The sequence below is a fragment of the Tamandua tetradactyla genome, chromosome 2 (genome assembly GCF_023851605.1).
Source record: "Tamandua tetradactyla isolate mTamTet1 chromosome 2, mTamTet1.pri, whole genome shotgun sequence".
NCBI classification, from domain to species: domain Eukaryota; kingdom Metazoa; phylum Chordata; class Mammalia; order Pilosa; family Myrmecophagidae; genus Tamandua; species Tamandua tetradactyla.
Genome location: NC_135328.1, coordinates 122,361,238 through 122,505,416, shown reverse-complemented (window position 1 = coordinate 122,505,416; position 144,179 = coordinate 122,361,238). Strand labels below are relative to the sequence as shown.

Here is a 144,179-nt window from a genome sequence, read left to right as displayed (position 1 = left end):
ATTGATTGATTGATTGATTTTATAGATCTATAGGTTTTTAAAATTTTTATTTTGATAGCATATACAACCTAAAATTTCCCATTTTAATGGAATGCAGTAATGTTAATTACACTCACAATGTTGTGCTACCATCATCCTCTATTTCCAAAACTTTTCCATCTCTCCAAATAGAAACTCCGTACCAATTAAGCATTAATTCCCTGTTCCCCATCCCCCAGCTGGTCCTTGGTAATCTGCATTCTAGTTTTTTACTCTGTGAATTTGCATATTCTAATTATTTCATATAAGTGAGCTCATGTAATGTTTGTCCTTTTCTGTCTGGCTTATTTTACTCAACATGATGTCTTCAAGTTTCATCCACGCTGTCACATGAATCAGAATTTCATTCATTTTTATAGCTGAATAATATTCCATTTATTTATACCACATTTTGTTTATCCATAAATCTGTTGATGGACACTTGGGTTTCTACTATCTTTGACAACTGTGAATAATTTCACTATCAACATTAGTGTGCAAATACCTGTTTGAGTCCATGCTTTCAAATCTTTGGGGTATATATCTAGTGAGATGCAGAAGTGGGGTGACTGGGTCATATGAGAATGTCTTAGTTAACTTCATGAGGAACTGTCAAAATGTTTTCCACAGTGACTGCGCCATTTTATATTTCCTCCAACAATGTATGAGTGTTCCTATTTCTTCACCTCTCCAACACTTGTAATCTTCCATTTTTTTAATGGTAGCTATTCTTGTGGGTGTAAAATAGTATATCATTATGGTTTTGATTTATATTTCCTAATAACTAATGATGTTGAGCATCTTTTCATGTTCTTGTAAGCAATTTGTATATTTTCTTTGGAGAAATGTCTCCATGTCTGTTGCCCATTTTTTAAGGAGGTTGCTTCTCTTTTTGTTGTTGAGTTGTAGGACTTCTTTTTATATGCTGTATATTAAACCCTTATCAGATATATGGTGTCCAAATATTTTCTCACATTCTGTAGGTTGTCTTTTTTTATTTTTTATTTTTGGTATGGGTAGGCCCCAGGAATTGAACCCAGGTTTCTGGCATGGTAGGCGAGAATTCTGCCACTGAGCCACCATTGCACTGCCATGTAGGTTGTTTTTTTACTTTCTTGATAAAGTTCTTCGATGCACAAAAATTTTAAATTTTGATGAAGTCCCATTTATCTATTTTGTTCTTTTGTTGCTCATGTTTTTGGTGTAAAGTCTAAGAAATTGCTGCCTAACACAAGATACTCAAAACATTTCCCTGTGTTTTCTTCTAGAAGTTTCATAGTTTGGGTCTTTGACCCGTTTTGAATTAATTTTGGGATATGGTGTGAGATAGGGCTCCACATTCAAGCTTTTGCGTATGAATAAGCAATTTTCCTAGAACTATCTGTTGAAGAGACTATTCTTGCCCCATTGAGTTGACTTGATCGTAGATGAGAGGATTTATTTCTGAACTCTCAGCTTGATCCACTGGTATAGATGACTGTCCTTGTGTGAATATTCAGGAACTATTTTAAAACTACTTCATACTCACCAGTGTCCTATGAACCAAGAAAGTGAATAGTATCACCATTATTCATGCTTTATGTTATCTTATAGTATCCCCTAAAAATAAGTTATGCCCTCTGGTCCATGATCTGATCTAAAACAAAGATATATCACAGAGAAAAGCAAAGCTACTGATCTAAAAGAGATTGTTGACTGTTTGGTGTCCAGGGAACTTTCATGAGAAAATCGGGGTCTTCAAAGTCTACTGGCTTTAGATGGATGCTACTTATGTGTTCTGTTCAAAATGATATTGAACTGATTCTGAAAGAGGAAGTACTGCACAGAAGGAAAGTGTTTGGTAAATTTAGGCAAAGCCCATTTTCTGAATAGAATAAGTGCTGGGAAGAAAAGGAGACCCATGATTTGGAATGATCATTTCTTTGGGCGATTTTGCTAATTGTCTGCAGCAGTTTAACTCCAACATGGTTTTATACACTTCCCTTCTCTTTAGAGGCTAGAAAATTTAAAATCACATTTCCAAGACTGTTTTGCAGCAAGCAATGTTGGACTCCAGTTGAAACAAATCATTGGTAAGCGTTCTTATGGGATTAAGCAAATGTTCTAGATTATGCAACTATACCTATGAAAGACTTGGAAAGCAAAAGTGAGCAATGAAAGGTGGCACTAATAAAAGGAAATGGGAGTTTCTGTCAAGCAACAAGATGAGGATTTTTGCCCTTCTTCTTCAGTGGCAAATGAGGCCAAGAATTTTCTCTCTGGTCCCAGCAGCATATGATTTGTGTACTTGGCAGTGGGAACAGTGAAGTTTCTGCAAGAAGAATCTCATGTATGGCTGGTGTTTCTTGTGGATGTTTATTCGTGACTGTGTGGTATCTGAGCTTAGTTCCCTGGTCCTCCTGAATATTCTGCAATAACTCTGCTTTCTCTGGCTGTGTGGAGAGCACTGTCTGCAATTAAGAAGCCTGGCCTGTTCAGAGTTTACAAGAGATGAAGTGACAGTTGGACAGCCACATGATCTGTTTATAACTTTCTTTCTTCCCCAGTGCTCCCAAACAACCAGACCAGACTCCAGGAAACTGGAAGATGATTCTGATAAACCAACATAGAGTCCTAAACATAATTTTGTAAAGTACACCAGATAGCCCAATTTGAAAATTTAGGAATTTCCTCTCAAAGTCCATATTGTAATCATTTTTTATCTCTCTATGTTCCAAGGAGAGTATCTTGTGAAGAAATTGACTCATATCTTATATTTTTATTTAAAAAGTCCATTTCAAATGGCCTCAAATTAGTTAAGGCCCTGATCAAAATGACAGAGTGGTGGACACTTCAAGGCTTTGTCCCCTACCCTGCAGAAGCTTTGAACAAACAGAAAGAACTGGAAGAAATATCTTTCTCAAAGCTCTAGAACACAGTTAAATTAGTACAGTAACAGGGAAAGCACCAAATCAAGAAGAAGACTATTTAAAAGCAGTAGGATCTCATGCACCCTGACTGGTCCCTTTTCCACCCCTCACTGGGTCCACATGGAGCTGGGTGATGTTCCCAGTGCAGAACCCTCCATCCAGTTCTGAAGGGAGAGAAGTAAGCCTCATGCACAAACTGGAAACACGTATGTCTGGCCCAAGCTTTCTGGTGGTGGCCTGTGGGACTCACCATCCCAGACCTTGCCCTGATTGTAGGAGGAAGCTCAGAGAGCACATACAGAATATTGTGGGAGAGCAGTCAAGTGACTGCCTAAGACAAAGGATTGCTGGCTGTAGGATATACAGTGCAGTGCCCATGACCCACAAGGAAACAATTTTCTAGGGAAGAGGAGATGTTCATATCTCTGTAAACAAGGGAATTCCCAGGGTCAAATGTGAATGCTTAAGATGCATGTGCAGAAAGGATCAGAGAGGGTCCTATGCTTTGGCCAGAAGATTATTCCCACAGGTCAATCTGCAAAGACTCAGAAAGGTGTTCTCTTTATTTTCTTCTTTTTTTGCTTGTTGTTAGCTAATGGATTTCAAGGAAGCTCTGTCACATTACTATCTGGATACAAGCTTAAGGAAAAGATGTATCAGAGTCCAAATTCTAGCAATAACATATTCATTTTCAACCTTTAACAAAAGATCACAAAACGTACAAAGAAATAGGAAGTGGTGACCCAGACAAAGGAGATTAAGGCAGTAGAAACCATCGATGTGATGGAACAGACCTGGGATATACCAGACAAGACTTTGTAAAAATGGTCCTAAACATGCTCAAAGAGTTCATGGAAAACATAGTCAAAGAACTAAAGGAAATTAGGAAAGTGACAGATGAGCATAAAGAGAATATCAATAGAGAGATGGAAATTATAAAAAGGAGCCCAACAAAACTGAAGACCACAATAAGAGAAATTTTAAATTCCTTAGAGGGTTCAACAGCAGATTGGAATTGGCAGATGTAAGAATCAGTGAACTTGAAGATAAGACAATTGAAATGATCCAATCTGAGGAGCAGAAAAAATAAAGAATAAAGAAAAATAACAGAGCCTTGAGGAACCTGTGAAACAGCACCAAGAGTACCAATATCCACATTATGGCAGTCCCATGAGGAGAAGAGAGAATATTCAAAGAAATAATGGCTGAAAACTTCCCAAACTCACAAAAGATGTGAGTATACACATCCAAGGTACTCAATGAACTCCAAACAGGATAAGCCCAATAGACCCACACTGCAACATATCATAATCAAACTGCCAAGTGCCAAATAAAGAGAGAATTCTGAAACCCACAAGAAAGAAGCAACATATCACATACACAGGAGCCTCAATAAGACTTAGTGCCTACTTCTCATCGGAAACCATGGAGGCAAGACAGCAGTAGGATAACATATTTAAAATGGTGAAAGCAAAAGATTGTCAACTAAGAATTCAATATCCAGTAGAACTGTCTTTCAAAAATGAGGGAGAGGGTGTGTGGGTGGTTCCGTGGTAGAATGCTCGCCTCCCATGCAGGAGACCCACGTTGGATTCCCAGACCATGCACCTAAAAAAAAAAAAGGGAGAGATTGAGATATTCCCAGATAACCAAAGCTGAGGGAGGTAATTACCAGTAGACCCACCCTACAAGAAATACTAAAAGGAGTTCAGTGGGTTGAAAGGAAGGACACTAGACAACAGACTAAAACCATAAGAAGAAATAAAAATCTCCAGTAAATATAATGACATGGGTAAATATAAATAAAAGTACTATCGTATTTTTGCACTTTTTACCTCCTATGGGATCTAAAAGATAAGTGCACAAAATGGAATGAGAAATCAGTGGTCCCTGTCGCAAATTATATGTTTATATTATGAGTCCAAGAACTACAAAAAAGATGGGAGGACAGAGGGGTATAGGAACATAGCTTGTGTATGCTATTGAAGTTAAGTTGGTATCAGAGCACACCGTGTTGAAACAGATTTAGGAGGTTAAATTTAAGCCCATGATAACTACAAAGAAAATATGAAGACTCACAGAGACAGAAACTAGAGTACAGTTTGCCAGAGGCAGGGGTCAGGGGGAATGAGGAGTTAATGTGCAATGATAAGATATGAAGGTTTTGGTAATGGAAATGGTAAGGGTACCATAACAGTTTAAACTTTAGTAAACCCACCGAATGGTATGTTTCTGAAGGGTCGAGATGGGAAGGCTTAGGTTGTATGTATGTTTCTGCAGTTAAAAAAAAAGAATGGGCAACTAAAGAAACAATGACAATTAAAGACAGTGCACGATCCTGGATGGGATCAAATAACGGAAGAGAAAAGGCCCAAAGAACATTTTGGGAACATATGAAAAATTGGAATATAGCCTATAAGTTATATATCAATATTACATTTTTTGAACTTGATAACTACACTTAAGGCAATTACAAAATCCTTGTTCTTAGGAAGTGAATGTGGCAGTATTAGGTGTTCAAAGAACATGATTATAAAACCTATACTTGAGTGTTCAGAAAATGGATTGATAAATAGATGGATAGATGGATGGATGGATAGATGGATAGATAGGTAAAATGATATGGCAAATGTGGTAAAATGTGAAAAGGGTGGTGCTGCAAATCTGGGGGGATAGAAATATGTTGGAGTTCTTTGTAAGGGGGTTGAATTATTTTTGTAACTGCCCTGTGCGTTTGAAAGAATTGCAAGATAAAACGTTTAAAAAAATTAATTAAAACTATTTTAAGAATTTTAACAAAAGTTTAAGTTTTAACAGTTTAGATTCCATAACTGTTCTCCTCAAAAGATAATTTTTAAGCTATCACAGTTGTCCCAAAGTACCAGGTTTAAATCTGCTACCATCCATACCAGGGCAGCGTACTCTTGTTTGAAATCTGGAGATTGACTTGGGTATAGATAATGAAAAGAATCATTTATTCATTCACAAATTAAAGCCACAGCCCAGGAACTCTACACACAGCGTGCATATAGCCAGTCAAAGAAAAAGCAATCACAGTGGAAGAGGGTAAAAGAATATTTAAGAAAAAATTAGGAGGCTACTTTAATTTTCAGGTTGAATGCAGAGAGATGATGTCAAGAGTCTAAAAGGATGGGTGGGGTGAATTTTAAGTGCTGTAAAAGGTATTTGATGGCCACAGAAACAATTTCCCCATCTTAGGAAAAGACAACTCCCTTCACCTGTTACTCAAGCCAGAAACCTGAGAGTCATTCTTCACTTATCTCCCTCCCCACATCTGATTCATCACCCAACTTCTCAACTCCAGCTACAAAATGTTTCTTGAATTCATCCATGCCTTACCAACTCTGCTGGCAGTATCCTGGTCCAGGTGAACATCATGGCTTCCTGGATGACTGCAGTAGACTCCAACTGGTCTTTCTATGTCCTCACTTGGCCTCCTACAAGCCATCGTCCTCACTGCTGAACACTGCACATCCCACCACGCCCACCTCCCCATGGCCTCACCTTGGCCTTCTAGACCCCACAACTGGATCCAACACACTTCAACAACCTCGTCTCCTGCTCTTCTCTGCAGTGCCCCAAGATCATCCTCCTTCCAGCACACCGGTCCTCCAAGCACGTTCTCTCTCAGAAACTGCCCAAGAGGTCTTCATCCACCATTTCGGATTTCTGACTCTTCACAGGCTTCAGTCAGGTCTGAATGTAAGTGTCGCTTTTCAAGCACCTTCATATGTGGATGGTGTCCTCCCTGCCCACAGCCCCTTATTCTGCCCCAGCATCCTGTTCTTTTCCTCCATGAAACTTCTCGCAATTTCTAATTATGCATTCCTTCTTGCGTCTTCTAGTGTATATGTCTCTGCCCCACCAGACCTTAAGTTCTATGAAGGCCAAACAAGCTCTTCCTGATGTTGCTCACCATTGTGCTCCTAGTACCCAGCTGTGCTTGGCACATAGCCGCGTCTCCTGTGCATCAGTTTCAATATCTGTACCAATCAAGAAGTCCCTCGGGATATTAATTCAAGTGGAGTTTGCAGTGGCCAACCAAAGGGAAATTAAATTTGTCAATAAAACTCCAGTTGCAAGTAAATCTAGCCAGTACCTCCATAAAATCTGCTGGGCAAATAACAATTAATCACATACCAATCACGTCCTTTGATTGCTTTCATCTATTATTCTGCAAACATACAAATATAAGGGTTCTTAAAATTGGGTTTAGAATAACCAGTTTTTGTTATTTGTTATTTTGGCTTTTGGCTGTTCTATCTACTATCATTTACTATAATTATCTACAATAACCTACACTATCTACTGAAGTTGAAGGTATGCACACCCTAGAATCTCATGCTTACTGTATAACCAACAGAAGTGTGTACAAGAACATTCCTACAGCATTATTCAAAGTAGTCCCTGACTGAACACATCCCACCTGTCCACGAACCGCAGAATGAACAAATTGTGGTTTAGTCATGCAAGGTAATACTATTTAGTAATGGAAATGAATGTACAATTTACAGGCAGCAACATGGAAGCATTTCACAGATATAATGGTGAGGGGGCAAAAAAGCCAGATGCAAAAGCTACATATAGTACAGTTTCATTTACAGAGTTAAAAAAAAAATCAAGCAAAACTCAACTACCATGTTTAGGAATGTATGCTTAAAAATATTCCTAAATATAAATACATCCTTAAACTTAGGGATCTGTGCTAAGAGCAAGGAAGTAATTGCCATAAAATCAGGATAATAGTTTCCTCTCTTTTAGGGGCAAGGAGGGAAAGTGAGGAGATCTCTGCACTGTTGATAAAGTTCTCTTTTTTGACCAGGGTGATAGCTATGAGGATGTTCACTTTCTGATAAATGTTGAACTGTTTAAAAAAAAATTAAAACTGGATATGCATAAGAACCATGTGTTGAAAATACCAATTTGGGGCCCACGTCCCAAAGAGGGTGATCCAGTGGATGTGTTTTCAGGCCCAGGAAGCTACACTTTTAACAACAAACTGGGGAAAGTCTGATGTGGGCTGTCCTGGGGCCAAACTTGGGAAAATAATGATTAATAACTCATGGCTGGAAAGAGTTTTAAGGGACAAGCAGAAAGTTTATTCTGATTCTGGTCAGCTCATCTTCTTCAGATTCATTCTCTCAAGCCCTACTTTAATCCAGGTATGGGACCTCCCAGTTGGTAGGGCACAGAGATAGAAACAGCCAGATCCACAAACATCTTTCCACCTGGCAAGGGCTTAAACAAACTTTGAAAGAAAGTAAGAGTGATGCTCTGAATTGCATTATAGTGTTTCTAAGGTCACAGCTGTGTGTCTCTTGAGATAATTGACCATTGCACATTTTCTTAACTATAGTCTATCACTTTTCTTAGCTTTTTACAGAGCAGCTGTGTGGTCAGCTTTCTGATCCTTGCTGCTTATTTTTCACCTGTCAAAGGCCATCATTTTGCAATGTGCAGTATGGAAAACTATGCCCCTTCCTGAAATGGGCATTTTTATCTATGAGTTTTCATGATCAGCTAAAAGGTTTTGGTTTTCTAGGGAGGCTCATCTGTAAATTGCAAAAGATTGGGATGATCAGACCCAACATTTCCTTGCCTTTTCCAGTGGCAAACTTTGCTGGCCTTTTTGTCTGAACAGCAGCTCCCTGGGCCCCAAACTTCTCCAAGGTGCCCTTCCCCCGCTGCTCGTCTCTGTGCTTGACTGACTGGTAAAAAAAAAAAAAAAGCAGCGGGGACACCAGGAGGCCGTAGCCCAGCTTTGCAGCGCTCCAGGCTGAAGTCACCATTGAAAACCATTCAGCCGGAACTAGCCAAATATACCCATTCATCAGAACGATTTTCCTCTTAAAGTTAAGTCCTAATCCCTAATGCTATCCGCCAAAGAAGCCTGTGTTTTGTTTTGTTTAAGAAGCCCCCCCTTGCCCCGCCCCACTGGAGACTTTTGATATTTGCAGAAAAAGCAGGGTTCTTCACTTTCTCTCTATTTAGCCTTCTCTCACAGATCGGACACATTTTTGAGAACCTACACGAAGGCTGCTCCAATGTTGAATGAAACCAGACATGTTTGGGGAACATCTGGAATTCCTATCTTTCTTTTCATGGACCCAGCAGGCAGCTTTCCCGGTAAACCCCTGATGATACCACCTGCCACCTGGTACTCGCCAGCCACGATCCAATCCCCAACCCTGAACTTCCCCAGCCCTATTGTTTCCAACAAGCGCCTCCTGTGTTTTAAAATTCACCCCTTCACACACAGGGAGGCTGAGCAGGGAGGCCGCTGGCACAAGAGTGCTTCTGAGCCAAAGCGTGGAAATCAGGGTGGGCTTCGGGGAAAGTGATCAGGGGCGCTTGCCTCCCATTAGTTTATTGAATTTGGAAAGTCTGCAGAGGAAAAAGGATTACACATACGCAGGCATCACCTCTTAACACATTTTCCGAGGATCTCAAATGAAAATGTTTTAATACACAAAAATGGGAAGAACTGCAGCTTTGTGGGTGGTAGCATGGAAAAATTTGGGGCTGGGAGGAGAGAGAAAAGGATTCTAGTCCCGTCTCTGCCAGTAAATAGTTCTGGGCCTTAGATAAGTTGCTGGGTCTTCAGTTTCCTCATTTCTCCAAGAAAGTATTTGGATTTATCAACCATTTCGCCCAGCTCAAAAATTCCGTAGGTCTATGGATACATTTTATGATCCATTTTATCTGATACGTAAGTGCTGTGTGAGCTAGACTTGACCTCGGGACTTGACCACACAACCTATTTTCACCCATCTTTCCCTCTCTCTCTCTCAGACAATATTAAATTTCCAACATGCCTGCTGGGCCTCGGGGCCATCCGTTTATACCAGCAGCACAGTCAACCCAGGAAGCTCGTCTTTGTCATGCATGTAGATGTATTTATTCCTTCAGTAATGAGTTTGCACATGCTACAACGTGGATGAGCCTTGAAAACTTTATGCTGAGTGAAATAAGCCAGCCGCAAAAAAGCTACATATTTGTGTGATTCTGCTTTTATGAAATATCTAGAATAAGCAAATTCATCGAGGCAGATAGTAGATTAGAGATAACCCTTAGAAGGAAGAGGCAATGGAGAATTTTGCTTAATGAGTACAGAGTTTCTATTTGGGATGATGAAAAAGTCTTGGTAATGGATGGAAATAATGGTAGAACCATATTGCAAATGTGATGAATGTCATTGAATTGTATACTTAAAAATAGCTACAGTGGCAAATTTTATGTTGTGTATATGTTACCGCAATAAAAAACAATGCTAATTTTTAAAATGTTAAAAAAAGAAAAAGAGCTGAATAATGGAATGAAAAACTAATCATTAGTTTGCATCTCTCCAACCTCATCCCTGGATTACAACAAGAGTAAACTATATAACGTAACAGAAACAAACGATCAGGGTTGGGAAATATAAAGAAGTCTGGAAAATCATAACTGGAGAGAAAGACATTAAAGTCCCATAAAGTTGTTATAGTTCAGCCTCAAATTTGGTCCCAAACTTCTTGAAAGGAGAAAAGGAAACCTGGGAGACAATCACTTAGGATCTTGGAAGGGAAGTATCACAAAGACACAAATCAGTTCTTTAGGGAATAAACAGCTTCCCCATACTCACTTTCCAAACAAAATGCCTACTGGAGCTCTTCCTGTGGGAACAATGAGTGACGAATGAACCAAGCATCCAGCCCTGTTCCCACAGTAAAGTCCGTGGCTTTCGGCTGATTTCTGTACCATCCCAGACAAAAACCTGTGGTATGTTCTGACTATCTGTAGTTAGAAAGTCCCCTCCCCCCACCTCCATAGTGTTTTGGCATCTCTAGTAAGGATGGCATATTTGTTTAACAAATATTTATTTAGCATTTACTATATGCCACCTAGTGTTTCAGGTGCTGGGATACAGCAGTGGGGAAAGAAAACACAAAGCTCCTGCCTCATGTTGTTTATGTTCTCCTGGAGTGAGACAGAAATAACAATCAATACATACATGTCCAGTGGCAATTGGTGCTATAGAGGGAAAGGAAGCAGCGTAAGAGGGACAACAAGTGGTGGGGTTGGGGAGATGTGCTATTTTTGCAGGGTAGTTAAAGAAGTCCTCTCTGACAAGGTAGGCTTTGAGCAGAGAACTGGAAGGAGTTAGGCAGTGAGACACGTGGTTGGGGAAGAGCATCCCAGGCAGAGAACAGTAAGTGCAAAGGCCCTGAGGTAGACAGTGCTTTGAGTGTTTAAGGAAAAAGAAGCAGGGTTGTGTGGCTGGATTAGGGTAAATGAAGGGAAGAGCGATGGGGAGATGGGATCAGAGAGGAAGTCTGCCAGACAGGGTGGAGGGGCAGATCATGTGGGACCTGCAAGGACTTCGACTTTCATTGTAGGTGAGATAAGAAGACATTGCATATTGACAGCCCCTTCCAACATGAAAAAGTTAGAATGGTCATAGCCCAAATACCACTAAAGAGTGGGAGAAAGATCAAAGGTGATGGGGGAGTTATACAGAGAAGGTAGAATTTAACAAATGAGTATGAATGCTGAATCATTATACTGATACTCTTTTAGTCTCCAGTACCTTAGAGCAGCTAGAAGTAAAAACCTAAAATTGTGGAATGATGACCCATACCAAACTCAAATCTGTTCTACAACTAATTTTTGTGCTATGCTTTGAAATTTATTGCTTTTTTGTATATATGTTATATTTCACATAAAAGACAAAAATGTCAGTTGTGATGATAAAAAAATATTTATTCCTCATGGCCTCCTATGTTCTGGAGCAGCTAGAAAGAAAAGTCTGAGATGATGGTATGGTAACCCATGACAAAGTCTGGGGTCTGTCCTATAACTATTTGTTGAAGAGTGCTTTGAAAACTAATGCTTTTTTCTTTCCTTGCTGTATATATATGTTATATTATACAAAAAAAAGTTAAAAAAAAAGACATTGCAGGTTTTTTTTTAGTAGAGCCATTACTTGATCTGGCTTACATGTTGCAGAAAGAACCTCTGCCTCTTCTTACTCCTTTTGAAATGCTCAGAAGTCACAAATACTGAGAACCATGATTCTTCCTCTCCTCCTCACTGCTGGGTCTTCACCATTGACCCTGAAAATTTCCCAAGGTGGACAGAGCCCTAAGACGGAGCACCCCTTAAATTTTGCACCCTAATCACCTCTCTTCTCCTGCCCTCATCCCAGTCTTGGTCCCCAAGAGGCTGGCAGGTTCCCCACTGATATCTTCGTAGAAATAGTAACTGGAGTCCGAGCCCCGAGCCCATTCTTGCTTTAATAAGTGAAGTTCAAGCGCAGTTTACCTGTAATGTAGCTTATTTTTCCATAAGTTCTCACCTGACAAGTATTACCTGGGGAAAAAAAAAACAGATTGGAAAGATATTCACCAAACTGTCAATGGTATTCACCGAACCGGTAATGGTTAGCAGTGGTTGCCATGGAGAAGGGAAGTGGGATGGAGGAAAGCAGGTAGCAAAGACAGACCTTAGTCTTCTAAATTGTTCCAATTTTGCTAGTTCTGAAAGGAACATGGTATGAAAAATTAAACCTGTAAAATGATAGAGAAATTGGATGTACCATTCTGAGGTGTTTTTTCTGGGGTTGCTGTGCAGCCCGGATAAAGAGAAGACTGGAGGGGAAAGTAAAAGAGGCTTTCCCATCTCGGACACCCGAAAACTTCCTACTTGTACTAATATGAAAAGGCAAACCCTGGTGAATTCATTAATGTCAAAGAAAAAAAAGAAAGAAAGAAAAAGGCATGCTGGTTTTCTGCCGTAGATACAAACGTGAAAAGCGGGTATTGAGAAATCTGTATCAGTTTCTTGGGTCTGCCATGACACTTACCACAGCTGGGCAACTGACGACAACAGAAATGAATTCTCTCACCGTTCTCAAAGTCAGATGTCTGAAATTACCCTCTTAGTTTGAGGGAAGAAGAAGATATCAAATCAACAGCATTTCTTATATTGCAACGGTTACCATCCTCAGGCCTTACACTTTTACTACTTACCTAAAAGGTGACTGTGTAATACCTTGAGATAATAAATTAAGTGCTTTTCTAAAAAATCCTTTATTCTGCCTTTTCTCTGCTGCCCACACTAGTGGGCCATGCCAGGAAGCACTGCGGGACCAGTTCTTTGCAGGGGTCTCCCCAGAAGGCCGCTCAAGCAGAGTCATTTCTCCCAGCATGCCCCCTCTGTCTCCCACAGAAAATAAGCACAAAGAGCGATATCCAGCATCCCTTGCCCTGACGTGACCTGCCAAGCATGACCAAGGAAGTCATGCGTTGGGAAATGGCTCCCCTATCTTGTTTAGAAATTCTAAACACCAAACTTCAACTAAAAATTGAGTTACTTTGCAGGGGGTGCAAGGATAGTTCAGTGGTAGAACTCTCGCCTGCCAGGCAGGAAACCCAAGTTCGATCCCCAGCCCATGCCCTTCCCAAACAAACAAACGAACAAACAAAAAACCAACCAAACAAAAAATTCAACCAATGGTGCTGCAATAAGGGAATGCTCACATGGAAAAAGAATGAAATGTGACCCTCCCCCCGATACAGCATGCAAAAAAAAAAAATCGAGTTACTTTGCAAACGGAATAAATCATCAGTCAGATATGGAAAAGTGACCAAAGACAAAAAAACAAAGAATATAAAGATGCTTCTTGGGTTAAAGAAGTCGTAGTAGTTGGGGGCTTCCAGGGATTCATATTTGGCATAGGGCTTGGGGTGACATTTTAAAAAATATCCTGAGAACCCACAGTGAAATCTCCAGGTTTAAAGATAATGCTAAGCCCTTCTAGGAATGCAACTAGTGAAGTCTGAAAGCAAACGAGGGTCGTGGTGACTGTCATACAGTAGAAACGTGTTTAACTGGTAGCTGGATTGACTGGTCTTCAGTGTTGACTTTGCCATGGACTAGTTACAGGACCTTGGGTAAGATTTGTAACATTTCCAGGGCCCAAGTTTCTCACTTACAAAATGAGGAAGTGGTATTACAGGGTTACTAAGATTGCTTTGTACATAAACTATAATCTAAATCCATGGGAGTAAGCTGAAAATTAGAAGGAAACTAATCTTTACTTTTATGTATTACAAGCCACATTAACTTACAACGTATTAACTTTGCAATCAATAATGACATAGGTAGTTTAAAGTTTATAAGATTGAGGCTCCTTAGGTTAAAAATTTTGCCCAATGTCACACAACTGGTAGGTGGAGAAGTTGATTTATTTGACTCCACGTTCATTAAAACATGACGCTTCTACACATGCAATTTTCTCCATGAGTTTTCATCATTAGTTGGAACCTAGCACAATGCATGAGAAGCAGTGGGTGTTCAATATGTGCTTTTTGGATTAATGAATGTTGAATCTAAACTTCATTATCAAATTGGTTTACTACAAACCCACAGCTCCCTTAGTAGAACCTGGCACATAATTTATGCTCAATAGTTCTAGTTGTTATAGTGTACTACTCCCTGAATATATTAGACCAGCATGCTGATACAGCTAAGAGGACCAATAAAGTAAGGGCTTTATCTGGAAAGACACTGGAAACCAAAAGAAAAACAGCACCAGCATGCCATCTGCTATGCGGTGTGGCCATCCCTGCAAGGCTGTATCTACCTCTGCATTCCCTACCTACATAGAGGGGTGAAGGAGCTGGAGAAAATTCAGAGTTGAAAGTGCTTTTGTGTGAACAACTTTAAAACTGAGGGCACTTCCATCTCCAGTGGTCACGTCTCAGTCCTCATCTTCTCAGCTTCTCAACAGAGTTGACCACTCTCTCAACCCATGGTTTCCTGGTCAGAAAGCTACCTGATGATCTCCGAGGCAATCTTTCTCTTCAGAAATTCCAAAACAAACTAAGCTAAAAAAAAACGCCAATGTACCAGACGTGACCCTTAGGCTAATTAATTTTTTTGCAGTATTATTGAGATCTATATCATATACCATAAATTCACCTATTGGAGGTATATCTTTCAGTGCTTTTCAGTATATTCAAAGGTATACTGAAATAGACTGCCATGATATAATTTTAGGACATTTCCAACACCCCCAAAGAAGCACTGTACATGTGCTGGTTTAAAATGATGTATGTACCCTAGAAAAACCATGTTTTAATCCTAATCCCATTTTGTAAAGGCAGCCACTTCTTCTTATCCCTATTCAGTATTGTATGCTTGAAACTGAAATCAGATCATCTCCCTGGAGATGTGATTTCATCAAGAGTGATTGTTAAACTGGATTAGGGGAGACATGTCTCTACCCATTTGGGTGGGTCTTGATTAGTTTCTGGAGTCCTATAAAAGAGGAAACATTTTGGAGAAAGGAGATTCGGAGAGAGCAGAGAATGCTGCAGCATCATGATGCAGAGAGTCCATGAGCTAGTGACCTACAGGGCTGAAGAAGGAAAACGCCTCCTGGGGAACTTCATGAAACTGGAAGCCAGGAGAGAAAGCTAACAGATGATGCAGTGTTTGCCATGTGTCCTACCAGCCGAGAGAGAAGCCCTGACTGTTCGCCATGTGCCTTCTCACTTGAGAGAGAGAGAGACCCTGCTCTCTCTCATAATACTGCTGTTAGGAATTGGATCACGCCCTCCAAAAAAAGGCATGTTTGAGTCTGAAGCTCCAATCCTGTTGCGTATAAACCCATTTGTAAATAGGATCATTGAATATCTTTTAGTTAACGTGAGTCAGGTTGTGGCTATAGGACGTTTGACGAGGTTATTAGTTAAGGGGATGCCAAACTGAATAAGAGTGGACTTGAATCCATTATGACCAGAGGTTTTATAAGGAGATAGCTGAGCAGGAGCTGTATAAACAAGAGAAGGAGTTGGAAAGAGACAGATTGCCACATTAAAGAGGCAGAAATTGAGCCATGGCCATAATGCTAGAGACTTCGGAGAAAAAACATGCCTGCCGAGAACTTGATGTTGGACCTCTAGTTTCCAAACTGTAAGACAATAAATTCCTATTGTAATAAGGCAACCAGCTTGTGGTATTTGTCTTTGCAGACCTGGCTAACTGAGACAGCTGCTGTAAGCATTCGTGTACAGGTGTTGCATGGTCATGTGTTTCAATTCCTTTGGGTTTATGCCTAGGAGTGGAATTGCTAGGTCATATGGGAACTCTGTGTTTAGTTAACATTTTGAGGAGTTGCTGAACTGTTTTCCAAGCTGATATGTCGTTTTGTAATCCCAACCAATAATGTATGAAGGTCCAATTTCTCCACATACTCACCAACACTAGTATTTGTCATTTTTATCATAGCTGTCCTAGTGGGTATGAAGTGGTATCTCATTATGGTTTTGATGTACATTTCCCTATGACTACTGATGCTGAGCATGTTTTTACTTGTTTGCTAGCCATCTGTATATCTTCTTTGGAGAAATATCTATTCAAACCCTTTCCCTCTTTTTAAATTGGGTTGTTTGTCTCTTCATTGTTAAGTTGTAAGTTTTTATCTATTCTAGATATAAGTCCCTTTTCAGATATATGATTTGCAAATATGTTCTCCCATTCTGTGGGTTACATTTTCCTTGTCTTGGTGGTGCCCTTAGATGTACAAAAAAATTAAATTTTAATGAAGTCTAATTTACTTATTTTTTATTTTTGCATTTATGCTTTTAGTGTCATTTTAAAGAAATCATTGCCCAGCCCAGGTTATTAAGACTTTCTCCTGTTTTCTTCTAGGAATTCTATACTTTTGTCTCTTATGTTTAGGTCTATGATCAATGTTGAGTTAATTTTTTGTATGGTGCAGGGAAGTTGCCCAATTCACTCCTTTGTATGTGCATAACCAGTTGTCCCAGCTCCATTTGTTGGAAGCACTAGCCTTTCCCTTGGATTGATTCACTGTTGCATTCCTTCATCTTAGATAGGAAAGATTCTGAAACTCTGATGTACATGCACAAGAGGTATATGGAGGTGTGCTCCCAGGAGCAACTCCCAAGGGAATGAGGCTGGGGGAGAAGCTGGGCTATGATGTGGTCACAGTGGTCTTCAGCTCATTCGGGGGGAGTCCTAAGGCTTAGATGACCCTTCAGAGTTGTACAAATTTCAGGCAAGGGGGCCAGGTTTTTGTAACTCCCATCACTACCAATGGACCAAGGAAGGGGCATGCCTTGTGTCAAGCAGCTCTCTCCAGCTGAAATCAGTGTCTAAGAAAGAGTCTAGGCTTTGCATTGCCGTCAGCCAACATTCCTGGCAGCTTGGAGAATGAGTGTTCAGGTCTTGAACAGGGGAATCTAGGTGGCAAGCTACAATAACCCCGGCACCTTGAATGTTTGAATTTTCACCAAATCAACTTAAAGTCAGGGGGATTTTTTTTTTATTAAATCAATCGAGAGACAAAGATATCCTTTTTATCTCCGGGGAGGTCTTCCTGAGCTGTTTAAAAGCTTTAGCAAAGCGAATAAGAAGCAAGAAAGGAATATCAGCCTTGCTAGGTGATGAATGAATTCTATAGCAATTGGCAAGAACACTGAGAAGCTAGTGTTTAAATATGAAAACAAAACCTTTAAGGCTCTTACACAAAACACTGGCATTCAAAATGGAGAATCGCACACACACGCAGACAGGAAGGCTGACTGACATAAAGACCAATAGTTCTTTAGGCAAACATCTTAAGTTACAGCAGCTCTTGGCTTTTATATTTTCCCCATTAGGTACTGAATTCAAAGGGCCTTCATGCAGTACATTGAAGATCAAAGTACATTTTTTCAAAGGAGAAAACAAAACCAGAAAGAATCAACTCTTCCAAATATACATATGTTCTGAGTTGTGAATATTTTCCATCCTTTGTTGTAGGAAAATAAGTTGAGGACAGGGAAGAACTAGGTGATAGAATCAATTGTGTACATATCACTGTCAAGAGAAAACCACCAAACTCAGCACAGTGTTAGCCTGTCTATAAGCCTAAATTCTAAAGTGTTTAGAATTTAAAATCATCGGTGACTCCTTGCTTGAGACATATTTTACTGTTATTACATTTGAGATATTTGTAAAAGATAATTTTCCTTTAAAGAAAAGGTACAGCAGAATTGACTTATAGATACCAGAGCTTTTTTTTTTTCAGACAAGTGTCTCTCTCTACAGAAATTCATGCTTCCCTGTTTCCCTCACTCATTTCCAAGTGTAGTTTAAAGAACTTCTGCTACAATATCATGGTGCTGATAGAAAAAGAAAAATCACACACTTTTTCTTGAAATGTCCCCAACGGAAACTTTCCCACCATGTTCTTGAAATTTCGCCTAAAGAGTTCATATTCAGCCACACAGTTCAACACATTTTCCATTCTCCCTACCACCCCAGGACCATTGCACTTGCTCTTTCCTCCACCTAGGATGTTCTTCTCTGCAGGCCCCAACTCCCCAACCCACTTTACTTAAGTAGCTCCCCCTCATCCTTCAGATCTCAGCGCAAACATTCTTTCTTCTGCCTGGGTCAGACTGTACTGTTAGGTGATTTTATGGTTCTCTCACAGCACATAAACTCACTGTATAATCCTGCACATTCACTTTATATTTATACATTAATTTGTATAATTAATATGTTTGCTTTCCTCTAGACCATAAGCTTGATGGTCTGTATGTGTTTTATAATCACTATTATATCCCCAGCACCTATCTCTGTGCCTGGCACATAGTAGGAACGCAATAAATATTTGTTGAAGTAATGAATGCATGAATGAATATGTGTATGTGTGTCTAAAATATCTATTTCCAAGGAATTATTAACCAAAAAGAAAACTTCCCAAAATATATGTACTACATTTTTCTCCCACCTCTTATATTATACATGTGGTAGGTTGAGTTATATGTTCTAGCAAAAAAACAAACACGTTCTTCATCTTAGTTCACATTCCTGTGAGTGTGAACCCTTTTGTGAATAAAACCTTTTAAAGATGTCATTTTTAGTTAAGGTGTGTGGGCTTGTTTAAAGCTATTAGGTACCCCAGAAAAGCCGTATTTTAATCCTGATGCAATCTTGTGGGGGCAGCCGTTTCTTTTAATCCTGATTTAGTACTGTAGGGCAGAAATTTTTATTAAACTATCTCCATGGAGATGTGGTATGCCCAATTGTGGGTATGACCTTTTGATTAGATAGATGGAGAGGTGACCCCACCCATTCAAGGTGGGTCATGATTAGTTTACCAAGTTTACTGGAGTCGTTTAAAATGGGAAACATAGAACCTCAGAGCAGATTCAGATGCTTGGAGAACAGTTGCTCCAGAGCTGACAGAGCCAATGTAGATGTTTGGAGATTGAGCCCCCATGCTAAGCAAGGACTCACAGAAATAGCCAGAACCCGAAGAGAAGAAATTTCTGGCCTTGGCAGATGCTAAGCTAAGAGATGAAACCCAGAGCTGCTAAGTGAATTCCCACAGATGTTTAGAGAAGAGACCACTGGCATCAGTTGCTGGAAGCAATGGAACCAGGAACAAGGACCAGCAGACACCAGCCACATGCCTTCCCAGATCACTCTTCCTTGAGCCAAGATATCTTTCTCTGGATGCCTTAGTTAAAACATATTTATGGCCTAAGAACTGTAAACTTGTAACTTATTAAATTCCCTTTTTAAAAGCCATTCCGTTTCTGGTACATTGCATTTCAGCAGCTTAACAAACTAACACAGTGTGGCCCAACTGAATGAAGGTGGATCTTAATTGGATTACTGGAAGTCTTGTAAAGAGAAAGCCACACGAAGGAGCCAGAAGCAGGAAGTCAGTGTGAACCTGGAGGAGAAAGCAGAGGGTATTACCGTGTGACGGGAAAGCCAAGGAACCCCAAGGATTGCTGGCAGCCAGCACCTTAATGCTACAGTCTGTGGAGAGAAAGCAAACCTTGCCGGTATCTAGATTTTGGACTTCTCCTGGCCCCAACACATGAGCAATAAATTCCTGCTGTTTAAGCCAAACCTCTGTGTGGTATTTGTGATAGCAGTACTGGAAAACTAAGACAGTACAAAAGGTTAAACCACATATACCCAGACATGTTCCTTGAAAAAATGTTTGATTATTACAGGTGCATCTTATTTAAAGTGTCAGGCTGAACTGACAAACCAGCACAACACTCATGCAAAAATTCAATCCGAGTCCCTCCTCTTAGTCGTGCTTCCACTAAAAAGAAGAGATCAACTAGAAATGGCATGTCAGATGTGTTTCATTCTACTCTTTACCATAACACATAATAGAGACACTTTTTGAAAATAAAATACTATTTTTTAAATACTGTTTTTTAACAATCCATAGATTATGGAAAGTTAACCAAGATATTGCTGATTAAATAGTATAGAATATATTGAAAGGGCTAGGCAGGCTTTATAAATATATTTTAAATGACTCACAACTGCATTTTGGTTAGTTTATTGCATTTTAGTTAGCATTTTGCGTGTCTGTTTTCCTAACCATCAAGGGAGCAGGTCTTACTGATATATTTATTGCCAGATCTCAGACCCACATATCTGCCTCACAATAGCAGTAAATGCTCCTCTGGTAAATAACTGCCAGCTTCAAACCTTTCACTGGATGTTTCTTCTTTTTTTTTCAAAACTAACTAGGAAGCAGCCAGTTGAGCATAGTATCTAGAGATTTCAGCTCCAACGGTTATGGGTATTATTATTTTTTTTGACTCAAAAATGATATTCAATCTTTTTGTGTCTTCTAAATTTAATCTCAGCAAACATAAGACCTCTGTCCTGAAAGTAAGCCCCTTATAATTCATAGATCTTGTTCTGGGGACCCAGTTCTTGATCTGGGGACCCAGTTATCTAAACTGTAAAGAATAACTGAGGAAAGTCTTTTAGGGCGTAAAGGACAAGCTTGTACCAGTTCAGTAACAACCTCTCCTCAAGCAGCCAGAAGGAAAAACCTAAAATTGTGAAACTATATAACCCATACCACACTATAGAAATCTATTCTATAACTAATTATTGTGGTGTGCTTTGAAAGTTATTGCTTTTTGTATATATGTTATTCTCCACAATAAAAAAGTGGGAAAAAAATTATATTTAGTCAAACAGAGAGTTTTAAAGCTTTTGCAAAATCTTTTAAGAGTTAACAAACATGGTGCCAGAATCCTCCCTTGAAATGTGAAAAGTATGGCAAATTGAGCACCAGGAAGTGTGACTTACAAAATAAATCTGGTCTTTTTATTCTAGCGTCTTCTGGAAAATTTTCCTTTGGATCATACGTACCAATAAAGAAGAAAACCATTTATGATCCAATTGGTTTAAAGGACTCAATTTTTGCTTGCAAGAACATTCTTTATAGGAAATTCAGGACCTTGACCCCATAGAAATAGGCATGACTGAATCCAGCATTAATAATGACTTTTTTTTCCTCATATGCAAGGTGAATGTCTTAATGTCAATTTCCCCAGATATGATCTTGTGGAAGAATCGGAGCTCATGTAGTTCAGTTGGGAGTGGCAGGTGGGAAAGTGTAGTAGGAAGTAGAGGTGGGAGAAAGGGAAGGGAAGGTAGCCAATAAAAGATCTGTTATGATGAAGGTTATCCCTGTAGGTAACTGGAGCTCAATCCCATTGGGAATAAATGAGAATAAAGTGGGATAAAGTGGGAATAAACTGAGAATAAAGTGGGATAAAGAGTTATGTCACTCAAGAGGCAGGGGAGTTGGGGTATTTACACACCAACTCCTATCAGTCCTTGCTTGAAGGCTGTTTCCAGAGTAGCTAACCACCAAGCTCTTGCAGCCTTCTAGGTGAGGGCAGTAAAACAGGTTTGGCCCGTCAGAGAAGGATCTCAGGCTAAGAAATTCAGCTGCTGCCCGCTGGAAGTTGCTGGCATATTCTGAATTGGCAAAGGAAATGGAATACAGCGGGGACACAAAGAACATCTACCACAGTGATGAGCCAGAAAAAAAAAAAAACTCTCATTTATTGAGGGCTGACTGTGTACATAACCTTTTACTTTTATTATTTAGTTCTCAAATTCACAGCAACCCTGTGTGGTAGGAATCATTATTATCTTTTTAACAACTGTAAAGAGAGGTTAACTTCTCCAAGGTCATACACTAGTTCCCGGCGCCATATGCCTAGCTCCATTACCCCCAACTGGAAGGACCATCCCTGGCCCTCCATAAATACATGGATACCATCCATCCCGTACACAGTGGGATTCATACAAAAATGACGCATCCTTCCCAGCTATTGGGCTGGTCCTTTCACATTGGCATTGAGAGCTAGGCCAATTATTCAACAGTCAGTTGGCCAAATACAGGACAACTTTGTGCAGGATGACACAGCTCTATGGGCCTTTGACTGAACCTTCAAATGAACATTCCATGTGGCCAAGTGCTCAGTGAGAAAGAAGGTCTAATGAATCTTCATGGGGTATGACTAAAGGCAGAGCCTGAACTACCCCGAGCTTGAATACAATTATAAGAGTGTCCTCCCAGTGCTTTGAGAGCACAAAGTGACTGTTATTTCAAGTTGGAAAGGAATTTCCTGAAATAGCTGGTAATTGTACAATGAAGGACATCATAAAAGCTCGCTTCCCCCCCACCCCCCAATCCCTGAGCACGAGGACAAAATTGGGCCAGTTAAAGCACTGATCTAGACCATGAAATTATTTTCAGAGATTTTTCCTTTTCAAAGGAAAAAGTCCACCTGCCTAAAATAGTCTCTGTTTAAGAGACTGTTGCAGTAATGAAAGGTTTATTTTATGGAACTGGCTGTGAATACTCAGCATGGGTTTCAGCCAACCAGATTCCCATCCTTCTGAAAAAGGATGGCCATGACCTCCTATATATTCACACATCAAAGTCACAGCTATTCAATTTTGTCTTGAAAAAAAAAGAATTATCTAAAGGTCACATTTCTAGCTTCATAGAGACCTCATTTTTTTCTTATATAATTGTTCAGAGTTTCCCTGCTCTCTTTAATTCTATGGAAGCCCCACTACTAAGTGGGGGAAATCATTGGTCCCACAATCTTTTCCAAAAAACTCTGAAAGTATTAAAAGATATTCAGAACTTAATTGTACCAAATACAAGATCAAATATTTAGAAGAAGCAGGAACGAGGAGCTCGTCCTAATACCCATTACTTATTTCAATCACAGAAGTTAACCATGTTTTGCATTCTCTGGAGGCAAAAAAAAATATGGCGGGATGGGGGGACACCACTGTCTGCACAATTAATTAAAAGTGTTGCTGCAGACAGACATCTGAGACAACTTGGAAATGAAAATAAAGAGTCAAACATTAAGATTTTGTATATGCCAGTAGACAAAGAGACTTCTAGAGGGAATTTGGTTGCTAGTGCCTTTAACAAAGACATTGTAAAACGGCCAATTTATAATAGGATGAAAGAACATTTAAGATACCCCTAAGAACATGACATCAGAGGTGAAAGTCTCCCTGGCAATGTGGGACGTGACTCCCAGGGATGAGCCTGGCCCTGGCACCGTGGGATCGACAATGCCATCCTGACCAAAAGATGGTGGAAAAGATTTGTAAGAAATAAGGTATTAGTGGCTGAGAGAGTTCAAATGAGTCAAGAGGCTACTCTGGAAGCTATTCTTATACAAGCTTCAGCTAGTTATTGCTATATATCATGGTTTGCCAACCCCCAACCAAAACCATTCTTGGCAACCCTAAAGAACACCGAGGGCTTTATCAAATTCTACAAAGGTTCCACGTACTAGGGTAACTTTCCAGAAACCTACAACCTCCAGATGGGTTCCTAGGCCAGGTAAGTCCTTAAATGCAGAGAGCCCAGCCTCTCCAGAACATCAACTAGTTCCTGCCCCTTTTCCATATTATTGACAGCCCCTTCCAAAAGGAAAAAATTTGAATGGGCATAGTCCAAATACCCCTAAAGAGTGGGAGAATGATCAAAGGTGGTGGTGGAGTTATATAGAGAAGATAGAATTTTACAAAAGTATGAGTGCTGAATCATTATATTGATATTTATTTTAGTCTCCAGTGTCTTGGAGCAGCCAGAAGGAAAAACTTAAAATTTTAGAACTGCAACCCATTCCAAACTCTGAAATCTGCTCTATAATTGTTGCAATGTACTCTGGAATTTATTGTTTTTTTGTATATGTATTATTTTTCACAATACAAAAAATTTTTTAAAGATAGTCTTGAGAGGAACCCACCAAAAAGTGGTCCTGGCAACAATGGTTTTATAAACCCAACAACCAAGACTTCTAAGGTATCTGCAGCCTCTTCCCTGATTCAAATCACCAGCCACGTTTTTCTGCAGACATCAGGTACCTTTAAAGACAGTCTCCTTTTCCCCTTTCCTTTTCTTTTTCTTTCTTCACTTTTTATTTTGAAATAATTTCAAACACATAGGACAATTGCAAAAATAATACAAAGCCCATACAGAGAAGTCCAACATACCCCCCACAGATACCCAGATTGATGCATCCTGTTTCGAAGATGAACTCAAATGTGCTGTGGTTCGTGCTCATTTCCCTGTTAAAACATTCTCAGCAATAAAGCAATGGGAACAGCTTGTAGTTGTGAGAGCAACTAGATGAAGTTTATGGGAAATAATAATCTCCTAACTCATGAAGAGTGAGGATAAATGAATGTGTATGAAAAGTTTTCTCTGCTGTGAGGGAAAAAAGCTGAGGTGTTGCCACAATCACCATCACTGATATTATCATATTGATGGTTAATCTCTTATCAGCTGTCCAGACCAGCACAGATTTGGTAGTAAAATCATTAAAATCACTAAGAAATAAAAGATGCTAAGAGAGTTGATTATTTTTTAAAGTCGATCAGCAAGTTTAGCTCAGAGCAAAGAAGGAGAAATTTCTACCTTCAATCTTAGGAGGATGCAAGACATTAGATACTACATATGTTTATATGGAAAGGTATATTTTTAATTTTTTTAAGATATAAATAAAGGGAAAGACACATATATGGGGCTTCATTATGTATGTATAAAATAATCTTAAAAAATCTCAGATGGTGGTAATGGAGGATTTGAAATGAAGAGTGGGTTATTGATTCCCTGGCAATTCTGGTGGCTGGAAATCTGCAGCGCATATGGAAGAAGAGTCTGAGGGGCCAGATGGGGCACTGAACATTCACCATAGGTCAATAATAGAGCGACACCCAACCACCACTGAGTGTCTCTGGCAGATAACCCTGGGAGCAGTTTCTGACATTCATGGGGACTCCGTGGAAAGCAACAAAGGAAACACAAAGACTGGAAAAGAGGGTCTTCAGTGAGGCCAGAGCAGAAGTGACAGACACAAGCTATAGGTGTGCTTACTCCACCCATAGCAGACACTAAGCCACCATGCCACTTTCCCCTTTCACCCAACAAGGTTCAGAATCACCTTCAAACCCCAGTGATTGGCATCCACCCTCAATCTACCAAAATGGGCTCTCAAAATGTCAACTATTTGTCATGCCTTTACTGCAGAATGTAACATGGTTCAGCCAGTCTGCAGAATATTAGCAACGTTTGAAAAAATACATTGTTTTTCCTACTGAAGTTGGTTGCATAAGTGAATATCCTGGTTCTTAGGAAATGTACATGTATTCAAAAAGCATGATGTATACAACCTACCTTCAAATGTTTAAGAAATATAAATAGGTTGATAGATCGATAGCTCAATAGGTCAACTGTAGGTAGACACGATAAATGTAGCAAAATGTTAAAATTAATGACTGTTTCTTGGGAAGGGGAGGTGGGTATGCTAGAGTTCTTGATACGGGTTTTGTATTATTGTTGAAACTCTCCTGTAAGTTTGAAATGACTTCCAAGTAATAGTTTAAGAAAAAAAACAAAGGACCTAAAAAACCAACATGTAGTAAGTGGTCTTAGGGAGCTGAGGGCAAGTGGATAAGGAAAAGAGAGAGATAGTGTATTCATTTTTCTATGGCTGCTGTAACAAATTACTACAAACTTGGAGGCTTAAAAGACATACATTTTATCATCTTACTATTCTATAGATTAGAAGTCTGATGTGGGTCACACAAGGTATCAGCAGAGCTGTGTTCCTTTCTAGAAGCTCTAGCAGAGACTCCATCTCTTGCCTTTTCCATCTTCTAGAGTTCGCCTGCATTCCTTGGCTTGAGACCTCCTTTCTCCATCCTTAAAGCCAGCAATGGTGAGTGGAGTCCTTTTCACATTGCATCATCCCAGCATCCCCTTCTGCCTCCCACTTCTACTATTAAGGGCTCCTGGAATTACATTGGACTCACCCAAAAAATCCAGGATAATTTCCCCATCTCAAAGTCCTTAACCTATGAACATTTGCAAAGCCCCTTCTCCACATAATGTGCCATATTCACAATTCTGTTCTGCAGACGTCTTTGGAGAGCCTTTAGTTTGCCTACCACAATCCCTAAAAATAGTATTTCATCGATGTCTTAATTCTTCCTCAAATGGATCCGATACCACCTCACTAATTATTTTTAATTATGTAATTCGTGCTACTCTAAAATAGTTATTTATGACTTTCAACTTGTTTGTTTGCCCATAGAGTCCCATCAAGTTTATTCCTTTATTTCCAACTGTAATAATTTTTTAAGGATGATTTGTGGTCCTTCACTGGAATTTCTATAGCTGAAAGCCTTCCCCACAGAGCTGATGATTAAGAGAGAGAAAAAAATTAAATTTAGAATTAATTCAATGCTTCCATTTTATAGATTAGGAAATAGAGGTGAAGAAACGCAAATACTCCCCATGGTCATACAACTGGCAGTGATAAACCAAAGATTGTTTTCTATATCTTCAGAACCTTTTCTACTGGAAAAGGTAGAAAAGGTCTCTGGAAAGCTATTCTTCACTGAAAACAAAAATTGGGGGGGAGCTAATGTTGCTTGTTGATTGCTTATTACCATTGTTTTATCTGATTCAGTTAAATGTCTCATACTTGATATCCTCCCTGTACCTCTTCTTTCTAACCAAGAAAGCTATGAATTTATTAGAAGCAGCAATATAATCACTTAAATAACTCAATCCCCAGGCTCTCTTGGAGCTAGATGTGGATGTGTGGACAACTGTTGCCAAGGATATGTAAGCAAGCCCATTGGGTTTGGCTTCTGGGAAAGCTATTGTTCTGTTATAAAAAGATTAAACTAAACTAATTAAATTTAAACTAAACATTTTGCCCTTCTTCCCATCTGGAACACGAGCATGATAACTAGAGGTGCAGTAACCTCTGAAGCATGAGAAAACCACAAGCTGAGGATGGCAGAGCAGAAAGGTACAAGGAGACTGCCTCTTAGGACAGCATCATGGAGCTGCTGCACAGCCTTGGGTCCCCTCTCTCCGGACTTTTTTTTTTCCAAACTTATTTTTACAGAAGCAAAAAAGAAATCTCACTTGAGCAGAATCTTGCGAAAACTCATATTTCTGGTGTAGGAAGATGTAAAGAGATAAGACATTGTCCTAGAACAGTCAGGAGACTAGGCAGTCTAGCAAAATACACTTAGAGAAAACAAAAGAGGAAAAAGTTTCTGGAAGGAGAAGAGTGGTAGCCACTTGGGCCAACACCATTTATTAAATAAGCTGTCCTTTCCCCTTGAATTAATATATCTATTTTGTCAGCTACCAAATAAAAATATTTGCATTCTCTATTCCATTTGACTATACTATTCGACATGTCCTCTGACTAGGAGAAGCAAGATAAAGGTATAAAAGCAAGATGGAAAACAAGCATAAAGTCAGGCTCTATCTAGAGCATCTATTTAGGACTGAAGAGGGTCAGGTATGTGAATAATTTGGGGGTGGGAAAATGTAGGCAGCTTTGGTGACACTGAGTTTTGTAATCCTGGGAAATAGCCATATGATGGTGACTAGTTCACTGTTGAATGAGAAGTCAAGCAAGGCAGTTGATCAGAGATTAGGACAATTCGAGACAAGAAAAACTTTACCAGTAGGGGAAGATAAAGAGATAAAGAGCCTGGACCATAAACATCAACTTTCTGATACTAAGACCAATTTCTGACCCACTCAGAGAGTATCTTATACAAAGTCTACTTGCTGGGTAAGGAACCACTCCCAGGGTATGTGTGAGTCAATCAGATGAGTGATTATACGGAGAAAGAGACAGAAGAGAGGTGCAGGATGTGATCTAGTGAAGCCCCATGTACCTACCTACAAAGGCCCAATAAACAATGAGACTGCTTCTTCCCTTTTTCTTTATGCCATAGGTAGACCAGCGGTTCTCAAACTTGAGCATGCACCACAGCCACCTGGAGGGCTTGACAAAACACACTGCCTGGCTCCACCCCCAGAGTTTCTAATTCAGTGGGTCGAAGGTGGGGCCTGAGAAGGTGCATTCTGATAAGTTCCCAGGTGATCCAGGGGCTACCCTCTGAGAACCAGCATTCTAGACTTAAACACCAAAGTGACTCATACTACTGGAGAGATTTAACTTTTATGAGGGAGCAGCTCATCTGTGAAGTCTTCTCTGATTGCCTTCATGCAGAGTTGATGCCATTCCTCCTCTATGTGCACTAAGGGAGTGACATTTGAGTTGCATCTTAAAGGACATTCATAAAGATGGAAGGTATTTGAAGGAGATAAGGGGAAGGGCAGATACACAGGCATCAAGGAGCAAGAGCATCAGAAAACTGCAAATAATTCTGTCTGGCTAAGGAAGAGCAGCAGGGCATAAAGATACAGCTGGAGAGGCAGGCAAGGGCCAAAGTCACCAAGGGGCCTTGTATGCTATGCCAAGGAATGTGGAACCTGGTGAGTGATTAACTCCTTTGGGTGATAGAAGGAGAGCGAGCAAAAGTCCTTTTTAATTTCTGACTGGGCAACTTGTGTGAATGGAAGAACCATTACTTGAGACACTAATGAGAACCCAGGGCAGAGAACACAAATTTTAGGCAACTGTCGATCATTCATGTCCAGGAGGCAGTTGGATATAGAGTCTCAGACTCAAGGCAGATAGCAGGAAGGGATATTTGGGTGCCAGTGGGTTAGCACAAACTTAACAGGAGTAAAAGAATGAGCCAGTAAGAAGAAATGAAGTCAGAGGTAGAACCTTTCAGGAGTAGGTATGTTTTGGTTTGCTAAAGCTACCAGAATGCAATAAACTAGAAACGGGTTGGCTTTTTCAACAGGGATTTGTTTAGATTACAAATTTATAGTTCGAAGGCCATGAAAATGTCCAAATTAAGACATCAAGAGGAAGATACCTTCTTGGAGAAAAGGGTGTTGGCATCCAGGGCCCCTCTTTCACATGGGAAGACACATGGTGATGTCTGCTGGTCCTTCTCTCCTGGGTTGGTTTCAATGGCTCGCTCTCTCCTTCAGAGGCTTTTCTCTGGATTTCATCTCTTAGTTTCTCTGAGCTCTCTGAGTTACATCTGTCTTTTATCCTCTCATAAAGGACTCCAACAAGGGGATTAAAAGACCCACCTTGAGAAAAGCTAAGCCTATTTAAAATTATGCCCAAGAGTCACCCCCAGAGAACCTCTTCTGTTACTCAGATGTGGCCTCTCTCTCTAAGCCAACTCAGCAGGTGAACTCACTGCCCCCCGCCCCCTCCCCCACGTGGGACACAACTCCCAGGGATGAGCTGGGACTGGCATCATCAGAATGAGAAAAACTTCTTGGCAAAAGGGGGAAGAGAGAAATGAGATAAAATAAAGTTTCAGTAGCTGACAGATTTCAAACAGAGCTGAAAAGTTATCCTGAGCATTATATAGGTATCCCTTTTTAGTTTATGGTATATTGGAGTGGCTAGGGGGAAGTATCTGAAACTGTATAACTGTGTTCCAGTAGCCTTGATTCTTGAAGACAATTGTGTAACTATATAGCTTGTACAATGTGACTGTGTGATTGTGAAAACCTTGTGTCTGATGATCCTTTTATGATGAGTAAAAAATAAGGATAAAATATACAAATAATAGGGTGTATAAAGGTTAAAAATTTGGGTAGACTGAAATACTAGTGGTCAATGAAAGGGAGGGGCAAGGGGTATGGGGTATATGAGTTTTTTTTTAATTTCTTTTTCTGAAGTGATGCAAATGTTCTAAAAATGACTATGGTGAATACACAACTATGTGATGATATTTGATTTTATGCTATGGATAGATTGTATGTATGTGAAGATTTTGCATTAAAAATTTTTTTAACAATATCATTGAATTGATCTCTCTCTTAGTCTCCAGTATCTTTGAGCAGCTAGAAGTAAAAACCAAAAATTGTGGAATCATAACCTATGTCAAACTCTGAAATACGTTCTACAACTAATTGTGGTACTGTGCTTTGAAATTTATTGCTTTTTTGTACATATGTAATTTTTCACAAAAAAGAAAGAAAAAAGTCGATTGTGGTGATTAAAAAAAAATTTAAGCCCCCTATCCTCCTATATTCTGGAACAGCTAGAAGGAAAAATCTGAGAGGATCGTGTGGTAGCCCATGACAGATTCTGGGATCTGTCCTGTAACTACTTGTTGAAGAGTGCTTTGAAAACTATTGCTTTCTTCTTTCTTTGCTTTGTATGTATGTTATACTTGCAATAAAAAGGTTGTTGTTTTTGTTTTTTAAAAGGCTCACTTTTAATGGGGTGGGTCCCATCTCCCTGGAAACAACCTAATCAAAAGATCCCACCCACAATAGGTCTGCACCCACAAGAATGGACTGAAGGAACATGGCCTGAATCAAGAACACTTGAAGGGTGTGAAATCTTGTTGGTTTGTCCAGATTAGTGTAATGCCTGGATATATCCCAGAGTAATTTGGGCAGTGAATAAAAAAGTATTTGCAAGGTCACCTTGAGGGACCAGAGAGAAAGGAGAAAATACTCAACTTCCCCATTTGGACAATTTCTGATATTCTCACAGGCAGTGGGGACAACCAAATCAATAGACAGAGCCCTCAATCTTGGTGTTGGCCTCTATGAAATTTATTCTTGCAAAGGGTAGGCTAAGCCTAGTTAAAATTAGGCCCAAGAGTAACCCCCAGAGAAACTCTTGCTGCTCAGATGTGGCCTCTCTCTCTAAGCCAACTCACTAGGTAAACTCACTGACCTCTCCCCTACGAGGGACATGACTCCCAAGGATATAAATCTCCCAGGCAACACGGGACAGAAATTCCAGGATGAGCTAGGACCTGGAACCAAGGGATTGAGAAAGCTTTCTTGATCAAAAGGGGAAGAAAGAAATGAGACAAAATAAAATTTATGTGGCCGAGAGATTTCAAACAGAGTCGAGAGGTTATCCTGGAGGTTATTCTTATGCATCATGTAGATATCCCGTTTCAGTTGATGGTGTATTGGAGTGACTGGAGGGAAGTACCTGAAACTGTTGAGCTGTGTTCCAGTAGCCTTGATTCTTGAAGATGATTGTATGAAGATAAAACTTTTACATGTGACTGTAGGCTTGTGAAAACCTTGTGTCTGTTTCTCCTTTTATCCAGAGTATAGACAGATGAGTAAAAAAAAATATGGATAAAGAATTAAAAAGTAATAGGGGGGATAAAGGGTAAAAGATTTTGGAAATGGAAATACTAATGATCAATGAGAGGGAGGGGTAAGGGATATAATATTATGAGGTTTTTCTTTCTTTTTTTTTTTTTTGCATGGGCAGGCACTGGGAATCAAACCTAGGTCTCCAGCATGGCAGATGAGAAGTCTGCCTGCTGAGCCATCATGGCCCACCATATTTCTTTTTATTTATTTTTCTGGAATGATGCAAATGCTATAGAAAATGACCATGGTGATGAATACACAACTATTCATGATATTGTGAGCCACTGATTCTCCACCATGTATGGAATGTATGTGTGTGAAGATATATCAATAAAAAGTATTAAAAAAAAAGAAGAAGAAGAACATGGCCTTTTCTGGGATACATAACAGCTTCAAACCAGCACAAGGTGGAAAAACAAGAACCAAGGAAGCACACTGAGGAGGACAGTCTGAGAAGTAGAAGGAGAATGGAAGCCAAGAGTCCAGCAGATGCCTGGCCCATGAGCCTGCCACAAATGAGCCTCAGATTTGCATTGAGATAATAATTCCTACAACCTTCCAGGCATAACCAGCTCAGGGGACTGGAGCCCCAGAAGCACTCATTTCCAGTCACAAAGCAGCCTTATCTGGAGCTTCTGGCTAAGTGGCCTAAGTGGATGGGGTCAGAACTTTGACAGGCAGGGAACCTGAAGAGGAGTTGGGACCCCAAGCCTTGCTGCACCACTGTGCAGCCGTGATACCTCCTCCAGGAGGCCAACTGCAGGTGCACCAGGCACAAGGCTGGGATGAGGCTGCTGGTGCAGCTTAGGTTTCAGGCGCTGGTTCATGTTGGACGTGGGAGGTAGAAAACAGACTCCATGGTCCCAAATCTCTGTCTTCTCATCCACCGGGTATGTCTGTCTTTTTGCAAGCGGTGCACCATCTGAATGGCTTCCGAGTTGATTCAAAGTGACTGTTCTAATGCTCACTTGGAAAAATTAGAGTTTCACCATTATTTTGAAATACATGATACGAGAAAGTTCCATTGCATTAGAAATCCATTTATAGTATCATAAAGCATTTCAGTCTAATGCTCATCAAAGCAAAAAAAAAAAAAAGTAGAGCTGTTAGAGTCTTTGAATATCATTTCAATGGGTGTAAATTTTGAATGGTTGAAAACGGTTTTAAATCTTTATAACCTACTTATGCAAAGTTTTAAATTATAGTCACTAGAAAGAATTTCAAGAGATCATTTAAACATCTTGAAGGGGTCATTATTTCAAAGTCTTAACCAGGGACTAGTGTAGCCATTTTAAGCATAAAATGACATAATTTATCTTCATGAAAAAAAAGAAAGTTATATTTCTCTAGTACAAACTTGAAAAGATATTATTTGGAAATTTTATACAAATTTCATAATTAATTTTTTCTCTAATGCTTTGGATGTATTTTTCTTATAACTTTATAATATAAATATATGTAAATTTTATACTAGTTCCAATATAGATAGACGCCTTCATATAGATGGTTTAATCCAGTGTGTTACATCAATAGTATCGATCTTTCTATGTGTATCATAACATAAAATGTCGGAAAGAAGAGAAAGTAAGAAAGGATTAGTTGAGCCAAGTAGAATTGTATGTCTGCAGAGGTGCATGACGCAAGGGTAGAGGGGAAGGGACTTACGGTGGGGGTCGGGAGGGTGGGTTGGTGGGGAGGAGACATCCCTACATGGTGAGGCATAGAGGGGGGTGGGCAGGCTGTTTCACATCATGAAGATTAAACAGAAGTGTTCACCTGTATAAGCAAATAATGACTGCCATTTGTAAGCCATCTTCTCTTGCACTTCCTCCAGGCTAATGCTTGTTTGTAACTGAATATTTCTTAAACAGTCTGTCTGTCACTTTGCCCAAATAAACCATCCTATCAACATGCAAATCCACAAGGGAAGAAAGTTAAGGCCACTATTCTATAGATTATTACTATAACTCTCACTTTTAGCTCCTAGCAGTCTTTGTAGTAAATAAATAACGTCGCCTTATATGCAGAGAACCACTGAAATGTCATTTATAAGATGACCCCACTGAAAGCTGACTTATATCATGCAGATTTTTTAAACCCAGAATTGAGCCCATTAGGTAACATTTCATTCACTTAACATTTCCTGAGTCTAAACTTTGTAAAGCCACATTCCTTTGGAAAAGACTGTGTGGGCTTCTCGTCTTAATAAGTGTATTGCACTGATACGGAGAACACATGAAGCCAGTAGCTCAAGCTTGAACAGGCTGGGTCCAGAGGCAGGGACCTGGTTTCTAAGGATAGGTTTTGCTCTTGGGTGTGTAACGGAGAAATTAGGACTTAAGGGACGATTTTGATTACTGAATCATTATATAGATTTTCCTTTTTGCTTTCTGGTACATTGGAGTGGACAGAGGGAAACATCAGAAATCTCAAAATTGTAATCCAGCTGCCTTGATCTCTGATAATGACTGTATAGCCCTTATGTTCTGCTCCTGTGATTGTAAAAACCTTGTGACTAACCCTCATGTGTGCCATTTATCCGGTTTTTCAACTTTAGAGTCTTGTGATCACTAAAGATAGCCCCTAATGTTTATTAACGATGGGTCGTGGGTCAGCCCAGAACTAACCCATCCCAAGTCCAAAGTTATCTTTATAACCAAGACTGGATCCAACTAAAATGGGCCACCTGACATGCACAGTAGCTTAGACTTTAACCTACAAGTCACCTCTGCCTCATTATAATACTAAAAATTATATCCAGCCACATATTAAGACCGCCATCAACTTACATGCCTTCTATGACTAAGCGTGCAACCAATCTGCACATGCTCAAGAATTAGATCACCTCTAAATACATCATCTGGGGCCATGGTGCTCATTATCCTAAATCCTGCCCACCTTCTAATTCTATAAAACTATCAGAATGACTGCAGTTCAGGGAGACAGATTTTGGACCAACAGGCCATCTGATCTGCTATGCACCTGGTAATAAATTTTTTCTCTCTTTAAAACACCCGTGTCTCAGGAATTGGTCATTTGAGTGCATCAGGCAAAGAATCCACCACCTTTATCCAGTAACTGGTGCCTTTGGGCTCCCCCTCCTCCAAATCCCCTTTCCCTTTCCCTTTGACCTGGTTAACAGGTCCTCAGCAAAGTGACCATCTTCTCCAGCCTCCCAGCCCCCGCTCCATGCCATCTCAGAAGTGAAGGCTCAGTAACTCTCATTTGTGCTTCTGCCACATTCTAAATGTGCCTGGGCTCCCGTATTTACCACGTTATTCTAAACTTATTTGTTCTCCTCTGACTCTCTACTGGACTATGAATTTTTCCAGGACTTGGATGGCGTCTTAAAACAGAAAAGGTTTTATTAGGAATAGATCATACATTCAAAGTGTTTTTATCATTTGTATATACATTTTAAAGAGCACTAATAAAGTGAATTTAAAAATATTATTGTGGTAACATATATATAAAATAAAATTTGCCATTTTAACCATTTTTAAGAATACAATTCAGTGGCATTAATTACATTTACAATGTTGTGCTACCCATCACCACCGTCCATCACCAGAACTTTTCCATCCCCCAAAACAGAAATTCTGTACCATTAAGCAATAACTCCCCGTACCCCCTTCTCCACAACCCCCTGATTAAAATGAATTATTTTTTAATTGTGCTCAAGTTATGTTAATTACAGCACATCTTCTATTGCTTCTAAAATATATCAAGGCAGGTGGCTACGCAAGAACGGAGACTGTTTTCAAGTCCACCAAAGCTGTATCAAATGGGAACTTGCCTCCAGAGTTTATCTTCACAGGAACAGCCTGACATATGCTTCTGGGCTAATGGGATGATGATAACACTGTATTAAAGTTCTCCCTTTGAGGATTATAAAAACAATATGATTTTCAAATGAGAAAAAAAAGTGAATTATTTTTTAAATTCCCTGGTCTCTTCACCTCCTGCACCAAAGGTAACTGCTTCCCTGAATGGGCAATTCATTTCTTTACATTTCTCCATATAAGTATTATCCTATTTTGACCTTTAGATAAATGGAATTTATATGTGTATTCTTCTGTGACTTGCTTCTGACCTAGGTTTTGCACCCAACATTATGTTTGTTAGATCCCACCGTATTACTAAAAGGTAGTGGTGGCTCGTTTGTTCTCACCACTTTATATCTCTCCATTTGATGGACGTTTTGTTTGTGTTCCATTTTATGACATTGCAAAGAGTATTGCTGTGAACTTTCTCGTTGCATCTCCTGTGCTCATGGAAGGCTTCCTCTTGGAGATGTACCTACAAGTGGGATTCACTTTTTCTGGATAATGCCAAATTATTTTCCCAAAGTGGTTAAACCAATCTACACTCTGAACAGCAGTGCCCCAAAGTTCCCACTGCTTTCCAGACTTGCTCACACTTGCTACAGTCAGACTTCTCCATGCTGCCAAACTGATGGGCATGACATGATGTATCCTTGTGTTTGGGAGGAAGATGACTTTTGCAGCCCCCAAATTCCACACCTAGCGGACGACTGTGCATATAGTGAAAGCTCAAAGACCTTTTATTTGATGAATGAAGAGTAACCATTCAATGTAACAAGTCCCATAACAGAGAAGAATGTGTATCTGCAGAACGTATTCATAAATTAACCAAGTGTCCCTCCAGTCTTCAAATGTAGCTGCATGTCAGACTAATCTGGGGATCCTTTTATTATTTTTCATTGACATTTTATTGTGAAAAATTTCAAACGTACAGCAAAGTCGGAAGAGTTTTTCAATGACCACCTCTATAGCCGCCACCTGGAGTCTACCAACAACAATTTACTGAACTTGCTTTAGGGGGATTCTTTCTAAAAAAGAAAAAACAGACACTATTTCCCAGGGCTGAGATTCTGACTCTATAGCTCCGGGATGGGGGCAAATAATCTATTTTTGTTTCTTTGTTTTTGTTTTTTCAACTCCCAGGTGATTCTGTTGAAGGGCCAGGCTTGGGAACCACTGCCTTAAGGAACTTGCTGCAATAAATAAAGCAGACAGATTTGTAATTAGCCTAGCCACGCACATTCTTTGAAAAAAAGAAAAGAAAAGTTCTGCTGGGTGCCTAAAGCCATTTTCTTAGACCACCAGCATTCCTAGGAAGCTGTCAATTTTGTGGAGGCAGGGACAGGTTTCTGGCAGGGGCGAGGCCGGTCCTCTGAGCTCCAGTCAGCCCTGTGTCCTCCCTCTGAACACAGCAGGCAGAGGCAAGCTTGCCCTTCGCATCCAAGGCACCTTCTTTCAACATTTGGGAAAAGGGGGTGGACTACTGGACAGAGTCACTCTGTGGTCCCAATTCCCACTTCACACACACACACACACACACACCTGGACAAAACTCTTATCAACAACTGGTAAGAGCTGCTGGAGAAGGTGGTTGCTGCTGCCCCCAGTTCCCTCCGCATGGGGTTGGTAGGAAACACAAACACTTCCTTTCCAGATTGCAGTTCTCCAGAAGGCTTATGCTTACAAATGCAAGGAGTGGCAGTGTCTGGGGACATGGGGGGGGGGGGTCTTCGGGCCCAACAACAGGCCCTGCATGTGGCTGAGGACACTCAGAGCCCAGCACAACCAAATGGCCTGTGTAGGATTCAGCTACCTCCAAACAGCTCAAACCTGAGCCCTCAAATCTCTAACCTAAGGGTTAACAGACAGGGTGCCCTTGCTCCATATAAGTTCTTTCTCACTCACAGAGTGAACATCAATTTTGCATCACTCTTCCAAATCTTGAATCGTGACCTTCAACTAAAGGAAGTTCAGTTCTGCACCCTTTCCCACCGATGTGAATCAAGACAAAAGATGGATTCTTAGCGGCAGCAATGCCAAGTGTGTAGAACAGCACTTTTAGCCAAGCGGAGATGGTTTTTCTTATTTACCTCCATTGAATATCTTTAGTCAATACTCTTAGGTACAATTAGAACCCTATGATAATTGTTCTGATCTACTTGATTGCATTGAGCTACTTCTTGCATTCCCCCATCACCACCAGCCTTGGTGATCACACCTGACTCCCACCGCTTTAAAATCTCCATTGGTATTTCATTCTCATCGTCCATTCGTTGTTTGCAATGCTGTCCCTGCAGTTCTTCTACATAGAGGAATTTCATCAATGGAAGCCACATGTCAACACTGGCACATCAGTTACAGTGTAAGCAAGCAATTGGAGTAAATTTCATGGGGAGTGCCCATAAGTATCTCTCTGTTTCTTCTTGTATCAAGATTATGGACCAATCCTTTGAACAATACAGTGCCTCCCTGTGCTTTCCTCCATCTCTGAAATGGATTCCCTCCAAGCTTTATTTATTTATTTATTCCATTTGAGGTTTATTCCATTTGAGGTTTCACTCTACCCTCTTTGTTTCTAAGCTGCTGGCTCAGGGTTTCTGTTCGCGCCACATCATGACCTTTTGTATCTGTCAGGGAAGTATATTCAAGCTTGTTCTGCTGTCCTGTTTTACTTCTTCTACTTACGTGAACAATTCTTTTTACTGCTCCAAGGCATTTTACCGTTATACTTCAATTGTTCATTCATCTCCTAATTCCGGGTTGCAATAACCATATACCTTTAAATATTTCTTACCCTTCCATCCTCAAAGCCCTAATTCTCCTTTAGTTTGTGGGTATCTTCCTGATAGCAAAGGGTGGAGTGGGGGTGGGTGGGTGGTCATTTTAGAATCAGAATTCCTAAATGAAGCAAGATGACTTTTTATGAAAGCTTGTGAGGATCTGTCTGCTCCATTATCAAAGAACCTGCCTAGGCGTGGTCAGTGGCGACCGCCCACTGTGTGCGAGAGTGACACACATCTGGGGCTGGAGAGCTTTTGAAATAAGGGCAATGCTTCCTCTGAACCCTCAATTATTTGATTGAAAGCTTTCCAGCTGTTGGAGGTTGCTGTGGAAGTGTATGATAACATAAGGGCAGAGGCACCCCCTTTTAGTGGGAGCCAGGTAAAAGAGAAAAGAAAGATGGAGGATGTACCTGCCCCTACATACACATTTGCATAAGGTTAACAAGGTGTAACGAGGTTAACATTTTGTCTCAAGTTGCAACAGCCAAGTCAGAAAGACAAACAGAGCAGAGGGTGAGCTCTGATCATGCTCTCTGTTTTGAAGAGTTTCTAAAGGCCCCTCTGTTGCCCCTTCCTCCAATGCCCCAAATATCTCCATCTGGTTCTGCCTTAGTACCCTGAAATCCCCCAGGTTGGAATTACTCTCCTGGGACTGGCTTTAAAAGTCCAAGTTAAATTGCAGGAGTATTGTCTGTAAGGTTGTCAGCCATTAACACCCCCATGCCAAGTGGTTTATCAGTCCGGGCAGAGATGAAGTGGTTCCGCAGACTTGGATGACATATAAGCACATTTAGAAGGGCTGAAGGCAGCTGTTGGATAAGAGAGAGCCCGCCCTGGTCCGGGGTCTCAGAGACAGTCCAGAAGGTAAGAATATAAGACCACTGGGTCCCAAGATAGAACACATGTCACTTACTTGTTGATTTACCTCTTCTAGTGTCTGAGAGTGGATGGGAAGCTTTGATATAATTTGTAGAAGACTGATTTCCGAGGAAGGAAAAGAGGGGCTGGTTTCGCTTGGGAAAAAAGGGATTTCCAGGGGATACCCCTCCTGCCTGACTTTTTAGGGTCCATCACCAAAATTTTTCTCTCCCTGCCCGACTGTACCCCCTCGGCCCCCATTGCCAACCATTTGCTCTCAAACCCAGCTTGTCTTTGTTCCCAGCTGTAAAAAGCCTTTGGATGAAATAGGACTAAGATCAACATACTCTTACTACAACTCCCAGTTCAAACTAACAGGTCATGTGTACCAGCAAGATCACACACATACACATAAATAGATACTTTGTAATCTTTCCGTCCTGCAGTATTTGGGCAAGCAGATGGGCCTGAAGCCTGAAGCTTGCAACTTAATGAATGGATGATTGACTGGGTCCCTAAAAGCCATTTTTTTAGACTACCAGCACATGCATTCGGACCCACAGAACCCAGGTCTGGTCTCCATTATCAGCCTTGGCCACCACTCAAGGAGCATGTAGCCAGGTGGGCTCACAGGAAGAGTCTCGACTTTCCTTAGGAAAAGAAAAGTCCACAGGCGCTACTGTAATTTTCCCCACGAAACTAGCACACTTAGCAAATTTATATTGTACTGTTTTTAATGTCCTCTGCTAAATTGTTTCTCTTCTTGCTTATCCCCTTTGTCTTGACACGGTGGACCACTCTATTTGGTGATGGATTTATGTGTTCCTCTTCTTTGCTGACAAAACCTGTCCCCAAGTTTACAGTAGGGACTGAATACGGTCCTTTGATAAGACAACAAAATATAGGGGAACGTGTTGCTGAAGAAAATATCACTGGTTTGTTTTGCTTGTTTTAAAATTATCGTGATTCTTAGGATCCAAGCTCAGTTAATGCCCATTTCAGTCCATTTTTTACTGGAGCCAGTTGGTATGAAATGACTTTCTGGACCAGCCAAATACACAGAGCTGCCCTAGCATTCCAATGTCTAATTACTTAATGTGTTTCAAAGACAAACACTCTGGAAATTCAAATGACCCTATATTAAGGAATGACATGTCATCTGTGGGGGAGGGAGATAAATTGTAATTCTTAGGATTATGCTTTAAAAAATAATAATACACACAGACGCGTGCACATGCACCTCTAATCATACATATTGTCAGCCCAGAACTCAGTAAGAAAAAAAATAACTGGCTTTATTTGAAGAGGAGAGTTAACTCTTGGTAATGTCAGTAAATCTTCTCCCTTCCCCTGCTCTTGTGTCTATAGTTCATCTTTATTCCTAATGCAGTCCATTTAAAACAGCACCTCTTCAGCTGTGTGTAAAACATAGTCTAGACTGCTGGACTGAGCAGGTAAAACGTTCAACATTGTTAGCAAGGTCTCTCCTGAAAAGGACGTTTCCATTTAGGGCAAGACGCTCAGCGCCGGCCTCCTAGGGCCCACAACCACCTCCATCTAACCCAATCACCCAAGCTGGCCGCGTATGGGAAGGCAGCGTGGGTGGGAGCTTTTGGGTGGCATACCCCAAAAACCACAGTAATTGGAAGGGAAAAGAAGCAAATATCAATTAGTGATTCCTCAGCCAGCTACCCATCTTGGTTTCCAAGAGACTCCACCTTGGTCTCTTCAGAAGTCGCAGCTGCGCAAGGAACTCCGACACAAATGACAGAGATCCGCATACATCTCGCTGTATTGAACATCCCCCCGGGGTGGCTCTTGTTATCTGCCCGGCTTCCCTGGCTCTCTGCCTCCCTGTCAGCCTGTGGGCCTGTCAACCAGAATGCTCCCAGCTTCTCAGGCTTCCGTGGGAATGAGAGCAGGAAAGGGCTTTGAAAATCGAGAAAGATGGTGCTCTTCTGCAGTCCTCTGGGCACCCCTCATTTCCCTGAGCGCTGGGGGTGCTGAAAATGAGCTTCCCTACTCCCCCTTCACAGCCCCCGCTCCCCGCTTCCCCCCCCCCCCGCATTCCCCGGCTCTGGCAAGATGGATAAATGTTAGCAAATAATGTGATGGGGGCGGTGGTGAGGGAGGAAGGTGGGGAAGGCGAAAGAGCGAGCGGAGACCCCCCGCCCAGCGGCCCCCCGCAGACAGGCCGCGGGGGGCGGGAAGGGGGCAGCCGGGGCTCGCCGGAGCTCGCTGGGCCGGGCGCCTCCCAGGAAGGCGGGGAGGGGAGCGCCTGTTTACCCAGGAGGGCTGTGCTGATAGCACGTTCCTCGAGTTTACTTTGCTTTCCTTGAGTTTATTGTAAAGGGGTAAAGTTTTCGGATCCGTCACGTGACCCTGACAGGTCCTGCCTATGGCGCAGCAGACCACCCACGCCGAGGGCCATGGAACTGCTTAATAGAAACAGGCTTGTAATTGTGAGTCCGCGCTGCACTCCGCCGAAAGCCTCCGGCGGCCCAGCGCGCCGGGGTTTTTACACTTTCCGTTCCTTTTGTAAAGACGGAGGAGGAGGAGGAGAAGACGAAGACGAAGAAGAAGAAAAAGAAGACGGACTGGGAAGACAAAGAGACCCGCAGCGACAAGGCAAGGGGGAGACGAGGGAAGACGGGGAGAAGACGGAGGAGCGGAGGACAAGGAAAGGGGGGCAAGGAAAAAAAAAGGGAATTGATGTGAAATCCCAGCCCAGCGTCCGCGCGATCGGCACCCGCGCTCCCGGCAGGGCTTGACGGCCGGCTATGGTGAGTGCAGCCGGGCGCCGCCGCCGCCGCCGCCGCCGCCACCGAGACCTCGCGGGCGTGCGCCCCGGGCGTCCTGGCGCGGAGGCAACGGGTCGGGGATGCCCCGCGGCGCGGATCGTGGCGCGGGAACCCGCCGTGGGACCCGAGGGGCGGGCCGCGCGCGGGGGCCGGCACTGGGGTGGGCTGCGCCGCCGGGACGCGGAGCGGGTCCCGCGCCTCCACGCTTCCTCGCACGCTCCGGGGCCTCCACCCCCCACCCCCATCCCCCGAGGCGGGCCCCGCGGGCGGGAGGGGGGCTGGCTGCAGCGCGCCTGGGCCGGGGAACGGCTCCGGGGGGGAATTCTCACGGAGGGGGTCGCCTCGGATCCCATTTTCACGCTTGAAAGGGTCGTCACCTTGGTTTCCGCTCATCAGCCTGGTGGTGGCTACTGACTCGCAAGTGGAGGCAGAGCTGGTGATGGAAGGGCTGATGCGGAGAGAGTGACAGCGCCGGGGGGAGAGTGGGGGGCTTGGAGAGAGAGAGAGCGCGCGCGCACACCGAGCAAGACCTCGCTTCTTGGTGGCGCTTCGTGGAGCACCAGCTGGAGGTGATGGGCGCACGCCCCTCACATCCATATCCAGCACTCTCGGCGCCCCAGCACGCACGCCTGGTTGGGTGGGACACCCTGAGCTAGGAGAAGCACCTTACCCAGAGGTCAGACTCCTCCCCCTGCTCCTGTCGTTGGTGGAGAAAAAGGGCCAACGGGGCTTTCTGCGTTCAGGAAGGGACCACCGGTAGAAGAGAGGTATCTGTTGACTCTTGCACCACGGATTCGTACATACTCGTGCTTGATACCCATTAAATGCTCAGACCGCTTTGAGTGCCGCCTGCGGGAAGCCCCGAGGTGGGTTGAACTGTTCAAACCCTAGTAGACCCGGGCCCAAAACTGGGACCACAGGATCTCCAGAGACTGAAACTCTGGGGTGATAAATGCCAAATCTCCGCCTTTAAAAATTCATGTTTAGAATGACGCCTAGCATGTGCATAAGCACTAAGACCAAAGTTTTCTGATCTTAATTTCCATTGCCTAAGAAGAACCATATGGTTGGTTGTCTATGGAAGACGTCCAGAGACCCCCTATATTCTTAGACCTGGGAGAGGTCCTTCCTTCCTCCCTGGGGAGGAGAAATATATAATAACTTGACATAAACAATAAAGAGCCACAACTATAACAATGTATAATATGTTATAGTTGGATAACTAAGGTTTTGAACCACAACAATAGTCCTTTTTCATAATTGTGTGTGTGTGCGAAGTTTGTTATTGTAGTTGTTTGGCTTCAGCAGTGCAACATGCAATTAATTGCCTCTACAAAGAAAGGCAGTGCTTTCTAGTGTCATCTCTGTAACTGTAAGTTATTATTTCTGGGTGGTAGCTTGGATAAACCCTTTGCCTCAGGTGCATTGTGTACCATGTTGTAGAACAAGGGGCTTTCAGTTGTGACTTTGTGTGTGTTCCACTTGTCATCCAGCTTCCTTCCACAGGGTGCAAAATGCCATTGAGTCCATGATCTTTTAAAATTAAAATGTTGCATTAAGGTGAACACCAGCAAGCCTGCCATCTAATGTGCCAGTTTTCAATTTGGGGTATTAGCTTCATTTCAAACTCATCGTGAAAAGTGTATCTAATTTCTAGTTATAATCTAGTCATAATCTGACAAGCTAGTTGAATAGGAGTTAGCACCACTTGAAATTATTTTTGTGAAAAGAAAAAAAGGCTGCTCTGCAAATTGTGTTCGATTTTCTACAGATAGAAAAACTGACAATACAAATCAATATGGATTAAAATATCTGTCTCATTTCTCTCTCCCTCTCTCCCTCTCTCTCTTTCTCTCATACACACACACACACACACACACACCTTTTATTTTCTCCCGCCTCTGCCACAGTGTATAAAGCCTATTGAGACATGTAGGCGTGATGTGTAAACCGGATTAGCAGTATGAAAGAAAGACACACAATAAGCTGGAATTGTTTTACTTCCCTTTCATTTCTCATGCCTATATCTCTAATAAATTTGTTGCTCCAGCAGTGGGTCAAAGGGATCATGTTGCTCAGTTTCTTTTTCATGCAGGACCCAATGACAGAGATCATTGAAATGAATGGCATGCCTTCTGCCAAATGCAAAGCTTGATATAGATATATTAGACAGGGAGATAGAGATGAGGAGCGAGAGGAGAGAGAGAGTGAGAGAGAGAGAGATTGAGAGAAAAATGTTCAAATTCTGGGTCTTTCCAGAATACATCTCTATTCAGTAGAATAAAGCAATGTGGTTAAGAAGATATTTAGAGAAGGGAGAAAATCAGTACAAGGGTCAACGCCATGTTTTCTTTCAAGTTCCTTGTAGGCTCTGAACAGTCTCTCTGCAGTTGAATACCAGTCGCTTTTGGTACTGCATAAAACCTAATTCCCCTTTCAAGCTACTATTTGAACGTGGAGTAATAAATGTGAAGATTTCTGGGACCTTTCAGGACATCTCCCCTCCAGTCCCCCTCCTCCTAGCTCACTTATAAGCTCAAAAAATGCCAGTGCTCCTGGGTTGGTTCTGTGGACCCTCATTTACTCCTTTGTAGAGTTGGGAGCAGCTTCCCATTAAAGGAGATCAGGGGTAATTAGCAGCATTATTTTGACAAGTTGGCTTGAGCTGTTCCCTTTCCTCCAATCCTGGGGAGGGGGGGATGAGAGGAGGAGACAGAAGGAGGAAGGGAGAAGGGAGAGAAGTCATGCCCAGTGGTTTTATATTCTGTGGCTGCTGAGTCTGTTTTTTCCTTCCCCCACCTCCGACTAATTTTCTGCCATCACCTTTTAAGTAAATACAAAAGTTGCCAATGAGAAAATAATAAAGCATTCTCAGGAAGCCAAGAAAGTGTGGATGGTGGCATACTGGCTACAGCTAAGTCAAGACTCTACTTTTATCCATTCAAGGTATCTGCTTTGAGCTGCTCAAGCCCTGGCCCATCACTCACACCCTGAACCCTAGGCTCCCCATCCATAAATAGAATAATATACAAAATCCCCAACTCCTCTCTCCATCCCACCCTCTCAACATTAATACTGTGGGATTATTAAGTAATGCTTGTAATTCTTTGCATTTCTGGAAGAGAGTATTAAACTCAGTAAACAAAATGAAAACATGGCCCAAGGGTCAAATAACCAGGCTACATTTACCCCTTCATTCATTATACCCTGCAAAAAATAACTGTTCCATTGAATTTTAAGACTCATTTGGTTTTGTCTGAAACCAGTGAAAAGTTAAATTTCACTGTGGTTTTTCATAACTCCACCAGTTCTGGCTCCCACAACCACTTATCATTGGAACATCCAAACACAAAGGGCAGATGTTTTATTTCAGTGTCATCTTATCACTTGGATAATCGGATGTCAAATTTTTTTAGATGTGTGTGGGGTGGATATTTGAAGTATTGAAACAGAAAAAGGGAGGAAATATGAAGGAATCCAGAGGGTTGAAGGAATCTATTTTTAAAGCTACAGGCTCCAGGAAAGACTTGGATCATGATGGGGAGGGGGGAAAATGACAATTTATGCCCCGAGATGAACTTTATTAGGAAAGAAGAAATGGGAAAAATCAGCTCTTTCTTCAAGGAGGCAGGCAACTCCTGCTGGTTGATAAGGCCCCAAGCTCTCAGGAGGGGAGCTAAGCCACAGAAAGGCCATTAAAGGGACCCTCTTCCCAGCAGACACCTTAGGCAGGCCTGGCTCCTCCAATCAGCACCATATCAGGTCTGTGGGATCCTTGTGGTTAGTTGAAGTTAACAAACCCGGTGTGGTGCTGCGGTCCCCTGCTCAGGGCATGCATATTAAAGCCAACAATGCTTACAAATGTAAATAAGGCCAGATTGATTAGGGACAACATTATCGCTGGGAATGTCGCACTCGCATGCATCAGCAATGAGGCAAATTGGGGGCGGCCTCAGCCCTGACCACCCAAGTCGAGCAGGCTTTTTACACTAGCTCCTCTTCCCTTTCTTAAAACCTTACAGAAACAAGGCCAATTAGATCCTCAAAGTAATTCATCTCTGCGTATGAAAAAAAGCAGACCACAGGGGAAGCGGCGGGTGGGGGGTGGAGAGATTAAGATAGCGCTTGTTAGAGCCCATGCTCGGGATTGCGTTCTGGAACCAATGGGTAGAATTTACAGGCCGAGACCATTGTCTGCAATTCTGAAAAGTTAACCTATCAAACAGCGGGCAAGAGGGCTCTGGGCGCTGAAAACCTCGCGGATCAATGTTCAAAACGTTTGGGAATTAAGTCAAACCGAGGGGAATGAGTCCGAGTGGGAAAAGCTTTGCCATTAAAATGGTGCACATAAAGCAGTAGCCAGAACAGGAGTACCTGAAGCTGCCTGCGCGGATTTAAACGTTGCTACGATTTGTACATAGCCTAAAATTTCATGCTAGAATTCCATAATCCAAGTAGGGGCACTGAGATTCCTATAAATAAAAGGCTGGGAGGAAAAGCTGATCTTTTGGTTTAAAACATTGTAAAGAAATTTGAAAAGATGAACATAGTAACGTATCCGTGGGGTACCTGGTGTGAAGCTACGGCTATTACCCCCAAGTCTTTAAAAAACAATTTCCAACAGCAAGCACGAAGTGGCCTGACTTCAAAAGTTTGCAGAAATCGTTCAGGAAGAAAAATTAGAATAATAAATCGCCCTTCCTGCTTTATGTTATTTATCAAACGTAATAAGGATTAGGATTTTGCTCAAAGGTTAAACTGACTACGTGTCGAGCCCGACCTTCCTGCAATATTATTTATTAATGCCGTGTCATTTAAATTGCACCGTGCTTGTTTTCCCTTCAGGGTTTTAGCAGACCTTTCCAAGAGCCGGCACACAAAATCACGTGTTCCTTGGAGTCAGGGGTTTTGAATTTCCGCGCTGCTCCGGTACTCGAGTCCTCCTCCTGCTCCCGGAACACCCCCCAGATACTTCTAATCTCTTTGTCTCTCTTTATTCTCCAGGACACCCAGGGTAACCGGGAAGGAGAAAAAGGTAGAGGGAATGAGGCGAGGCTGACGAGGGAAGGGTAGATGGGTGAGAAAGAAAAAGGGTTAGAAGGAAAAGATGAAGGGAAAGGAAAGGAAAGCAAATAGGGAGGAGGGAACCGTAGGCTGAAGGAGAGGGAGGAAGGAAGGGGGCGGGGTGGGCTGGCGGACAGGCCCCCTGCGGGAGCCGCGTGGGCCGCCCCGGTGGCCCGCGCGCCCCGCTGCAGCCCTGCGCGGGCCGGGGCCGGCAATGCGGGGCCGCTGAATGGGAAGGACCAGAGCGCGCAGCTATTGGCCAGCCGCGGGGGGGCTGGGCAAGCTTTGGGCGACGTAAGGGGGCCGGACTGCCTTCAGGAATGTACTACGGCGTGTTCCGCACGTCCATCGGTGCAGGCGGGCGCGCGCCTCGCCCAGGCTCCAGGGAGTCCCGGCTGGAGCAGCCGGCCCAGCGCACCGACTCTTCCTGCCTGCTTGGCTTGGACCTCGGGCGCGGGGAGTCCAAGAACCCGAGCGCGCGCGCGCACCCGTACACACACGCGCGCGCACAGGCCTCCCGGCCGCCGAGGCGGCGACTAACGCGCGGGCTCTGCCCCGGGTCACGTGGCCCGCGGACTCCGCCTCCTCCCCCGCTCCACCCCCTTTCTCTCCATCTGGGTTTCTTTCTTTCCTTTCCTTTCCTTTCTTTCTTCTTTTTTTTTCAATGAACACACACCGTGTGCATCTTAAAGCTATACTGCTCCATTTCACGGCCTCAGTTGGCTCCTCGCTGCCGCGGATTTCTTTGCAGTTCAAACTTAAATTTTGCAGTTTAGAGATAAAAAGAAAGAAAAACGATTGAAACGAGGTATGATTCAGGGATCTGGCCCCTACCACAGGGAGGAATTGAATAACTTGCGAACGTAAGAAAAACAAAATCCACCAGCTCGAAAAAAATTATTTTAATGTAAAGCGGAGCTGTTTAGACAGTTTGATTTGTCTCTGGCCCCAGGATCCACCCCCAAAGGGTCCCGGGCTTTCTTCCCCAATGGGAAGTGAATCCCCGGACTATATTGGTGACAGTGGCCGCAAGGTTGGGACAAGTCCTCGCGATCAGCGCACAATTTGTTTCGAATGAAGAATCCAACATCATAGCCTTTATTCTCCCCTGGTACGTTGCGCTACTACTAAATATAACAGGATGGCTACGGTTTTTGTAAAAATCCGTTTAAAACTGACTTTCAATAAATAAGGACATGAGACTGGCGAAAAAAAAAAGATGGGAGATGACTCCGAATGAACCGCAAATAACCAGGGCAAGGTTTCTGTCCTCAGAAAAACAACTGCGTTTCTCTGGGCTTTTGAAAGGATTCTGTTGTTTCTCCTTTTATTTATGTTACATTTAAGATTCAAATAAAAAGCGCCTCTGCCTTCACAAGACTGCTTCGGGTGTCTGGATTCAACGTTTATACAACAGGGACTCCGGACTCCTTCAAACCAGGGTTGTGTGGTCGTGGGGTTTTCCGGGGGTTTGGGGTGGGGAAGCGGGCTCTTTGGGAGGCGGGCAATTTTAAGAAAGGGGGCTTTTCTCAATGTCCTCATTTTCCTCTTTAACTTCCCATTTTGTTTATCTTAATGCGAGGCGTTTTTCCCTGCGAGAGTCTAAGTCTTCCCTTTAGTTATAAAAGAAAAGAGAAGAAGGGGGAAAAAAAATCTGGCACACACTGGTGCACTATCCGCCACCCTGTCATTATCGGCGCAGGCCTGGGAATTCAAGCCGGACCTCCCAGTATCTGCTGCAGCTTGAGGCCAGGGTGCCTCTGAAAGGGTTTTCTTTGAGGAATTTCAGAAATTGTTTAAGCGCTTAAAAAAATATTACATTTTTCCCGTGTCTGTCGCGAAGCAAATACGAGTGTGTGTGTGTGTGTGTGTGCGCGCGCGCGCTAGTGTGTGCGCGCAAAAGGCGACTCACAAAAAGAAGACACTGTTGAAAAGAAAAGGAATAAGAAAGAAGGGAGGGGGGTGCATTCCTTAATGGAAGTATTGCATGCGAGAAGGTTGGCGCTCTCGGAGGCTCCCCCTGAAGCCGGGGATGCACACACTGGGGTTGCCTACCTGGGTGGTCTCTCTACTTTGGTGAGCTGTTGCTAAGCAGCTAATAATAGTCATGTTTGCTGAGTAATTTCTGCCCTCCGCGAGCCAATCGCGTCGCAGAAACCCAAGCCATCTGACAGCCCCGGGGGCGGGAGCTCCAGCCTTTTTCTCTTTCGCTCGCTCTTTCCCCCTCCACCCCCTCCCCTCCTCCTCCTCTTTCTCCAAATGGAGAGAGTTCTTTTTTTTCTTCTTCCATCTCATCTATTGAATCAAGGAGCTGCTGCGGCCGCTGCCCGCTGCACACACACAGAGCGGAGTCCTCAGGTCCCGGGAGCGAGAGAGGCGCGCTGCACGGGGGCAGAATGGTCCAGCGAGTCGGCGAGGAGCACAAGAAAGCAGAGTCCGGGACCAAGCAGCCACCGCGAACCCAGCAGCCAGAGCCCGAGCAGCCCCAGAAGCCCGAGCAACAGCTTCAGGAGCCGCCACGGCCAGCAGCAGCAGCAGCAGCAGGAGCACCGGCAGCAGCAACAGCAGCAGCAGCAACCTCGAGAGCAGCAGCAGCCGCGGGAGCAGCAGCAGCGACGGTGGCGGCGGCTGCCCCCGCCCGGCAGCGCTGAGAGCCGCCGGGCAGCCCCGGACCCCGCGGCGGCCGCGGCAATCCTGCGCTTGTCCTCCCCAGCAGCTGGGGCGACCCGGGAGACGCCGAGGGAGTCAGCCCCGCCGGCGGGAGCGGCGGGGTTTTGCTCGTGCTTTCTGCAGTGAAGGGGTCGAGGTGCTGGGTCGAGGGGCGGGTTGGGGGCCGCAAGGAGCCACCGCGGAGCGCCGGAGGGACAGGTTCGCCCCGCGCGCCAGCTCTCGCCCTCCCGCGAACTGGATGTGGGCAGCGGCGGCCGCAGAGACCTCGGGACCCCCGCGCAATGTGGCAATGGAAGGCGCAGGGGCTGACTCCCCGGCAGCGGCCGCGGCCGCAGCGACAGCAGCGCCCGCCGTGTGAGCCGGAGAAGCAGGTCTGTCAGCCCGAGCGCGAGCAGCCGGGGGCCAGCAGCGTCCTCGCGAGCCGAGCGCCTGGGCGCGCTGGGAGCTCGCAGCGGCGGCAGCAGCAGCGCGCCGGGCAGCCCGGGAAGCCTCGGTCCCCGCGGCGGCGGCGGCGGCGGCGGCAACATGGCCTCGGCTGGTAACGCCGCGGAGCCCCAGGACCGCGGCGGCGGATGCAGTGGTACTCCCGACCGACCGGCCGGCGGTGGCGGCGGCGGCGGCGGGAGGCGCAGACGGACCGGGGGGCTGCGCCGCACCGCCGCGCCGGACCGGGACTATCTGCACCGGCCCAGCTACTGCGACGCCGCCTTCGCTCTGGAGCAGATTTCCAAGGTGCATTTCAGACTCTCTTCTCCTCCCACTCTCTTTTCCCTCCTCTTCCTCTTTGGGACGCCCCCGCCACACACACACGCACGCACGCACGCACACACACACACACACCCCTCCAGCAAAAGAAGTAGACAAGTGGGGATTGAAAAATTCAAACCCTCCCTCCGGTCTTGGGAGGAAAGGGCTGTCTGAGGGCCACAGGGGGTGGAGGTGTGTGTGTGTGTGTGTGTGTGTGTGTGTGCGCGCGCGCGCGCGTGTACACGCGCCCTCCCCGGCGTTCCTTTCTGGAAAACTGGAAAGCGATCCACAGTCGACCACCTCGAGGGCAGCCGCGGAACTGCCCTGCCCCCGTGCCCCTGCCCCTGCCCCCCTCCTGCTGCACCCCTGCCACTATTTGCAGCCTAAACCCCTGTAAAGCCACATTTCTTAACATCTTGAAGGGGGAGGCGGAGTGGAGGGAGGCGGAGAGAGGAAGGGGGGGAGGGAGCTGAAATAAAGGTGGTTTCCTTTTTTGGCAGCCGGTTTTGCTTTTGTCGAGCATGAATCTCTGCTCCCTTAAAAATTATCTTCGGGAGAGGGCATCCCCCCTCTTCTTTGACGGTTTTTGAGCCGCCTATTCTCAAAGCCTGGGGAGAAAGGGAACGTTGTAAACAAATTGCCACCTTAAATCCGCAGTGCGGGTCTATGGAGCGGCCGGGTTCATTGTGTTTACGAGGCTCGTTGAAATGTGTGGAATCCGGGGAAGGCAAGCACCCAGACGGGGGCCCGCCGGGCCCGGGGTCGCGGCCAGCGCGGGGGAAACGCCGCCGCCGGGAGGAACCAGCGCCCCGCCAGGACCCCCGCCTGCATCGGCCTGGGCCCTTCCCCAGGGCACTCGGGTGGTTTTTTACGTTTAACCAGAAGGGAAGGGAGAGGAGGGAAAGATCCATGTGGCTGCCCTCTTCCGATCACAAATATTGTCGTAAGTTGGAGATGGCTGCCCCACTTCCTAATTCAGCTCACACAGCCGCATGGAAATGCATCGCGAGTGAGCTCCGGTCGCCGCGCTCACCACGTGGATCCTCGTTTGCTACCACGCCGGGCGGGGGGTTTAGATGCGGGAACCCGCAATACATTGTTAACAAAGCGCGCTCACCCCCCTGCCCCCGGTCCCTGCCGGGGCACCCCGAGCTGGTGATGGCTGGAGCAGGATCTACTGGGAAGGGGAACTGGGTTGGCTTGTTCTTAAAAACTGGGCTCCACCCGCAGGGATTATGTACCCCCATCCCTCTTCCCTAACCCAGGGTAAATATTGCCAGTGTTAAGCGATTTCGCTTCTCTCTTCCTCGGCTTCCTCCTCCGGGTGTCCTGTCCATCCTAGGCCCCCAAGTCACGCTTAGGGATGCTGCGCCGGACGTGCGTGGGGGTGCCCCTCCTGTCGCCGAGATGCAGCTCCCACGCTGCAGCCGGATTTATAATTTATGACCAGCCCCCCTCCCACCCACCCCCGCCACGCCGCTCGCGTTACCTCGGGCCGGACTGGGTTCCAGCCCCGAGGGCGAGTCGCTGCGTCGCAGCCGCCCGAGGCCAGGGCCGTCGGGGGATCCTCGGGCGGGTGTGTGCGACCGGGCGTGGGTGCGCGCGCGGGGACTCTCCAGCACTCACTCCTCACTTCTGCTTCGTCCCTAGGGGAAGGCTACTGGCCGGAAAGCGCCGCTGTGGCTGAGAGCGAAGTTTCAGAGACTCTTATTTAAACTGGGTTGTTACATTCAAAAAAACTGCGGCAAGTTTTTGGTTGTGGGCCTCCTCATATTTGGGGCCTTCGCTGTAGGATTAAAGGCAGCTAATCTCGAGACCAACGTGGAGGAGCTGTGGGTGGAAGGTAAGATACTCAGCGCTGGCTGCTGCGCCCTTCTTTCCCCCAGTCCCCAGTCCCCAGTCCCCCTTCCCTGCCTTTCAGTTGATAAAGATATTTACCAGAATACACCTAGAGCCTTTCAGTAAAGAGAGAAAAACCCTTGCCCACACCAGGGGGAATTGTTTATTGTTTGGGCGCCTGGCTAGGAGCCAGGCCCGCCCGACAAAGGCCGCGCTGTAATCTACTCGGGGCGCTGCGCTCTGCTAGGTGTTGTGGGAGAGAGTGGCGAGGGCGGGCTGGCGGGGGCGCAGGGCCCCTCTGCGGGACGGACCACTCCGCACGGCCGGGGGTCCCCCGGGCCTGGGCCCGCCAGGGTTCGGCTGGTGCAGCGCCCCAAGACGCGGCTAGGGTGAAGGGCTCTTGCGTCTTGGGTCTCCTCCTCAGCTTCATTCCCTCCCCCGCCCCCACCCACCTCGTCCAAACAGAAAGGAATGGGGTGGAAGAAAAAAGCCACCCCTCCGGCTGGAAGGAGTGCGCGCGCCTCCGGCGGCCGCGGCCGCTGCGCTTGGGGAGGGCGGAGGGGCGGGCGGAGCGCCGGCCTGCGGAGGCGGCTGCGTGTGTGGTCCTGTTTTTGGACGGCTTTCAACTCTGGGGGAAAAAAACATTTGTCTCAAGGTACAAAAAAAAAAAGGGTGTGTTGGGGGGGAGGAGTTGAAAAAAATAGTAAAGCAGACTGGAACGCATGTTTGCAAAGTAGATTAATGTTTCCTCGCGGGTGGGGGCTTTTTAGAAGGTATTATTCTGGGGGGAAGCTGCATTTTGCAGGCAGAAAGAAGAAATGTGTTTTAAGAACGCCTGTTTGGAGGGAGGGGCCGCAGACTCTCCACGTTCCTCAATTTGGGGATTCTTGGGGCCTTTTTGAAAAGCAACTGTTAATTTAAAATAGATTTTTGGTTTTCTTAAGACAGAAACAGTTTATATTCTTTTGGTGATACAGTATTTTTTGTTTGGTGTTTGGTTTTTTTTCTTCTTCCTGTTGATTCTTAATTACCTTTTTGGAAAATAACGAATTTTGGAATTCTTCAGCCCCTAACGAATTTTGGAATTCTTCAGCCCCTAAATATTGTCTTAATCCTCTCATCAATTACTGGAGGGTGGGGAGGATGGATTGAAGTAATTCTGTAGATACTCCAACCCAAACGCTCTGAAACATTCCTAGTGAAAGCTGCCTAAGACAAGATTTAGAAGCTGAAGAATTATATGCATAAACGCTTCAGCCACCCGGCTCAGTATGCTGTTAGAGGCCTAACCTTGGAGAGTATTTTGTTAATCTTGCCTTGTTTAGAAAGGCTCAGCTTGCCGCGTTTTGCAAGCCTGTGGCAGAGTCTTTAGTTCAGAAGTGACAATTAAAATAATAGTGCAAATAATTAAGACCAGAAAACCTTCCTGCCTTAAGTAGCCTGGTAATTATTAGGAAAGTGTTCTTTGGATGGAATCCATGGGGGTAATTTACCTCAATTCAGCATTTCCTTGTCATTGATAGATAAAAGAAGAGTTTTGTTAGGCATTTATTATGGCCCTAGCAGAAAATTTACTGAGCACCTAGCTATGAGGTCCCTAGCCCTATGTTGAACACTGAGAGGAGTGAGATACTCCCAGCCCACAGTGGATGGGGGGGAAGGGGTTGGGGGTGTGGACGCAAATTCATGCACTTAAAACCGTCAGAGTTCAGTGGACTTGGGCTACATTGGGATTCACTGTTGAAACGACCCTGGAGTGTACATAGTTAAGCTGGGGTGGGGTGGGGAGATAGAAGCCCCCTGGAGGTGGTGTAGCTAATTGGGAAGACCTGGAGAGCAGGCAGGGGAGGAGAAGCAGAGTGTTCTAGGAAGTGGCTACAAGCACCGACGGGCTCAGAAAAGCAAGAGTCAAGTGATCTGAGTTAGGGTGGACAGTAGTGTGAGGCCCCTGGGATAGGACTCAATAGCCCCCATGGGGCCTAGAGAGTAGGACTGTAGGTTGGAAATGGTGTGACTGGCTAAACTGTAAGGGGCTCCCCAGGTTTTAGGACAGAGCACGGGATGATCAGAGGAAGGTTCTGGTTTGGTCCAGGTGTACACTTACTGCAACTTGGGCCAATAAGTACTTGTCAGGTGTAGATGATGGTGATGACAATGACAAAAGATGATTTTTTTAATTGTTTTTTTTGAGCAAGAATGTTCATTTGACTTTTAACTAGTTTAAAGAAAGGTAATATGATTTATTTTCTCAGCATTGCATGTTTTTAGAAAGAACCATATTTCTGTATTACACAATCCATTTTAATCCTGGAAGGAATAGAAACAGGCTTCGTGGCAGACGAGTGGTGCTCCACATTGGTTAGTTCGGGAGCGGAGTTTTTCTGCAGTGGACAGAAGGAACATACCTGAGGTGGAGAATCACTTTGCCTGCTTTGGGCCTCTGAGCTGGAGTTTTCCCAGTTCTGCCTTGGCAACTTCAGTGTGGCTCCCTGGTTCTTGGATCAAGTGTTATTTACTTAATATTAATACTACCAGTTATTGAGTAGTAGTCATGTGACAGGCTTTTATATATTATCACTCACTTTAAAACTCAGCGAAGTAACTTTTATTTTGATAACATTATAGTTTATGTAATTTAATTACATATAATATTTAATTATTGACACACCTGACACTGAGAAACTGTGGGTCATCTCTGGCTCCTTTTATGTCTACTTTGCTTATTAACGACTTAAGTCGTTTGGCCTCCTGGTGCCTTGACCTTGATTTCTAACTCATTCATTCTGTGCTAAGATTCTTTCCCTATAGAAAAAGCATCAGTTTAATAAATGCAGGTAAGCCCAACCAGGGAAGCTGCTGTACTATTTTATATTTTAAATTTAAATTCACATTAAATTTAGCTACTCAGAGATCTTGTTTATAACATAGCAAACTTAGTGTTCATATCAGCAGCAAGTAGTGTCAACATTTGCTTTCAGAGGTAAGAATTCTCTGCCATCCTAGACTGTAGTAGAGGTCAGTGAATTAAAAGGAAGTAGCATTTTAATGAATTAAAATGTAGGTTAATTTTTGTTTCAGTCTTTTAAATAACTTCCTCATCACTGTCAGCAGGAAGCCGGTTAGTCAGTGTTTTCCCAATAGAGAATATAAACATTCTGGGCATGACCAAGGGTGCTTGCTCCACAAATAAACCAAATGAATAGGGGTTGCCTGTTTCCCTAGTTAAAAAAGCAACCAGAGAAAGGGAAGAGTAAGAGATGTTAAGGTACACTGAGGGAAAATGTTGTTTATCCTGTGATAAAGTGATATTAAAATACCCATTTACCTTTCTGTTGGTGTGTGAGCGTGTACAGCTAGACTTGATAAGTATATCCTCATATCTGTTGAAATAAGGTTATCTTTTTAATACAGGCAGCAACTTAAAAGGACCCACTTGTTAGGATGCATCTTATTTGACTTTCATGCTTTCTTTAACATGGGGGGAAATGTGGCTTTATAAAGATATCTTGAATATATTAGCCATAATGTGCCACCCAATATAAACTATATAAGAAAAATTTTCTCAACATATGTTTTTTTTAGGGCATTGGTGATAAGAATTCTTTGATTCTGCTGAAAAAATGTTTATATAATCATTGCCTTTCAGGAAACTGTCAACATACGTTAGATGCCAGCTTGGGTCTTAAGGTTCAAGTATTTGCATGTTAAAAATACCAAACCTAGGTCATCTGTGAATGGAGTAATTGAGGCTTGGTAAGGACCTAGGGCATCTGCTAATACCGAAATATATGACAGTGGCTGCAAGGTGGGGAGAGACTAATTTTCATTTAAAAATGAAAGCATTCCTTTGCATCCATTCACAGTGCCGACTCTGTGCCAGGTACTGCACAGGCTTCCAGAGAGATGCCTGGGGGGGAGGCACAGTCCCCTGACCTCAAGAAGCCTCTCTGTCCTGCAGGCACACATAGCAGTACACAGGCTGTTAGCATGCAGCGCGGCAGTGCTACGATGCCAGGGAAATCTTCTAGGGTGGCCTGCAGGAGGAGGTCTGAGCCAGGCACAGGGGCAGGAGAGACAGGAAGGGGACTTTCTAGGCGGAAGGAACAGCCTGTGCAAACGATCGGAGAACAGGAGTGCCGCCTCATGGGGAACTGCCAGTGCTTCCCTTTAGTGGGGCCACATCATGAAGGTGCCCTGTGCATGCAAGATGTTTGACTGGGGGGCTGCCAGTTCTTCCTTTTTGCCATTCTTTGCTTTTCTCATGACTTGTGCTAGTCCACTGGCCCCTGCTGTCCTGCCTGGGACCAGAAGGGGTTTCTCTTGGATCTCATCCTTCCTGACAGAGAATGGAAACACTTTATTTTTCATCTTGCCCATTTCCCTATTGACATTTCCTTTTGGGTTAGCAGTTTTAGCCTCCCAGCTCCCTTAATATCTGTTTCCCTTGATGTGTCTACCCCCATTCCACCCCTCACTCAGGCACAAGTTTGTTGTCAAGATTCTCCGGTGACAGAACATTCATTTATCTCCTTGAGCTTTTTGTTTTGTTTCTAAAAGCTTGCCTGGCCCCTGGCCTCCTCTTCTTCTGCAAAGGCTAACAGCCTTGAAATGAATCCATATTGCCTTTGTGTTTCATCATCAATGCTGCTGAAGCCCAGTCATCCAGGGAGCAGGATAGAAGTTGTGACTTTGATTTTTTTTTTTTTAAAGGAAAAAAGTTTTTTAAGGCATGCTTGATGTTTATAAGTTCTCTCAAGTCTACACCTTGCTTGCATTATGCCTTCGGTCTTCTCGGTTTGAATCCAGGCAGTTCTAGGAGATCATTGGGCTTCCCTATCCTTTCAGTTTAGAGCAGGTTTCTTAGTATCAGCACTAGTGATGTTCTGGACTTGATGGTTCTCTGCCATGGGGGGCTGTTCTGCACACTGTAGAGTGGTTATCAGCAGCCCTGATCTCTATCCACTAGATGCCAGTAGCATCCTCCCAGTTGCGACAACACTCAAAAAATTTTCCAGACATTGACAGATATCCCAGGCAAGGGACGGGGAGGGGAGCTGAGGTGACAAAATCACCCCAGTTGAGAACCACTGGTTTAGATGCTAAAGAATTGCATCTGCAAGAGACCCATCCTATGTAGATGAAACTGTCTCATGAGGACGGAGCAAATGGATTGCTATAGATGTAAATGAGCTTTATTCGTTAAGTAAGATAGCACTCCCATCCCATCCCATTCCCATACTGACTGACTCATGTAACTACTTTTGCAGAAAAAAACATTATTTCCCTTCAATCACTGTGGCTGAAGGTCTTTAGCATAAAGGTGACTTTTTCAAAAGCCATAAAAGATACCACTGGCCTTTTTCAGATTGAAATAACGGCCCCTTTCAGAAGCTTGAAAAGCACATTTGCTCTTTGTTGCTCTCATTCTCTCCCAGAGGTGCCCTGACATGACTGAGCCCAAGATGAAATGAACAGCGGGGGGCTGAGGTGTATTAGCCAAAAAGACAGAATGGACTCAGCTTTTACGGCCTTCCCAAGGTTATTACCTGAGTACAAGTCAGCCCTTTGGCTCATCCAGGCTGTCCCTTTGGGGGCATTTCACCAGGGACTGAATCACAGAACAAAATGTACCTAGTCTCTGCTCCCTAGCCCTTCTGTACACTTTTAAAAGTAAAAAATATGTTTATTAGATAGGTATTTATTAAATTCCAGTAGTGGGCAGACACACACCTACCATCTAGGTGAAAGCGGTCAGGATATTGCTTTCATACTTGGAGACAAGGGATGGAAACAGTCACACCTGACAATAATTGTCTTAAAAATAACAAATGGCCTCGAGTGCCTTCTGCCCAGGGCAGTTGACACCACGAATCCTCAGTATCTATGTGCTGCCTGCCGTTCTTGACCCTTCAACGAGTTTAAAAGCTGGGACATGCAATGTAGTATTTCAGATCTGCATAACGCCGCTTGGAGGCTCCCGAAGATGACAGCTTCCAGATGTATGAACCGCCTGATCCATTTGTTTAGATTATGCACCACAGCTGATGCCGAGATTAATGCTGGCTGGACAAGCTAGGGGAGATTTGTCTGGTTTCCACAATGCCATGTTTATATTTCATTTGGATTTCTCCTTCAAAGCTGACCTCCCTGTGACCCCCTGGAGCTCTGTCCACTCTGTGCGAGCTGTAACTTGTCTGTTCTTGCTTTCCTTCTCATATTGGGGGGTAGAAGGGGTCACAAATCCTCAGCGGAAGGGACTACAACGTGGATGCCTCCCATTTAGTCCATCCATGATAGCTGTCTGTCCAGTGTTAGTCCCTGACAGTTCTATTTAGGGGGGATGCGTTTGATTTTTAAAAGCCCCCACCCCCGCGCTTTTAAAACAAATGTGGAAATATTTTTAAATTATGTTTAAAGGGGTCAAGTTTTTTCTTTTTTTTTTTTTGTATAAATACCATATTTTACCTCTTTGCACGATTTTGACAGTGTTTGACACTGTTTTGAAAAAAACACATTGAGGGAATTCCAGCTATGTAAGACATCCCCCAATAATCCCCATGTCCACTGATGCCATTATAGTGATACTATTTCCTTTGCCCCTTAGTGGCTCCCGTAACCTTCTTACTCCTGCTCTCTTCTTTCCTTTTCCCTCAGCCTTGAGCCTCCTGTATTCTCCTCCTTCCTCCCTTCTCTCCATCTCTGCCTCTTCCCTCCCACCCATCCTTCCATCCACCTACTCCTAATCTGCCCAAATCGTTTCCTCCCAAGTAGACCTCTGGCGCCATTAGCATGAAATCTGAAATGGCTGTAAATCTGTATAATCAAAAACTGGCAGGACGCTATTAGACAATTTATTGTTTCACATCAGCTATAGGAGATATTAGAGCAGAGCTTCCATTTGCATCTTTTGGGTCCTTATCTTGGTTAGGGTGGATTCCAGAGACCATAGTCCTTGATGGGGTCCTATCAGCCAAAGAGGTGCTTCCTGGGTTGAAGAATTGTGGCGTTCTTATGGACTGTGGCAGTAACTTTGGAATCCGTTGACAAGTGCCTCCGACCTATGCTAAACCAACAAAGAGGGTGGAAATGAGTTTTGTTCCTCAGTGCCTTGGTGTGGTATGGAGTATGGGAGAACGGGGTCCTGTAGCGTCGCTGGGTTCTCGTTCTGACCCAGGCAGCCTCCTGCGGACCTGCTGTGGCTGGAATGCCCACCAAAGCCAATGGGAGTATGATGCTTGGACAGAGATCCAAGGGGACAGATTTCCTTGTTCAAATCTTGGCCAACTCCATGACCTTAGATGGTGTGTCCACATCGATGTCTTGGTTGACATCCCAGAGGGCAGAGGGCTCTCCTGATGTAGCCTCCTCTGGCTGTTAAGAGAACATCTTTGGGACTTTTCTCAGTGGGAAAAATTCCTTGACTGTGCAGATGTAATCACGGTCATCAAAATAGAGACACTTTCATTACTTATCCTTTGCTTTCAAGCTCCAAACTGGATGCTTTATGATAATATTTATTCTATTTTCCCCCTTTAAATTGGATTTAGGTTTTTTTCTTTTTCTTTGTACTGCCATAGCTCATTTTTATAATGTGTCTTTTAACTAGGTTTGACAGAAATAATTAGCATTCCAAAACAATTGAATAACACCATTGTGAGCAACTTCTTGACTGTTGTGGGGAGTTTGGCATCAAGAAAAATGCATCCCTTCCTCTGTCCCCTGAAGATGAGGACTATTTTGTTTTATTGGAGGTTTGGAGCATAGTTGGAGAAACAGCTGTCTTGCGTTAGGAAAACTGTATTGTTGGTGGGCAGACCTAGGTAGCTGCTAATGAATGACAAGTTTGTTGTTGGAGAGATTTACAAGGTGGCGTCAGGACCTTATTTCTAATCCAGAAACGCAGGTGTGAGTTGGCCCCACAGTCCACACTGCCTATGGGTCCCATAATGACACTGGCTCTGAAGGCGAGGCCAGGGAAAAGCAAGTCCCTATACCACCCCACAAGTTTCAATTACTAGTGTTAGGATAAATGGAAAGATATAGTAGACTTCCCCAATTTAGCAACCAGGTTAGTTTTTGGTTATTGATGAAACATGTATACAAGAAGCAAAAGGTCCTAGAAATGAGTTTTGTGAAGTCAATGTGTATGATTTTTTTCCCCTTAAATCATTGCTTAAGGGCTTCTGGCCCCTAGCTCAGGAATCCTGCCCAAAAATGCCAGATGTATTACACAGTCAAGTATTGCAATGTAAACACTGTTCTGTGCCATGAAGCAGGGTGGCCTGTCTCCTATTTAAAAAGAGCAAGAGATTGGGAGAGAAAAAGAGGGTAGCTCCTCTGTTCTGCAGCAGGCACAGTGCTGGTAGTGTTATTTGTGTTTGGGGTTCCACAGTCAAGATTTGGAACTATAAAGACCCAGATAAATTAATACATTGAGCTAGCAAAGAATGGCAGAGAATGAGATAGAGATGCCAAAGCGAGCAAGATGTGGCTTGGATAATGTTGCTTCATTGGGTCAGATAAGCTTATAAAATGTTCAACAAAATTGGGGTGGGGTGTGTGGACAGGAAGAGAGCTGTTGCCCTCATAACAACATTTTTAAGTGACCCAGAGCATCTTCCTTTCGTCTGCTGCTCCAGAAATTGGAAAGTGTTGGAATCAAGGCAAACAAAGGAGGAACTTTCTTTCACGACCTCCTACCATACCAGAGAGAACCTGCAGGGTTACTGCCCCTTTAGCCTGTAAAGCTAGAGCTGCTCTGGTGCTTTGTAGCCCTGGGGCAGCCCCAAGCTATGTGGCAAGGTACATGAGCCTTCACCTTGCTCCTGGCTTCTAAATATAAGTGAGGAGTCTTACATTTAGGATTCTGGGCACTTTAGACCCCCCTCCAGTTGATAGAATGTGCTTGAACAAGGTGTTTGTTTTACAGTGCTGCAGGTCATTCAAGGAAGTTGAAACACCTAGAGTTATCGACATTATCTGTACGTCCAAAGAATCAAGTAAGAAGCTGTCCTTAAACTGACCAAATTCAGGGTTTCTTTGGAAAAAAAATTATATAAACATATTTTGTGAGTAGGGGGAAATAGGGTTTCAGTTTGAATTTAGAGAATTGTTAAAATACCTGCAATAATAATATCCCAATTTAAGAAAGCTTCTTGTGTAGAGTGACCAAGAAAAACTGCTATAGGATAAACAGTGAGTTTTGAGATTAAGGGAAATGTAGGTTTCTTAACTCCTTCTCTCTCTCCCTTCCCCACCCCCTTTTTTCCCCTAAATAGTTCTGCCATTTTCCCCACCCCCATTCCCTGATTTCCTTTTCTCCATTAGTGGGGAAACCAGAAACCTCTTCACAAAATAAACATCACATAGTGCCTTTTTAAATGGAGGCTTTCTGAGCGAGAAAATAACAAAAACATTTTCCCAAGCTGTCTAAGAAATTATTTCTTTCCTACTACTTGATATTGGCCTCCAAAAAGGTTCATCCAGTCTTGTAACAACAAGTAAAAAAATCTTAAATGTGATGCCATCATTTTAGTCTACACATGATTCCACCCCCCACCCCCAAAATTGTACATGTTTAATACCTTGCTTAATTGCAAACAAAGCCCGCAATTTGAGAGAATTGGGATTAGGGCTAAATATCTATTAACTGCTCTTTCTAGAGATTTGTGGAATAGGATGACCCTTCCCCCCCCCCCTTTTTTTTTAAATAGGCTACAGTTTCACATGGCTCCCAAAAGAAATCTCTCTCCCTTTTTGTTTCCCACACCAATTGATTTATCATTTTGCTTGCAAGCACATCCAGAATGTTAGGGCAAGAACACACTCACTTTTTTCTCGTAACTTTTTTGTTGCGGACCGAAACCAGTTGACTTGAATAAATTTTTCTGAGGCCTGAATGTAGCCAGCAATGTGGAAAAATCTTGCCATTCAGGACCGTCTGAATGTACATTTCAGCCACACAGTAAGCTGCATTGGTAGGCGCTGGACTGCTAAATACAACCATTTTTCGCAGCAGCGAGTTAGACAGGTGATTAGCATAATTAGCACCGAGCAGCTATACATATGGTAATGCTGAGTGTGTAAATGCCAGCTGCGGTATAAAATTTATGTCAGGGGTCGGCAGGGCTGTGCGAAAGTATTGTGTTCCAGCTGCAGGTCAGGGCCGCCAAAGCTTGCCTCCTTTTCTCTTGTTGGTGAATACGCCAAACAGAAGAGAAAGACAGAAATATAACAGATATGGCTTTGATGGAACAACCCAGTTCTGTGCAAGAGGAGACCGTTCTAGAAAACACACACACACACACACACTCACTCTCACACACATGCAGAAGTCCCATTACTTTCCCTACAAATTGGGTTTACATCATGCCAGGTCCAAATGAGTGGCAGCCAGGATGGTGGATTGGGGCAGTGGATGGAGGCCAAATGATTTCTTGGGAGGAAGAACTTCAGACAATGGACTTTAAAGAGTTAAAAATTCTGCTTTGGTTTTTCTCCCCATCTTTCTAGTCCTCATACCACTCCGTCTCCTACTCCTATTTGTATTGTTTTTCCTTAAAATTAAAAAGGATGAAAATCCCTGCTGGACAGGTTGCTGCTGTTTTTTTCCTTTAGAAGAATAGAAATTATCCACCTTGGAGGAGCTTGTCAGCATCGAAAACTATGTACAGTTTCAGCGGTTGTGCTTCTCTTCCCAAACTATTTGGCTGGTTTTAGAAAAAGGCCAGAAGTTTCCTTGTGGTTTGGTCTGTGCGCAGCTTAGTCCCCGTTCCACCGACCCCCACTATCAGACCCACTGAATTCCGTATTGGTGTTAGAGAATAACGTAGGTTTATCGTTTGAAAGGAGGACAGACTTGAATAGTTCATGTCCTTTTAGATACGTGGTGGGGGTGGAATTTATAACTCCCACGAGTTCACGTATTTTGTGTTCGCAGCCTTTTTTTTCCCTGCATCCTCCCCGCCCCCACTCCCTTTTGGTTGTTGGCCGCAAGGAGTGGTGGTGTTGACAGAATATAGTTCACACCGCACTGACCTCGTGATGAAACTTCCTCACAACGCCAGGGGGTCCTTATGAATCAGTCCCTAATCCAGCTAATCCTGATAGCAACAAAGTCGTGAGTGTGGCCCCCAGTGACGTGTGTCTCCCTGCACAGATGCAGAGAGGGGACAGCGTGGTACTGCAGATAAATCAGGCCCGTGTGGGGTTCCACGGTGAAGGTGGGGACCGCCTTGTCTTCTTTCCCCGTGCGTCCTCAAGAGGGAGGCCAGTGAAAAGAGGCCAGAGCGGGATAAATGGTGAGAAGGCTGTTTGGAGCTAAGACGTGATGTCAGCTCCACAGAAGCTGGGGAGGGAATTGGGGTTAATGTCCTACAGCAGCCTTGAATGCTGTGAAAGAGAGCCCATAGCACAAGCCCTGTGTCTTTTTGTTGGTGTTGGGTTGTTTTTTGTTTTTATTTTTTTTTCAGGTGGGTTTTAAGATCCCTCAGTTAGGAACTTACAACTTGATATGAGTGCTTGGTATTTGGTGCTTGATGAAAGCATGTGGGTGCAGATGCCTGGGTCAGCCTCGCCTCCAAGCGACATGCTGCCTTACCCAAGTCTGCTTTGAGCCCAGCCATGCGAGGCGCGTCACCCTACCCCCCACCCCACGCATGCCCCCCTCCCCACCTTCTGCAGAATGAGAGCGGTTGGACTGGCATCATGCTTCAGGGTAAGTCGCAGTCAAACCCGGGAGAGTTGCCAGCTTGGAAAGTAAGCAGCCAGGGATGGAGGGCTTTTGCACGCTGCAGGTTGCTGGCCATTTCTGGCTGTGTCCTGCGGGAAGCTGGAATGTCATTGGTTCTGTGGGCTGGGATGTCACTCGGCCTGGGTTAGGTGGGCTTTTCCACAGCTCTCACAGGCCATGGCAACAAATACCTGGTGAAGACTGGGTCTCTGGGCAGAAGCAGCGTCATTATAGGAGCTGGTGGCCCTATAAGAAATATTGGGATGGGGGAGGGGCTGGGATAGGCAGCAAGTCTGGTGCAGGCAGCACGCTGGTGTGACCTGATTGTGTCCGACAGGGCGAGCAGGGCAGCTCCAGTGGAAAACCATTGAGGGGAAGCCGACTGGGCAAGAACAGATGGCATAGCAAGCAGCTGGCGTGGAAGGCTTGCTGGGGGAGCTGCGTGGATGGGACCCGCCCATGAACCGCATTTACTACTTCCTTTCAGCATCCCCTCCCTTTCCCATGAGGGGGTGGAAGTCGATTTGTCCCACTCTTGTTGTGTTTTTATGATTTTCATCTGCCGGGTTCACTTCATGAAGGCACATTCTCCCTGGGCAATCTGATTCTAAAATTTTCCCATGCCAGCAGGACTCCAGGGTCCAATTCTTGACGAGAAAAACAGCCCAGAAGCTTAGGCAGCAGTTTGTTAGGTGGATGGAAGAGGAACTAAAACTCATAGCCCTTGCCCAAGTTTTCAGCCAATTGCCCGAATTACTGAATCTTTCATTCATCGTTTTTCAATTTAGGAACTTGAGCCAGTGCTAATAATTTTGCGGTTACAGCCTTTTAAAGATTTGTACTTTTTCACCCTGACAATAACTAATCACAACATTGAAAGAAGGACTTGAAGCAGCTAAAGGGGAAAAAAAATTCTCTCTGGAGGCTGTTAGATAATTCATTGGATTAATCAAATGCAAATGCTACGTTTGCATATACACAGGCTCCATTTTCCTAATTGGACTCTGAGTGGGTACTTTTCAGGCCAAAAGGGTCATTTGTTTTGACTGATTGACTTTTTGAGACTTTGTGGGGATTTAATATCTTGTACAGATGACTTCCTGTGCCCAAGGCTGTGAATGGAGATGGTTCATTCATTTATTCATTCAGCAAATACTGAGTGTGTGCCTCCAGCCTAGTGGGGCTCTGCGGTCACACCTACCTCTCTTAAGGTACCTGGAATTTATTGGGAAAAAAAAATTGGATTGGTTCTTTGAATCATCTTTATATGGATCTCAAGCCGCTTTTGCTTAGAAACTTACTGCAAGAATTACCACAAACATTTATTTGGTTCTGAGCTAAGGAGTGACAAAGCAGCGGGAACTCATTAGGGGAAAGTCTCTTTTCTGCAATGAGTTGGAATAACACTGTTATGGATCCCTGGGTCTAATGATTGCCATTTTTCACTTTGGAATGACCATTCTTCACTTTGGAAAATCATACCTGGCTTGATTTGGGGAGTACCGGATCAGCAGGGCTCGTGAAGAACTTCCTTTGCAGAAGAGAAGCTTTCTACTTGGCCTCTTTCACAGAATTAAGGTTCAAGTCTCGGTACTCCGGAGAACAAGAGGGTGGAATTTATCAGCCAGGAGGCTTTGGGCTACTTGTTCTTTGTGGGCCCTCATCTCTCTGCCCCCTCTTAAGACAGGGCCTTCTGGGGACCTGAATGGAAAATGGGGCCTGCCATTGCCACCCGCATGCCCTATTGAAAAAGCCACATCTCCTCGCTGGTGGTGAAAAAAAATTGGAGGCAACCTTGTGGCCCATTACTGGTATTTTAAATAAATACTAATTATCTGTTCTGTGTAATACTTTTAAAAGTAGACAGGAGCTTTATATAGTCAGGCATATGGAATCGGGCGTTATTAGCCCACCTCTGGGTGCCCTGCTCAGGTCCTCACTTGGTGTTCAGAAGCATGAGGCTCACGGGGCCACTGGAAAGTACACAGGATCATAGGGTTCGTTCTGCTGCTTATTAGCTGAGTGACATTGGGCAAGCCATCAAACTCTGCAACTAGTTTCCTCCTCTGTAAAGGAAGGGTGATGATGCATGCCCTGCTGGTAAATGAAGAATGAGTGGACCCCTGCTCAGCTCCTGGTTATGGTCTAGAATTCTCATACATTGTCAATGGGAATTTTCTTAGCCCAGCCCCTGAGGCTAGTGGTGGTATTTTTGTGCCCATCTTACAGAGTAGGCTACAAGACTCAGTGACATTAAGGGGACCTGTCCCAAAGCTCACTGCTGCGGGTAGCACTGCTAGGACTTGGAACCCAGATCTTCTGGTCTCCATTTCCATCGCTTTACCAGTTTGGCTTGCTCCAACTTGATGGAGAAGCAGCAAGCACCAAAATATTTATAAGTAGCTAGTGAATGTTAATATGTTTTGCAAATGGAAAGGACCCTCCATCTGTGAAAGGTTATTCTGTGTCCAGGACCCTGGGATAACATTCATTCTGAGTCTTTTTCCAAGAGGTAGGTTATAATTTTATGGATAAGTTGTTAGGTTTGGGAATGCAAAGGGAGAACATGAGAGGGACTTCAGCATATGATGGAAATGCATATTATTTTTACATCAAGCTTGTTTTTAATGCAGATCCTTACCAAGTAGCTTACAAATTTATTTTTTCCTTTTGGCAACATAGAAGTTCTTAATTACACATATTCATTGCAGAAAAAAATTAGGAAAAAGTCTTTTTTTTTTTTTGAAAAAAGGACTTTGCCCTTGAAAATGAGTAAAAGAGACAGGAGAAAACCATTTCCCCTCATACCATGACTGTAATTTCAATCATTTGAAATGAGTTCTGTGGGATTTTCTGAGAACAAGACCTTCACACTCATGGATGATGATGGAAGATAGCGAGGCAGTGAACAGCCTTGGGCTGTCGTTCAGCTGTGATTTAGGATAGTCATTTGCTAGGGTAGCAAGTCAGGGGAGTCTATAAAATGCCCTGTGCAGAGAGGAGTTTTCTATTTCTGGTAGTTTGTTCCAGAGCTGCCTGGGTAGATACTGATGCAAGACCACATGACTGTGCAGTTATACCCCAGAAGGGGCTAAGTCTACCGGTGCATGCGAGCGAGTGACATAATTATGGTCTCACCCAGCTCCAGCCACACTGCCTCCTTTCTCTCTCTGTGGCAAGCCCCACCCGAGGGGGCTTTGCACTTTGCTGGTTCTTCTGTCCAAATACTGTTCCCTCAGCTCTTCCCCTAGTTGGAACCTTCTTATTTTCAAAGTCAGCTTAAAAGTGACTCCCTTTTGGGTCTTCCCTGGCCGCTCTGTTTGAAGTAACTGTTCCCCTTCCGTATTCCCCATAAATCACATGGCACCATCTTTATTTCCCCCATGGCACTTGTCATGCCATGAAGCCGTCTTATTGGTTTGCTTGTCTTCTGTTCTCTATGTCAGCCAACGAGCCTGTTGAAGCAGAGAACACAATGGACCTATGCACCACTGTTTACTTAGCACATATTAGACACCTGCAGATACTTGCTGGATGAATGACACATGTCAGATAAAACAGATGTCACCTTAAACTTTTTTAAAGTTAACGAGTGGTTTTATAAAACCATATTCTTGTTTGGTTAAACATAAGATGACATGTTAAATTAAATATGGCCATGTCATAAGTAACAGTGAATTGTATTGAACAATACTCAAAAGTAGAGTCCTGCTTGGGTGGTTGGGGAAATTTTAGATTTGGGGTTCTTTCACTCTAGTTGCTTGGCCTGATCTTGTCTTGGTTAAAACTGGTTAGCAAAATAGTCATACTTATACCTGTAGAGCAAAGATGAGGAAGCAAAAAAAAAAACATTGAAAGCAAAAAGGCTCTCAATTCTGGAGACATGACAAATACACACCTTTATGAAATACATGTATATTTATTTAAATATGTATCTTAAAGCATCTAAACAGGTTACATTATTGAGCCCCTTAGATACATTTTATATCTTGAAGGAAATAACATCATTTCTGAAAACTGCTGGAATAAAATAATTGCTCCATTGTAAGGGTGGCCTGGAAGTATGTAGTAAACCTCTTTAGAGTCATGGACCTTGTGCCTGATTTCACTATTTTTGCACCTAACGCCTCATGGGTTATAGCACTAAAGGCTGCTGGTCAGCTGAGGCCTGAAATGGGGACAGAATCCTGATGAACCACGGCTTCCCATCTCTACCAGGGGCTGCCCTTCACTCATGGCGTCTCCTGGATCCTTTTAGCACAGGGGATGGAGGGTGTTTGTGTTTTGTGTTTTTGGTTTTTCACTTTATGATTTTAGTGCACCTGAAATTTTTAAGCTTCCAGAAAGGTAAGTTTGCGTTTATAAGCAGAATGATATACTGTGTGCTAGGCTGGGGCTTGAGGAGGCAGTTTGCAAATAGAAGTGATTTATAGGCTTGGGTCAGTAGCTGTGATGCACCGAGAAGAAAGAAAGGTTTGAGCAAAAGCTGTTTGAGCTCCTTGGGGCAGTCGCTCTGTAGCGTATCAGAAGTGAGTTTTGCACATCCTCATGGGTTTTAAGCTCTGCCTCCAGAGATGGTGGATTCGAGTTGAACTCAGTTCGCTAGTGCATTGGTTGGCAGTCAGCATTATGGCTTCCGCGGGAGGAGCCAGAGGCTGCCCTCAGGCAGCTTCCATGGGCACCTCTGCAAAGGCTAGCAGCATCATGTAAATTCAGCCTCAGTGGCCAGTTGTTTGCAGGTTTTTCTTCTGGCTGTTCTTTCTTTAGTTTCAAATTGATTGCAAGGTCTTAGGAATGCCCCATGACTATTGGTCAAAGTTTTCTGCACACCAGGGCGTCTTAATTTACTTTTTTGTTAGCCAGCTGATACATGATTGTGTCTCTCTCTGACAGGCACACACGCACACGTGCATGCACACATGCACACTTTGTGCTAAACATCTCCTCACACAGTACCGTGGTGGCCTTGGTGGGCTGCCCGCACCTGCTCAGAGGATCCTGCCAGTCCATGAATCTGGATTCGTTTTCCTAATGAGAGCATTATTTGCTTTTTAGCCTGCCCCTTGTTTATAAAATATGCCAAGAGAACTAAACAACCCGCTGTTCCCAGTACTTATTTACTTGCCCAAACCAAATGTTTATGTCCTTGAATACTAAACTTGAAGAAAAAGGATCCCTCTTCGTGGGAAAGTTAAGATCACTAACTGTTCTTTCTAAACGATGGTGGGAGGCTAGCTTTTCAGTAAACATTCAACTTATCAGTGATTTTTAGGAACTATTCAGAATTACTTCCTTTACCTTGGACTGCATTCGATAGGGGAAGTAGAGGGGGGCCCCCTCTAGGGTTCTTTTTGTTCAGCCGCTCAGCCGAGCTCCTTCCTTCTTGGGCCCTGACACAGTCCCTTATGCTTGGATGATATCATAGGACCCTCGCTAGAGCTGTGAGCGTCACCTCTGCAATCCAGCACCCACTGAACAACCGAACCCCCTCCTTAGTACCTCCCAGCCGAGGGCAGCATTCTGAGCTCAGCTTGATCCGGAATCAGAGTGGAAATGTATACCCTTGGTCCTGAGGATTTGAAAGAGAAAGGACGAAAAAGAAGTTTGCAGTAACAATGCCAGGAAGTTGATGCCTTCTCCACCTGTGCCTGATTTGCTTCAAGCAAACCCCAGCCTTGGCCAAACCTGATAGTGAAGGGGCGTGGTGCTGCCCCCCCCCCCCCCACTCTCTGCTTTAGCAGTATATTCAGAGTGACCTGGGGAGCTTGTGGAAAACAGCTGCCCAGACTCCAGGTGACTCAACCTGATGGCTGTATTTGCTTGAGTCTGAGAGAACCAGGTTCTAGAGCTGGCAGTGGTGGCCACAGCTGATGTATTTTGTCAGTCTCAAGTAGGGGTTTCCCCCTTGTGGATCTGACTTGCATCATTGTATCTACACCTGGCAAGTTTTGTGCTGAACACACGTTTGCCACCTTCCCTTGTTTCTTTTCTGTCAGGAGAAGTTTTCCTTCGCTGAATTATTTAGAAGAGTGTATATGGAAGCCATTTGTCTTGAAATATGCTACAGTAGAAGATTGTTTGTACTTGAAAGAAATTGTAATGGGGATATTTGGTTTGATCTGCAAGGAAAAGGTGTCTCAAATTTTCCTCCCTACCTCTCCTTCCTTGATGCATCTGGCATGTTACTTATCGTGCGGACGAAGCACGTATCTTATTAGGTTTGTGTATGTGATTAAAGAACAGTCTTCAGTTTAGTGAGTATTTTTAAAAATGTGTTTATTATTGGTAAATTTAACTTTGGTGATAGTGAAGGTTATTCTGCATTTTCATGGCCAGAATTCATTCATTGTGTATCATCAACCTACTCGTGAGATAACAGGACGTGAATTTACAGCAACGTTGCACTGCTGATTGAAATCTGTATGTATTTGTCAGTTGGTGGACGAGTAAGTCGTGAATTGAATTATACTCGCCAGAAGATTGGAGAAGAGGCTATGTTTAATCCTCAACTCATGATCCAGACCCCAAAAGAAGAAGGCGCTAATGTCCTCACCACGGAAGCACTCCGACAGCACCTGGACTCTGCGCTCCAAGCCAGCAGAGTCCATGTGTACATGTACAACAGGTAAGACACGCCTCTGTCTAGTGCGCAGGGGAGCCCTGGAAATGCACCTGGAGCTTTAAGTGCAAATCATTTTCTAATAAAATGATTTTTTTCTCTACCTCACTTTGTTCCTAGTTTGGCAGCAGAGCAAGTACATTGCTTAATAATGTGTTTTCTTTCTTTCTTTGTAATATCTTTATTGATAAAACATGCAGTCCACACGTAGGGTACAATTAATGGCTCACAGTATCATCACCTAGTTGTGTATTCATCACTGTGATCATTTTTTTGAACATGTGCATCACTTCAAAAAAAGAAAACTCTCATACGTACCATACCCTTTACCCTTCCCTCTCATTGACCGCTAGCATTTCCATCTACCCGATTTGTTTTAACCTTTGTGCCCCCTATTATTTGTTTATTTTTTTATCCATATGTTTTATTCATCTGTCCCTACCTTAGATAAAAGGAGCATCAGACACAAGCTTTTCACAATCACACTGTCACATTGTGTGTTTTCAATAAGGTCTTGGCATTTATGCCCAAGTGAAAATGAACCTTCAAGCAACCAGTTGGGTGGCTACACACCCCTTCTAAAGAAGCGTGAGATATCTTCAGAGCAGTTACATTTTGAATTGTCTTTCATCAATTTACAGACAACGTGAACACTACCTATTAAAAAAAAGACATTATCCTGATAGCTCCCATTAAAAAAATCAGGACTATTTTCCCACCCGAATATATGTAACTCTCACTAAATTAGCCCTCACTTATTCTAAATTTGTGATAATTCAGCTGGTCTGCCCTCAAGTTGCTTAATGTATGTAGAAAAGCAAATTAATGGTGTAAACAAGATTATTGGGAGAACACACTTAAGAAAACAAGACTTTTCAAGTACTTGGGTAGCATTCATTTACATAAACACCCACATGTTAATTACAATTGAGTATTATCTATTCATTAAAGCAAGCTTGCTGGGTCTCTACTTGGCAAAAGCTCTGCTAGTTTTGACATATGCTTAAAAGTAATAGAAATTGCAGTTCTTTCTATATATTCTCTAGTTTTGATTTTGCACTGATTTCCTCCAATTACTACAATGAGAAATTTTGTTAACCTCTGCTTTATTATTCTTTTTTATAGACAGTGGAAATTGGAGCATTTATGTTACAAATCAGGGGAGCTTATCACAGAAACAGGTTACATGGATCAGGTATATATTTTTTGTTTGCAAAAATGTCCCTAAAATTCCCGAAAACACCCCAATGGTATGTGTTAGGTTAACGCATGGCATGTTCTTTTTTTTTTTTAACTTTGACAGATAATAGAATATCTTTACCCTTGTTTAATTATTACACCTCTGGACTGCTTCTGGGAAGGGGCAAAATTACAATCTGGGACAGCATATCTACTGTAAGTGTATGATCTTGTTTTCTGGTGTCTGTGATTTCTAATGTTGCTTTATCGTTGTTTAGTCGATTTCAGTTTTGAATAAAAACATTGAAATTCCATGTGCATTTTTTGAGTGAATGGTGAGGGGAGGGGAGTGAGCTACAGCAGAATGTTTTTCCTCTTTTCAAAAAAAAAGTTCTGTAGGCACCATTAAATTTCATTCACTTTTACCAACCTATTTATATGCAAATAACATGCAAATTATTGCCTAGTATGTGTGATTTTTAATTCTTTAAAATGTTTTGCAGTTTTGCAGGCCTGGCATTTAGATAGGGTTGGCTTATTTTTTTAAGAGAGAATTTATTAGTGGGTAAATGTCTGAACGAAATATTTGGGTTTAAGTTCAAGAGCTTCCTGGGAAGTAAAATGCTGGCCTTTCTTTGGATCACATTAATGACATTTAAGGGGGGAAATCTGCTATCTGAAGGCAGTGGTAGGGAACGCATCATAGTTTAGCGGTTGGATATTATATATACCGCATCATTTAAAGAGTAAATGTTAATCAGGACAGACATTTTCAGTTAATTATGCAAGACTCAGTGCCTGGCTTATTGTTTCCATCCTGGCTTGCAGATATCTGCGAAAGCAATTTGCAGTGGCCATACCCTGACCTTCAGTGTACAGTTTTAGATGGGAAATAAGGGGTTTTGTGTTTTCTGGTTGGGAGATTCTGCATAATGACTTCAGCCTGGTTAAGCAGCTACAGTGTGGTTTGAACCACATAACAGGCAGCCAAAAGCCTTTCTGGTCTGTCAACAGCACAAATTCAAAAGTGAGTGTGGGGGAAGTGGCCGTGATGGTGGTGATGGCGGAGGCAGCAGGGGGCTTGCCTGGTTGATTGCCAGGCTGTCAGAGAGAGCTCATAAGTATTGGATTATTAAAGGTAATAGAGATAAAATATTTTGATTGATCACATTTACAAAGCCTTTATTAGGCTGACAAGTACTAATTTGACATTACAAGTCCTTTTTTTTCTTTTGATTTTATATCTCAGTCTTCTAGAAGAACCCATATGCTTTGCTTTTAGATATTAGATCTGACCTACTGGCAAGTAACACTCCTTTGATTCCTACAATAATTTATAAGCTCTCTGCTTGCCACCTTCACTCATGAAGTATTTTTCTGACATTAGGTTTGCAGACAGATACACTATAAAGCAACACTTACTTTTTATCCTGGAGTCCCATATTGCAGCATTACTACAAAGTGCAATAGGGATATATATGTATATGCAAACCTATTGTTTTACTCAGGGTCTGTAAGCCTCTTTTCATTGTCTTGTCTCCTGATTTCTTTTGCAGAGGTAAACCTCCTTTGCGGTGGACAAACTTTGACCCTTTGGAATTCCTAGAAGAGTTAAAGAAAATAAACTATCAAGTGGACAGCTGGGAGGAAATGCTGAATAAGGCTGAAGTTGGTCACGGTTACATGGACCGCCCCTGCCTCAATCCTGCTGATCCGGACTGCCCTGCCACAGCTCCCAACAAAAATTCAACCAAAGTGAGGACAGTCATTGGTTCTTTTCAGAAGGGGCAGAGGAAAAAACAAAACATAATGATTCCCGCCCCCACCCCCCTTAGATCGGTTTATTGTTCTCCTTTTTACTTTCATTTTTAGGATTTCGTTTCTTGACGACTTTTTTTGTCTTATCAACTTAGTTTGTTTATAGGACCAAATTTTGCCGTAAGATCCACCATACGCCTCTCATTAGCCTTCTTATTAATGTTCTCTCGGTAACAAACAAGCCCTTAATGCACTGGATTTTAACAAGGCATGTGACCTGCCTACTAATTCCCGTAATTATGTGGCTGTCTTTTTGTTTTTAGCCTCTTGATATGGCCCTTGTATTGAATGGCGGATGCCATGGATTATCCAGAAAGTATATGCACTGGCAGGAAGAATTGATTGTGGGTGGTACAGTCAAGAACAGCACTGGAAAACTTGTCAGGTAATCTAAGTCGCAGAATAAAATCCAAGCCTTCCATCCCTCCCCCCATCCCCTTTCTCAGAAACCACTTCCCTTCTGACATCTGCAAGTATATTTGTATTAATACTTAACTGTTATCCTAGCTCGCTCGCCGTCTGGTGTAATTGAATATTAGGAAATATTAGCAGACCAGACCAGCTTTAAAAAGCACCTTGTGGGGAAATTTTCAAGAACGGATTTGTAGTTTTCATCAAGACTGTAGTTATCGACCGAGATCTTGGAAGATCTTCCCAGTTATGTAGAAAGAATGCCAGGGCCCATGCGAAGCAGCCTGAATGCAAAGTAGCCAAGTGACACTCGTTAGAGCATATCTGATAGAGTTAAATCATGTGAGCTAAATACAGTCACTGCTGTATTTAGGAAGGAAGAGACCAAGAACTCAGTGCTAAACAAGAATTACCCTTTGTGCGCTTATGGGCTCTGGTCAAGTGCACGGCGTTTAGTCTGAGATTGCTCCCTTGGGAAAGCCATCGTCTGCGATTTCTGCACAAGCAGCCGTGCGTTGCCGAGCTCAGTATATCTGGTCGCGCTATCTACTCCTCTGCCCTTCCTGTTTTGTTGAATAGAAACTGAGAAAGGAAATTGCCTATTAATTTAATTTTTGGTGTATCTGTAAAAGGTTTGTAAGGTTACACCTTTAATATGGTACATCAATCTATTAAATAAAATAACCATCCAGGTCCTGTTTTAATGGAAACACATGCTTCAATGGAAGAAAAGAATTTCTGCGTGTGATTGGGGTCCCTTATTTGGGATTTTACATAGTGAAAACCGCTTCCGGAGAATGTTTACGTTGTGCCTTCCTGGCCCCTTTTAATCCTGTTATAGTGCCCACGCCTTACAGACTATGTTCCAGTTAATGACCCCCAAACAGATGTACGAACACTTCAAGGGGTACGAGTACGTCTCACACATCAATTGGAACGAGGACAAGGCGGCAGCAATTCTGGAGGCATGGCAGCGGACATACGTGGAGGTGACTGGCTGGCATTCTTAGCCCCCAACTTTGAATTTTGGAATCAACTCATTATTTACCAAATACCTCATTTTAGCGACTTCTTTAAACGTCCATTTCATTAGAATCTATTTTCAAAACAAATAATGATTCTGGGAACTTGGTGGGTTGGAAACCTGCCCCCACCGCCTCCTTGATATTTAAAGTCTTAAAAATATTTACATCAAATCTTATGTCAATATTTATGTCTTGAAAGTTTACCTAAAAGACACTAATTGAGATGCCCTAAAACATTTTTAGTAGCCAATTGTGAACTCTAGAACTAAGGCATAGCAGAGTTTAAAAAGAAAAAACACTTGGTTAGCAAGAAAAGGTGTCTGGAAAACATTAGCAAGGCATAGGGTCTGTTCACAGCTGCCGTCCCCTCGGTTGGGTCATGTGACAGCAGCTGGCCTTTGTTTCCCAAGCAGTGACCTCTGCTGAGCTGCGTATGACCTTTTAAAAGTGTCCAGCCATCGGAGAGGGGGAGGAGTGCCTGTAAGAATGAGTTGTTTGGGATTAGGGGAGAACCGATGGAGTGGCAGATCAGTTGTAGAGTTACAGAGAGCAGAACGGCTGTCGTAGGTTCAGTGCAAGTAAAGCTCTCCAAGTGAACTTGAGTTGCACACTGTCCCCACACCCCCTCTTTCTCACTTACTAGCAATAGGCCTCCTTGTCCTAGACCCCCGGGGTCATTTAATGTTAGTCCAAGTTCAGCCTCTCCCCCCACCAAGACCCATATCACGGAGAACTTTTTTTTTTTTAATGCAACAAAAAGAAAGGGCGGGGCGGTGCTCTGGGCAAGGGAGTGTATCCCCAGAGGCCTGTGCTACCGAAGCTCATTGAGCCTTTCATTCCATCTGGAAATTTCCTCTCGTGTGGCCGCAGGTGGTTCATCAAAGCGTCGCCCAGAACTCCACGCAGAAGGTGCTTTCTTTTACCACCACGACCCTGGACGACATCCTGAAGTCCTTCTCGGATGTCAGCGTCATCCGAGTGGCCAGCGGCTACTTACTGATGGTACTGATCAGTTCTCTTTCTGTCTTTCAGTTCTGTCTTCAGTTATACCTTCCCACGACTGCTCTTGCTTTTTAACTGCTCTGAACATCACACGTGCCTTCCAGACCGTGAGAGCTTGGAGGCCCTGTCAGCTTCATGACGGTTCAAAAAGTGGTTGTGTAAAAAGCATTTGGTTCCCCTTTGCAGTTGGCCCATCTCTGACCTGTGTCATTTTTTGGTGTGATGTCTTGTAATGTAAATTTTTGCGGTTGGATTTAATAAACTCTACCTTTGGACTGGGGGAGGTGGGTGGGGGAAAACATTAGAATCATTGTACATTCTAATGTTTGGCTTTTGTTTTGTGTCTCCCCCACCCCATCTCTTCCTCTTTCCCCCTCTCCTTCCCTTGCCCTTCCCTCCTTCCCCTGCCCCCCACCCCCACCCCTCTGTTCTGCCTGCAGCTTGCGTATGCCTGCTTAACCATGCTGCGTTGGGACTGCTCCAAGTCTCAGGGTGCCGTGGGGCTGGCGGGCGTCCTGCTGGTTGCACTGTCCGTGGCTGCAGGATTGGGCCTGTGCTCATTGATTGGGATTTCCTTTAATGCTGCAACGACTCAGGTACTGAAGAAGCCGTTCATTCATTCACTGTTGGTTGACAGATGCCATCTCCCAAGGCTCGGCCTGGCTGGCCTCACGGAGGTGCATCTTAGGCAAAGGGCCTTCTCGCCTTTTCCACCAGGATGTCACGTGCCTCGGCCTGTAACCAGGCCACTCAGGGCCGGGGGCAGGAGGTCTGAACAAGCTGGTCTGCTAGGAGAGGGGCTTCAGGTACAGGAATTCATTTCGTGTATTAGAGCGGTGGTTTCCAGACTTGAGCCTGCATGGGAATCAACCTGGAGAGCTTGTGAAAACATAGGCTCTGATGCCCTACCTACCCCAAGAAAGTCTGGGGGTGGGAGTCAAGAACTTGTGTTTCTACCAAGTTCCCAGTAATGCTGAATCCTACTCTGAGAGCCCCTGCTTTAGGTGAGTTAAATTTCTTCCATTTATTAGCGTTAAAAAATGATGGTGTGTGAACTGTAGACATAGAAATGGACAAGACCTACTGTAAGCTGAAACCACTAGATTTGGAGATGTAAAATATCAAAATATTCCTCACCATGCACTAATGTGAGCTGTGCTTTGGTAGCTACTGAGTGGTGGCAATGGGGTAAATATTGCAGAGATAAGCAGGATTGGATCGTGCATGTCTAATGCCACTGACCTCTGTTTTCTCTACAGGTTTTGCCGTTCCTTGCACTTGGCGTTGGTGTAGATGATGTTTTCCTTCTGGCACATGCATTTAGTGAAACAGGACAGAATAAAAGAATCCCTTTTGAGGTAACAGAAAAACAAAAGAAGAAAGCTGTGGAGGCAGCTAAAGCTCCCTCTGTTTCTGAATATTTGTCCTTTAATTCGTCTCAGTCTGGTCCAGTAAATGCTTTCATCCCCAAATTGGGTGACACAGTACTGGCTCTAAATAAAATAAATTAGGAGGTTCTCAGGGTATGGATTAGCCGTGAGAAGTCCCAACAGCTTCTCTGTTTGGGGCACCTTTAGGAATGTAGGTATTTATTTTAGTTTGACACTTTGTCCTAATTGCCATACCTTCTCCAGAGACCACATTTGCTACTCAGTCACTGACTTTTTTTTTTTTTTTAACCGTGTTAAAAAATTAACTTAAAAATCACTACCTTGCAGCTTTCTGCTTTGGATAGTGATAACCAACCACAAAGAATGCATGACCATGTAGCTAAGGATGAGAACTGTTATAAACGCTGGTGTTAGAGAGTAAGACAGAGATATTTCTTTCTCACCCTTAACATCAGCATTGTATAATGCCAGTTAGCTCATATGGCCACATGTTTGAGATGTTCACACAGGGTGTGCCCTGAGGGCCCCCTGCCCTGCACAGCTCTAAGCACCGTTTTTTCTCGTCCTCAGGATAGGACCGGGGAGTGCCTCAAGCGAACAGGAGCCAGCGTGGCCCTCACTTCCATCAGCAACGTCACAGCTTTCTTTATGGCCGCGTTAATCCCCATCCCGGCTCTGCGGGCATTCTCCCTCCAGGTGAGTTTCCAGGGAATAAAACTGATGCTCACATTCAGCATCCTACATCTGCTTTTTCTGAACTCATGTGCCGTGAAGTCAGGTAGCTTTCCAGGGTTTGAGTTTCTGTTAAAATGGGTGGATTCTGTGTTAAGCAATATCGAAGACCCTACCCCACACCCTCCACCCCAAAACAAGTTCTGGGGTCCCGTCCTTCCATTCAAGCCACAGAGCCCCAGATGTTTGCTGTTGCCTGGGTGTCCTCAAGATTGCGCGCTTCATGGAGGTGCCCTTCCCTTTAAACTTCAATGAAAATTGTGCCAGGGGCCACTCGGTGTGGGAAGCCAGTGAGTTCCAGGAGGTCATGATTCTTCCAGATTCTTTTGTGCTGCAGCCAGCTTCTCAGAGCCTCTCTCGGGTCTGTGGTTATTCCCCTATCTTGCTGGCCACCTCAACCCAAACATGGCACGCTTTGCCTTGGTTTCCCCCAGAGCGTCCCCAACCAGACAGTTGTACATAGCAGACTTGTTTGAAATCTGAAGATGAGGTCTCAGCGCAGCCCAGGCTGGACTGTAACTTAAAGCTAAATATTCACTATCACCGTATGAAAAATGCACTGGCCGTTTTCTGCCATGGAGAATTACCTCCAGGGGAGTCTTCCTCTGCCAACATGTGCTTTCCACCTCTCTTTCCTCATTTAGGACATCTGCACAACTCTCTTGTCCCCTCATCTCTTGCCTTTTTGTCCCCCACTCCTCTCCCAGGCTGCCCAAGCAAATAAAGAGTCCTCTCATTTATCTTACGCAGAGCAATCTAGCTCCCTCATTGTTCTGTACTCTCCTTCCAGACCAGCCCTTTTCATTCCCACATGCCATCAAGGCATTGTTCTAAACAAAGACCTAACTTACATGAATTATAAGAATGGAGAATTCTCTAGAATCGGGATGCAACTCGAGTCAGTTCTGTGCTTGTCTTAAGCTACTTGGACTCAAGAATCCTGAAACCAGTCATTGCAGGAGAAAATGAAGGTTCCTTGACTTGCCTGGGACGTGTTCTTCCCAAACCCAAAGCAGATTAAGGTTCTGCTATCTCAAGGATGTTTCACGTTTGTGAATTAGTTTCAAATGTTAAAGCTTCAGTTATTTTCAAAGAAAGATTAGTGGAGCATAAGCTTTCCTTCTTAATTTCTTATAATATGGTATATAATTTAAGAATTGGTCAGGTTTTTAAAGGAAATTACTTTTGGTGTTACTTTTTAAACTGGTGTTATGACATCCACCTTATTCATTCTGCTGTACCCCAATCACCAAAAAGCGTTCTAAGGATTGTAACAAAATCATGAGAAGTCATGAGTTAGGCTTCTGTTTATGCTTTTGTCAGCATGTTTAGCCTTTTTTTTTTTTGTCTTCATATTTGTCGGGTAAGAAGAGCCAATCAGTAATGTATTTGAAATTCATTTCACCAATTACTGATGAGTATACAAGCAACCGTGGAGTTCGTGTAGAGTGTGCGTATGTACATACATGCATATATGCACACTTAGACACGTACATACACATATATACATAAATACATGGGAAAAGTGAGTGAATAAATGAGTAAAGTTAAGTGTGAAACTGAGATCAAAGCTCAAGAAAAATAAAAATATAACTGTTGTAATATGAAATACAAGTAAGGTTATTGAAATGAGTACAGTTTTCAATAGCCTTTTGCATGGAAATGCATCTGCTCAACACCCTTTTAGATCCTTTCTTGTTTCCTATACAGCAGGTTGCAGCATTGAGATACTGTTCTAAAGTCTTTTAATAGTAGAACCCTCTTTCCTCCCCATCTCTTCTTCCCCTCCTTCTTTGCTTGCTTTACCCCTCCCTGTATTTCATCTGCTCTGCCTCCCGCCCCTTCTCTCCTTCGTTTTCCCTCTCTCTCATTTTCTCCGCCCCACTCTCAGTACGTAATGATGATTCATCAGTGCACACCCTCCTCTAATGATATCCTATGAGCCCAAAAAGCTCCATGAGCTTTCCTTAGGAGGAGTAGCCTTTTGGGAAAGTTCTCCCAAGGTAAGCACCTCCCTGAGACCGAATGAGTACCATCGGTTTTGCATTCCTGTTCCAGGCCACAGGAGTATCACTTTTAGCAAGATGCATCTATAGCTTCCAAGGGCTCTCTTTTATTATAGGATGGGTTACCATCACATTCCGGCTCATTCTGTCAAAGAAGGTGGGGAGAGGAAAGAAAGAAAAATCAGGAAAAAAGGTAGTCATCAGATACTTTACCTTGGGTCCCTTTTAACCCTTTTGACATTCAAAATTGACCATTATTGCGTGAAATGTAAGTTGTGACTCTGGGTGTTGTTTACATTTGCAGGCTGCTGCAGTTTAATCATCTAAAATGGGGGAACCCAAAATGTTTCTGTCCAGTAATAAACCCGTGTCACATTGGTTTTTTTCTACCCCCATGGAACTTTTCCCAATTTTGTAGCCTTACCAAAATAAATAGGATTTTCTTCCTTGTCAGTCTCTATCCATCTGTTGAAATCCACTTCTCTATCAGAAGACAATGGCACTAGGGCTCTGCTGGTCCCTGAATGGCATTTGTCCTTCATTGAACACTCTCAGGACAGGACCTCTTATCATTCAAAATGACGGGAGGGTTAAGACCAGACCCCTGTAGGCAGGGCCATTTCAGCTCTATGTTCTGAAAGTATCTCAGAGGGGCCGGTGTAAGGTGCTTTGAGGGGAATGGGACATTTCCTTAGAGCACTGTAAGTAGAATTGATTCACAGTGTTAAAGCCTCCCATCTGTTTAGATTTACTCACAATTTCTCCAACTCCCTTTTGCTGCAGCTACACCACTTCTCCCTCACTGAGAAATGCTTGCTGTTAGTTTTTTATTATTTTGGTACACGTTCGGAGACATTGGAGTACTGCTACTTTCTTTTCAGAAAATTACGTCTTTTCAGACATAATGTAATAGTATAGCTAATGTAATATGCCACTAGAAAGTAAGCTTAGACAGGACACTGCTTTGCAGGTTTTTCACTCAATCGTTCATTTCCACCACCTGAGACAAAACAGATTTCTCTATTTTATGAGGGCTAATAGCACATACATTCTCCAGCCACTGTGAGGAACATCAGAGTGGTTCTGACCAGATCGCCTTGGCCAGCCTGCTTCTACTTGCGACTTTTAGTTGACCATAAAGTCTGTCCTCATCGTCATCAACTCCCCCCGTCCAAACTGAGTGGTTCTGAGTTTACTTCTCGACATTCCACTCCTGAATTTCAAAAATAACTGTCATCAGAAAACCTGAAAAGATCCCACCACCAGGATTGCATTTTCCTGGACAGTTCCCTGTGGGATCAGGTCTGTTCTTCCCCAGCATTCAACGTTCTCTAGAGTCGAGAGTTCTGACACAGTGCGTATATATCCGCTTGCTAAGTGACCAGTTTGGACAAGAACTCACAGTTTTTTTTTAACTGGGCTGGGGGCTTTGGCACTGAGCTTTGGTCTGAATCCAATTTTTGGGTAATGTCAAGTGGGGACCTTTGCTTGAGGCCTCGGTGATCTTGATGAGGTAATAGTGTAACAGCAGTAAGTGTCACCCCGCTGGTTGCAGTGTGAATCGAGACTCATGGATTAACTACGGATCTTCTGGGTTCCTTTCTCTTCCACCAACAGAATGGCCAATCCTAGCAGCACTGAGTGGCTGGCCCCAGTTTTCTCCTTCTCAGACAGTGCATATCCTGTTTCCCAACGTGGGCCAGCTTTCCTTGCCTTGTTCCTGCCAGGCTCCTTTTTGGTCTTCAAACCTTGCTGAAACGTCTTCCCAGAAACCTTCCTTGACCACCCTCCCCTCAATCTACTCGTACCCTCCCCGTACTCCCTTCTACCTCTCCCCTCTTCACAAGCCCCTTCCACACACCCCCTCTCCAGACCTCCCTCTCCTTCCCTCCTCTGAGCTGCTTGTAAACCTTGTACATACTTTTATGATTATACCTTTATTAGTTTGTTATCGGCCAATCATAATTTGTTTACAATCTGGGATTTTGTCTTACTCATCTTTCTGTCTCCAGTCCCCAGCCCAGTGCCGGACTTTTCTTTGTCAATTGTTTACCTCTTAGGTAAATTCTCTAGTCAGAAAAGTAATTTGCTTATTAATATAGCCCTAGCAGATAGGTCTTTGAAGTACCTTGCATAGGTAAAGTGGTAAATGAACAAATTTCCTATATCTTGAATTGATGAAAAATTGTCAGGTTGGTTAAGAAGAGAGGGGCTAGGTGATTCTGAGATAGAGACTCTTAGTGATTTTATAATTTTGTAGACTTCACTGGGAATTATTGAAATACACCTCTCCAGAACTTGAGCTTGCTATTTCACCTGTAGCCTAAGTTCACAAGTACTGTCACAAAGACCTTTGTAAGATTCCCTCTTGATCTTGTTAGGTGCCACGTATAGCCAGGTTTTCTTTTCTTACCCTGACACATTTATCCTGTTGAGAGGGTTTTAGAACCAAGCAGTCCTTTGGGAAATCTCCTACGAGTTTTTGATTTTCAGAACACTTTCTGTTTTTCTGGTTACTTAGCATTCTGTTCCATTTCTCTCTTGTGTCTCTTCTTTCCGTGCCTTTCTGAATGGGAGAGCCCTTTCAACTGTCCTCTGTTGACTTTTCCCTATTAACAGCCCAATTTTGTAATTTTTACCAGGTCAGCAGGAGATTTGCCAAAACACTGCACAATCTAGCCCCGTGTTTATTCTAGGTTATGGAGTGACTTTTGAATCTGTACTTATTTATTCTGCATACTATAATCACAGGCAGGAATTTCTTTCCTGCTTAACTCTCCTTGACCTCCTCTGTAACTGTGCTTGCACACACCCCAGGCTACTCCAGAGGCTATTTGGAATGTGCCTATTAAAAACCTCAGGGGACATGTTTGAAATTTTATTTCATGTTTTAAATGTGACATTTTGATAGACTCGATCCATTTTACATACAGATTTTCTAAGTGTCAAGTCAGGGCTGTGTGAACTCTTAGCAATAGTCTGAAGGGGAAGTGTTTCTTTTCTTTTTTTTTTTTTTTTTTTTTTTTTAAAGACAGAGAAGGAAGGAAGGATAGAAGGAAGGAAGGGAGGAAGAAAGGGAAACATCTTTAAACATTTTTCTTATTTTTATTATATTTTGTTTGTTTGTTTTTTACATGGGCTGGGGCCGGGAATGGAACCGGGGTCCTCTGGCATGGCAGGCAAGCACTCTTGCCCGCTGAGCCACCGCGGCCCGCCCTCTTTTCTTTTTTAATTAAAACATCATTCTCTGTTCTGCTTTGTAGATCTGGTCTGATTAGGTAACTGGCAAGACGTTAGTAGTTTAGTGCCTATGTAACTAATGGGCTCATTGAATTATTGGAGTTGGAAAGGATTAGAATAATGGAGGATTATTACAGTAATAATGGGATAGTAGAAAAATGATGGCAATTTTAAACACTTCAGTAGGGCCGTGAAAGAAAGGTGTTAAAAAATCTTGGTTTCGGGCGGGTCACGGTGGCTCAGCAGGCAAGAATGCTTGCCTCCCATGCCAGAGGACCCGGGTTCGATTCCAGGTGCCTGCCCATGTAAAAATTAATTAATTAATTAATTAATTAATTAATTAAAAAAAAAGTCTTGGTTTCCAAGCAGTTCTCCGGTTGGAGAGGAATTGCGTTGGTGACATCCGACATCCTTTCTGTCGTTCCCAGGCGGCTGTGGTGGTGGTATTCAATTTTGCCATGGTTCTGCTCATTTTCCCTGCCATTCTCAGCATGGATTTATATCGGCGTGAGGACAGAAGATTGGATATTTTCTGCTGTTTTACAAGGTACGTTTTCAGGTGGCTCTGGCTTTTATTTATTTGGGACAGAGTGGAACTGTTTAAAGAACTCTTTCAGTCTTTAGACTTAGAAGGAAATATACTTAGCAGAGTCTGTCCTGATGGGTCTGGGGAAGGGGAGAGATCGGATGGAGGGTGCTTCCCTGGGGATATCTGCATCACGAGGGCCCCCCCCTCATCTCAACTGGACATTCTCACACCCCTCAAGGTTCTGAAACACATGATAATTTTTTCCATCGTGAGCCAATATTGTTTGTTGTACATCCTGTCTGTCTGGGTTAGGGCAGAACAAAAGTTGAAAACCACTCATCTAGAAAAAAATAATCCTTACAGTTTTTAAATTTTTTTTATTAATAAGGCTTTGAGGGCTTCATCAGTTGACTTGCTTTGAGTCAGCCAGATTCGGCATCAACCCTCCATATGGTGTCCTTGGACTTACTCATGTGTCTGTCCAGATCAGCTAGGTGATGTTTGTGGAGGTCAGCGATAGGGTTTTCTCCTAAATCAGAGACGTGTAAAAGGATCTCCTCCATCCCTGGAAAAAAGGGAAAGCCCCATTTTCCTGTCTCAGGATATTGTACCTGCAGCGTATTTTCCTTGCCCTCTTTCAGCCCCTGTGTCAGCAGAGTGATTCAGGTGGAGCCTCAAGCCTACACGGAGACTCGCGACACCCGCTCCAGCCCCCCGCCCCCCTACAGCAGCCACGGCTTCGCTCACGAGACGCAGATCACCATGCAGTCCACCGTCCAGCTCCGCACGGAGTACGACCCCCACACGCACGTGTACTACACCACGGCTGAGCCGCGCTCCCAGATCTCCGTCCAGCCTGTCACCATGACCCAGGACACCCTCAGCTCCCAGAGCCCCGAGAGCACCAGCTCCACAAGGGACCTGCTCTCGCAGTTCTCCGACTCCAGCCTCCACTGCCTCGAGCCCCCCTGTACCAAGTGGACACTTTCATCTTTTGCTGAGAAGCACTATGCCCCTTTCCTCTTGAAACCCAAAGCCAAGGTAACCTACCAGAATGGAGACCCTTCCTTTCCTCAAAAAATACCGCAGCAAGCTTCTATGGGATTCGTAGGATCACTTCCACTTTTCTTCTTTTATTCCATTAAAAAAAAAAAAACTATTCTGTAAGGTTTAATATATTTCGGGACTCCAAAAGAGTTGGTCCGCTTGCAGCTTGGGGCCATTTGAATGAACTCATCTTCTGCAGGAGTGAATCTCCGTAGCAATGGCTTCTGTGTATTTAGACCAAATCCTTACATTGTAAACATTTTTATTCTTTTTGAGGCTGTTTAAAAATGCAATGACTATGATTTTATCGTTTTCCTTCTGGGAGAACGACCCCTCCATGCTAAATCAGTAAATGTGAGTTATGAACCAAACCGTTTATCTCTGTCCAGGAGGAGTGGATCGTTTCCCTTTGGGTCTGACCTTGTGCCTCTTATCTCTCCAGGTTGTGGTGATTTTCCTCTTCTTGGGCTTGCTAGGGGTCAGCCTTTACGGGACCACCCGAGTGAGAGATGGGCTGGACCTTACAGACATTGTGCCTCGGGAAACCAGAGAATACGACTTCATCGCTGCCCAGTTTAAGTACTTTTCTTTCTACAACATGTACATAGTCACCCAGAAAGCAGACTACCCAAATATCCAGCACTTACTTTACGACCTTCACAAGAGTTTCAGTAATGTGAAGTATGTCATGTTGGAAGAAAATAAACAGCTTCCCAAAATGTGGCTGCACTACTTCAGAGACTGGCTCCAAGGTAAGACGCTGCTTTAGGGCTTTCGTCCTTTTTAAAGAGTCTTCGTTTGGTCTTTTGTGTGCTCAGCCTCTACAAGTCGCCTTTGTTTGCTTTATTAAAGTGTGAGATGATAATGTAACCCTAACACGTTTCATTGACGTCTCAGCGTGGCTTAAAATTCTTATGTGCTCTGCTCCCGTGATAGCTCCTCACTCCCCTCCCCAGCCAAACTCTTACCTGTAAAACAATGCAAACAATTCAAATGAGTAATTTCTACAGGGCCTACTTGAAGAATTTATGAGTACGCACTGGGAAGTGGGAACGTTTGTTATAAGATGTAGTTATAAGATGAACCAGATCCTTCTAGTATGCTGTTTCCTTTTGGTTGGTGGCTACTTTTGTGACCAAGTGAAATCAAACTGTTGATATAATTTCTAGACTGACTCACTGCCAAATAACAGCTTACTGCTCCAGTAGATTTTGGTTCATCAGGGGATATAATTTAAAATTCCATATTTTGACCAACATTTGATTTGGCATATGAAGTAAACCTCCAAATGCTTAATCACATTTCACGTTATTTCGTAATTAATCAAATTCTACTATAAATGCCTTTCTTGGCTTTATAGCTTGCACTTTGAAACATTTCTAGGAAATATTAGTCAACTGGAGGGAAAAAAAATAGTCGACATTTGCCCCTGCTAAACTGACTGAATATGAATGTGTTCAGTGATTTCAAGAACATCTGTTCGCTTATTCTGTGTTGACACATGCAAAGTGAAGTGGAGAATTAAGATAATTACCCAGACAATTCAAGCAAAAATGCTTTTAATGAAACACCCAAATAATTATGTCCCCCTACATTTTTTGGCCTAAGTTGTTCAAATGATTGTCTTAATTTCCCACTTAATTAGGCTTGTTTAAACACAGATTTAAGTGCCTCTTTTGGTCTTTAGTCAATTCACTTGTATGTAAATGTTAAACAACCACTTTCCCTGGGGGTTTGCATGAAATGGTAAACAACTCAAATTTAAGTGTAAATTGTTCAGTACAGTTTCCAGCTTTCACTTGTGTAACTGGAATTTTGTCCATCTATGTGTAAACCAGATTTGAGTTTTATTTTGGAGGAAGGTAAAAAGAGCACTACGACTTTAATATTGGTTTTTTTTAATGTGCTCATAAAATTAAATTGAATTTGTTTCAAATTTTATTTTGTGCAGTAGCTTTGAAAGTAGTTCTGTTCGGATTATGAGTTGAAAGAGGACCAGAGAGTTGATAGGTTCCTGCTTTTCGTCCCCTCGCCCCACCTCCACCCGAGACCAAAGATGTGAAATAACTTGCCACAGATGACCACAGGATCTGCCCTGCACTGCCAGTATCTGAACAGATGAGCGTTATTGTAGAATTTCTTTCAGTGTTTTTAGCCATCCGTCTGGACACTCCATTCGGCATGTTAGTTGGAGATGGGGAGAAGGGCTAAGAGGTATTACTGTCTAACTTTTTAGAGGGTTAGCCTTCTAACGCTATATTGTAAACTACCTTTGTGCTTTCATCCCTTTGAAGACCTAAAGCAGTTGGACCTGAGAATCTTTTTCAAAGCACAACTCAAATGTAAAAGTTGTAAAAGGTACATTGGAGTTGTGCTTTGATTGTTAAGTGGCCAGCACCCACCTAGGCCAAGTTTTAGATCCATACATGCTTCCATGTTAGGGGTGCAGCCAGCCCTGGAACTCTGTGTCCAATTCACCTGACATTCTGGGGTGTACTGGACAAAGAATGGCCAAACACTGGGCCTCAGGCTGCCTAGACATTTTTCAGGCCTATTGAGGGGTTGGTTTGATCTTTGACCATTGCTTGCCAGGAAGCAGTTATCCTTGAATCAGCTTTCCTTCAGGATATTTTGTATTGTTTTTTAAGTGATGGGACCCTCATTGGTCTTTACCAACATTCCAATCGTTTTTCCTTTCTTTCGTTGTTGTTTTTTTTTTCTTTCTTTTTACTCATTGAAATATATGGCAGGAATACAGGAATTCTTGCATGTGTCATCTTTAAATGCACATGCAAATATGTTAGAGATGAAACCATGCTATGCTTCATGTATAAATCATGTTCATGTAAACTTCACAGTGAATTATGCAAATAAAATTTAGATTCACAGCTTATTTTTAGGGTACCATATCTGAGGAAAATTTTAATTGGGAAAGTTAGTTATCTTTGGCTCAGAATATTTCCCTAGAAAAAACTGATTAGTACAAATTATTTATAGCAGTGAAGGTTCTAGGTAAAATCTCAAGGACTTGCGTAAAATAAGTAAAATGTCACCGTCATTTTCTACAATGCGCTTGTGTTGGAATATAAAATATTAGAGTTGGGCAGGGGACAATGAAAGATACTTGTCTTTCGTTTCATGCCAGCAATGGTATATTGTGCATATACTTAGGCCAACCCATGGTTATTTGAGTTTTTTTGGTAATTAGCCAGAAAATACTATACTAATTATGAAAAGCCTTATCTTATCAGTAAAGTCAGTGACAGTTTCTCATTCATCTTTGAGCCCGAGTAGGGTGAATGACACCTGGCAACGGACTGTACGGGTGATAAGTTGAACTGAATCACCAAGAAGGTTGCCCTCCTCAAATCTGATCCTTCTTTCCTTATTTTATATTAGGGTATCCCCCAAAATCTCAGTGTATAAATATCTTAAAGTTACACGCTTTGGGGACCCTGTACATTTGCCCCCATATGCCAGCTTGGTACCCAAGTTGACTCTGCTGATTGTATTCATCCCTTCAACAGATACATCTTGGGTACCGCAGCAGGGTCCGGGCGGGATAGAGCAATTAGTGTTTCAAGCAGACCCTGGAATCAGGCCATGTGGGACCAAAGCTTAGCTCCAACACTTACCTGCTGTGTGACCTAAGTCGAGTTACTTAACCTTTCAGAGCCTCAGTTTCCTCATCAGGGAACAGTAATAATCAGGCTCTCTCACAAGGTTGCTGCAAGAATTAAATGAGGGGTAATCCATATAAAATGCCCAGAACAGCCCAGTATTCGATAACTGATAACTGTGATTACCAGGTTAGGGTACCTGTACTAGTCATAAAGGGATGATAATTCTGTTACAGTGAGGAAAACAGACCGGGCCTCCTCCTTTTGGGGAGAGGCGGAAAGAGGGGTGTTTTTCCTTTCCCATTTATTTTTTTCAAAAAGGGCTTTAGGTGATAAAGTAACATCCGTTCAATACGGCTTGTTGTGTGCACGCCTCACAATGAAAACCAGTCTGTCCTAGAACTAGAAGCTGTCTCTCATTGGTGGTTTCTCCTTGCCTTGCTTTTCTTCCAGTGACAGGGCCTTCTTTCAGTAGCCAAGCCCATGGGCTTCACCCCCAAAATTGTTCATATAAAAACAGTGCCCACAGCAGTGTGGGAAGGAGCGCTTAGTTCTTAAAGAGAAAGAGAAAGAAAGAAAGGGGCCTGTGCTCCAGCCTGCCCCACTTCAGACCCCGAGGTCTAACCCATCTGAGCACACTAAACTAACTAGATTTTATGGGTTGTTGTTGTTGTGTTTGTTATTTTTTCTGTCTTTGAAGTCACCCCGAGCATGTCCTGAAATGAAATAAACTCTTCGTCCTTCTTACTGGCTATGTTTCACCGATACGTGTATAGCTGTGTTCAAAAGATGTGGTTTCCCAAGCTCCTGGGGCTTGGGAGTTCTACTTGGGAGGTGGCTGGGGAGGAGCAGCAAGGGGGGATGGGAGAGGGAGTGGGGTGTCAGAGGACAGCCTGTAAACGCACGCATCACTCAGACCCTAAGGCCGGGTCACCGAGGCCATGTTTTCTCTTCCAACACGCTTATCTCTTTACAGCTGTAGCCAAACCATCAGTCTGTAATGATGGTTTTGATTACAGAGGCGAAGCGCAGCTGTGGGTGGTGGGCTGGTGGGCTCGCCCATCCCCCCCCCCGGCCCCCAAAAGCTCTTCCCCTTCCCCTCCCTGGGCTTGCGGTTTGTCATCTGTTCTCACAGAGCCTCCTTGTATTGGCCTGTGGCTTCCTGTTCTCAATCTGATCCAAATTTATCCTGTGAGGTATTTCCCTGCACCCATACACGCACGCCCGCAACGATTCCTCCCCCTCGCCTCCGCTCCCCCTGCTTCTGAGGAAGGGTGGCAGAGAGGAAGAGAGCAGTGGAGAGTGAATAGGTGTTGGCTGTGATCTTTACACAACCTGGCAGCGGATCCCACAGCTTGTATTAGCTCCACAAGTCGAACAGATGGAACAAATTGACAGAATCGTGTTCACTCACCCCAGGCTCAAGAAGCAGCTGACTTGCTATTTGAAGTTGGAAGTTTGAATGTGTTTTTCCCCATCTGAGTGGAATTTCTGGTCTTATGAAGAACCTGTGGCTTAGCCCCGTACCGGTGGCATGAACGTGGTGTGTGTCTTCGTAACCCCATGGAGTGGCTCAGCCAGCTCTCTCGCTCTCTCCTTCTCTCTCTCTCTCTGTCTGGCTCTCCTTCAGGATACTCTTGGGGGAAAACGGAGGAGCTATTTTTTAAAAAGGTAATGGTATATATATATATGCTTCCTAGAAATAAATATGGCCTCCCTGCCCAACCTTGAGCCACGATTGTTGGCAACGTGCTGTTCATTCATAAAAACTCATATAGTATCACTTGAACTCAAAATAGAAGCAGAACACAAAGAGAGTGGTTTTAAAGCGTGATGTCCTCAGCTCACCGTATTAGGACCAGGATTATTCCAGTTATGAGCTTTAACGTATTGTGCACATTTGCCCTTTCCAGGACTGCAGGATGCATTCGACAGTGACTGGGAAACTGGGAAAATCATGCCAAACAATTACAAGAATGGATCAGATGACGGGGTCCTTGCCTACAAGCTCCTGGTACAAACTGGCAGCCGCGATAAACCCATCGACATCAGCCAGGTACTCCTGCTGCTCTTCCACATGGGGCTTCCAAGGGTCGTGCAGGTGCCAGATTAGAACATCTCTGGTCAATGGTCCATGATCCCAACCTGCGCTCTCCAGGGAGCCGAGGCATTAGGGGCTGGTAGAAAGAAAACCTGGAGTGGGCTGTAATTTGTCTCATCCCACCAGCTTGTTGGGTGACTTCAGCCAAGCTGGTGAGCCTCACCTTCCTCATCTGTGAAGTGGGGACAGGTGTTTCCCACCTCCAGCGTGAGTGTCAGGACAACATGCAGTCAGGGCAGTGAACTGCTCTTTCAGATGTTCGAGGCATTGCCCCTAGCGTTCCCTTCTGAATTCTAGTCTGTTACCATGTTGATCTTGCTTGTAATCCACTTGTAAGATGGGTTTGCTATATAGCAGTCCACTGAATGAGCAGAATTTGGGGTAGATTGGATGGGTTAGGAGATTGGAAAGGTTTTCAAAAGGGTGTGAGAACTTAACTTTTTGCAGTTGACTCCTTTGTGTCCCCATGGTCCAAGAAGTGGACAAGGAGTAAGACAAGTTGCTCTGTCACCCATGATGCCAAAGAAAATGCCAATCTTTGGAATCTGAGTGGACAGACTGCTTTAGGGGCCCTTCCCCCACCCTAAGCAAAAAGAGCTGGTTTCTCTTTCTAGAGGTGACAACCAAACTGCAGGCTCCTCGGCATTTCACTGCCTTAGTTGATTGTTTCATTGCTGAGCTAACAAAATACAATTGTATTCTCCAACTACATTTGCATTTTCTTACCCTTGGGTAGCGGCACATCCCTTTTGATTCTTCAGGTGTGTTGGCCAGTGTGTTTGGACTGTGGATCTCTAAAGAGTCCAGTCTTCCTTCAGGCTCTCACAGACCCTGTTCCCTCTTGCTCTTTGTAGCTTGCTTGCTTCACCCTCCGGCGAAAACCCTCATGCCAGTGATCTTCCCAGCAGCCCTGTTTATTGTCTCCTCTTTTTTGCTGGCATTAAAGGTGACAGATTTATAAAGTACATTGTTCAGAGATATTATAGAGCGCGAAATGCCATGCTCTGTAGCAACATGTGGCACGCTGTCGGGGCCCACCAGGGCATGAGCACGTAGGTACCAGGGAGGTGCCCAGGGAGCCAGAGTAGGTCTTAGGGACCAGGTTTACCAGGAGACACATGCGATTGGGTCATCGCTCTGCCTGGAAAGGAAGAAAGCCTGCTGTGTCCACGGAGGCCATGAGCTGTACTACGTGCTTCCAAAGATGGCTTGAAGACATACAGTTGTTATGTATCCTGGGGATTAATTGAATCCAGATCCCCGAAGTCTCCTTTTCTCACTCTCTTCCATTCTCTTTCTCCCTTCATTCTTTCCCTATTAATGGCTGTCACTGTTGTTTTTCATTTTGTTAAAAAAGACCCAAAAGTTTGGAGCCAGGCCTGAATCTAACATAAACACGGGGGTGGAATATATATATATATATACACACACACATACATACATATATCTCACACTGTTCTTTATGCAAAGAGCCTAAGTCCTAATTTGGAGGTGGCGTATTGGGTTCTGTGCGGGACTCAGCATAGTAACTACAACCAGGATTGACTCAGAAATAAGATAACCCGGTGGCCGTGGCTGTGCCCTGGTCTCTTCCACTTTCTGGCAATGGGCATTTTTTGCCTACGCAGGTCATAGGAGGCAAGTGTTAGCAAAATTTACACAGATGTTGTTTTATTGTTATAGCTCTCCTGTATTTACTGGGTGGCATTTCCTTCAGTGTTAACAACGGAGGTTAACTGCACACAGACATGGATGGGGATTCTTGCCAGGTTTTTTTTTTTTCCCTCCCCCCTTCCCCTCCTATAAATATGTTTCTCCAGATTGTTCATTCTCCGCCTTGGCTGCAGACTGTCTTTTAGCATTCAGATTTAATTGGTTCAGTCAATTCCTGAGCCATCTGCGGCATGGTGTGTTGGTTATAAGCACACCGGTCGCTGCATCCCCCCGATAAGTGCGTTTTGAAAGAAATCAAAGGTGTTTGATTGGATTTTCTACACTTGCAAACAGCGGGCATTCTAGTCTTTGTCGTAAATGCCGGCGCAGAGCGCGGCTTCTGTTCTCTCCGGGCGGGCGCGTGTTTCCGCCAAACCGCACTCTGAAAGGCCCCCGCTCTTCCCGTCTTGCAGCTGACCAACCAGCGCCTGGTCGATGCTGACGGCATTATTAATCCCAGCGCTTTCTACATCTACCTGACCGCGTGGGTCAGCAACGACCCCGTCGCCTACGCCGCCTCCCAGGCCAACATCCGGCCCCACCGACCGGAATGGGTGCACGACAAAGCCGACTACATGCCGGAAACCAGGCTGAGAAGTAAGTAGCCCTCCCTCTGAGGGCCGTGACGCCGACAGGAGTGGTCCACCGGGCTCTTCCAAGCGCAGGGATGCTCCAAGTCCTTCGACGCTACCCAGGGTTCAAAAGTGTAAACAGAACAATATATTTCTTTGAGTTTAAAACTCTGGGAGACGGATGAGGATGTGTAATGGAATACAACCCGGGGCTCTATCACTTTGAGAAATTGGAGTCCTTAATCTCTGCTGGTAGCTTTAACTCTCAAGCATTCCCCTGCTTCGTGCCAGCGGTCCCATGTGAAAGCTGGGGAAGCCCCCGCACTGAGTATTATTTTACCATCGCAAAGTGTTATCGCCGGGGATTCTGTGTTTATCTTAATTTTGTCAGCTTTGGTGTTGAAGAGATTTTTGGCACATCAGGCCGTTCCTGTAAGCCACCAAGCACCTGTACTCTGTCAGAGCTGTTTAAACCGGAGCAGAGAAGTCTGTATACAATAGCGTCCTCTTCCTTTCACCTCTCCGCCCAGAGTTTGAAAGGTGATTCTGCCTGTGGGTTTCATTTGCATTTATGCTGGCGATAGTAGTAGTTTATACTCCGGATGTTGGGCTGAGGGAAGACATGGAGAAAGGAGACGGGTCCCTTTGTAAACATGGTTGGAGAGCAAGCAAGTTGTGCTTCCCTGTTTCTAAACCCCAGAGCCTGGTGGCAAGCAGCCAAGGCTTGTCTTAATGAAAATTTATAGTTGAGATTATAATAGGGCAAATCATGTTTAGCAAGTCAACTGAATGACCCCAAAGGGTCTGGAACACACAACGGCAGTAACTAAATGCTTGTTGTGTGAGGATTTCTTCCCCTGTTGCTGAAGACTTAGCATTGCATTAGAAAAGAGGCATGGAAGGTTTAAGTCTGTTAGGTCACTAAAAGGATAAGAAAGTTAAGTTTTCCTCAGTATGGCATGGCTATCCAGTTATTTTGTTCTCACAAGCGATTGAGTAAAACTGTTTGAACTTAGTATTTCCACTTGCATCATTCAAACAAGAAATGTTCCCACAGGTTCATTTTTAAGTTGTTCAGACCCATTATATAAAGCAGGGCTACTTCTAGAAGGTTAAAATCAGAGGTAATGCTGGAGACCCGGGTTCGATTCCAGGTGCCTGCCCATGTGGAAAAAAAAAAAAATCAGAGGTAGAAGACAATGCAGATTCCAGGCTCCATCCCCTCCCTGCAGAAAACCAGATTCCAGGCTCCATCCCCTCCCTGCAAAAAACCAGATTCCAGGCTCCATCCCCTCCCTGCAAAAAACCAGAAGTGGATTGTTCTTTGAATTCTTTTAAACCAGATACTAAAATTGTAAAACCCAAAGACTAGCATCCCTCTTATTTGAAGGTGGAAAAAACCCTCCGTTAACCTTTCTTGAGAGCTCTTTCTCTTTCATTGCAATCATGGAGAATCTGGGGCATTCTCTTGAAAAAAAAGAAAACTGGGCACGAATGGTCTGAGTCACAATACAAATTGGTCACGTGTGTTTCATACCTGGACATTGTGCTCTTACCTTTCCGGGGCATGGCACGGGTCCCTTCCACCACAGGCCTTCTCCATGTTGCCCTCTCCCTCTAGTCCCAGCAGCGGAGCCCATTGAATACGCTCAGTTCCCTTTCTACCTCAATGGCCTGCGGGACACCTCGGACTTTGTGGAAGCGATTGAGAAAGTCAGGACCATCTGCAACAACTACACGAGCCTGGGGGTCTCCAGCTACCCCAACGGCTACCCCTTCCTCTTCTGGGAGCAGTACATCGGCCTCCGCCACTGGCTCCTGCTGTCCATCAGCGTGGTGCTGGCCTGCACGTTCCTTGTGTGTGCTGTGTTCCTCCTGAACCCCTGGACGGCCGGGATCATTGTGAGTTTCTTCTGAGGGACTTTGTGGCAGTCGCATTCCTTTCAGCATAGCTCTTGCTGCAGCCGGGAAGTTTTGTTTATGTCTGGGCCTCTGGAGGAGAAGGAGGGTATAGATTGCATCACCCAAAATATATTTGTTCTACTCGAGGTGGTGAGGTTCACGGTTAAGGTAGAGAGCCTTTAATGGCCTTAATCCTGGGCGGCTTCTCCTGCAGCTTTATAATTTGGGTATAAAGATATCGGAGAGCTTTTTAGGAACATTTTTCCATTGAGACTCGGAGCATTTATTTACAGCATTCAAAACATAACTCACTTCTTCAATCATAAAGGGTCAGTTTGTAACTTTAGCCCAGACCCAATATATATAGAAGGTTCTTCTCAATTTAACACGGAGGGATAATTAAAGAAGTCAGGGCCAAGCCGTCCATGGAGGAAAGTGGTTTTAGAGGTGGTTTTGTGTGTTGTGTGTGTCTTAAACTCGTGGTGGAAAGGAATGATAAACCAGTATTTCCAACCTATGTTTTTATGTCCTTTTTCCAAAACACTCCCAGGTTTGATGTAAGTTTCATGTAGAGTCTAATAAAATCATAGCAGTGTTTAAATTCCCTGAACTATGGTATAGCCTTCAAAATGCCAAAATTATAAAAACATAGACCAGGTCTTGTTTCTGCACCATAAGTCTGTGTGGCAGGTACGTTAAAAGGTAAATGTTTAGTCTGCCACAGTTTGCGTGGTACTTAAGCAATCGGTGTTGTTCATCTTTCATTAGCTTATTAAAAGAAGGCAAAAGCAACTTTTTATTATACTTGTTCTTCCCTCTACCACCCCCGAAAAAGGAAAGATGCTTTCTCTCCTTCTCCTCCATCTGTGTAAAGTTCATGGTTTGATTTGTATTTTTTTCCTTTTGGCCCACGAAACTCCAAAGTCTACTTCACAGATTTTCTTTCCATCTCCCCACACGTTTTTACAAGGAAGATGAAAGGCAAATGAAAGCTTTTCCTTAGACTTAACTGTTTGCTTTGTCCACCCCAGTCTCTCTACCTTTCTTCAAAGTGAAGGGGGCCCCTGTAACCTGACACGAGTCAGCTGATGACGTCCCCTCCCTCCCGGCTTAACTGGCTCCCAAGTCACCTTCACTTAGCCCATGGGCTCTCCAGACAAAAGCAAAACTGCTTTTACTGAAAAGAACTTTTTTTATGCACCCCACCCCATCAGGTTTCTTTGAGATGGAAAGTGAGGCAACCCCAAACTCAAAGTTTTAACTCAGTTATGAGTTGAAGGATGGTTTCTGATGGTTAAGAGCATTCCTTGTTTTAAACTATACTAAATCTGTACCTAACAGTGAGTCTTTGCTTGTGTTGTTCCTAATAGATTGCTCTTGTGGATTTTTTTTTTTTTTTTTTTGCTTCCTAGTGCAGTTTCTAGTACTCGAACAATTTGTAAGTAGTATACTCCATTTGACCTTTATAGACTCCTTCCAACAGTCTTACAAACTGGCCATCCTAAGGTCTCCATTCCCAACAGGGAGAAGTAGGATTAGAAAGTAAAGGCATCTTGTTAAAGCAAGTCAGTGCTTTTCATTGTATCTGGGTCACTGGCATTGCGCTGCTTAGGTCCGTTAGCATCCTCCCTTGTTTCCCACCCTGGAGCGTCCCCTGCCCGGTCACTCACCGCTGTGTCCTTCTGAAAGGTGATGGTCCTGGCTCTGATGACCGTGGAGCTCTTTGGCATGATGGGCCTCATTGGAATCAAGCTGAGTGCTGTGCCTGTGGTCATCCTGATCGCTTCCGTCGGCATCGGAGTGGAGTTCACCGTTCACGTGGCTCTGGTATGGGGGCTGTTTTAATCAAAACTTCATGAAAAACAGTGTCTCCTCTAGCTCTTTTAGTCTCCAAGCAGGAGCCGTTTAATTTTCATGGATATCAAGGAGCACACCTCTGTTATTTCCTAGGCTACTCAAAGCAAATACCTTGAAATGGGTTGGCTTAAGCAGTGGGAATTTATTAGCTAACAATTTGAGAGTGGGGGTGGGGGGGGCATGTCCAAATCCAGGCATTATCAGGATGAAGCTTTCTTCTCATAAACCAGTTGCTGGTGATCCCTGGTCCCTCTGCCACGTGGTTGAGGCCTATGGCAGCGTCTTCTGGTCTCTCCTCTTCTGGGTTCCATTTCAGCTTCTTGTGTCCAGTGGCTTTCTCTCTTTTGTCTGAATTTCATTCTCTTATAAAAAACTCCAGTAAGAAGATTAGGACCCATCCTGTTCAGGTAGGTGACATCTTAGTTGAAGTAGCCTCATCAAAGGGTCCTATTTACAATGCGTCCACACCCACAGGAATGGATTAGATTTAAGGACACGTTTTTTCTGGGGTACATGTACCTCAAACCACCATGACACCCAACCAGACATCACAGTGAAAAGGCTTCAGAGCACAGGAATTCCTAGGAGGAACTGGAATTTTTGTGGATTCCTTTCCTTCCCTTTTGGGGGTCTAAGGAGAAGGGCACTGAAGGTGAAGTAGCTGAGCCTTATTAACAGTTGGCCATGCCATCTGGGACCTTGAAGGATTTTGCTTATTTGGTGTTCAGTGTGTCATCAGAATCATCACAGGTCTTGAAAGGGACTACTTTGTTCCTAAAAATGGGTTGTGTGTGGGAGTGTACATGCATGTGTGGGCATGCATACACACAATTTTTAAAACAACAGTAATAAAGCAGGGATAAAACAAGACCACCCTCCCAGGGTTGGTGGGAATGGCATAGTTGAGGATGAGGCTGGCTGGCAGCCGAGTAAATACCCTCAGGCCTGTGATTGAAGGCTCAGGTGCATAGCTGTGAAGAGCTGGCTGCTCCACCTAAGCCCACCCAGCAACTTCGACCACCCAGCCTCTAAATCCAAGACAGCAGAAAGTACGAGAACTGGTGTGGCTTTCAAGAGAGGGAAAAAAAAAATTCCCCTTTCTTTGTATGCCCACTCCTGTAAATGCTTGGTTGAAGGAAATTAAATTCCAGGAAGAGTCTTTTAATCCAAGAGACAAATCCATTGTATACATTTATCAGAGAATTGTTTCAGGGCAAAACTCCATAGAGTTGAAATATAATATTAATTCTTTTGCTGTATTTCCATATTAATAGCCTTATAGCAGTGTGTAAATTATATTCCATCTACAGGTGTGCTTCAAGCCTAAGTACTTGGGATGGACATTTCAATAAGTGTTCACTGACTGGATAAATACTGATGGTCAGATGACTCTAGCTAAGACAGCTAGCATTAGACTAAAGTGGACTTGGACCAAATTACTTTTGGTCTTGCTTTTATAATCCCTAGCAATGATTTTCTTTAGACTCAGGACAAGGCATAAGCATGTCTACACATAGGCCTCTGTGCCTTGTACCTTTTGGAGTCCTTTGGCAGCTGCACAAAGGAGGCTTTTTTGGCTATTATTATGTGACTTAGAGGTAGTAAACTTTTGTGTTTCAGAAGGATGCCTGCTTTGTTGAAGTGGTTCCATTTTTTCCCCAATGTATATTAAAAAGTTGATTTGTATAAATAGTATTCTCCAGATTTTGAGCCTGCTTGAGTTATTTTCCTCCATCGAGCATGGAGGAGGGAGTTTTTTTTAAAAAGAAGAGCACCTCAGCCTAGGCTTAGAAAGACACGATTCTAGTACCATTTCACCAAAAAGGAAAAATTGTTTGCATATGAATTATGAGTCCACAAGTTGTTTCAATCTGATGCAAATGAAAACGACTTTTAAAATGTAGCTAGCTAACAAGGGCCTTCTAAACAGATTTTTATAATAGAGGTGCTAACTGTAAGTCTTCATCAAGAGTGCCAGCCACACAGAGAATATGGCATTCTTACCCTATCCTGTATATGAAATCCTATTTAAAGTAGGCAGTTATTGCTCTTATAAGATTTTTGAAATGATAGAATGAGCTTGATGAAGAAGACTCTTTTTCCATGGAAATCTTTAAGAAATAAATGGCTTCCTGTCCGTTCAGTACTTTTCAGTAACATGTAAGTTGTATGCGACAGGATAATACAACTTGACCCTTTTTGTCTCATGGACTGAATATGGCAAAAAGCAACATGGTTCCAAAGTGTCTTCGTGCTTTCATCCCAAGAGAAAATGGGACTCTAGATCGACACTAATGCCTTCCCAATTCTGATAGAGTATATGTATAAGTGGAGCCCATTTTAGAAATACTTGTTATAAAGCAAAACATGAAAACTCACAGCACATGTTTGTATAATTTTATAACTGGATCTTTTAAGGAAAATAACTGTTCCTGCCCTTCCACAGGGTAGATCAGGAATGGGATTGCACCCTACAATGTGCTGTACCCCTTGATTTTTAATGTGAATACTAGACACACGAGGGGCTACAGCCTGCAAAAACTCTGAGCCCTTGCTACTCAGCATGTTTCAAGGCAACCAGAATTTCCAAGCAGAGAGAGAACTCAACCCTCCCTGGTGGGGTCCCCCTGTAGAACCACACAGGGTCTTATAGTAAGTAATCCACATCATAGACTGATACATATGTACTTATTCTGAATTTCCATTGGGTATCAACCGCGTTCTTGATGTAGAACAGCTTTAGGAATGCAACTTCCAGTTGTAAGTCCTGTAGTTTCCTTGTGGTACATCATGGTGTTTAGATGTGCTACATTAATTGGAGCACAATGACAGAAATTCTCACCTCAGTATAGTCGTGTGAAAATAAGTATTTAGCATCCAATTTCATGTGACACCAAGCTAAGTGCATTCAGCAATAAGGCTCTGACCATCCAAAAATTTGCCAGAACAGGGTAGTTGTCACAGCTAGATGTCAGCCATGTGAATGGTGTGAGATAAGTGGAGAGGAAAAAAAGCCCTAGGAGTTAGTAATGCTGAATACTTGGAGGGGAAAAGACAAAAAAACCGTAGGAGCCAATAGTGGTGGAAAGGAAGGAAGATTTGTTTCATTTTCTGTGTAGTTTTGTTTTGTTTTAAAATTTAAGATCAATGTACTTTCCATCTTTCTTTGTTCAAGACTTTCATCTACACTAAATATGACCCAACATCAAGAGCATATCATTTTAATTTAGGCCCAGTTTTAGCTAATTGAACTACTCTGATTAAACATTTTAGCATCTCAGATCAGACAGTAAGATATGAGAAATTCTGGAGTGGCAGATTAAAGCAGTTTAGAGGGGACACCATTTAAGACTAAGCTGAACATCTGACCATATGAAGTCCAGGAACCTGATTGTTCGCTCTCGTCCACTACACAGGCCTTTCTCACAGCCATTGGTGATAAGAACCGTAGGGCTGTGCTAGCCCTGGAGCACATGTTTGCCCCCGTCCTGGATGGCGCTGTGTCCACTCTGCTGGGAGTGCTGATGCTTGCAGGATCTGAATTTGATTTCATCGTCAGGTACGTGTGAGAGAAGACTTTTAAAAAAAAAGTCATTGCTTGCACAAATGATCTTTGTTGTTTATTTCCTGCAGTATCTGGTAGGTTGCAACATATCTTCTTTGTGACTCCGGTTTCTTCTGAATTTATTAACTCAGAGGTGTACCGAGAGTTATAAAGACGGGCTCTCCTCTAGAAGCTTCAGTGGGCTCTCTTGTGAAAAACAATGATGGGTTTGGGGCTAGCAGCAGAGGCAGCTTGAGACTAAAGGATCACCCAGTATCCCAGTCATCAGTATCCCAGATTAGAAATAGATACAGAAAGAAATGGCCACAGTTCCCAGTAATTGACTGAATTTGACCTTCGCTTCCTTTCCTTCAAAACTGAATAAAAGTGCCTAAATGTTATTATTTAAGGAGGGAAGATTAGTGTGCCCAGATTTCATACTGAAGTCCTCGTTGAGATTTAGGAAGTATTAAGCATATGACTTTGGTGATAAATTTTCGAAATGCAAGCCTAATTTTGATATTTCTTTTCGGATCTAAACAGGCAAGTAGTTTCTAGGGAGTTCAATTAAGAATTTGACTGTGAGGTACCACAGGAGAGCAAGTTTTCCTTTTGAAAAGAATTTGAGAACTGCAGGGAAAGACCATTTTCTACCCTTAAACAGCCTTTGTGGCTTTGTGGAGTTGCTAATCTTGGAAGTGACCCTGCTATACGTGGAGGGGCAAGGCCAAACTCTGTCACTAAATAAAAGATAGCCAAGAACTGGAACGGTGATAGGGCAGAACCAAAAGTGAGAAGGGACTAAATTGCTTGGGATGCTTCCATACTCTGGAGAGATAATTTAAGCAGATTTTCCTAGGGTTATTGTGTATGAGTGGGTCCTCTTATTTTTAAGAAACAAGGAGAGGGTTTTAACAAGAAAGTAGAGCCAACATTTCTTTATTATGGAAAAAGGATCAACTCATTGATTAATAGCATACCCCATAGGGCAGCTCAGCATCGTGTAGATTCATTCAGCCTTCCTAGGAGGACTGCCTGAGTCTGCTGGCTGTGGTTTTGCTGTAGGGGGGATGCTGACGTGGAATGGCTGTTATAGCACAGACCACTCGAGGACCTCTATAAATGCAAACCGGATTGAGTAGGCCTGGGGTGGGGCAGAGACCTGCAATTTTAGCCAGCTTCCCTCACCACAGACCGTGGATCAATTAGTCAACCAATTTGTGAAGTCTTCTTTGCCAATCCCAAATAGATATTTTCCTACAATTAGAGAAAGGTTTTTGTTTTTGCTTCGTTTTAAGCTTTTAATTTGACGTTGACGTTTCCTTTATTTCCTTCCTCCCCACTCATTCAGACATTCATGCTCTTTCTTTAGGGTATAAGGAATTGCGTTTGAGTAATTCCTCTCTCATTCAACCCACATGTACCGTGTACCCTTAAGAGCTATCTTGCATTAGCACAGAGCTGTCCTTTGGAGCTTACAGTCTTTGAGGGATGGGCAATTTAAAACCTTGGGATCTCAGGGGATCTAATTCACCTTTATAGAGGGTGCTTAGTAAACCACAGAGAGGAAAACTCAGCCTGAATTACAGTCACCAGGCTGGGAACCTGGAGGCTAGAATCCCAGTTCTCTCATCTACTCCATAGCTGCTCCGTCCCTTCCAGAGATATCAGGCTTCCTATTTCAAGCACTTAAAAGGGCTTCCCATTTTCTAGAACTGGATGGATTAACCTGATAAAGCCCTCACCAAGGTCGAATAAATGAGCAGACATTGTATACACTAAGCCGTCAGAAATCTAATTGGTCTGTTTATGCTACAGTTAGATGGATGGGATGCAAATGTCTTAATGCCTGTGGCTGATATATGCCTCAACTTAAAGTTCCAGCAGTTTACATTAGAGCAAGACATTGGCTGCTTGGTTTTTACTAATGCAGCTCAGAAGTTTCTAGTGTTTACAATAGCTGCAAAGTATTTGTGTTTTTATAGGGATTCTCTCCCCTTTAATCTAATTTCGAAACATATATAGACATGGCAAAGTCGGGTGCCTGTTCCGTTTTATGATCAAGAGGACCATTAACAGATAGATATCTTACCCGGGGTCTTCCCAGAACATCCTAAGCCTCTTCCCCGCCCCCTCCCCCCACCCCAGCCCACTTCCATCAAAATTGCCCCTAGAAATCATTAGTTACAGAAATGGATCCCAGTATTGAGTCTGCTCTCTCCAGCTGTGTGGAGTGTCCGCCAGGGAGGCTCGGCTGGGCTGACAGGTTTACCTCGGTATTCATGAAGGATCCCAGACCTTAGCCCTCAGTGGTGGGAAAGCAGGCCCACTTGGGCCCTTTCCTCTTCTTCCATGGAGCTGCAGCCTTTATGTTTGAATTGGCTGACGCAAAACAAGAGTATTCAGAGATGCTAAATTGTTCAACAAAAGATTAGCCCGCAGAGCAGCCCAGCCATTGTGGAGCGCCCTCACCCTGCACAATGCTCCAGCTCCCACGGAATGGGCAGCATTTTCTTTGCAGAAAGCTGGTTCCTGTGTTCTGAAAAACGTTGCAGTGGGAGCTGTTTGGTAAAACTGGAACTCACAGAATTCTCGGCAGAAAGTTGTGATTAATGAAAGCCAAAGGAAACCCTTACCTGATACGCTAGAGATTAATTAGCAATTCTGCCCTGAGATGCAGACGCATTTCACAGTGGATTAGCTGCTTGCAGAAGTGGGCTTCTTTTCCTCCTGGGCTAAATTGTTTAAATTCTACACCCTTCACTTCATGTGTTTGCTTCTGCTGGGTACCCACCCCCCAGCGAACAGGGCCCCTCAGCATTGTATTTGTTCTTTCATTCTGCTCAGCCATTCAGTTTGCATTCCATATTTTTGTGTTTGTAGAACACACTCATAAATAACATCATATGCCATGAGGTTTCAGCATATTTAACAAGCTACATTTTTTTTTCTTACCTTCGTGAACTAACACTTGGAGTCACGTGGAATGTAGTCATAAAGTAAAAAAAAAAAAAAATCTTAGGCTGAATGAGAACTCATTCTAATTTGTTTTCTAACTGGTTTTGTAACAGCCTTGTCAGTGCTGTCGTTTTTCTTAATTTTGGGATTTTGACATGCTGAAATATTTGGGCACATGAATTGACTTTTGCCATTGTAAACTTTCCCATTTCCCTTTTATCTTCAAGGTATTTCTTTGCTGTTCTGGCGATCCTAACAATCCTGGGTGTCCTGAATGGATTGGTTTTGCTTCCAGTCCTTTTGTCCTTCTTTGGACCATACCCCGAGGTCAGTAATTACGCCGGGCGCAATGGACAATGCACAGGCCACCTGAAAGTTATTTTTCCTGGTGTCACTCTTAATTTAGATATTTAGGTATATCCACATTTGCTGACCGTTTACCTTTTCAGTAAACATCTCATTAACCATGACTTTTTTCTCACCAATGTGATAGTTTTGGAGGATGCAGTGCTGGTTTGGTTTTGTCACTTGTGAAAACCAGCCAACGGGCAGCCCCACTCTCATAGGCCTCTAAAATAAAGCACTCTCCATTCAGGATGAATACCTGGGCCTGAATTAGAGTGAAAAATGCAGATTCTGCCTTTTCATCTTCTAAAAGCAAAGGGCAGAAATTTCACTCTGGCCTTGAGGTGGCCAAGGGGGAAGGCGAACAGAGTAGTGGAAGGGGCCCCAGAGGGAGCCAGTGACCCCTGAATACTACTGGGTTTTCAACTTTGGTTGAAACCAGGTAGGCGGATGATAAGGTTTATAATCTGTGATGCCCTTAAATAGGTGTCTCCGGCCAACGGGCTAAACCGGCTGCCCACTCCCTCCCCTGAGCCGCCCCCCAGCGTGGTCAGGTTTGCTGTGCCCCCCAGTCACACGAACCATGGGTCCGACTCCTCTGACTCGGAGTACAGTTCTCAGACAACCGTGTCGGGCCTCAGCGAGGAGCTGCGGCACTACGAGGCGCAGCAGGCTGCCGGGGGCCCTGCCCACCAAGTGATCGTGGAAGCTACGGAAAACCCCGTTTTTGCCCGCTCCACTGTAAGTCACTGTGGGGGCAGTTGGGGGCCCATTGCCACCCAGGACAGGGGGCCCAGGGGTCACAGGGTGTCATGGCATCCCTGTCCTACCTGCCCTAAACCACAGATCATAGATACACAGGATACAAAAACAAAGCATAGGTTCAGTTGAAGCATGTGAAATTGACATTTTTATACTTGAAAAAGAGTCAAATATTGGCAGTTTCTTATGATTTGATCTAATAAGGATTTAAAAAGGCCGGGGAAGTAGAGGGGGAGGGATGGCTGGATGAATATGGCAAATGGGGCAAAATGTTAAAAGTCGGTGGAACTACGTAACTGGGTACGGTGGAGTTCTCTATTTGGGTTTTGCAACTATCTTGTAAGTTTGAAAGTATTTAAAAATAAGTTTAAAAAGGGCAGATCCAGAATCAGTATCCCTGCAAAACATTAGCCTGTATCTAATTTTAAGTACAGTTTGAGCCTAAGTGCCAGGAGTAAAACATGCCTTGTTTTTTGTTTTTTCTTTTTTCTTTTTAAGCCATGTTTCCTTTTAAGAATGATATATATATTTTTTTAATGTAATGGTATTTTTATTGCCAGCAAAAGTTATTTTTCCCCCTTCCATTTTTGTTATCTTTAATTTGCCTTTGGCACAAAATTAGAGTAATCATTAATGGTTAAGACTTTACCATCAGCTTCTGTGGCCACAAGCTCATATTCCGGGTGGATGGAGATAGCAGAGAAGCCGAGAACCACCCCTAACTTCTCAGCCTTCCATAATCCAGGGAAGTCGTGAGGCATCCCCGGAGCCCCTTTTCAGAGGCTCCAGGAGATTCAGCAACATCCTCCCCCACCGCAACCCCCGCCCGCCTATGTGCTCCCAGAACATTCCCTGCCAGGAGCAGAGACCTAAAAACCCAAGAAAGGTTCCGAAGCTCAAGTTGCCTGCTCGAGGGCCTCCTGCTGTCCTTCCAGGAAATGGGTAGTCCAGTCCCAGGCCAGAGTGGCCCTTCCATGAAAGAGAGCGAGGCCAACCAAATAACCTAAATTTTCCTCCTCTCACCCCCCACGGTGGTGCCTGCTGAGCTGCAGTGTGAATCTGGTTTTGTTCAGCGGGGGCCTAAAAATAGGTACAAGCCGAACGACTTTGAAGTTGGTCACGGTCCTTTTGATTGATGTGGCCACTGTGCGGCTCCATGCTTTGTCTAGGGATCCAGAAACCAGACTCCTAACAATCGCACGGAGCAGCACTGCCCGATAGAACTTTCTGCGCCGTGGAAATGTTCTCTCTCTGTGCCGGCCGTGGAGCCCTGGAAACCTGGCTAGCGTGTGTCTTAGGAACTCAAGTTTTCACTTTCATTTTAATTGAATTAGCCACCTGTTTGGCATGGCTACCATTCCGGACAGCAGAGGTTTTGGTGGTCCTTCTCCCGCCCTGTATCCGGGAGAGCCAGGGTTCAACAGGTTTCAGGAGCAGCCAGATCTGATCAGACTGGGGGGACTCAGGGAGGGCAGATTGTGGGAGGTCGGCAGCTGGGAGGCCCGGCCACCACAGCCCTGCGTTTATGAGCGGCAGCCACATGCATCCAGCCAGCTGTGTTTGAGAAAGCCCAGGAATAGGATCCAAATAAAGGCCTCCTCTGCCACATCCCCAAGGTTCTTAAAAGAACCGGTTTTTCTTTTGTGGGTTGAAGGTCTCCCCTCCACCCCAGCCCCTCTCCCAGCCCAGGGTTGCCTTTCCTTCACCGGGGGGGGGGGGGGGGGGGGGGGGTGACTGCATGTGGGTGGCAGGGCGGGAGAGGATCCAGGGAGGGAGGGGCAGGAAGGGTGGGGGGGCGACACCCAGCCTCGGGTGAGCACCTGTGCCTGTGCTAACCTGCCTTCACCCTCTGCAGGTGGTCCACCCCGAATCGAGACACCATCCCCCCTCCCACCCTCGACAGCCGCCCCACCTGGACTCAGGGCCCCCGCCACCAGGGCGGCCTGGCCAGCAGCCCCGCCGGGAGCCCCCCAGGGAAGGGCTGCGGCCGCCCCCCTACAGACCGCGCAGGGACGCTTTTGAAATTTCTACTGAAGGGCATTCTGGACCTAGCAATCGGGACCGCGTGGGCCCCCGAGGGGCTCGCTGCCACAACCCTCGGCACCCAGCGTTCACTGCCATGGGCGGCCCCGTGCCTGGGTACTGCCAACCCATCACCACTGTGACTGCGTCCGCCTCGGTGACCGTGGCAGTGCACCCCCCGCCCGGGCCGCCGCGGAACCCCCGAGGGGGGGCCTGCCCGGCCTACGAGGACTACCCCGAGGCGGACCACGGGCTCTTTCAGGACCCCCACGTGCCTTTTAATGTCTGGTGCGAGAGGAGGGATTCGAAAGTGGAAGTCATAGAGCTGCAAGACGTGGAGTGCGAGGAGAGGCCCCGGGGAAACAGCTCCAACTGAGGTGCGCACGCCCGCCTGGGCTTTTGCTGTCCTGCAGTGCAGGAGCAGCCGAGGGCCCTGGAGGGCCCTGGAGGGCTCATTCAGGGGGGGCCCTGAGGGCCCCCCAGAAGAGTTCCTTGGGCTTTCTCAGGCTGCCTTCTTCAGATTAGGACGCTAATCTGTGTTCACCCTTGGGGCACCAATTGAGTTCTAAGTTGGGTCTCTTTTCTCCCCATGTTAAACTGCTGAGGGCCAACGTGACATAGTAAAGGAGATAAACGCACAGACCTTTTACCAATTTTAAAGTAATTACATAATGTGATCATAAATGGGCAGCTTGGTGAACGGTCATAAAGCGAGCCCGCGATGTTGGCAGCCCCCAAAGGAAGAAATATGGAGACCAGCCCCCATCCAGCGCCCCTCCCCCCAGGAAATCACGAACCTGGTTTCTGATAGACATAGATTAGTTTTGCCTGGTTTTGTACTTTTTAAATATGGACTTATACTCCTTGTACCCATTTTGACTTCCTTCCTTTCTTTTTTTTTTAAAGGGTGAGTAAAATCTGAAGCAAAGAGGCCAAAGATTGGAAACCCCACTCCCCCATACCCCGTCCCCCACCCACCTCTTTCCAGAACTGCTTGAAGAGAACTGCTTGGAGTTATGGAGGTGTGCTGCGCCAGGAGAGCAGTTCATTGTTACTGTAACCGATTGTATTATTTTGTGAAATATTTCTATAAATATTTAAGAGGTGTACACATATGTAATATAGGAAGGACCGATGTAAAGTAGTATGGTCTGCGGTTTCTGGCTCCTGTCCCAGAGTGGGGAGGCTGCAGTGGGGCCCCTCCCTGTTTGTACATTGATCTCTGTGCCACAACCAAGCTTAACTTAGTCTTAAATTTCAGCATATGTGGCTGCTGCTTAAATATTGTATAATTTACCTGTATAATTCTATGCAAATATTGCTTATGTAATAGGATTATTTTGTAAAGGTTTCTGTTTAAAATATTTTAAATTTGCATATCACAACCCTGTGGTAGTATGAAATGTTACCGTTAACTTTCAAACACGCTATGCGTGATAATTTTTTTTGTTGTTGTTTAACGAGCAGATATGAAGAAAGCACGCTAATCTTGGTGGCTTTTCTAGGTGTATATGGTCCTTTTGTTTGGCTGTGTGTGTGACCATGTGCGTGATTTCCCAGTGTACTGTACTGTGATTTGGGGATTCTTTGTTTTTTGTTTTTTCCTTTCTTTTTTGTTTCTTTTCGCTGTCTGTAATCTTCGTGGGCTCTGACCTAATCAGGCTGGAGTGTCAGGGTACCTTAATTGCCTAGTGCTGGTGGAGGGCTGGCCCTACACATCCAGCCTTAAACTTTGGAAATGGCCCAGGGAACACGTCTGGTCCATGGCATATCACACAGTGATTGGCCACCCTCCAGATATCCCACCTTGTGCTTCAGTGGAGAGAAGTTCTTCACATGGATCGTTGTGGTTGGCCTTGGAACCTCAGGGTATAGAGCTAACATCCATTCATCTTCACTGATACTGAAGAGTTGGATGCTGTGCCTAAAATAGTCTGCAGCCTTCATTGTACCCATGTCACGCCCAACACACACACATTCAAACATTAAGAGCAGATGGGCGATCTCTTGGAGACCAGGGCCCCAACTACAGGTAGAAAACCCCATTCTGTTGATTCCAGGCCCACTATAATCCCCTAGGTGATGTTTTGACTCCCTACCTTTAAACACCCTCTCTTCCTAAATTGACCAGTTGTTTTGCGGCTTTCTGAACCTGTTTGCATGGTCTTTCCAAATAAATAGCATCCAGTCTGCTGAGGCAGAGCCAGAAGTTTCACAGGATGTGAGCTTCCGGAGGATCCCTCTCGGTTTGTTCACATCAACAGTGTGGGTGCAGATTTCCTAAAGAGGTGGGAAACCTCGTCTCTCTCCCTTTGCCATGACTAGTGTGCATTCATTGTGACATTTACTGAAGAGCAGGAGGATGCTCATTGCATACACCAGAAAAATGTGTATGGCAGCAGATCTCTCAACCAGGTGTCATTTTAAAAGATTTGCTTCTGTGTCAATTCTGTTCTCTTGCTCAGTCCCCACCTCCCCTTCAAAATCAGGGCTGACCCCTTGTTTACAGACACTTGAGAACTCAAAGGAAAGGCTCAGTTTCCCACATGGCTGAGTCCTAAGCTACTGTTAGGAATGCACAAATGCCAGCTCCCATGAATTCCTCCTGTTTTACCTAGAAAATCTTAATAGAAAGACAGCATGCCCTCAGGCGTACTGGTGGTGTAGTGACCTCAGTCCCTAAAAACGGCCACCACAGTGTGGTAACACGGCTGCTCTCACTGCTGCTGTTTTGGTGCCTCGTCGTCAGCCACTGTCTACCTAGTACCCACCTCTGATCAAAAAACTTACTTCCTGCATTGAGGAGAGCAGTGATGCGAAATTCTGAGGTCTGCTGCTCTCTGGCCCTGGGTATATCCTTGCCCCTTTCCTGAGCCCAGCTTGCACAGGCGCGTGTGAACCTGCCCAGTCCTCTGCTTTCTGCACAGCGTGGAAACTTTCCCCCCCCTCGTCACATTGGCAAAGGGAGAACTCGGGGCTGGCAGGCAACTAGAATTTCTCTTTGGAGTTTTTTTTTTTTTTTTTTTTTTAATTTTGTCTGTCTTGTTTGTTCATTTGGATGTTTAAAAAAATTTTTTTTTTAAATCTTGGCTGATAATTTATAATTTTGTATCATAAGAATGTTTTCTTACAGTATTTGTCATGCCAGTTTATAACAAAAAAATGCAGGGATTTTATTTCTATTGGAAACACTATTACAGCTATGTTTTACTTTTGAACAGATTTTTATTTGTATAGAGTGCTTACTAATGTTAAATAGTTCAGAGTATATAACATTTACATTAAGGACTCATGGTAGGTTTTAGTGTAAGGAGTTTAAAGGAGATAAATATTCAAACTGGGTCCCATTGTCTGCCGAGTTTGGTGGAAATGGGTATGTGTCATTTCATTTACAAAGATAAAAGTATGCCATATAATTTATTTATATGAAAATTTATTTTTGTAGTGTACATAGTAGTCATCAAGTCTTTCGACAGAAGTATATTTTTAAAGAATTTATATGTGATGAATCCATAATGTCTGGAACTTTGCTGAGACATGAGTGGGGCACACTTCATTGTGAATTACGGCAAGGAAAAGGAAATGTTTAACAGTGTTAAGAGAGTGAGAGCCGGTGGATACTCCTGCGATTGTGAAATGTGTATTAGTTGCCCTTTGGGACCTTATGCGGTTCTCATTTTAAACCTTGGAAGGCGAAAATGTACAAACTCTCTAAATATTAATGTTCAAACACTGATAGAAATTCTAACATGAATAAAAATAATATAACTTGTTGGTTATGTTTTTGTGTTTTTAAATTCGAATTCTTTATGAGGGCAGTTAGTGTTTCAGGCCATCACGAACTTTGCTGTTTAGTCTTGCTAATGTTCAATGTTCATTTTTAAATTCTACTTTGTGGAAGCATTGTTGAAAGAAGAAGAGTCCTGATTTTTTAATATTTTTGACACCAAGGAAGTTCCTAAATTACCTTTCCAAATTCCCTCTTCTCTCATCTCTTAACATTCCTGTTTTGATGTGATGCCTCATAAATAGAGGGAACACTTAAAAAGCCGAAATTTTAGTGGTTATTAAATAAATAAGGGTGTCATGCTTCACAACAGAGTAGCTAATAACATGGGACTGATTGAACCTGATTCAGAATATTTTCTTTTGAGTGTTTAAAGATATGCTTATACCATGTCTTTATCATGGCCAGGGAGATAAGCAAGACCAGGATTATCATCCCTATTTTACAGCTGTAAGTGAGGAGTGGTGATGAAGAATTCAAGACCTAAATTGCTATAAACAATGTGCTCAGTCTTAGAGGAGCCAGCAAACTTCATACAGTCTGTGGACTTCCTCCTATTTTTGTAAATAAAGTTTTATCAGAAGTCAGCGGGCCCACCCATGTACATCCATTTACTCTGTGGCTGCTTCCCTACTTCAGAGTGAGTCACTGCCACACAGATTGCATGACCTACAGATCCTGAAATATTTACCATCTGGTCCTTAAGCAGAAGTTTGCAGATCCACCTGCTGACAAGGTATCAGAGGCCGAAGCTACGTGTGTGGTCTCAATCGGCAGCATCAGCACCACCTGAGAACTTGCTGGAACTGCAGCCTGTCTAGCACCACCCCAAACCTAGTAAATCAGAATCTCTGGGAGCGAGGCCCAGGAAGCTGGGCTTTAACAAGCTCTCCTGGTGCTTCTGATGCACTGGCACAGGCGATCCCTAAATTCCTTCCAGCCGAGTGTGGCCATGATTCTGTAATTTGACTCAGGCTACACGGCCAATTCAGGCCAGATCTGGAAACACAGAGATCCCAACTCCTCTGTGTGGTCTTTCCACAAAAACACATGTTCGTCTGTGGGAAAGAGTTGAAACCCATGAACTGCCTTTGTGTCTGCAAGTCCAAAAAGGAGTTCCTTCTCTCGTCCCCTGCCACAGCTGTGAGAAGGACCTCCATTAGAGGGCTTGGGTGGAGATCCAGGCAGGCCACTCCTTGCTTCTCTTCTTTCCACTGAGGGAGCTTCCCGTCATCTTGTTCACTGTTATGACTTGGACAAGTCATCTATAAATTAAAGACGAGTCTATGACCTCACAGACTTCATCTGAAAGTCCAAAGCAATGTTGTTTGCGACGAGCCGCAGACCACAGGTGACGACAATTAAGGCCAACTAAACTGCTCTGCCTTTTCTGGTTCAATCCCCAACTCAGCTTCTGAGCGTCCCCATTTCTAAGGAGACATGGGCACTCAGAGACATGAAGGTTGGTACCGAAAGGTTTTGTATTTGTCAAGTCCCTCTTTGCAGGTATTTAAGGTAATATGGTAAACTCTGACCAAGGAATGAAATGTGTGGGTAATTCCTGGGAAAAAAATAAAGTGTTAAGCAGGGTTTTATGTCTTATAACCTCATCTTTCCACTTCCTGGCATAATCGGCAATCCATTCCCAAGCCCTTCAGGGGTGCAGTTCATACATAATGCCCACTCAGTTCATTCAAAAGTCATGGGGAATAGGCACTCCCTGCAACTGAGTGTGGAAAATATTAATTGCATTAATTGGAATTCAATTAGGAGAGGTTTTCTTTCAGACATGCTTTCTAGTGCCAAAATGACCGTTCACTAACATCCAATTTTATGTTCTTTATAAATTACATATACCTAAGTAAGCTAATTTGGCTTTTAATCATGTTGGCCTAGGGAGAAATTTTTAATCAGATTTGTGTCCCCCAAATCCGCCATATTTATTCAGAACCTAAGTAAACATAAGGCCACATTTTTTTTGGCACAATGGACATATTTAACAGCTTCAGGAATGCCATATGCTGCTAAACTTAAGGCAGCAACGTTGATGTAAAGGCAGGTGTTTCATTTTTGGTAACTGGTAACTGACCTCCCAATGTAAGAGTGGAGATGGTGTATTAATCATCCAAAAAGCATATTTGCCAAGTTTTAATTACTTTTAATGAAGGCTGCATATAAGGAGAACATGCCTCAAACACGAATCTGTTTGATCATTCACATTGTCGTGATGGAGAAGCATGTTGGACACTGTTTTCTGCACAAGTTCCCTGCCAGGAAAATCATAGCAGTGGCTATTAGAAGCTTCTTGAGGGGATCTTCTGGCCTGCTAGGAGCATGGTGCACCTCAAGAAGACAGAGGGACCCAGCACTCTCTGTTACAAAAAGGAGTAAGTTATAGATAGAGAGGACCCAAATTCAACTTGGGGCACTGAAGTATGCAGTTCCTACATGGCAGGGAATTATGGTCACTGATTCATGTCTACCCTATAGGAATTCCTTTTCTTGGGGCAAAGGGAATGCTCTGAAGGGAAGCAGACTTGTAGAAGTGCTGTTTGACCTGGAAATGAGACTGACTCCAGAGAGCATTACCCAGAAGAGGCAACCACGGCCAAGTGTTTAGCATAACCAATTGAGCTCCTTTTCCATTTCCTTTTCCTAGAGAGTTTATCTTAATTCATCTGCCTCCTATCCACAGAACTTGAGACTGAGGGCATGGGAGTGTGGTGTAAGCTACCAGCAAGGCAAACAAATAAATTCTAATAAAGTCAAGCACAGGAAATACCTCCGTCCATCACAATGGTCAACAGCTTAGATTCTCATGGAAAGGAGAAGGGTGGGAGGGATAATAACTGGTTTTATTTTCATAAATAAAAAATTCATGTTGATGGAGGAGAAATTGGATGAGCAAGTTCTAACTGGTGAGTTATTATATAATAACTAGGATGCCAGCTTTAAGTCCAAGTGAAGTTGCCAAAAGAATAATCTTTGTAATTACAAGTTTCAGTCAGCAGCAGTAGGTGGACTCAGGTCAAGAGCCTCTACTGCAGCAAGAAGAGAAGCAAGATGAGGCAGGAAAAGCAGGAGTCTACTGTGAATTGAGAGAACAGTCATCTGTCGTTCATCGGAGGAGACTAGGTAAGGAATCCTGAAAGTGGGACCCATGTTGTAGAAAAGAGCAAAGAACCACCGAAACTAGGGTAAGACCATTAAAAAGAAGGGAGAGATATGAAAACAAGATAGAGTGCAACAGAATCCCAAGAGGTGGTCAAAGACCCTCTCCTTCAAAAAAATCCATGAAAGTTTCTAAAATGTGAAAACATTAGGCTGAGCGAAATAAGCCAGACCCAAAAGGCCAGCTACTGTATGATTTGCCTTAAATGAAACATCTAAAATAAGCAAAGTCATAGGGACAGAAGGTCAACTAGAGGTTACTAGGGGCCTGCAGTGGTTTCAATCTATTATGTGCCCCAGAAAAGCCACGTTTTAATCCTGATCTAATTTTGTGGGAGCAGCCATTTCTTTTAATCCTGTTTCAATACTATAGTATGAAACTTTTGATTAGATTATATCCATGGAGATGTGACGCACTCAATTGTGGGTGTGACCTTTTGATTAGGTAGAGATGTGACTCCACCCATTCCATGTGGATCTTGATTAGTTTACTGGAATCCTTTAAAGCAGGAAACATTTTGGAGAGAGTCAGAAAGGACAGAAGCCTCAGAGACAACAGAGCCCACACAGCCAAAGACTATTGGAAATGAAGAAAGAAAATGCCTCCAGAGAAGGCGTTGAACAAGCCTAGAGAGAAAGCTAGCAGATGTCGCCATGTGCCTTTCCAGCTGAGAGAGAAAACCTGAACTTCATCGGCCTTCTTGAACCAATGTTTCTTTCCGTGGATCCTTTAGAGTGGACATTTTTATAGCCTTGCATTAATTTGGACATTTCCATGGTCTTAGAACTATAAACTTGCAACTTAATAAATTCCCCTTTTTAAAAACCGTTCCATTTCCGGTATAGTGTGTTCTGGCACCTTACAAACTAACCCAGGGCCAGACTATCTTGCATAATGAGTACAGAGTTTCTAGTGTGGGTCATGAAAACAATTTAGTAAAGGGATGGTGGTGATGTTGGCACAACAAAGTGAACGTAATTAATACCACTGAATTGGATACTTAAAAATTGTGAAAGGCAGAAATTTTGCATTTTATTTATATGTTACCACAGTAAAAAATTTTTTAAAAACCATTCAGACCACCATCACTGAACATATCAATTAAAGATGACAGCGGGAAAAAATTAAAAATAAAAAAATAAACAGAAAAACATCCATTGGCTGCAGGAGCAGTTGTCGGCCTATAATACACTGTGACTGTGCCCAAGTATCCAGAGCAGACTTCACCCTCTGTCCTTCCCCACACAGCACCCACCTCACAAGGAATCATGGGAGAATCATGGGAGATTATTCTGAGTCATGGAAGTTTGTCATGAATTATGGGTGGTGGAAGCTGTGACTTTGCCATCATGTATCCAAGAGTTCCATCTGGAGAAATGATGGAACTTGTCCAGCATTTCCCAATGCACTCAGCACTCAAGTCAAGGTTAGAACCTGGATCCCTAGAGACCAGTCTGAGGTTCTTATCATTCTCTCTTAATGTCATCTTTTGTTATGTATTTTTATTTCAAAGGTTATCGGTTCTTGCTGTCCATACAATTATTGTGACAAAAAATGCTTCTGAGACTCTGTTACCCACATATATATATATGCACAATTGTGTGCGTACAAAGTATAGGCTTGCACTACAGGCGAACAGCTGCAAAGGGGGAAGCAACTAGCAAATCTCGGAGTTATCCTTCTGATTGCACCTAAATTCCCAAAGCTAACTGGCTAAAACCTTCCTCCTTAATTAGACACAATTAATATGTGAAACTTGGTTTGCAATTCACAACAGAGTTTGCATTTCATGATTGAAATCTCAGAGTTACTAATGGCCTCTAATGGCCTGTAATCATAAGGTACATGCAATTAAAGTGGAATTTTCAAAATGTGAGTAAGGGAGGATGCCTGAATTTATGAATTAGTCTTCCACTGCTCAGGACATAAGTAGCATTCAAATTGGGCTTTTAACACACATTATGCATGCACATACTTGCCCAAACACCCCCATGAGTGTAAGGAGTCCTGACCTCTGAACTTTGACCTCCTTCTGAATTTCTTCCTCTCATTCCCTCTCCCCTGAGAAGGCTTGTGCTCTTTCCCTTACACTGTCAAGTGAGACCCAAGGCCAGTAGGAGTCTGTGCAAAATAGATGTTAGTGGTTCAGCCCCATCTTTGGGAGCAGTCAGACTAACTATAAAAGCCATCGTCTTGTGGTCAAACCAGATGGGTCAAGCCAAAACTTTTTCTCACTGAACAAACCCAATAAATACAACATCAATGTGACTCAAAACAAGCAGGAAAGATCAGTAAGGTACAGGAGGAAAATAAGGCAGATGAGGACAAGATGAGGGGCAATGAAGAAGAGAATGAAGCAGCAGAGAAATAAGAGACTTTGGGGGTGAATTAAGAAAGAGAAAAGGAAAAGGCAAAACCTGCATTAGAAAAAGGAGCTGGCAGAGTTGAGACGCTGGCAGGAACTCTACATCATCCACCACAGTAATTCTATGAGAATGGTAGAGGTCTCAAAAGCTGGATGATGAAGAAACTGAGCCTTTGTTTTATGTATTAATTTTTTTCTCTGTCTTCCTTTCATTTCCCAAAATCTTAATATGACACATGTATTTAGAGTGAGGGTTGGCCCACTATGGCCCACAGAATAAATTTGGACCACTGCTAGTTTGGGTAAGGTTTTATTAGAACACAGCTACAGCCATTGTGTTTTGTTTATGTCTGCTTTCATCTTCCAGCAGTAGAGATGTGCAGCTGTAGCAAAGACCCTATAGCCTGCAAAGCCTAAAATATTTACTTTATGCTCCTTTACAGAAAAAGTTTGCCAATTCATCTGATTTACAGCATAAGACTTAGATACCAAACCAATAATACACTTTTAGCAACTGTACAGATAAGTAATATAATTTCTTGTTCTTCCTCAAACATGCCAGGCACATGTGCCTCAGGATATATGTAGTTACTTTTGTCCCCTCTACCTGGGACATTCATCTCCCCTACACATGGCTCACTCCCTCGCTGAATTCAGGACTTGGTTAAAATGTTACCTTCACAGTAGGCCCATCTGAGCACTCTGTTTAAAATTGCAAATTCATATCCCCACCCCACCTCAGCATATCTCCTTCCTTTTCCTAGTTTTTTCTTTTTTTTTTTTTTTGCATGGGCAGGCACCAGGAATTGAACCTGGGTCCCCGGCATGGCGGGCAAGAATTCTGCCACCGAGCCACTGTCACATCCCCCTCTACCTAGCTTTTACTCCATTCCATTTAGCATTATTTAACAGTCTGTAGATATTTTGCTAATTTATTTGTTTATTGTCTTTCCTCCCTGCTAGGCTGTTCACTCTTTGAAGGCAGGGATCTGGGGCTGCTGTATTCAGTACTGTTTTCCCAAAGCTAGACTGGCACGTGGAACAAAATCAGTAGTGTTAAAGAACGAACCCTACAAAGATACATACTAGAGCTATTAAGGGAAAAAACTAGTAACTGATTCCCGAGCTAGCAGGATTGGCTTAAGCACTAGTGGTGGAAATGGTTTCTAATGCTGATTGTTTCGACTGCTCATTCATCCAGCAGCAAGTTATCCAGGTCATATATAGTCCAGCTCCAGGCACTGGGCTAGGTTCTGTGCAAGATAAATAATAATAATAATAATAATAATAATAATAAATATGGCATAGTCCTGGATATTAAAACTTTCTATCTCTCTATAAAGGTATATATAATGAGAAGGAGGTGACATTCAATGGTAGGCTAAACTCATTGTCTTTACCTGCTTACCAAAAGTAGTGAGGTATTCCTGAAGACTGTTCAGGCACATGTGCCTCAGGATATATGTAGTTACTTTTATAAGTCCGCCCACCAGTGTTCTAGAGTCCAAAGGATGGGTAGAGAAGTACAGAAAGAGAACTGTGAAGCAGGAAGATCACAGGAAGCCTTTATAGTGGTTATGAAATGGAATTATAGAAACAATCTGTTAAAGTTTCCCAACATCCATTGACTCGTTGGGTCCCCATAACCCGGTTTTCTTCTGGAAGAACCATCCCTTTCTCCACTCTCAGTCTATCTCTTTCGGGTAGAGTTGACGTCATCCCAGGGGCCCGGCTTGATCATGTGACTAAGACTGTTCAATCAGAGCATCACATTCTCCTGGCCACAGCGACTGGCTCAAGGATGAACCAATCAGAATCTGTTAGATGTCTCTGGCTCTTTCTAAAACGTCTTAGACCGGGTGTGAGTTGTGCTTCCTTAGGCGTTTTGAATCTAGCTAGGTACAGTCTCTTTGTAAATAAAAGGGGGAGAGAGAGTTTTTCTGAGAAAGGTGCCAGCAGAGTGAAAGGCAGAAGCAAGGAAGGGAGAGGAAGAATTCAAGTCTGGTGACATCATTTGAACCTTGAATCAAGCTGCACCTAAAGTTAAATCTGTTCCTGCAAACTTCAGTTCTGAAAGGCTTTTGTACTTAGGCCAATTTGAGTCTGTTTTATCTTGTGCTGAATGTCCTGAAAGCAACCATGGCACTGGCCTTAATGAGAGTCCCAGATTCACAAGCATTGACAAGGTTCATTGAAAGGAGAGGAGATTGGGGGAGTCAGAAATGAAAGACAGTGTTGCCGTTTGGGGTCCATGAGAAGCAGACTCTGAGAAGGAGCTCTGTGTGCAGGAAGCTTATTGAGGAGGGCTACTGCATCAACACCTATGGGACTGGAAGGAGTAGCACTGGACCACGGGAGAAGTGGAGCGGGTATGCAGCTAGTCCCACAGGGAGCTGAGATGGCCCTTCAGGTTGGCTCACATTAGCACAAGGAGGCCAGAGTTTTACAGCATCACAATATTTATCTTTGGATGCAAGATGCCACTAAGAAGCGGACCAGGAAGGGGACATGATCTTGGGTCTGGCGTGTCTCTTCAGTCCAGCGCTACTCCCAGTGAGGGACTCAGCTGAGCCATCTGTTGCCATTAATCCCAGCAACTGGGAGAAAGGGTGTTGGAGTCTGCGGTGGGTGGAACTGCTTAGCACTTTCACAGCTGGGTTCTTAGCTTGGGTGAGTGATTATGAGAACACTGGTGCTACAACTGAGATGGGGAAGTGAGGAGGAGCGCATAGTGTTAGGGAGATATTGGGTTTAGTTTTGAAACAGGAATCATCGGGATAGAAACTGTCATTGATGAGCATCTGCCCAGTGAAAGAGTGTAGATAGAGAGAAATGAGGTGAAAATCAGGCCTTGAGGGGCTCCTCAATTAGGGAGAAAAAAGAAGAAAAGAGGGCCGTGGTGGCTCAGCAGGGAGAGTTCTCATCTGCCATGTGGGAGACCCGGGTTCGTTTCCCGGTGCCTGCCCATGCGGGAAAAAAAAAAAAAAAAATACCCGTGCCCACCTCATAGGGTGAAAGGGGTACAGTTAAAAAGGCAGTGATGAAAATTCCAGGATGATAATATGGTAATAATAATAATAAAAGCAAATACTTATTGACTTTTTACTGAGTGCCAAGCTGTGAACATTTATTCTGTTCTGCTTAATTTATATAAACTCTTTGTGCATAGGGAACTTAAAGGAGATAGGGTAATGCTTTGGGGTTATCAGTTAAAGAGCAGTTAAATTGGGGGCAGAATCTGGAATCTGGGCTGAGAAAGAATATGTATTTGCTGACTAAAACATAAAAGTTATCATGAAGAAGTGTATGGACTCGTCGCCTGGGCTGGGTTGGAGGGGGCTGGGACCTGGGAGCAGAGCCGTGGGGGAGCTGGCTGGGAACCACGGCCCAGGCCCCGAGCGGCCGGAGTCTGTGGTCCATCTCGCAGTTGCTATCCAGTCAATTCTGGGGCAGGAGGCACCGTGTTATGGGGCCCTGCCTGGCCTCGCCTTGGGCTAGTGAGCCTCTTGCCTACGGGGACACCTCCAGGGCTTGGCAAGGCACCGAATATTTGTAGGATGGATGGATGAATGAATGAATGAATGAATGCTGAGCCAGAGCCTCCCAAATGTTATTCCCTCCTGAGGCGAAGTGTCATATCCTGAGATTGGTGGAGGGACTGGTCAAGACTTCCCACCCTGCAGAGGCAGCCACTTCTTTCTTAAGGCATCCAAAAGGCCAGTCCTCTTTGTTGCCATAAACCTCAAAGAGTATGGAGGAACTTTACATTTGCAAATTTTGCAAATCTTCTCATTCTGCACACAAACATGAATGCAATCGATAGGTATTGGATTTTGGACATTTGTGAAAGTCCTGGCAAGATCTCTGCACTGGTAGAACTCACCTGCTATTGGGGACACCCACTTCATAGGGTTGTCCAAAAATTGAGATCAACCACAAGTCAAGGCTCACAAAGCATTCACAAGTACTAGGTGTCATTACTATTTGCCTTCAGCAAAGATGGAGGCCCAATGGGCTCCTCCATCATATCCCAAATCCAAGGCCAGGTTTTTGGCATTTGTGTGGATGAACAGTTTCTTTAACTGATGTATGAGTGCCCCGTCCCAAATACCTACTTGCCTAGGTCACAAGAGTTGGGGTCCCCAGTAACGATTGCACTGTGGGGACTCTCCCCTGAGCAAAGAGAACCAGGATGACCATGAAGACATTAGCCTTGCAGGCCTGAGCGTGTCTACAAGCAAGTCTTTGGGGAACCCAAGTGACACAAAAGGGTTGCAATGCATCTGCTGATCTGCCTGTTGGAAACTGAAGTCAAATTTTCCCAAAGGACCCTCAGTAAAGAGCCAAGTGGAGACTCAGATGGGAGTGTCAATTCATATGGCCTCTTTGGAGAGCAGAAACAAATAAAACTGAAATTGTCCAAAGCTTATGACCCTGGATTTCCATTTCTAGGTAGGTGCCCTAGAATTAAACTCCTACACATGCACAAGGAGACACGTACCACAACCCCCATTGCACCATTATTTATAATGAAAGGAATTTACATCATTGTCCAGCCACAGGGAAAAGTATAAATAAAATGTGTTATGTTTACACTATGGATTACTGTACAACAGTTAAAAGGAATGAAGTTCATATAGCAACAGGATTAGATAATAAAATCGTATGGTTGAAGAAAGAAGCTAATTGAAGAGACATAAATTTATATAGTCTAATACTAATATATAATTTTATAGAGACAGATTATATATATTCTAGAAAACCACTTGTGTTATGTTTTTACAGACATACAAAACCATATTCTTGGATATGGGTATGTAAATTTAAAAAACTACAAGGATAGAATACAATATACTGAAAAGAGGTAGGGATGGTAGTGAGAAGTGAGATCACAAAAGACTAGCTTTATGTGCAATGTTCTATTTAAAAAAAATAATCAACAAATATGGCAACATGTTAACTATTATATAATTCTGGGTGATGAGAACACCAGCATTTGTACCTTTTGGCCTTAAAAATAATATATTTCCCCGCAAAAAAAGCTAAGGGGAAATACATAGACCTTAAAAGACTAACTGTCCTGGCACCCAGCCCTGTAAAGGGAGCCCTTGAATGGTGTGTCTCTTAGCTGCAAGCCTTAACTGCCCCAAGTTTAGCACATCTAAAGACTGTCATTGGAAGGAGCACAGGGGAAAACAGGAACACATACTCAGGCTGGCCCAGATCATGCTTTCCCCCTAACACTTCCCAGGCTCCATCCATGCTTATGGTTTTGAAGTATACAGAGGTGCTTACTCAACTCTACCATCCAACAGGGTTTACCCACCCGTGCTTAATTTGTGGTTTAAAAAAATGTCAGTCAAGCGGCAACATGGATCATCCTTGAGGACATTATGTTGTGTGAAATAAGTCAGACGCAAAAGGACAAATATTGTATGATCTCACTAGCATAACTAATGATACTATGTAAACTCATAAGCATAACATCTAGAATACAGTTTACCAGGAGATAGAATGATGCTGGAGAATGGGAAGCAGTTACTTAAGAGGTACAGTGAATTTAAGGGAGTGGAAAGGAGGTGATGGTGGCACATTATTGTGAGTAGAATTAACAGTGCTGAATTGTGGGTGGATGTGGTGGAAAGGGGATTATCACTCGGCAGGGCTCTAGCCACCTTATGAATGAATGGCCAGGAGAGGATGGGGGATCATGTCCAGAATAGAGTTGACATCTGTGCAGGGACTCGGTGTATGTTTACTCTTTTGTTTAACCCTTAGAGCAAGCCTATGCAGGAGACCTTATTAAAGTCCCATTTTATAGCTGAACAAATTGAGGTTCTGAGAGTTTATCAGTCAGAGTTCAGCCAGAGAAACAGAAGCAGTAAAAGATAGGTGGATGAATGGACGGGTGGATGGATGGATGGATGGATATTATTACAAGAAATTAGTTTATGTATTTGTGGGGGCCAGCAATGCAAGTCCACAGTTCTCCTTAGGGTTGACAGCCAGAAAGGGAAGAGCCCACAAGCATGAGCTGAAGCTTGTCATCCACTGAGGAGACTCCAACTGATTCGTCCAGGCCTATCTAGAATAATCTCCTTTTCTATTAACTTCAAAGCAATTCATTAGGGACTTTAATCACACCTGCAGAATCCCTTCCCAGCAGTACCTAAATTGGCTTTTGATTGAATAGCTGGGAGAAGGGGTGTGGATATTACAAAGTGGCCACTCCCTACCTCCCTTCTGTCCTCCAATTCTCCAAAGACAATATCCCATGAAGTCTGACCAGAAACATACTGGAAAGAAAATTACAGATAAGTAACTGCTTGTCAGGGGTTCCATTACAAGGAATGGAACCCAATCTAACCGGTTTAAGCAAAAAGAGATTTATTACAAGGTCATACATGTCTTATAGAATTATTGAGAAGGCTGGGGAAAAAAATACAAAAACAATGTCAGCTGAGCTTTCAGGGACAGTGCCAATGCCACGGAACCAGACCACCAAAAGAGTTTCTGCCCCTTTTAAGACCAAGAACCAACGGTTAAACTGGGAGGTGACTGACGACTCCTGAAAAAAAGTCACCGCAGAGAAACCTGAACCCTCTCCACCATGTGTTCCAGGAGAAACACCAGAAGCAATACAAACACGGCGCTGGACTCCTGCTTTCTGCTTTCTCTGACTGCATCCAGTGGGTGGACTCAAAATCACATCCTAACCCTTAGTTTTAAGAGAGTCTGGGACATGCGTTTAGTTTCTCAGTGCAAGATGCTTCGGTGTATGGAAGCTACCAAAGCAGTAACTGGTGGCTGGGCAATTGCAGTCCAGTTGATCTTAGAGATGCTTGGAAATATCACAAGCATTTAAGATAAAAAAATGAACAAAAACTTCCGGCAAAAATAATAGGAATTGTCCGCAATCAGATTCAAGCCTTCCTCTGAACTTCTCTTTAGGATCTACTCACATCAGTCCCACACCCCAAAAATTCCTAACTAAATGCCATAATAAACCTGGACCAGCTTCTGGGAAGGCACAGCAGTGGAGCAGAGCAGAGCTTGCCAAAGGAACCCTTACAGTCCCCTGACAGCAGGCTATTCATGGATGAAGAAAGGGTTACACAGGAGTCACTCGTGACCCCTTGGAAACCATTAGGAACTTTGAAATAAAAATGTTTAAGTCTCCAAAGGGAGCCAAATCAGCATTCCTAGCATATGTCCCCAATATCAAAGTTCCAAGTAAATGATATAGAACTCCAAAACCTGTAAATCTAAACAAATAGATTTTTTGGACACAATTTTACAACTTCTTTCTAGGGAAAAAGCATGACAGTGGGCCTTTGTTTAAAAGAAATAAACTTTCTTTATGGTTGTGGTTTGTTCAATAAATGCCACCCAGATGTATTTCATTCTATACATACATGTATATGAGGCTTTCAAGATGACTGGTGAGTGACATGGCAAAATCTATATATTTATATTTACTTGTGACAATTTGATTATCTGGAAGATCAGACAAATCCTTGTGGGTCTGCAAAAATCATACATTTACTGACATGGAATGTTCATGATCTGTTGATTTATTAAAATGCAGGTCACCAGAAAAGGTAGGGGTATTATAGTCCTGTTTCTGAAAAAAATGTATCTTTATATATATACATTTACATATACAAATGTATCTTTGTATATCTTTAACAAAAAAGATGTGCATTTTCATTATATTACTTAATACAAATGATAGTTATTGTTTCATAGTTTTTATTTACAAACACTCTATACCCACCAAGCAAATACCATTTTATTGATAGCATCAATTAAATATTATTTAATAATGTATGTGACTATACAATGTCGTGTCATTAAATTACTTCATTATATTATTATTGAGTGATTTATTTTTGCGTATCTGTATTTTTAAAATTGCAAAGAATAATCCTTATGTACATGCAGCACTTTAAAATATATTTATTTTCCTTCCTTATCTTGCTTTCCCTGTTTCCCTCCTCTTTCTTCTCGCTTGCTCTCTCTCTCCTTTTTCTTATTCCCTCGCAAAAAAATCAGCGTTTTTTTTTTTAAAAAACAACAGCTTTCTTCGGGGATTTCTTACAACCAGCTGCGAATCATCACAAGAAACAAGGTAGCCCCTCTGAACCTCGGGTAACTGTGTGGAAGATTCGGCCGGGTTCTGTGAGAAATGCAGGCAGCCTAGAGCCCCCGGGAGATGCCGCGGCAGGGCTGGGCTGGAGCTCGCCGCCGTACAAAGGGACCGCTGCACGGGGAGGCCAGCAGATGCCAAAGACAGCTTTTGTGAGCCCCTTCATGTTAATTAACTTTTGTGAGAACCTTCATGTTAATTAACTTTGCTTGAGCTTTCCCTGGACTTGAAAGCTTTGGAGTGGTTTGTTTTTGTAAAATGCTTTGACTCCAGGGAGAGCGGCTTCAAGGGGGAAAAAACGGAGAAACAAAAAGAAAGAAAGGGAAAATTTTAAAGTGGGGCTTTGCTTACCGGGACGTTTCTTCCTTTGGCTCCGTCCCTCCCCTCCCCCACCAGGACTGACTCAACCCTCAGAGAGAATTTTAATGGCTTTTTTCTTTCCCTAAAAAATAAACCAGAACCAGACCTCCATGGCAGCGGGAGCTGGCTTTGCTACACCCAGTGGAGACAGGTGTGGTGCGTGCGTGCGTGTGTGTGCGTGCGTGTGTGTTTTAAAGGCAGCAACTTCAAAGTATGAAGAGCCATAGCCTAATTTATTCCATGTCAGAGACAAAGGTAGTGGAGCTAGGTTACCGTGGCTGGTCCTACTATATATATGTTAACACACATATTGCCCATCTATATGGTGTCAGAACCCAGAGTGCGCCGCAGGTAGTGATACTTGGTATTTCCAACACTTGTGCCTGAGCGGGAGGTTAGTCTAACAGAGGCCACCTAAGAGGGAAACTGCTGGAAAATGGAAACGCTATAGGCAGCCATCTAATTATTTAGTCTACACAGCATCAAACCACTTTTTCATCTTTTTCCCCCTTTATAAAATTTTCAAGCGCACACAAAAAAGTTGGCAGTTAACAACCATAACTCACCATCTAGATTCTGTAATTGACACCCGGCTATATTTGCTTTTATTGCATATCTATCCATCCCTCTACATGTCCATCATGTCATCTTATTTTGTAAGCATTTTGAAGTAAGTTGCAGACATCAGTATACTTCACCCTTAAATAAATACTTCAGCAGGCATACCATTAACTACAATTAGATATTTGTTTATGACTTGTGGATTTGTTGTTTGTTTCTTGGTAAAATTTTCATAGTGAAATGCACAAATCTTTTTTTTTTTTAACATTTGTTCCCCCTATTATTTATTTATTTTTAATCCCTATGTTTTAATCATCTGTCTATACTGTAGATAAAAGGAGCATCAGACACAAGGTTTTCGCAATCACACAGTCACATTGTGAAAGCTGTATATCATTGTTTAATCATCATCAAGAAACATGGCTACTGGAACACAGCTCTACATTTTCAGGTACTTCCCTCCAGCCTCTCCAATACACCTTAACTAAACAGGTGGTATCTATATAATGCATAAGAATAACCTGCAGGATGACCTCTCCACTCTATTTGGAATCTCTCAGCCACTGACACTTTCTTTTGTCTCGTTTCTCTCTTCCCCTTTTTGGTCAAGAAGGTTTTCTCAATCCCTTGATGCTGAGTCCCAGCTCATTCTAGGATTTCTGTCCCACGGTGCCAGGAAGGTTTACACCCCTGGGAATCATGCCCCACATAGATAGGGAGAGGGCAGTGAGTTTGCTTGTTGTGTTGGCTGAAGAGACCACATCTGAGCAACAAAAGAGGTTCTCTGGGGGTGACCCTTAGAGCTAATTTTAAGTAGGCTTAGCCTATTCTTTGCAGGGGTAAGTTTCATATGAACAAACCCCAAGATTGAGGGTTCAGCCTATTGTTTTGGTAACTATATTGGGGTCTTTTGATTCCCCCCTATTACAACCAGCAATGATCTTATTCTATTTTGTTCTGTCTCACTCCTCTCTATTCCCATTTTTAAGTTGTATTCTTTCTACTTTGTCATAACATATGTTGTATTTGTTACCCATGTTCCTGCATTATTTTCTTTCTAGAGCTACAGTTAAATATATTAAGTATTCAATATTGGTTGTTTTGCTGAAGTTTCCTCTTTTGTTACTTATTTGTGCAAGTACATCTTCTAATTTATTTTCTAGGAAGGGCATGTTTTCATTATTTCCAGATTTGGATAGCTTAGAGGTGAAATACTTAACTAATACTTTCTTTCCTTGAGTTTCATGAAAATGCTGTTTTACTATATGTGGCTCTTGAGAAGTCTGATACCAAGCCTGATTTTCTTCCCTATAAGTAATTTTCTTCCCTATAAGATCTTTTTGCCTCATGGCACTGGGGATTTCACTCCTTTGTCTTAAAGTTTAATAGTTTTACTAGGATATGACTCAGAGAGTATTGCCTAAAGTCAGTTTTTTCACTTACATGGTAGGCCTTAGCTACATGTAGATTTATATGTTCTTTCATTTCCAGGAAGTTTTCTTGGATTATAGATTTAAACACTAGTTTTGTTCCAGAATTTTGTTTGCCTCTTCAATGACCATAATTACACATATGCTAGACTTTCTTTGTCTGCCTTTCATATCAAGTGTTCTCTGACCATTTAACTTCATCTCATTTGAATTCTTTTCGCTGTTTTCCTACCTTTCTTCAATGTCCCTTATTAAATTTTCATTGAAATCTATTTTCTTTTGGAACTTATAATTTATTCTTCATTTCTGAGATTATTTTTTTGTTTTCTTGAGTTTGATTAATGCATATTGCGTTTCTTCCTGTTTTGTGTCCATTTCTCTTCTTTGTTTTTAAAAATAGGATTTTAGGTTTTGTTTGTTTGTTAATCTATCTCCATGTACTTGCTTTAGGATATTTAATTCAGTTTGGAGGATTGTGTTGAATTTTATTCTGCTTTGTGAATGGTTTTTGGGGAATAATTTTTATCAGTTCAAATGTTGTGATTAAGAGTTTTTGTTTTCTTACACTTGCTTTGTATGGAATTGGTTTGATTTTTTCCCCCCATTTCTAAGCATTTGGTGAGCAGAGTTCCTAGTTAAAGAGTGTTTTCTCATGTAAGTTTACTGAAGTGTAGTTTCTTTAATGGAAGATGATGTTGGTAACTGTGGGGGTGGAGGTAATGATGGGAAAAAGGGATTGATTATTACAGCATCGTACTGGTAAATGTTTAATGATCAGAGCTCCAGGAAAAAACAACAACCTGATTTGCCAGTTTCTGTGGTATATATTCTCCCAGGATAACTGATTTCAATCTACTAATGAGATATCATTGAACACGGAGCTGGGAACAGATGTTAATGATTAGTTCTTGACAACCACTTCTTGTTTTTCTTTTGTTTTTACATGATCTTTAATTTTTCTCGTTTCCTTCATGTTCTGCACTGTAATATATTCATGGGGCACAAATCCTTGTCTGTCTGATTTCCTCAATTCAGCAATGTTTTCTCAAAGCTGCTACTTCCAGTGCTACTCACTTCAAGCTCCCACTTTCCACTGAGGTTGGGGAAGTGAACTACAAAATCCCAGACCTGTGCTCGGTATTTTGACACTTATGTTGGACTTGTTCTTTCTGAAGTCTGTGGTTCATCCATATCTTTCACTTCTTTTTCTTATTTTTTGTGGATCTCTTAAGGCCTGCCTCCCCTGTTGTCAGCATCCACAGGCTTGTAGTAATGGGACTTTCATAGAATTTTGTATTTAATTATTTATTTACAGGTAGTTTGAAGGACATGGCATTCTCTGTCTAGTAATAAATCAGTGTGGTTTTACCATATGCTCCTTGGTGATTTTATGTTTGGTGATGGGGAAAGGACGCATAAGGTAGGGTAGAGAGATTTTAATTCACGCAACCACCGTTATCTCCCAGACATTGAAGACCCTTATGACTTGACTTTTTGTTATCAAATTCATTGACTGCTTCAATGTCAAGTTGATGTAGGATGTGAGCTTTTCCCTCTACTATAGCTCAGGTGAGTCTGTGAGCCCCTGTAAATAAAGCATGAATTTAATATGCATTAATTGATTAAAATGAGGAGGATTAAATTCAGTGTCAGTGGGGTTGGTGAATTGATCCAGTCAAAACTTCAGGTCAGACTAGGGAGATCAAAAACCATGGAGGCGGCCAAGATGGTGGCTTAGTGAGGTGTGGGATTTAGTTCATCCTCCAGAACAGCTAGTAAATTGCCAGGAACAATACAGAACAACTACTTGGGCCACGTCAGTGACTGGACACACAGAACACCCAGTCTGGACAAGCTGGATCAGCTACGAACCCACTCCAAACCGTGAGTTCCCCAAACCATGGCTGCTGGTACCCCTCCCTCACAGGCTGCTTCCCAGAGGGGAAAGGAAAGGGATTTTACCAGCAGCAGGGGCTGAGCACAACTAAGCTCCAGTCGTGGATTAATTCACAAATTCTGACTACTAAAAATAGGTCCCCAGCTCAACTGAACCCTGAGTCAAAGTGGAGGTTGCTGGGTTTTGCCCTGGCACAGAGGGGGCAGGGCTGATGGAAAAAGAAAAAAAGGAACAGAGGTTTTTGGCTTGGATAGCACATAATACTTGAAATGGTCTGGGCCCTGAAGGAAAGGAGGGGGCATATGGGAGCTGAAGGTGCACAAAGCAACATACCAACTTAAACTGTTGATGGGTAAACCCGAGGAATGGGGGTCCTGCTCTGAAAAGGATTTTTCTCTTTATTTTTTGTGGCTGTGCTTTTATGGCTTAGCTACTCTTTGGATACAGCTACAAGGCTTCTCAGGCTCCATCTGCCCCAGGCATATTTAGAATTAAGCTTGTTTGAGTGTTTGTCTGAGACTGTGCCTTCTGCTGGAGAGAGGTAGGGCCCAGCTTAGGTGGATTCCCTCCCTCAAGGAATTCAGACCCCAGGGTCTGGAAAAGTGAAGCGATTAAAACCAGGCTACGCCTCCCCTCTGTCTTCACAATGCCCTCAACAGGGAGAGTCTGCGGAAGCTAAACGTACCATGTCACCTTATGCTGGTGGGACCCACAGGCAGACAAGGGCCACATACCAGGCAGGATAGGAAAAACAGAGTCTAGAGGCTTCACAGGAAAGCCTTTCAAATCTGCTGGGTCTCACCCTCAGGGAAAACTGACACTTGTAACTCTTTCCTCCTAAGGGGAGGCCAGTTTGGTCTGGGAAGATCTGGCTGGGATCTAAAATACCTAAGTGGACCCTCCTAAGGAGGGGGGAATGGCAGCATACAGACAGGGCAAGAAACAAGAAAACAAAAACTGAAAAATTCGGATCTGTTAAAACCTAAGCTGCAGGTACAGAATAAGCTGAACTTATTTAATTTATTAAGAATGTCAAATAAATTAAGACATTATTTGACATTCTTATTAAGAATGTCAAAGAACAAATAGACAATAAAGTCATCCAGCAAGAAACTCCAAGGTAAAAAAAGTAAAATCAATCTCCAGAATAAATAATAAACTAATTAAGGTAACTAAATGCCTAGATGCCAGCAAAAAATAACAAATCATACTAGGAAAATTGAAGATATTGCCCAGTCAAAGGAACAAACCAGCAATTCAAATGAGACGCAGGAGTTGAAACAATTAATTCAGAATGTTTGAACAGACATGGAAAATCTCATCAAAAATCAAATCAATGAATTGAGGGAGGATATAAAGAAGACAAGAAATGAACAAAAAGAAGCAATCAAAAGTCCAAAAAAACAAATCACAGAACTTATGGGAATGAAAGGCGCAGTAGAAGACATGAAAAAAACAATGGAAAACTACAATGTCAAATTTCTAGAGGTAGAAGATAGGATTAGTGAACTGGAGGACAGGACATCTGAAATCCAACAAGCAAAAGAAAATATAGGGAAAAGAATGGAAAATATGAGCAGGGACTCAGGGAATTGAATGACAACATGAAGCATACTAATATACATGTTGTGGGTGTCCCCAAAGGAGAAGAGAAGGGAAAAGGAGGAGAAAAACTCATGGAGGAAATTATCACTGAAAATTTCCCAACTCCTATCAAAGACTTAAAATTACAGATTCAAGAAGTGCTGCATACCCCAAACAGCATAGATCCAAATAGACATACTCCAAGACACTTATGAATCAGAATGTTAGCTGTCAAAGAGAATCATGAAAGCAGTAAGAGAAAAGCAATTCATTATGTACAAGGGAAGCCCAGTAATACTATGCCTAAATTTCTCAGCAGAAACCATGGAGGTGAGGAGATAGTGGGATGATATATTTAAGTTATTAAAAGAGAAAATCTTCCAACCAAGAATTCTATATCCAGCAAAGTTGTCCTTCAAAAATGAGGGAGAAATTAAACATTTTAAGACAAAAAATCACTGAAAGAATTTGTAACCAAAAGACCAGCTCTGCAAGAAATACTAAAGGGAGCACTAGAGACAGATAGGAAAAGACAGGAGAAAGAGGTGTGGAGAAGAGTGTAGAAATGACTATCAGTAAAGGTAAAAAGAAGAAAAATTAGATATGACATATAAAATCCAAAAGGCACAGTGGTAGAAGAAAGTACTGCTCATACAGTAATAACACTAAATTTTAATGGATTAAACTTCCCAATCAAAAGACATAGACTGGCAGAATGCATTACAAAACAGGACCCATCTATATGCTACCTACAGAAAACGCATCTTAGACCCAAGGATAGACATAGGTTTAAAGTGAAATGTTGGGAAAAGATATTTCATGCAAATAATAATCAGAGAAGAGCAGAAGTAGCTATACTAATATCCAACAAATTAGACTTTAAGTGGAAAACATTTAAAAAGACAAAGAAGGACACTATGTATTAATAAAAGGAACAATTCAACAAGAAGACATAGCAATCATAAATATTTATGCACCAAGCTGGAATGCTCCAAAATACATGAGGCAAACACTGAAAAAGAGAAATAGACACATCTACCATGATAGTTGGAGACTTCAACTCCCCACTCTCATCAAAGGACAGAACATCTAGACAGAGGATCAATAAAGAAACAGAGAATTTGAATAATACAATAAATGAGCTAGACTTTACAGGCATTTATAGAACATTACACCATACAACAGCAGGATACACCTTTTTCTCAAGTGCTCATGGATCATTCTCAAGGATAGACCATATACTGGCTCACAAAGCAAGTCTCAATAAATTTTAAAAGATTGAAATCATACAAAACACTTTCTCAGATCATAAAGGGATGAAGTTGGAAAATAATAATAGGCAGAGTGCCAGAAATTTCACAAATATATGGAGGCTCAACAACACATTATTAAACAACCAGTGGGTCAAGGAAGAAATTACAAGAGAAATCAGTGAGTATCTTGAGGCAAATGAAAATGAAAACACAACATATCAAAATTATTGGATGCAGCAAAGGAAGTGCTAAGAGGGAATTTATTGCCCTAAATGCTTATATCAAAAAAGAAGAAAGAGGAAAACTCGAGGAATTAGCTGTCCACTTGGACGAACTAGAGAATGAAGAGCAAACTAACCCCAAAGCAAGCAAAAGGAAAGAAATAATGAAGATTAGAGCAGAAATAAATGAAATTGAGAACATGAAAACAATAGAGAAAATCAACAAAATCAGAAATTGGTGGTATGAGAAAATCAATAAGATTGATGGAACCTTAGCAAGGTTGGCAAAAAGAAGAGAGAGGATACAAATAAATAAAATCAGAAATGGAAAAGGAGACATAACCACTGATGCCACATAATAAAGGAACTTATGGGAGGATACTGTGAACAACTTTATGCTAATAAACTCAGTAGTGTAGATAAAATAGACAACTTCCTAGAAAGGCATGAACAACCAACATTGACTTGAGAAGAAATAGATGACCTCAACAAACCAATCACTAGTAAAGAAATTGAATATGTCATTAAGAAGTTCCCCAAAAAGAAAAGTCCAGGACCAGATGGCTTCACATGTGAATTATACCGAGTATTCTAGAAAGAATTAGTGCTGATCCTGCTCAAACTCTTCAAAAAAATTGAAGAGGAGGGTAAGCTACCTAAATCATTCTACAAAGTCAACATCACCCTCATACCAAAGCCAGACAAAGTTATAACAAGAAAAGAAAACTACAGACTAATCTCACTAATGAATATAGACGCAAAAATCCTCAACAAAATTCTTACAAATAGAATCCAGCAGTGCATTAAAAGAATTATACACCATGACCAAGTAGGATTCATCCCAGCTATGAAAGGATGGTTCAACATAAGAAAATCAATTAATGTAATACACCATATGAACAAATCAAAGCAGAAAAACCACATGATCGTCTTGACTGATGCAGAAATGGCATTTGACAAAATTCAGCATCCTTTCCTGTTGAAAACACTTCAAAGGATAGGAATAGAAGGGAACTTCCTCAACAAGATAAAGGGAATATATGAAAAACCCACAGCTAACCTCATCCTCAATGGCGAAAAACTGAAAACTTTCCCCCCCCAAGATCAGGAACAAGACAAGGATGTCCACTATCACTGCTGTTATTCAACATTGTGTTGGAAGTTCTATCAAGAGCAATCAGACAAGAAAAGGATATACAAGGTATGAAAATTGGAAAGGAAGAAGTAAAACTCTCACTGTTTGCAGATGATATGATAGTATATATTGAAAACCCTGAAAAACCCACAGCAAAACTACTAGAGCTAATAAGTAAGTACAGCAAAGTGGCAGGTTACAAGATCAGCAGTCAAAAATCTGCAGTGTTTCTATACACTAGTAATGAACAATCTGAGGGGATAATCAAGAAAAAATTTCCATTTACAATTGCAACCAAAAGAATAAAATATTTAGGAATAAATTTAACTAAAGAGACAAAAGACCTATACAAAGAAAACTATAAGAAATTGTTAATCACAGAAGACCTAAATAAGTGGAAGGGCATACCATGTTCATGGATTGGAAGACTAAATATAAATATAGCTAAGATGTCAATTTTACCTAAATTGGTTTATAGAGTCAATGCAATACAAATTAAAATCCCAAAAACTTACTTTTCAGAAATAGAAAAACCAATAACCAAATTTATCTGGAAGGGCAGGGTGCCCCAAATAGCTAAAAGTATCCTGAGAAAGAAAAATGAAGTCGGCAGTCTCATGCTACCTGATTTTAAGGTGTATTGCAAAGCTACAGTGGTCATAACAGCATGGTGCTGGCATAAGATAGATAAATTGACTGATGGAATTTAATAGACTGTTCAGATATAGACCCTCTCATCTATGGACAGTTGATCTTTGATAAGGCAGTCAAGCCAACTCACTGGGACAGAACAGTCTCTTCAATAAATGGTGCCTTGAGAACTGGATATCCACATGCAAAAGAATGAAAGAGGACCCATATCTCACACCCTATACAAAAATTAACTCAAAATGGATCAAAGACCTAAACATTAGATCTAAGGCCATAAAACTTTTAGAACAAAATTTGGGAAATAACTTATAAATCTTATAATAGGAGATGGTTTCCTAGATCTTACACCCAAAGCACGAGCATTGACTAAATAAATACATAAATAAATGGGAACTCCTCAAAACTAAACACTTTGTGCATCAAAGAACTTCGTCAAGAAAGTAAAAAGACAGCCTACACAATAGGAGACAATATTTGGAAATGATATATCAGATAAAAGTCCAGTATCCAGAATATATAAAGAGATTGTTCAAATCAGCAACAAAAAGACAAACAACCCAATTAAAAACTGGGCAAAAGACATGAACAGATACTCTCAGAAGAGGAAATAAAAATGGCCAAATGGCACATAAAAAGATGCTCAATTCCCTGGCTGTTAGGGAAATGCAAATCAAAACCACAATGAGATATCATCTCACACCCACCAGAATGGTCATTATCAATAAAACAGAAAATGACAAATGCTGGAGAGGATGTGGAGAAAGAGGCACACTTATCCACTGTTGGTGGGAATGTCAAATGGTGCAACCACTGTGGAAGACAGTTTGGCAGTTCTTCAGGAAGCTAAGTATAGAGTTGCCATATGACCCAGCAATTCCATTGCTAGGTATCTACTCAGAGAACATGAGGGCAAGGGCACAAACGGACATTTGCACACCAGTGTTTATAGCAGCATTATTTACAGTTGCCAAGAGATGGAAACAGCTAAAATGCCCATCAACTGACGAGCGGCTAAACAAGTTGTGGTATATACATACGATGGAATATTATGCAGCTATAAGACAGAATAAAATTATGAAGTATGTAACAACATGGATGGACCTTGAGGACATTATGCTGAGTGAGATTAGCCGGAACCAAAAGGACAAACACTATATGGTCTCACTGATATGAATTGACATTAGTGAATAAACTGGGAAAGCTTCAGTTGGTAACAGAGACCATCGGGAGATAGAAATAGGGTAGATATTGGGTAATTGGAGCTAAAGGGATACAGATTGTGGAACAGGACTGATTGTAAAAATTCAGAAATGGTTAGCACAATGCTACCTAAGTATAATACAATAATGTTAGAACACTGAATGAAGCTGAATGTGAGAATGATAGAGGGAGGAGGCCTGGGGGCACAAATGAAATCGGGAAAGATAGGTAATAAAGACTGAAATGGTATATTCTAGGAATTTCTAGAGTGTTTAATGATAGTGACTAAATGTACAAATTTAAAAATGTTTTTGTACAAGGAAGAATAAAGAAATGTCAATAATGCAGGATGTCAAAAATAGATGGTAATTAATATTTTAAAACTTTAACTTATGTGTGAGACTAAAGCAAAAAATGCTTATTTGGTACAAAATTTATATTTTGACTAGTGCATTTCCTAATATAACTTATGTGGACTGCTTAATTGAACACCATAATACATGGAACCTTGAGTAGGGCATGAGGTTTGTCCAGAGTGATGCCCAATAAATCCTGGAGTGATTTGAACAATGCATAAAAAAGTATTTGCAAAGTTCCCTTAGAGGTATGGTAAGAAAGAGGAAAAATTCAACTCCCCCAAGTGGAGAATTCTTGATATTATCACAAGCAGTGGGGGCAACCAAAACAATAAGCTGGGCCCCCAATTTTGGGGTTTGTTCATCTGAAACTTAACCCCACAAAGGATAGGCTAAGCCTACTTAAAATTAGGCTTAAGTGTCACCCCCAAGAGAATCTGTTTTGTTGCTCAGATGTGGCCTCTCTCTCTCAGCCAACATGACAAGCAAACTCACTGCCCTCCCTCTCTCTCTCTACATGGGGCATGACTCCTAAGGGTGTAGACCTTCCTGGCAATGTGGGACAGAAATCCTAGAATGAGCTGGGACTCAGCATCGAGGGACTGAGAAAACCTTCTTGACCAAAAGGGGGGAGAGAGAAATGAGACAAAAACGAAGTGTTAATGGCTGAGAAATTCCAAACAGAGTCGAGAGGTTTTCCTGGAGGTTATTCTTATGCATTCCATAGATATCACCTGTTTAGTTAAGGTCTAATGGAGAGGCTGGAGGGAACTGTCTGAAAATGTGGAGCTGTGTTCCAGTAGCCCTGTTTCTTGAAGATGATTGTATAATGATATAGCTTTCACAATGTGACTGTGATTGTGAAAACCTTGTGTCTGATGCTTCTTTTATCTACCTTATCAACATACGAGTAAAACATATGTATTAAAAATAAATAATAGGGGAGCAAATGTTAAAATAAATTTAGTAGATTGAAATGCTAGCGATCAATAAAAGGGTGGGGTAAAGTGTATGATATGTATGAATTTTTTTCTGTTTTCTTTTTATTTCTTTTTCTGAATTGATGAAAACGTTCTAAGGAATGATCTTGATGAATATACAACTATGTGATGATACTGTGAGTTACTGATTATATATGTAGAATGGATGATCATATGGTAAGAACGTTTGCATTTGTATATTGGTATGTTTAATAATAAAAAAAAAGCTTCAGGTCAAGTTTCATCCAACTGTTCATGTCATCCTAGCCTCAATATATAGATTGTGCAGAAATCCCTGGCATTTGGTACACAATGGTGGAGGTAGACGTAGAAGAACATATCATAATAATGTCGGTTATTTATGGCTGTTTTTCATTTTGGTGCACAAAAAGAATAAGGCAAATCCTCGCTAAAAAGCTATGCAGTATTTCTATGGCTCTTAATATTCATAAATGCATTTAATGTTCATTTATTATTTTGTCTTATTTCAGTGTATCCTGCATGTGAAGGTTTAGCATCTTTGTGTTCACCATGATTTCTAGCATAGATCCATGAGTAAGGAGATTTATTGAATTTATTTAATTTTGATTTTTTAATTTTCAAAGCTTTTTTTTTTTAGTGCCAAAATTTTGATGAAATCAGTAACTCTGCAGAGCACTTAGGCTTCAACATGTAATCAACACCATAGGGTATAACTCCATGTGCCCCACACTAATTCATTCATTTATTCGGGAAGACAGTCAACAAATATATATTTTTAAAATATTTTTATTAGAAAAGTTGTAGGTTTACAGAAAAATTGTGGAGAAAAAAGAGCTCCTGCATTATGTTTCCTTTCCCCTATACACAGTTTTCACTTTTATTAACACTTTGCATTAGTGTAGTAATTTTTTTAATTATTAATTTTTTTAGTGTGGTACCTTTTTATAATTGATAAATGTTCTAGTTTGCTAGCTGCCAGAATGCAATATACCAGAAACAGAATGGCTTTTAAAAGGGGTGATTTAATGAGTTGCTAGCTTACAGTTCTAAGGCCGAGAAAATGTCCCAATTAAAACAAGTCTATAGAAATGTCCAATCAAAGGCATCCAGGGAAAGATACCTTGGTTCAAGAAGGCCGATGAAGTTCAGGGTTTCTCTCTCATCTGGAAAGGCACATGGTGAACACGGCCAGGGCTCCTCTCTCAGCTGGAAGGGCACATGGCAAATATAGCATCATCTGCTAGCTTTCTCTCCTGGCTTCCTATTTCATGAAGCTCCCCAGGAGGCACTTTCCTTCTTCAACTCCAAAGGTTGCTGGCTCGTGGACTCTGCATCGTGGTGCTGCAGCATTCTCTGCTCTCTCTGAGTCTCTCATTCTCCTTTTGTAGGACTTCAGAAACTAATCAAGACCCACTCAGATGGGTGGAGACATGTCATCCCCTAATCCAGTTTAACAACCGTTCTTAACTAAATCTCATCATCCAGGGAGATAATCTCATTCCAGTTTCAAACATACAGTATTGAATAGAGATTATTCTACCTTTATGAAATGGGATTTATATTAAAACATGGCTTTTCTTAGGGGGCATACTTCCTTTCAAACCAGCACAATAAAATAATATTATTCTAGTTATACTTTTAACTTAGCCCATAGTATTCACTATTTGTGTTACTATAGTAGTAACTATAGTAACTACTATAGTGAACTATAGTAACTACTATAGTTACTATAGTAGTAACTATAGTAACTACTATAGTAGTTACTACTATAGTAACTACTATAAAAATCCATAGGATTTTTATGGATTTTTCCTGTACTATGGATTTTTCCTGTACTTCTATTTTAGTAACATATACAATGTAAAATTTCCCCTTTTAATTACTTTCAAATATATAATTCAGTTGTGTCAATAACATTTTCCATGTTGTGTTACCATCACACCATCCATTGCAAAATTTTCCCTTCACCCTGAACAGAAATTCTGTACCCATTAACTCCCCATTCTCTAACCCCATCCCTGGTCTTCTGTATTCTAGTTTCAGATTCTATTAATTTGTTTATTCAAATTATTTGATATCAGTGAGATCATTCAATATTTCTCCTTTTGTGTCTGGTTCATTTCACTCAAAATGATGTCTTCAGTGTCCATCTATATTGTCATGTGTCAGAACGTCATTCCTTTTCACAAGCAAATAATACTTGAATTGTATGTACATAACACATTTTGTTTATCCTTAAATCTGTTGACGGACACTTGGGTTGCTTCCGTCTTTGGGCAATTGTGAATAAAGCCGTTATGAACTTTGGTGTGCAAATATCTGTTCAAGTCCCTGCTTTAACTTCTTTTGAGACTATAACTAGAATTGGGATTGCTGGATCATATAAAAATTGTGTACTTAACTTTCTGAAGAACTGCCAAATTATTTTCTAGACTTCCGGAGAAGATGGCGGCTTAGTAAGACGCGCGGGTCTTAGTTCCTCCTCCAGAAAAGCAACTAAAGAAACAGAAACAATACGAAACAGCTCCCGGAGTCACGACAGAGACCAAAAAGACAGTGTACCCCATTCTGGAACAGCTGAACGGGCAGGGAGAATCTGCTGCGGTGAGATACCCGAGGGGCGCGCGTTTTCCCGGCCGGGGCGGCTGGCGACTGGGGTCCCCTCCACGCACGTGGCTCCCCGGTCTGACTGGGAACGTTGGATAGCGGGGCCCTCCCGTCACGCTTGGTGTTTCGGGCCAGCTGGGCAATTAGGACCGGCACTTTCCCAAGCCGCGGCGGCCAGCGACCCCCACCTCCACGCGCGGTTTCCCGGGCCGACTGCCGTGCAGACAGACGAGCGCCACGAGCGCCACCTACTGGGCAGGAAAAGAAAAACAGAGCCCAGAGATTTCACAGAAAAAGCTTTCAACCAGCTGGGTCCCACACCCAGGGAAATCTGATCAAATGCCCAGACACCAGCAGAAAATAATGGATGACGCTCGGAAAATTGAAGATATGGCCCAGTCAAAGGAACAAACCAATAGTTCAAATGAGATACAGGAGCTGAGACAACTAATGCTGAATATACGAACAGAAATGGAAAAACTCTTCAAAAACAAAATCAATAAATTGAGGGAGGACATGAAGAAGACATGGGCTGAACAAAAAGAAGAAATAGAAAATCTGAAAAAACAAATCACAGAACTTATGGGAGTGAAGGACAAAGAAGAAAAAATGGAAAAAACAATGGATACCTACAATGGTAGATCTAAAGAGACAGAAGCTACAATTAGTGAACTGGAGGATGGAACATCTGAATTCCAAAAAGAAACAGAAACTATAGGGAAAAGAATGGAAAAACTTGAGCAGGGGATCAGGGAACTGAATGACAATATGAAGCGCACAAATATACGTGTTGTGGGTGTCCCAGAAGGAGAAGAGAAGGGAAAAGGAGGAGAAAAACTAATGGAAGAAATTATCACTGAAAATTTCCCAACTGTTATGAAAGACCTAAATTTGCAGATCCAAGAAGTGCAGCATACCCCAAAGAGAATAGACCCAAATAGGCGTTCTCCAAGACACTTACTAGTTAGAATGTCAGAGGTCAAAGAGAAAGAGAGGATCTTGAAAGCAGCAAGAGAAAAACAATCTGTCACATACAAGGGAAACCCAATAAGACTATGTGTAGATTTCTCAGCAGAAACCATGGAAGCTAGAAGACAGTGGGATGATATATTTAAATTACTAAAAGAGAAAAACTGCCAACCAAGACTCCTATATCCAGCAAAATTGTCCTTCAAAAATGAAGGAGAAATTAAAACATTTATAGACAAAAAGTCACTGAGAGAATTTGTGACCAAGAGACCAGCTCTGCAAGAAATACTAAAGGGAGCACTAGAGTCAGATACGAAAAGACAGAAGAGAGAGGTATGGAGTAAAGTGTAGAAAGAAGGAAAATCAGATATGATATATATAATACAAAAGCCAAAATGGTAGAGGAAAATATTATCCAAACAGTAATAATACTAAAAGTTAATGGACTGAATTTCCCAATCAAAAGACATAGAATGGCAGAATGGATTACGACCCAGCAATACCACTGCTAGGTATCTACTCAAGGAACTTAAGGGCAAAGACACAGACGGACATTTGCACACCAGTGTTTATAGCAGCATTATCTACAATTGCAAAGAGATGGAAACAGCCAAAATGTTCATCAACAGACGAGTGGCTAAACAAACTGTGGCGTATACCTACGATGGAATATTATGCAGCTTTAAGACAGACTAAACTTATGAAGCATGTAATAACATGGATGGACCTAGAGAACATTATGCTGAGTGAGTCTAGCCAAAAACTAAAGGACAAATACTGTAAGGTCCCACTGATGTGAACCGACATTCGAGAATCAGCTTGGAATATATCATTGGTAACAGAGACCAGCAGGAGTTAGAAACAGGGTAAGATAATGGGTAATTGGAGCTGAAGGGATACAGACTGTGCAACAGGACTAGATACAAAAACTCAAAAATGGACAGCACAATAATACCTAAGTGTAATGTAACTAGGTTGGAACACTGAATGAAGCTGCACCTGAAATATGGTTTTTTTGTTTGTTTGTGTGTTTGTATCTTTTGTTTTTGTTTTTTTCTTTTTCCTTTATATATATATATATTATTAGTATTATTATTTTAATTCTCTTCTCTATATTAACATTCTATATCTTTTTCTGCTGTTTTGCTAGTTGTTTTCCTAAATCGATGCAAATGTACTAAGAAATGATGATCATACATCTATGTGATGATACTAAGAATTACTGAGTGCATTTGTAGAATGGAATGATTTCTAAATGTTGTGTTAATTTCTTTTCTTTTTTTTGATTAATAAAAAAATTTTTAAAAAATTATTTTCTAAAATGGCTGAACTATTTTACATTCTCACCAGCAATGCATGAATATTCCTTTATCTCTATATCTTCTCCAACACTTGTTCTTTTTCATTTTTTAATAAGCTACTCTAGTAGGTGTGAAATGGTATCTCACTGTCATTTTGATTTGTATTCCCTGTTGGCTAATGATGTTGAACATCTTTTCATGTACTTTTTAGCTATATAGCTTCTTTGGAAAAATTTTTGCTCAAATCTTTTGCCCATTTTTAATTGGGGCATATGTCTTTTGTTATAAGTTGTAGGATTTCTTTATATGTTCTGGATAGTAAATCCTGACTGGATATGTGGTTTCTAAATATTTTCTCCCATTCTGTAGGTTATCTTTTAACTTTCATAATGAAGTCCTTCGATGTACTAAAGTTTTAAATTTTGATGAAGTCCCTATGATCTGCTTTTTTTCCTTTTGTCATTGTGCTTTTGGTGTAAAGTCTAAGGTAACCATTGCCTGAAACAAGGTCATGAAGAGGCTTCCATATATTTTCGTCTAGGAGTTTTATAGTTTGGGCTTTTATATTAAGTTCCTTGTGCCATTTAAAGTTGATTTTTGTTTATGGTGTGAATAGAGGGGTCCAACTTCATTATTTGCGTATCAGTATCCATTTTTTCCAGCACCACTTATGGAAGAAACTCTTATTTCCCAATTAAGTGAACTTGGCACCCTTGTCAAAAATTGATTGGCCATAGATGTGAGGAATTATTTATGAACTTTAAGTTCAAGTCCATTTGTCTATATGTCTGTCCTTGTGCTGTTCAGATTACTTGTAGCTTTGTAATAAGTTTTAAAAATTCAGAAGATTGGGGCCTCCAACTTCATTCTTCTTTTTCAAGATGGTTTTGGATATTCAGGACCCCTAATCTTCCGTATAAATTTGATGATTGTCTGCTGCATTACTACAAAAAGGCTGTTGGAATTTTTATTGTGGTTGTGTTGAATTCACATCTTAACAATATTTAGTCTTCCAGTCCATGAATATAGGACTTCCGTATATTTAGGTCTTCTTTGATTTCTTTTAGCAGTATTTTATAGTTTTCTGAGTATTGATCCTTTACGTCCTTGTTAAATTTATTCCTTGACATTTGATTCTTTAGTTGCTATTATAAATGGACTTTTTTCTTTGTTTCCTCTCCAAATTGTTCATTACCAGTGTGTAGAAACATTGCTGAATTTTGTAAGTTGATTCTGTACACTGCATCTTTGCTGAATTTGTTTATTAGCTCTAACATCTGTTATAGGTTTTTCAGAATTCTCTCTATTATCTGAAAATAGGTGTGCTGGTTTGAAAGGATGTATGTCCCCTAGAAAAGCCATGTTTTAATCAAAATCTCATTTTGTAAAGGCAGAATAATCCCTATTCAGCATTGTATGTTTGAAATTGTAATTAGATCATCTCCCTGGACATGTGATGTAATCGAGAGTGATTGTTAAACTGGATTAGATGACGACATGTCTCCACCCATTTGGGTGGGTCTTGATTAGTTTCTGAAGTCCTATAAAAGAGGAAACATTTTGGAGACTGGAGATTTGGAGAGAGGAAAGAATGCTTCAGCACCACGAAGCAGAGAGTCCACAGCCAGCAACCTTTGGAGATGAAGAAGGAAAACGCTTCCTGGGTAACTTTGTGAAACTGGAAGCCAGGAGAGAAAGCTAGCAGATGACACTGTATTTGCCATATGCCCTTCCAGCCTAGAGAGAAACGTGACTGTGTTCGCCATGTGCCTTCTCACTTAAGGGAGAAACCCTGAACTTCACCAGCCTTCTTGAACCAAGGTACCTTTCTCTGGATGCCTTTGATTGGACATTTCTACAGACTTGCTTTAATTGGGACATTGTCTCGGCCTTAGAACTGTAAACTAGCAACTGATTAAATTCCCCTTTTTAAAAGCCATTCTGTTTCTGGTATATTGCATTCTGGCAGCTAGCAAACTAGAACAATAGGGAAAGTTGTGCTTCTTCCTTTCCTATTTAGATGGCTTTTGTTTCTTTTTTCTTGCTTAATTGCTCTGGCCTGAACTTCCCGTACAGTGTTGAATAACAGTGGTGACAGTGGATATCCCTGCCTTTTCCCTGATGTTAGAAGACAGCTTTCAGCTTTTTTCCATGGAATGTGATGTAGCTATGGGATTTTCATATATGCTCCTTATCATATTGAGTAAGTTTTCTTCTATTCCTAGTTTTCTGTTTTTATCAAGAAGTGGTATTACATTTTTTTCAAATGCCTTTTCTACTTCAGTTAAGATTATCATGAGCCTTGTTTCCTTCATTCTATTAATTTGGTGTATTAAATTAATTGACTTTCTTATATTATACCAGCCTTCCACACCCTGCATAAATCCCACTTTAGCATGGTGTATAATTGTTTTAATGTACTTTTTTTTACTAGTGTTTGTTGAGGATTTTTCAGTATATATTTGTGATGGATATTGGTCTGTAATTTTCTTGTGATATCTTTATCTGGCTTTTGTATTTGGGTGATGCTGGCTTTGTGGAATGATTTGTGAAGTATTCCATCCTCTTCAACATTTTGGAAGCGTTTGAGCAGTGTTGATGTTAATTCTTTGCATGTTGGTAAATTTACCATTTTAGCCGTCTGGTCCTGAACTTTTCTTAGTTGGGAGGTGCAGTTATTTGGAGCTGTTATGTACCCCCAGAAAAGTCCATGTTCTTTTAATCCATTCCTGGGTATATATCTTTTGTGGGTGGGATCATTTGATTAGGTTATATCAATTGAGATGTGACCTGCCTCATTCAGGGTGGATCTTAATTCTCTTGCTGGAGTCCTACGTGGAAGCTAAGAGATGAATTTAAGAAAAGCTCATAGAGAAAAGCCCCAGAGAAGTTAGGAGAGGACCCGCAGATGCTCAGAGAGGAAACCACTGGAACCAGAAGCTGAAAGCAATGAAACTGAAGAGAGAAGGACTAGCAGATGCTGGCCATGTCTTCCCATGTGAAAGAGGTGTCCCAGATGGGAGCAGTCTGTCTTCAGAGCCCAGAAATCATACTGTTGATGCTTTGAGTTGGACATTTCCATGGCCTAAGAATTGTAAATTGTAAGTTAATAAATGCTCGTTGTAAAAGCCAACTCATTTCTGGTATATTGTATTCTGGCAGCTTTAGCAAACTGAAACGGGTTTTTAAATTATTCATTCATTCTCTTTACTTGTTATTATCCTGCTGAGATCTTCTGTTTCTTTTTGAGTCAGTATAGGTTATTTGTGTGTTAGTAGGAATTTGTCCATTTCATCTAGGTTGTATAAATTGTTAGCCTCTAGTTGTTCATTATATCCTCATAAGAGTCCTTTTATTTCTGTGCAGTCAGTAGTAATGTCTGACCTTTCATTTCTGATTTTAATTGTTTGCATCCTCTCTTTTTGTATTCATCAATCGAGCTAAAGCTTCTTAGTTTTATTGATCTTTACAAAGAACCAAGTTTTGACTTTGTTAATTCTCTCTCTCTATTTTTTTTTAATTCTCTATTTCATCTATTTCTTCCCTAGTCTTTTCTTATTTCCTTCCTTCTGCCCTTTTGTGTTTAGTTTGCTGTTCTTTCTCTGGTTCTTTCAGGTGTGTGGTAAGGTCTCTGACTGGAGCTCTTTCTTCTTTTTTAACATAAGCATTTAGGGGTATAAATTTCCCTCTGAGCACTGCCTTCATTGTGCCCCCTACATTTTTTTTTAATTACAGAGTTTGTAGGTTTGCATAAAAATTATGCATAAAATACAGAGTTCCCATATACCACCCAATTATGAACACCTTGCATTAGTATGGTACATTTGTTCCAATTCATGAAATAACATGTTTATAATTATACTATTAACTATAGTCCATTATTTACAATAGGGTTCTCTGTTCCATTCATTTTGATATATTATGTTTTCATTTTTTGTGTGTCTCAAGATATATCCTGATTTTCCTTGTGATTTCTTTTTTGACCCATTGATTATTTAAGGGTGTGTTATTTAACTTCCATGTATTTGTGGATTTTCCATCTGTTATTGGATTTTAGCTACGTTCCATTGTTCAGGAAGATGCTTTGCATAATTATGATCCTTTTAAATTTATTGAAACTTGTTTTGTGACCTAAT

General features: G+C 42.7%; 1 protein-coding gene across 4 annotated transcripts; it reads left to right on the top strand.

Moving 5' to 3' along the window:
* Positions 1 to 41,539: 41,539 nt before the first annotated feature.
* Positions 41,540 to 109,862, top strand: PTCH1 (patched 1). 4 transcript variants are annotated; one of them, XM_077148707.1, is made up of 24 exons: positions 41,540 to 41,619; positions 51,769 to 51,961; positions 70,124 to 70,313; positions 71,433 to 71,502; positions 71,611 to 71,702; positions 73,043 to 73,241; positions 73,568 to 73,689; positions 74,557 to 74,704; positions 75,611 to 75,742; positions 76,183 to 76,338; positions 77,002 to 77,100; positions 77,704 to 77,829; positions 83,540 to 83,658; positions 84,282 to 84,681; positions 85,130 to 85,439; positions 90,221 to 90,363; positions 92,535 to 92,718; positions 94,315 to 94,595; positions 96,285 to 96,422; positions 99,869 to 100,011; positions 103,182 to 103,281; positions 103,786 to 104,040; positions 105,917 to 106,460; positions 106,990 to 109,862. In XM_077148707.1, exons 1-23 carry the CDS (start codon positions 41,617 to 41,619, stop codon positions 106,457 to 106,459), a joined length of 4,146 nt encoding a protein of 1,381 aa, XP_077004822.1. In that variant the 5' UTR covers positions 41,540 to 41,616; the 3' UTR covers position 106,460; positions 106,990 to 109,862. The 4 variants fall into 4 exon arrangements, with proteins under 4 accessions (XP_077004822.1, XP_077004821.1, XP_077004825.1 ...); XM_077148706.1 differs by lacking the exon at positions 41,540 to 41,619 and adding an exon at positions 49,897 to 50,103; XM_077148710.1 differs by lacking the exon at positions 41,540 to 41,619 and adding an exon at positions 50,911 to 51,061.
* The last annotated feature ends 34,317 nt before the right edge of the window (positions 109,863 to 144,179 follow it).

Coding starts and splice junctions, on each gene's coding strand:
- PTCH1 (XM_077148706.1), top strand. CDS start 49,897: ATGGCCTCGGCTGGTAACGCCGCGGAGCCCCAGGACCGCGGCGGCGGA. Junction 84,682..85,129: donor TCTTGAAACCCAAAGCCAAG/GTAACCTACCAG, acceptor TTATCTCTCCAG/GTTGTGGTGATTTTCCTCTT. Junction 100,012..103,181: donor GAATTTGATTTCATCGTCAG/GTACGTGTGAGA, acceptor TTTATCTTCAAG/GTATTTCTTTGCTGTTCTGG.